Source organism: Lissotriton helveticus, chromosome 3_1 (genome assembly GCF_964261635.1).
Source record: "Lissotriton helveticus chromosome 3_1, aLisHel1.1, whole genome shotgun sequence".
Classification (NCBI taxonomy): Eukaryota; Metazoa; Chordata; class Amphibia; order Caudata; family Salamandridae; genus Lissotriton; species Lissotriton helveticus.
This window is the reverse complement of record NC_136061.1, coordinates 1,509,905,401-1,510,049,579: the sequence shown is the minus strand read 5'-3', so window position 1 is coordinate 1,510,049,579 and position 144,179 is coordinate 1,509,905,401. Positions and strand designations below refer to the sequence as shown.

The following is a 144,179-nucleotide window of genomic DNA, read 5'->3' as shown; positions in this document are numbered from 1 at the left end:
TCAAAGACTTATAAATGTGACGAGCATGCATATAATAACCGTTATCGATACAAAAGCAGATTTGTGTATTAGAAATAAAGGTACAATCCCTGTGGGCCGCAGTGAATGTAATATTACACTTACCTTTGATACACCAACTGGAATTGCATTTGTAGCTTCACGTAACACATATTTCATTTGTGGAAATAAGGGATACCATCGTTTACCGTTGGGATGGTTAGGAACGTGTTATATAGCTTTTGTATTACCACCTGTATTTATTGCTCCTCCCATGTACCACAATGATTATGTTCTGTACCATGATTTCATACTGAACAGAGTAAAACGAACAATAGATCTTGATGAAATAGACCAGACTGATACCACATTACAACAATATGTAGATTTCAATTTGGGGTTATTTTCATTCGTAGGAGCTGCACTGAATAGTAGGAAGATAAGGCGGCTTACACGTGTGGTGGAAGCCGTCGCTAATGAAACTGCCTCTGCTTTAGGGAATATTACTGAGGAATTACAAATTACCAGAATTGTGGCGCTCCAGAATCGAATGGTTCTAGATGTGATACTAGCTGATAGGGGTGGAGCATGCCGCGTCATCGGAAGTAGTTGTTGTGTTTACGTACCAGATAACTCACCTTCTGTATATGATTCGATTACAAAATTACATAAGATAGCTGCTGAGATCCACCCAGAAAATGGAACATGGACCTTTTCTGGTTGGTTCTGGACCCTGCTTAGTACTTGGGGTTGGAAATTATTAACGATTCTCTGTGTTTTTATTGGAGTACTATTTTTCCTTTGTTTATGTATTCATTGTGGCCCTACATTATGTTCTGTATGTATCACAGCCTGTATTCCGTCCAAACGAGCTATTGTCAAGCAAGAGAAAATGATCAATGATGAAGTATTGAAAATAATGGCTATTGACATTGAGGATGAACATTCCGACTACGTTCACTATGAGGTAGCTTTTGCTAAACGCTAAAAGGGCCGTCTGTCGTGTTTTGGCAGCTCCTGAGTTAGCGTTTAGCACAGCTACACGGTCTTTTCTGTTAACTTGACCAAAACGAACGGGGGCCATTTTGAATCCCTCTGACTTCCGTTTCCTATGAACGCTGCCTCGTGGTCAGTGTGCCCTTTCGTCCTTTCTCGATACCCATGGTCACTAGTCTGCTCGGCAACAGGCTATTTTTAGTACTGGTCAAGCGCACATGCGCACTACGCACCAATTGGTCACTCTTTAGGAATGTTCACACTAACTGACCAGTGCTGTAGAAACTCCTCCCACATGTTGGCTGTGTTCCAAAAATGACCTTATATGTACCTAAAATGTGTAACTTGTACCCGCCTATCTTTTTATTGCTATTAAACTGTATAAAAGAGGTCGCGCATCGATGTTCGGTGTGCTACTTCTTACATTGCCGAAGGGTGCTGTGGGAATGTATCACCACCCCTTGGGGTCTTAATAAACTTGTCTTTGACCTTTTCCAGTGTCCGTGCCAACTTCTATACTAAGGTGTTAGAGAGTTTAGCAGAGTATGTAGGCCTGATTTGAACCCTATACCACATTGCAACCACGTGGGTAAGTTCACGCAATATTTTCCTTGCGAGCAAGCAAAAACGGACGCGAACACGCAATTGCGACCCGGAACAGGAAATGCGCAATGCGAGCATGCAACTCGTGGCCGGAAACGGAAATACGCAACTCGAACAGTGAAAAACAGATGGCCGCGCCCATATAAGACCGCATGGGTAACTTCGCGGTAGCCGCGGTGAAAAAAATCCTGTGAACTTGCAAAAATAAAAACATCCGCAATCTCACGAAAGTTCGCGTATTTTGCAAACCGCAAGTACGATTTTGCGCAAATTTGCATACCGCGAATTCCCAAAATTCGCCCATACTTTGCGTCCTCTAGTTCCATTCTGTCCAAAGCCTTTCTTGACTCCAAGCAGGCACCCAAATACAAGGGGTACTGGGACATAATTTCATCAACCCGAGACAGGAAATTATTCCATCAGTTTATGGGGGGAACATTACCCACCAAAGCTTTCACTGCAAAATGGTGTAACTCAAAAACTTGCAATTGCCCCTTCTGTCTGGACATGACTGAAAGAACCAGGTCATATTTTCTTTGTTTGTCCAGCATATTGTAAACCCAGATCTAGATGGATGAAACATGTACTAACCTGGGTACCAGGTCCAGCAGTGAGGCTTTTAGAATCCTCAAAGCAACAGTGGATGGACCGATTGTGGTTGATATAGCAAAGTTCCTAGGGGTGATTCGATGAAATGAAAGGAAGCATAGGTAATTGTCTATGTTATGTCCTGTACCCCTGCTTTCTGAAATTAGCACTATGCAGTTTCCTGTATTGACATGATGTTCCCATTGCATACTCAAAGTTTAAAGCTGTTTCCCAATGTAGTCTGACTAGCATGGCTGTGTTTTAAAGTTTTTTAACCTATTTATTGTTTTATCATGAACATCCAGGATGCTCATTCTTAAATCAAACTACTCTACAACTCTCTTCTTATAAAAACATGTTGGATTGTCCAATTCGACCTTTATGTATATGTTGTTTTAACTTTTGTGATTTAAAAAAAATCAAAATAAAGTTTATGAACTGAACTGAACTATTCCTCAAGTATACCACATACTGGTTGGCTTTGGCACAAGGGTGAGTGAAAGGTGTTATTTTATTAACAAGAGATTGCACTAAAAATAAACGAACTGTTAATAATTGAACGGTTAAACCAACAAACCATTGACTCACAGCTCTTGAGCTGTAAAGCCATGACTAGGCACCAACCACCTTACAGGCTATTCACCATCTTTCATACGGGACACACACAAGACCATTCAATTCATCAGTCGCGGGACCAGCACATTACAACGTTCATTGCAAGAGACAATGTATACCCTGGCATAGAAAGAAAGGAAAGGACGATTATTATTGCACAAACATATATTCATCAAGTAATCACACATACTGGTTGGATTTGGCATGAGGATGAGTAATGATTCCATAGATAACATTTTATTAACAAGAGATTTCACAATAATGAAATACACTGTTAATAATTGAAAGGTCAAAAAACTGAGCCGGCTACTCACAGCTTGTGAGATGTAAAGCCACGCCAAGGCACCAACCGATTCAAAGTCCAGTCACACACCTTTCAAAAGTGACACACACAAGCCCATTCGCCCTGCCAGCCACGGGCCCAGAAAATTGTAACACAACAACAGACAGTGCCATTCAGGGCCCCATTCCTTTCATATGCCCAAATGCCTGACACAGCAACCACACTGGCTGATGGAGTGTGCAGACTGGTGTTTGGCTAGCATTGTGTGTAGTGACCAGCAGCAAGTCACTACTCACACACTGCTGGCCAAGTGCCAGCTTACACACTCTTACAGCCAAGCACCAGTCCACGCACACCGCCAGCCAATTATCGGTCCATGCACCCTGCCTGCCAATCTCCAACCTACACACTGCCAGTAAATACCGAACTATAAACACAAAAACTCCAACTAAATACATCCCATTAATGCCAACTGTGAAACTGAATTAAAAAAAAGTAAAACAATACACATTTTACTTAAATGCTCATGGTTACACCCAAAAACTCTTTGCATGTGGTACATTCTAAAACAAGCAGGGACACACAGCAGAGGTTAAGAAGGACAGTCGGGGCAGTACATATGACTCTCCTTCTGTGCATCTCTTTGCATACAGATTCTACATCTCTTACTGGGAAAGTCATTTTTGGGTGTGGGAGTAATGTGATCAGTAACATGGCAATCTTTCAATCCAGCTACATCCTCCACCACTCCAGTCCTAGGAAGACGTGCCTGTTCCACTACAACAAGGCTGCCTATCACAGACTCCTGAAACTTAACAAATGTCATCTATGACTCTGGAGAACATTCTTAAATACAACAAAAGTATTAAATGTTGCTAAGTGTAAAAGATTTACAGCCAAAGTGTTATACCAAATGTAAGGCTTGCGAAGAGCAGTGTAAGGTTCCAACATCTGATCTGATCTGCTCTGTCAGCACCACCAATGTGCTTATGGTCTAAAAGGCACACAAGTTTGCTCACTTCAGCTACTTGACCCCAAACAGTCACAGGTGAAGTTCTTTCATCATAGATTGTAGTCAGCATGTAGACACATCTCCTGTCTGCAAATTTCGCAGATAGAAGTTCATCACTATGCAACACACTGCACTGTCCCCTTTCAAGTGTTTTACAAACAAGTTATTTTGGGTAACTTTTACGGTTAGAGCGGATTGTGCCTCAAGCAACAGTGCCCACTTTGACTGATTGCCTGAACAATTGCACACCATTGCAGAAGTTATCTACATATAAACGGTGACATTCATTAAAAAGGCTTTACCAAGTTCCCACACAATTTTCTCACTAATGCCGAAAGTGGATGGACAACCAGGTGGGTCAATCCTGGGTACACCCTGAAATTATAGACATATCCAGTACTACTCTCAGACAGCATATACATCTTAATTCCATAACGTGCCCTCTTGCTAGGATTGTACTGCCTAAAAACCAAACGGCCCTTGAAAAGGACCAAATAATCATTCACAGCTATTTCTTTCCCTGGAACATAGATCAGTGCAAACCAATCTACAAAGTGATCAAGGACAGGCCGACTATCACAATCAGAGTGATCATGTGGCAACGTTAAACCATTACCAACAAAATGCAGCATCTGAAGCAGAAGCAAATACCAATAATGACTCATGATTAGTGGAAATATAGCTGTTGCCTTCAAGGGACTAGTAGACCAATACGAACACAGCCACAGTTTCCTTATCAAGTCCATCAAAAAAGTTAAACCCAAGAACTTCTTCAAATCATCCAGATTTGTGGGACTCCACCAGGTAGCTCTAGAGTTGGGCTTCTGTCTGTCACTTTGTCCCTCAAATACTGTTTTGGCCACAAATTAGTATGCTCAACAATCTCATCCATAAATACACCATCCATCAACAATTGAAAACATGTATAGGAAAATGTTTTCAGTATTCACCAGTAATGGCAGGCAGCACTGCCTGCACCAAGTTTGGGGCAACCAGGGGTTCAGCTCTTCCAATGGGAAGTCTTAAACCACAGGCTGCAATCCAGATGCCTCTTGCTGCACTATTGGCACATCAGTGTCTCCTCTAAAAGAGACACCTCCTATGCACAGATAGTGGCTTTATCATCAGAGGATTCCTCTCATAGAGAAAATTCCCTGCCAGAATCTTCCACTTCCTCCTCTGCCTTACATGCAGAGTCAATTTCATAATTATGGTCAGAGGACGACTCGAAAAGCATACCAACAACCTGCAGAGTAGTCATCCAGTGACTAGGCATAATCCCTACTAAGAAAAGTAACTTGAAAAACAAGTCAACAACAGCCAACACTGTGTAAAATAAGTAATACACACGGTGAGGCTTAATCACAAAGACCTATATACTCAAAAACAATACCACCCAGTTGCCAGAGACTGCTAGACTCAGCAGCACCTACTCTGCACCAACACAGCAAGCACAAGCGATATCTCACAAGAAAGAAAAAAAAGTGTATTCAAAATACAAAACATGCACACATGCAAGGAGAATTTTACACACAATAAAAGAGAAGCTAAAGATGCTGCTATTATTACACCATTTACATATTACACCATTTACAAAAAGCACATTCATGCAGTTTAATGATACTCATTTAGAGTACATAGTAAAAAAAAAATTCTTACCAAACATGCAACTACACAAATTGCAGTGAAGAAACTGCAAGCAAAAATCACAAAGCTTTGAACTAAAATAAGAAGGTGTAATAAAATATTACAATCACAAACGCAAATGACCAAAAATAAAACAGTTAACATTATAAAACGCTATGTCACTACTTAAATGCTAGTACACTCACACCATCAGCCAAACGCTAGTTCACACACACCGACAACCGAACTCCAGGCACAAAAAAAACTTTCCCGGGTGTCTAGTGGATTTCTGCCCCCCTTTGGGGAAGACAGGCTTAAATATAGCCAATCTGCCACCTAGGTAGACAGAAAAATACCAAAAAGTAAATAACACATGCCTCTCCAATTGGGGCAACCTTTACCCAAGTGGCCATCCCCAAACATACATACGTACATATCCCTGGTGCTAGTGGATTTTCAGCCCCCCCGCTCCCCCTTGGGTCAGCAGGACATCCAATGAAGGCCGATCTGCCCCAGGGCAAAATAGAGCAAGAAGTAGATAAACAATGTCATCCCCAATTGGGGCAACCCCCAATGATTAATATATAAACATCCATGGTGCTAGTGGCATTTCTGCTTCCCTAGGGGCAGATAGACCTCCCAATAGGCTGATCTGCCTCCGTGGGTGTTTAAAACAGCCAAAAGTACTAAAAGAAATTAAAACATTATTATCCCCAATGGGACAATCTTTACCCAAGGGTCTTCACTCATATATCATATAAAGATATCCTAATTGCTACTCTGTTTTCATCCCTCCACTCCCCTGAGGGCAGATGGTCCTCCAAATAGGGCCGATCTGCCCTTATCGAGGGCAGAAAAAGGACAAAAGAAATTTTTAAAATCATCACCAATAGGAGCAATCCTTGCCCAAAGGACGCCTCCAAACATAATATGAAGACATCCCTGGTATTAGTGGGTTTTCTGCCACCCTCCTGGGGGAAGATGGGCCTCCATATATGGCTGATGTGCCCCCGGGGGAGCATAAAATGGCTGAAACAATTCACCAACTATTTTGGAAGCAACACTTGCCTAAGGGGTTGCTTCAATCACCAAAAACATATCTCTGGTGCTAGTGGTGGCATTCCTGCTGCACGATTGCGACCCCATGCATGCTCATGCAGCAAGAATGTCCTGCAAAGAGACATCAGGGGAGAGGAAAAACTTTTTCCTCTCCCCCAGTGCCTCTGTGCATGCCACAACCCCCCCCCATTGCAGAAAATGGCTTCCCCCCATCCAGTGGCTTTTCATGATGGCACATGCTGACGTCATCTGATCGCTGAGCGGGACCTCGGGGTGGCAGCAGAACAACTTCTGCTGCCATCCCTGTTTTGGGGGAGAGGTTACATGGGCGGCCCATGGGGGAACGCCAGTGCTTCTCCCATGGGTGGGCATGAGGACGGAATGGTTCCATCCTCAGTACCCCGTGATGGGGCCTTCTTGGCGGAGATCTTTGTTCCTTGAAGCCGGTGGGTGAGGTGCGTTAATGATGAAACGATTCCATCATGAGCATCAAAAGAGTTAGGTACGTTTTTTTAATATATAAATATGATTATGCGGAAAGTAGGTATAGGTATCGCAAAGGTCCTAATAATGCGAGATCTTAAAGGGAAGAGACTGCTAATATACCGGCCTCCATGTTCCCTGCCTGCTCCAGGACAACCAACAGAGGAACTCTGCTCCCGGAGGCATGCTGGGAACATGATTTCATTATCCTCAATGTGAGATTGCAGAGTGGCATTCCAGCCCACCCCACCCATGTCACAGCTATTTCAACTGCGATAATCGACTATGTTTTTCCCCTGTTTATCAGAACTAAAGGTGATAAATGATATTTGGAGTAACTACAATATTCAACTTCTTACTATCAATGAGAAGCCAGTTGACGTACACTCATGGCTATTCTCGAAGAGTGATTACTTAGTGCTATGAATGGAAAGATTCTATGGACTAAGAAAGATAAGCTGTCACTATCAGTAGAATTAAAGGAAATTACTGAAACCCTTTCTCCATCAGGTTGGTTACCTGTTGACATATTTGAGGAGCATATGGAACATTTGTGAGGGTAACTCCAAATATGGTATGTAGCCAATGAAAATAATCCATAAGGAAGTCTAGTAATTTCAATACATTTTTTACTTTCAATAAGATCATTATTCGTTGACAAAGAAGACAATACAAGTTTTATTCCAAAAAACGTAAGAGGTGGATCTCTCAACTGAAAATAGGAGGGTAAGAATTCAAACAAGATTTAACTCTGATACATCTGGTTAAAAATAATAGAAGTGGTGAAATGTAAAAATCAAAAAGCCTTCTGGAAAATTATAGGGGAAAATACTGGCTTCTTCTCTAACCCCAAGATAAATAATATTACTAGCACAAAATGTCAGAAATATATCTTTCCTTTATGCTTTGAATAAACAGATGGATAGTTACACTTCCTTGGTGAGATATCAGAAGGACTCCCATAAAGAGTAGAAATTGCACAGTTATTTTTATTTGTTACATATACAAAAATACCGTTTTCGTAAAAGTGCATAGACCTAACACATTTCTAAAAAGTCCAGGGTTAAAAAACAGTAATACTACAACAAATAAATCAACAAAATTAAAAACACATGTTCTACAGAGTTCTAAAGTCAGACTGATTTAATTAGTCTTTAAAAATTAACACAGCGGACGCACGTTGCCTCAGTTTACATCATACTATCGTGTAGGAGAAAAGGTCTGACTCGGAAACAGAATTTCATCGAGCAGCCAATAGTATCAAGGAAACAAAGGAAATAAAACCCGAATCCTTGCAAAGATTATAATACCCACAGGGAACAGGGGGCGAATTACTCAACAATGAAAGAAATAAGTACTTTTGAGTGAGGACACGATCATTAGTACTAGCATATTGAGCCAGTTGCCAATATGTGAATATGTTTTACGGTGTAGTCTGCTGCAAACTTTAAAGAAATTATAGAAGAAGCTATTAAAAACAAGAATCCTACTATCATTTTCAAGGTATTTGCCTGAAAATATTTTTACTTCAACTGTAGAGAGCTATGAACTGGCCCTGATAAAGATGGAATAAATTCAATGAACCATCGAAACGCGACGACGCCATAACGAATGTGCAAAATCCACTAACTTAGCATTGCTGGAATATTGAGAATAATTGAGTCTATCTTTCAGTGTGAGTTATACTGTACATGAGTGGAGGTGTTAATTGTTAAAGACTAATTAAATCAGTATGACTTGTATGACTTTAGAACTCACTAGAACATGTGTTTTTAATTTTGCTGATTTATTTGTTGTAGTATTACTGTTTTTTAACCCTGGACTTTTTAGAAATGTGTTAGGTCTATGCACTTTTACAAAAACTGTATTTTTGTAAATGTAACAAATAAAAATAACTGTGCTATTTTTACTCTTTATGGGAGTCCTTCGGATATATACGGCACAATCTACTGGTGTGTAGGGAGAGAAAGCTGGTAGAGTGGAGTGAGAGTGGGAGACTATCAAGTGCTGCTACAGAAATTTACCCCATGGGATTTCTCTTATTTCACTGTTCAAGTGCCCTAGTCCCACAGGTTGAGTTAGGGGCTCCTCTTAACTTCTAACGGTATGTCATATACACCCTTACAAGGGATGTACAATGAAGGGCCTGTAAGTTAAATGCTACTAGTGGGCTGCAGCACAGATTGTGCTACCCACAGAAGTATGCCCTGTGTGAACAGTATACTGCCACTGCAACTTGGCATTTAAAACTAATTGCCAAGCCAAACACTCCCCATATATTACACATATATCACTCCTAAGGTAGGCCCTATGTAGCTCTAAGAGCATAGTGCTATGTAAGTAAAAGGTAGGACATATACTGTGATGCTTTGCATGCCCTGGTAGTGACAAACAGCTAAATTAGTTTTTCACTACTGTGAGGCCTATCCCTCTCATAGGTTAACATTTGTAATTCCCTTATACCCTTTTAAGTGGTAATTCCTCATCAGAGAGGAGTAGCCTTTTCATGTTTCACATGTTTGGAGTGGTATTGATAAATTCTGCTCACTGGTGAAGTTGGATTTAACAATGCTATTTTAAAAATGGCACTTTTAAAAACAGCCGGGAAGTAGGAGGAAGTAGCAGAGTCATGGAGAACAGTACAAGGGGCTGACCGCTTTTTGAAAGTAACCCCAGACGAAGAGCCAAGAAGGCTAAAAATGCATTGAGTATTTCCACAACGGGTCAACTTCAAATTGTGATTGATTTGCGCGTACCAATGTATAAAGCCTGGAATGGTATGCAACTGATATTGGAAGAGCTAAATAAAGATTGTAGATTTCATTACAGTGTCTCCGCTGTGATGAAGAGAAATAGTGTACAGATTTAACATTGGATTTTTAAAACAAAAGGTTATCTTTACAAGAGTTTACATTGAAGTACTTGGATTAATAGAATACATTAGCAGGACTGATTCCCACTTTTTGCTGTGCGACAGTGAGGGCTCGAGAGGAGTGCTCTTTTTCGAATACTTGAGTATTGACTGTGGTTTGGGGCAATCCACGGATACTGGACGCACGCATTTACAAACAAGATGTTGAGCTTGCTCCATTACATATCTTCTTGACTTTTATAAAGTGGACATTTCTATGCACATACTGTTCTGTGTGCTTGACTGCCTGTCTCCAATACACATCTGGGGTGGGTGACCGCTACATTTTGTGCATTCCCTTCAGACTGCCACAACACAAGAAGGATAGGTGTGTCTGAGTACCCATCTAGATACATCTGCATTCTGATTGCCTTGCCTGGTTTGCATAGAAGGGAGGGGCTAACGCTTAACTTGAATAGGCTGTATCCTGTCCTCATATAAAGGAACTGACTATCCCCCACAGATAGCCTGGCAGACAAGACTGGGTTGAAAGGAAGGGATCTTTGTGCATTTCAGAGAGTTGCCTTGAAGTCACCCTGCACATTGAAGGAACATTTGTGTATAAGTACTGGTTCGCTGATCCCTACAATCAGACATTACTGGACTTGTAACTGAAGCTCTGCCAGAGAAAATGCTGTGCTGCCTAAACTGGGAATCTTTTCTGGAAGGACTGCTATTTTGCTTGTTGTCCTGCTGCCTGCTTCTCTCTGACTCTGTTGAAGGAGAGCTAGACTCTGCCTTCTGCCAGGAGATCTCCAGGAGCTTATTGGCTTGCCTCCTGTTCAAGAATTCTCAGGGACAACAAATACTTAAGTTTTCTTAGACTGTGGCTGGGCACTGCTCACATGCCAGAGTGACTGTAGAGCTTGTCTACGATTAGCACTTCATCCCTGAGGGACAGCGGAGTTGGTCTACGACCAGCACTTCATGCCCAAGTCACAGCAGAGTTTGTCTAGGATGAACGCTTCATGTCCTAGTGGCAGTAGAGTTTGTCTACAATCAGAACTATGTGTCTGAGTGACAGCAGAATTTGCCTATGATCAGCGCCTTATGTCCAATTGGCAGCGGCTGTGTCCAGGAGCAGCACTTCGTGGCTGCGCTCTAACTGAAGTCACCACACTGCCGTAGCCTGCCTGTATAAGCAGAATCCACGCTCTGTGTGTGCTAGATCGGCGGCTCCCATTCAACCCTAGAGGCTCGACGACATGGGCCCTGCATCTAAGGTACTGTGTGCTGCAGGACCTGTGGGTGCCTGCAGCCAGCCTTCATTTCCTTGCGGGCGGCAGTACTTGTAAACGTACCTTGGTCTCAGTGACCGAAATTGATCATTGAATCACTAATGACTTTTGGGCGCATGGTTCCATTGCAATTGGGATCAAGTCTCTCTGATGAGTCTCTGAAGGATTTGTGTCATATTACCACAGTTTGCATGACTGCAACTAACCTTTTTGAAACATTAGAGACCTTGAAGCAGTGTTTCACAATTATACTTTAAAGAAGCTTATTGTGAGATCCACTGGTTAGATTTTTGACATGTTGGTATTATGTTGATCAGAATATAATAATCTATATTTCCAAACCATGTGGAGTCTTTTGTAACGTATTCATTATGTTACTGTGTGTTTGTGTGTGTGTTTGTGTGTGTGTGTGTGTTGCACAAATGCTTTACACATTGTCTTTGTAGATAAGTCTGACTGCTCTGTGCCAAGCTATCAAAGGGTGAGCACAGGTTATCTTAATGTGTATTTAGCTTACCCTGACTAGAGAGGTGGTTCCTGCCTGGCATGGGAGCATACCTCAGTCAACCAGGAATCCCAGTTCTAACACATATCTTAGAATAATTATTTCAGCAAACTTGGGTGATATCGATCATATTGCACATATATCATACTAGCAGCCCATTCCGACGTTGTCCGGGAGCAACCAGGCTTCTGGGCCCCCGCCCGCCCCGACGTTGTCTCAGGCTTCAGGGCCCCCGCCCGCCCCGACGTTGTCCGTGGGTCCCCCCGAGCGCACCCGCCACTTTCAGGGCCACCAATGAGTCGCACACGGACCGCTTCACCTACCTCAGCCACCGCTCCTCCCCGCCTGTCTGCCGCTCCTCGCTGCTCCTCACTGCTCCTCCCCGCCTGTCCACCGCTCCACCCCGCCTGTCCGCCGCTCCTCACCGCCTGTCGGACGCTCCTCACCGCTCCTCCCCGCCTGTCCGCCGTTCCACCCGTGCTCATGCCCGCCGCTCCTCCTCGCGCTCCTGTACGCCACGCCTCCCTGCGCTCCTGATGTCAGCACGCACATCGCGGCCGGCGCAACTTCCAAGGGACTACTTTTTTTGTAATCATAAATATTTTAAAGAACGTATATTTTATTTTTTTATATAGCCTATGTCCATCTGCAGACCCTGACAATTACAACGATGTATCGGGTGTTTGGATTGGCGCTGTGGTTCACGAGTTTACCCGCCTCAAAGGTTCAAAGTTCTTTCTTTATAATAGTAGTATAGATTAGGCGTTTGCCCATGGAAATGCACTAAAGCCACTTTATGTAGCAAAAGATCACAGGAACTTTAGTCATCTCTTAACAGTATATACAATGAATATTCCATCAACACTTTATATGCTATTGAGACAATAAAAATTAATCATGGGTGCTTTATGCATAAGGTGGAGGGGAAGGTTCTTAACAATATTTGCACTTTAAATTCCATTGTGTTACTAGAAGCTCTAAAGTTAGAATTAGGTCAGGTGAGCACTTTCATAAGACGTTTGGCTGCTATATTACAATTGCATGATTGTCTATTACATGCTAAAGAAAAGTCCTTAAGTAGTCTAATGGCTTCAGTATGTGTTGCTCCAACTATAGAGACTGGATCATTTTTTAACTAATTTCATAACTGCACTTCAACACTATTCTTTGACTAGATTAAATACTTAGAATATGGATTATGTTCATCATACAAACAGTCTAAAATATACTATGAAAATTTGCTCCATGGAAATTGAGATAGAGATATGTAGAGCAAAGCATTGTTTCGGTAATTTTATTCAATCTTGACGGGCAGCCGTGCCTCAGATGTATTTGAACTGGAACTTGGAACATAGAGTGCAAAGGTACATAATGCTGTGTAGAATGAAATGTTTACCATTAAAAACTGTGATGGATGGGGGCGTGGCTAGCAGCCTACAATGGCGGCAGCGTAATAGAGAGGCTCCGGGAGTAAGGCGGCATCCCCCTGAAATCCGCACATAAATCCGTGACACAAATACCTCTGAGGGGGCGACCCGGGTTCGGAGACCGGGCGGCGACCAGCGGAGCAAATTTGACGGCGGAAACACACCGGGAGGCGGCAGGACGAGCTCCCGACTGGCAGGGCCTGGCACCAACAGCAAGCAGCGGACTGGAGTCTGACCAGTGGCCGGGCGGAAGTGAAACCACAGTGGGGCCCGATCACCGGAAGTTAACGCGGATCGGCAGGATAGGAAAGCAGCCTGCGGAACGTCCAGAGGTTCCAACTACCCCGTCCGACAATACAGCGGAGGGGTTGGACTGCGGTGAGGGACTGCGGTGCGCGGACTATGGAAGGGGGGACGGCCCATTGGACACCGGTGGACACGGCGCCACCTCGCGAAGTGGGGGTTGCTGCGGGAGGTAACCCATCGGGCGGACGGCACCAGGCGAGTGAGACAGGCGAGCCCTCCCAGGCCGGCGGCTGTCCCAGAGAGCAGAAGGACAGAACGCATGCAGATCTGCATCCGTCCCCGGACCCAGCAGACGCCGCACTGAGTCAAGAACGGCTGGCGTACAGCTATCAGAAAACCCCTCGTTCCCCGCCCGAGGCAGCACTAGATTGCACCAGTGTGTGTGGCGCGGGGCGGAGGAAACGAAAGTCTTAAGAGGCACAGGAAGGGCGCACTGACAGTTGTATTGTAGCAGCTGGGGGCACTGAACGCATTACAACAAAAGGAAGGCACGGATAGGACAGGTGGACTGGGGAACGAGGATATATCAGGCACGGCAGAGGAATACACGAAGAAGGCAGGAGAGTCAGCCAACAGATGGCCTCCACCCGATCAACAACGCAGTGAGCCTGAATGAGCCTGGAACCATCAAGAGGTTGGCAAAGGCACTGGAGAGCAAGGCTCAACAGCTACAACAAGCACATAGAAAGTCGGCATCCCTGAGAACTTGACGACTTCCAAGTACTGTACAAAGCCGCATAACAGCGGGGCATTGTCCTTTGGGAGCCACCTCACACACAATACACTCTGGGGGTGACTGACAGGAGCGTGGCGCCACCGCGCGGGCACTATTCAGGGCTGGGAGGGCACTCTGACCGCGCTGCCCTGCTGCCATAGTGATAATCAATACCTGCACCCGGAATTCCAAACACAAGGGACAGTGCACGGCATCAGGGCTGGACTCGGTGCCCCGGGTGGGTGGAGTGTGGGAGAGCCCCAGGGCGTGCCAACAGCCCTGTGAAGGAGCGAAATTATTTTAGAACGGACCATGACCGGCAGGGGCCCCAGACATAACTCCACGCAATCCAAAATGGACATATTTGCGTACAAAAAGCACAACCCCCCCCCCAGACGGAGCAACGCACATCCACGGGGAAGACGGTGGAAGGCGATGGTGCCAAGAAAGCCACGCTGGAAGACGTAATGCGTGCCCTGGCACAGGTGCAGGCCACAGTGGGTGCCACGGCCACGGAGGTCACCCTGATACGTGCGAGCTTCCAAAAGACGATTGAGAGAGTGAAACAAGTGGAGGTGGTGACGAAGTCCTTGGTGGAGGACGTATCGGACCTGCAAGTGGCGATGGAGAAAATACAAGCCGAAAACAAATCTCTCAGGGAGAAGCTGGACGACCAGGAAGGGCGCTCAAGGAGGAACAACGTCCGAATACTGGGGGTTCCGGAATTGGAAGGCAAGGGAGCAATGGACCTCTTTGTGGAGGAACTGATCAAGACGCAGCTTAACCCCAAGGGACTCTCGCATTTTTTCTCGGTGGAGAGGGCCCACAGAATACCTGGTGGGATGGCAAAGCTGGGGGCCCCCCTGAGACCAATCCTGGCACGACTCTTCAACTTTCGCAATCGAGACGCCATTTTGCAGGCGGCAAGGGTGTCACCGGCCATCCAAATCCAAAACTCCAAGGTGGCCTTCTTCCCGGACTATACTGCTGAGGTTTCGCGACGGAGGAGAACCTTTCTGGAGGTCAAGAAGACACTGCGGGAGAAGGAATTGTCATACTCAATGTTATTTCCGGCCCGACTTCGTGTGGTCGCGGATAACAAGGTCTGGTTCTTTGATACGCCAGAAGCGGCCCAAGACTGGTTGAAGGGCTGGAGAACTACTGGGCTAACCCGCCGCTCCCACAGGAGTAACCGCGCACACCGGGAAAACAGCCAAGCGGGATCACAGACGTCGGGTCGCTGGCGCAGGAACACACTGAAGCTGAAGGAGAAGTAGAGTCCTGACCTCCCGGTGTAGTAATGAGCGCTGTTCACTGAAGTACTTTGCAAAACGGATGCGCTCGGACACTGGCCTGGGGAGCCCAGAAGAGAGCAGGGATGCCGTCTGCTCCGGGGGACACTCTACCCCAGCACGCAAGTACACTGTTTGAGGGATGGGCAAAGCGCTCTGCTAAGTTGGGGGGGGCGGGCAGTTGTAGGTCCTTTCAGCAGGGAGGCAGGGAGTGGGGGGGGGTTATTTTGAAGTTTTTGAAGTTCCACAAGTAAGGTCGCGTCATGTCATTATGCACATATACTGCTTATGTTTCGGGGATGGTCGTTACACCCAGGCCGTGAGGTTCAGTAGGTACAAAGTCCAATACACGACCAAACATGCACGATTACCAATTAAGTACACCCGAGGGTGAGACATCAAGGTCGCAAGTCACACCCCTCCGACTAATGACATGGAATGTGAGAGGGCTGGGAGACAAGATAAAGCGTGGGGTGGTATTGAATGCGATGAAGAGGCAAGGACCGGTCCTGGTACTCCTCCAGGAGACACATCTAGTGGGGGGGGCATCCACAGCTCTCGACAGGAGGGGGTACAAGATGGTGGTACATTCGGAATTCACCTCAGGCTCTAGAGGGACAGGCATTTTAGTTAAGAAATCTTCACCATTCATACCGCTGAGCACTAAAGTAGATGTATGCTAATCAAATGGGTGGGGGAGAAGGAAAACACTGATCCCTCAGTTTCCTTGGGTAATTACAAATAATCAGAAGGGAGGGATCACTTGTCCTGCGTGAACCAGGGTATGCAGGAGATCGAACAACGGTGTCTCCAAATAAAACCCTCATGCACGTGTTGGGTAGCGTGGTAAGCGGTATATCTTGATTCTCCGCTCTTCAAACACGTGTGTGCATAATCATCGGGTTTGTTTTCGGTATGCAGCCTCCACCAGGAGGATCTTACCCTCGGTAAAAACAGTAGTGACCCAGTGATGTGGAGGGAGTGTGGGACAATAAAAATCCCCCGGAGACCCAGTTATAGGAATTTTATTAGGTCTGGGTTCGGGTGGATCCCATTAGGGGAATGCTCAAGTGGCGTGCGCTCTATTCAAAATATTAAGTTCTCAGGACGCACTAGCATTCAAAATGATTTAAAATGGCCAACATGTTTCAGCCCTCTATGCCGTGAATCGGACTTTAGGGCTTTCTTCAGGACCCGTGGTGAAAGGTGACAGTGATACTGGTTTACTATATTTATAGCAAGCAAGTGTGTAGAAAAGGGAAATTTTCAACCTGTTTCTTTTTCTCGAGGTCACGATGTACCTGAAATGTACATTAGTTACACCTCCTTCGGGTGTGACAAGGGCTTCGAGGGGGCTAACGCTCCTCTCCTCGCGCTTCGCGTTGCGCTGACTGCTGCCTCTTGGGACCCGGAAGTATTTGGAGACACCGTTGTTCGATCTCCTGCATACCCTGGTTCACGCAGGACAAGTGATCCCTCCCTTCTGATTATTTGTCACTAAAGTAGATGGGCAGGGATGTTTTGTGGCATTGCAGGGGCAATGGGAGGGGAGACTCCTCAACGTGGTATCCATATACATTCCCCCGGCACTCCACTCGGTCATGCTTCCAGCACTAGGCGACTTCCTCCTGACCCTACCGGAAGGGGATATAATACTCGGTGGAGACTTTAATGCCACAATAGACACCCTAGTTGACAAATTCCCGGCGATACCCCAGGTCAGTGGTCCTTCGCGTTTCCAACGATTCCTGACTGCAATGGGTCTAGTTGACATATGGAGGCATACACACCCCATAGCGAGACAATACACTTACCACTCCACTGTACACAACAGTCTGTCGCGGATCGACTACTTCCTGGCACTGGGGGGTGGCCTACAATATGTAGATACCATAGACATTCAGCCTAGGAGGATATCAGATCACTCTCCGGTCACATTAACGCTGTCCACTCGAGAGAAGTTGCGTAGACGAATATTTCCCATCCATGCTGCGTAACTTAAGGTCCCCAAGGTCAGAAAGGCGCTCAAAACGACGACGACTCACTATTTTGCTGAGAATACAGTCTCGGTGCAGTCCTCCGCCATTCTTTGGGAGGCATACAAGGCGGTACTGAGGGGACAGGCTATAACATCGATCGCAGGCTACAAGCGGGAAAAAACACTTGAACAGTCCGAGCTTGAATTAGCTCTGCACGACGCGACAGTGACGCATGAGGTAAACCCTATGCAGGACACGTCCCATGCCTTACGCCTCGGACAACTGCAGTATACAGAGCATTTGCGGCACCAGACGACGGGGCAGGTATCTGAAACAAAGCACAGGATCTATGACATAGGGGATAAGGCGGGCAAAATGTTGGCCTGGCTAGACAAGAAAGGGGGCAGCACCAGAGGTATCCAACGAGTGAAGGACGGGATGGGGGAAATCCACACAGGCCCCGAGAAGATAGTGGAGGCACTTGCTGTTTACTTTGAGGGAGTATACACGCCGGATAGGGAGGTGTCAACAGACGTGGCCCGGGCCGTGCTGGGTCATATTCATACTCCGACACTGCCGCCGGAAGCCGTAGCGGAACTAGAGGCTGATATCACTGCAGAAGAAATAAAAATGGCAAGACGTGCAGTAAAGCCCGGTAAGGCACAGGGACCAAACGGCATCCCAATAGAGTGGTACCTGGCCACATCAGAGAGGCTCAGTGGGCACTTTCTTGAAATGTATACTGACAGCCTGGCAGTGAATGCACTCCCGCTAGATCAAAGAACGGCAACCATCGTTGCAATCCCCAAGCCTGGGAAGCCACCAGAAGAATGTGAATCATACCGTCCCATCTCCCTGCTTAATGCCGAGGTTAAGATTCTGGCTAAACTCCTAGCTACCCGGCTGATGGCACACCTCCCTAACCTCATACATCCCGATCAGTCCGGGTTTATGCCATGCAGGAACACTACACTGAATCTCCGTAGGGTACACGGTGTGCTGGCCAGGGCGGGATCGCTCTCCGAACCGCCGGTCATATTGGCACTTGACGCAAAGATGGCTTTCGATATGGTGGAGTGGAAGTACCTATTCGAGGTCTTGGCGCACCTGGGTTTCGGACCCAACTTTATAGCCTGGGTCCGGCTGCTCTACACTAAACCAGTAGCACAGGTTGTGGCGAACAGGCACATCTCGCGAACGTTCCCTTTGGGGCGCGGCACCCGACAGGGATGCCCCCTGTCACCGTTGCTCTTCGCAATTGCCCTGGAGCCGCTGGCAACACTGATACGCTCAACTCCACTACTGAAGGGGATCACCTGGGCAGAGGGTTGGGAAGACCGCCTTTCGCTATACGGGGATGACATGCTGGTGTACCTAACGCACCCGGAACACAGTATACCAGCGCTCTTGGCCCTTTGTGACAAGCACGGGAAGGTATCGGGCTACACATTAAACTGGACTAAGTCGAAACTGTATGTCCTGCGGGGTCCGACCCCGGCCTTGAACGATGACTGCCCCTTACGAGCAGCAGGTTTCTCCTTTAAATACCTGGGCATCCATGTCACCATGGACCCAACGGAATTCGTTCGGAAAAATTTGACACCACCCATGGAGCGGCTTAAGCAGGATGTTAAGTTCTGGGCGGGGCTGCCCTTGACACTGTTGGGCAAGGCAGCACTTTACAAAATGATGTCGCTGCCACGTTTCTTATACATCCTGGAAAATACACCATACCCAGTGGCACCAGGTTACTTCAGGCAGCTGTCGGCGTTGGTGGCTGGCCTCCTGTGGAGTAACCGCCCGGCACGCATTGCGCAGGCTAAAATGCACAGGGGGTGGTACGATGGGGGGATCGCGTTGCCCAACTTGCAACTATACTATTGGGCGGCGCAGTTGAAACCCATCAATCAATGGCTTCATGCACCCCAGGAAGACCCAGCATTTAGGTCAGATAGAGCGCAACTGGGCACTAACAGCTTACTGACACCTCTCTACGACCAACGCGTAGTGTGCAACCTCGTAGGACCCACGAGACTGACCGCAGCACTGTGGCACAAGACGCAGGCAGCACTAGGTTGGAAAGGGCGGATTACTAAACTCACCCCGTTTTGGGATTCCCGGGCCCTAGGAAACCTAAGACACAGCAGGGGCTTCACCCGATGGGATAGCATAGGTATATCCACGGTGGGAGACCTCTAGGATAAAGGCACGGTAGTCCCCTTCGCCCAACTACGACAGCAATACGAGCTGGGACCCACGGAATCGTTCCGGTATGTACAGATTCGGCATGCCCTGCTTAAGGCCATGCCTCCTGAGGCTGAAGTCCCAGAGGCTTCTCCGCTTGAGGATCGCCTCCTTACTGACTTCATGTCGGAACGCGCAACCTCCCTCACCTACCGCAATTTGATTAACAACTTACCAGACCCAACGGTAAAACTGAAAGACAAATGGGAGAAAGACATAGGAGAATTGGATGAAAACGAGTGGAATGAGGCGCTGGCGTCGCCCAAGGAAATAGGCATCTCAGCAAAATTCCAGCTCGTGCAACTCAAGATCTTGCACAGAGTGAACTACACGAGAACGACACTACACTTAATAAAGCGCGCACAACATCCATACTGTCTGCGTGGCTGTGGGAATGAGGGAATATTCTTTCACACTATATGGGACTGCCCACGCATTCAGGAATACTGGAGACAAACAATGCGCACTATGTCCCAAACGGTGGGGGTATCCCTGGTCCCTGAACCACGAAGGTGCTTGTTAAATGTCTGGGAACCCAACGATTTATCCAGACACTGCCAACAGTGGTCCACATTAGGAATGATGATAGCTAAATGTGATATAGCGCAGAAATGGGGAGCAGTGGATGTCCCCACACTGACACAATGGTGTTTGAACATGGACATGGTGATGATAACGGAGAGGGCAGTGTACGTGAGTAGGGCCTGTCCGTGTAAATGGAATAGGATATGGACCCCGTGGAATGTGTTCAGGGGGAGATTTGCGAACCCCTACAGGAAGACGACCCAATGACATCAGATGAAGAAGGGGAAGATGAGTAGCAAGAGAACGGGAGGGAGGAGGGGCGGGTTATGGAGCATTTGACCTGATGCAGACCCGTGAACGGGAGGGAGGGATACGGGGGACTGGCAAAGCGGGTTTCGTGGAATAACACACAAACGCATCTAATTGCTGGACCCACGGCTGCAGCCGACCCTAGGGTGTAAGATCTGCTCACCCTTAAACGAAATTTAAAGACAAGGACAATGCACTTCCATCATCAATTGCCTGACGACCTGAATGTGGTTTCTTCCTTTTGTTAAATTGGTTCTTGTTATATAATTAAAAAACAGACCTAAACAGATCAGTAGTCCCACTGCAAATTAAGTACCTACATTGTAATGAAACGCCGCCGTACCCCCGGGTTGTCGGCACGTGTGCTGTGTTATCCCAATAGTACAGTACGTTTGTGAATGTGTAGCGGCCGGCCCAAGAGGTTGTAGACCAAAAGCTGTGTATGATTTCAAAGGTGCAATAAAGGTCTTTTTAAAAAAAAACTGTGATGGATGCATGGTGGAATGTAATATGGGAGGAGGGAATGTGCACCTTATGTAATAATGATGTGCAGACCGTTGAACTTGCTATATTTGCTTTTCCTGCCTAAAAAATGCATCAACAGAGATTTTTAAGACCACTTTTTAATAAATATGTTATTACAATGGCAAATGATGCTTTGGAGATAAATTACACATTAAGGGCCAGATGTAGGAAGCCCTTTACCGGTCGGTAACGGACGATTTCGGCCGTTACCGACCGGTAAATGGGTATTTGGTATTTAGGGGGCCATTTTTACATATTCGGTAAATTTACCGAATCGGTAAATTTACCGATTCTGTAAAATACCGAATCGGTATTTTTACCGATTCGGTAATGGCCAGATGTAGGTGGGACTCTTCAGAGTCCCTAAGGCCTTACAGATTCGGTATTTTACCACCCAATCCAATTGTGCATGCACACCTAGCCATGTGACAGACAGACATGCCCTTAGGGCATGTCTGTGTGCCACATGGCACACATGCCCGTCTTTGGGGTGCTAGAGGGTGTCAAAGTGACACCCCCTGCACCCTTGCAAAAATCGGTATTTACCGAATCGGTAAATACCGATTCTGTATTGCCCATTGATTCCTATGGGCTTCAGGGCCCATAGGAATCAATGGGCATTACCGAATCGGCATTTACAGAATCGGTAAATACCGAATCTTAACGATTCGGTATTTACCGATTCTGAAATACCTCCACCCCCCCCTCTATTTTACCACTTCTTAAATACCGAATCGGTAAAATTTTGTATTGAAGAAGTGGTAAATAAGCATTACCTACATCTAGCCCTTAATGAATGAATGTGTGATAAAATGCTATAATTTTTTTGTTCCTTTTTAAAGCTGTAGTACGGGATGTAATTCTATATATTGTGGTTCTCATTGTAAGAACAAATCTCAAATAAAACCCTTGAACATTGACTCTGGCACATCATCAGAGCTCTAAAGTAACTAAGGGGCTCATTAAAATGGTGGGTGGAGACACAACCACGGTGTTGGCAGAGGCGGAAAATGACCTTTTCCGCATTCCAGTTGCTGTCCTCTCTCCTGCCATATTACAATGGACAAACATAGCCCATTTTCCCTCTGCCGCAGAGCGACGTGAACTGTCAGAAATTTCTGCGCGCCACCGCGGTGGAGGGAGCCAATAGAGACCCACTGCCGTGCGGAATGATGTCCCATCCACTGTACAAATCACGATGCCCTAAACAGCCCATCACACCCCAGCAGAGAAACCACCCACCCTGAGATGGTGGAAGCACAGCACCAGAGCCCGAAACCAGACACCCCGTACCCTCCACCTGGTCCAGACCGCAATGGATCCAGCTCTTCAAGCCTTTCCGCTGCTGTACCTCATCCAAAACCAGCAAATAATGCACCTTCACGGACAACACCGTAGGTACGCATTCACACAACTCCGCACACAACCACAAAACACAACTACTGGGTTGAAATATGGTTCCTGTTCACATCAGACACTCTGGTCGGGACAGCAACATATCCTCCAGTGCACCCACACATGTCCCACCTGTCAGAAAATCCCCCCTCCGCACCCGGGTCACACATCAACTGCAAAATCACTGCAATGTCCTGGTCACGTCACAGCAGAGGTGAAGACATGGGAAAACCTGCGCACAATGTAGTAGGCAGGGCCGGCACCAGGCATGGACAGTCCACAAAGATTCACAGGGCTCCACTTCCACCATGCACACACCACGCTTCCCATACCTATTTAATAACAGCAACTTTTTGTGTGCCGAGAGTCAAGCTCTCCAGGACGGGAGGTAGATCCTTTTCCCATCAGGGTCCATCCATCTGGAATGCACTTCCTCTCCATGTACGCAAAGAAGAGAATTACTCCAGGTTTAGGAAACAGATAAAAACCTGGCTGTTCGATCAATAATTCTGAACAACCTAAAGGGATCGTTCTCCATCTCATGTGCTGTGTTCTTAGGCACCAGGAAACCCTTTTTGGGTAGCTGTTGCGCCCTATAAGTTTATAAAATAAATAAAATGAATAAATAAGAACATGCTATGTGCTCCTCCTGTGCCCCCCTGCACAAGTCATCTTCCAGGTGTACCCAGACCCTGCACCTCACACACCAAATGAAAAGGGAGCCTGTTTTGGAAGGTGGGGTGAAGAGGAACACCCTGCACAGAAGCTCATGGGCTGGATAACCCTCCACCTCACACCTACCTCACACTCATGTGAAGCAAACCGAGTATAATCACAAAATGGAGACTCACACTACACATGAACATCCAATGAACTGTTCACACTGCCTGTCAAGTCACCCACAGACACCCCACACTGACACTCATACCATAGGTCAGCAGCAAAGGAGGATAATGAATGGGCCAGCCAAAAGTGACGTGGACAGTGCTAGAAAACCATGGAGCAAGCCACATAGCATCTGTACATCACATGCAAGAGAGGGAACATATCAGCACACCCTTGACAAGTGTATGTCATCTGCACAACACACATGGCTCAATGTCACACTCCATAACTGTCAAACACAAGTAGGACCTTCACACATACCCCTCCTCCACCCACCTCACATGTGCAACACCCAACACCAGTGTTAAACACACAGAATGGCGCAAATGATGATCTGTGAGTTCACTGATAACCAATCACACTCCCTGGGGTGCATACACAAACATCACACCCACACTCAGGGATGCCTGAACCAATGCAGACACAAAAGCAATGGCTAAACACAAAGCTCACAAACAACATACACAGAAGTCCAACAAGCCCACATATGGCCAGCCAAACAATGGAAAGGCAATGGGACCCAGACAGAACAGCAGTACACAACATTGTCGCTCAGGACCAGTGCACAGGCACCATACCCCAACATACATAATTTGCAAAATCAAAAATCAATCATGAACACTAACTAGTATAAACACGACAATCAGCTAACACAGACAGAGACACCACACCACCAATCAAGTCAACATGGTATCATAGTGTACCAAAAGCATGCACATGCACAATCCTTACAAGTGACAGGTCAAAAATAGGAGGACAAACCACCAATGTGCACTCAAAACAAAATCAGGCACAAGAATCCACCTTGCTGCATGTGACAGACACAAGTAATACACACTACACTTGCAACACACATCAGAATGTATCACAATGCACAAACTACTCACAGACAATGTCATGCAAATAGAACATCACACACACAGAGCATCTGTCAGTAGAAAGGGCCAACACAGGCCAAACACTGCATACATCCACAACAAAAACACAACAGATGCACAGACCAATCCATCACATTGCAAACTCAGCTGGACATCAGGGGGATGAACAATAAGCAAGAACAAGGCAACATGCACTGACAACACTGCATTCTCAACAAGCAGTGTGTGCACACCAACAAAACCAGTAGCACACACATCTGAGTGCCACACCATGTACTCCCACAACACAAATCATCACAGCACACAGAGGACATCACACTCAGAAAGGGTAGCAGTACCTCAGCAAACACACATACAGCTTAACCGTCACCCACAGATGCGCAACTCAGGGACACCCAGGTGCAAACAACATGACCAGAGGACTGTGCTGCACAAACATTTGCACTGCACATGAGCAACCATGACTGAAAACCAGTTAAAAAAATAGCACATAACTAATTGGGAAACTGCCCTGAGTAGCACAGTGGTCCTGTGCACTGATCAGCACCACAAAGCATAGTGTAACAAATTAAGTGGTGGGGAGGCTCACACCCAGGCAAGACATGGGGTAGGTGACATGAGATTGAAGTGGTGTGTACATCAGTACTAGACAGGTGAGGAGTGTACTGTACACAAACACATAGAGGAGTCACTCACAATGGGTAGGCATCAGAAGTATAGATAGGAGATGGTGACTCCACATCCCCCATACCATATCTTTTGGCCCAAAAAGCCTGGCACCACAAGCTGTCCAGTAGATGGGAAAAGGTCTTAGTGGAACCACTTTAAGGATGCTCGCCAGTAGCAGAGGGATAAATCTTGCAACAGGCCAAGACAACTTGAATGATGTGAGAAATGGGCAAGCATCGCTGGAATGAAGAAAACCTGAGACAGCACATCACAGCATCCAGTGAGCAAAGGACTTTCCTTAACAAGCATAACCTAACTGTGATTTTAAGCTGCAATGAATTTTTTACCTTTGGCTTAACTGGTTTTTAACAAAGATGTTCTGTAGCAACTGTAAGAACTAAAAAGGCAGTTAAGGCGGAGGAAAGTTTACTGAATGTCTACTTAAAATTTTGTATTTGATTTATTCTTTTAAGTGTAATATTGCAAGGGTTTTAGTTAACTATGCAAAAATAAAATAAACTTAAACTTAAACACATACTACACTGGGTCCAAAAATGGATCAAGTGACAGCAATGCATGAGAAAACTCACACATAATGTCAGTGAGGCTGAGCAGGTCTGCACAGTAAGCACAAACAGTAACAAGACACATGGCTGATCAACAAAACACACAGACATTGCAGTCACACACTATGCATACTCACAACTGGCAGCAACAACAAGTAGGTGCCCCCCAGGATTGCAAGGACACACCAAATCTACAACTCCTACATGTGCCCACAATCAGAAGCACATGGCAGACAATTCAAACAAACAGGCACTCGGCTTCTGGTTTATATATGTGTGCAGTTGGCATTGAAGGGGCACACACACATCAACACTACTGACAAAGTCACCCCCTTCACACTTCATGACCACTCAAGTGCACACATACAAATGTACCCATGTGACTACAAAGACAGGCCATCATAAGATGACCACGCATCAACACTGCTGTTCATCTATCAAGAAAGATCACACAGATATGATGGACCCTGGCCAGCCTGCAAGTAATCCTGTGTATAGAATTCCCCTCTGTTCTGGTATTGCATCCTAACATGACATGTGTACAAATTGGCAAACATGACCATAGAATGATTAGAATAACAGTAGATCATCACAAACAAACATCATTGCACCCTCAAGCCTTGGAGTCCAGAAGAACTAAAGTGCCTGCCACCTCTGGCAAACTCTGAAAAAGTAAAACAAGCAATGTTAAAGTGGCATACAGAGCATGTGTCACATGAAAGCATACACATAAAAAAACGTTCTATTTAGCAGGGACATTGACAAAGCAGACAACAAGAGTAACTGTCTTTATTGCATATCACCAAGATAGGCATTAAAAGTAGACAAGAGCAAGGGCAGTGGCCAGTCTATAGATCAAAGGAGGTACATGTGTGCCTGAGAACCTGCACAGGGTATGGGCATTAACAGTTACAAACAGTAAGGCCAGTGGCCAGTCCATAGTTCAAAGGAGGTACATGTGTGCCTGAGAACCTACACAGGGATTGGGCAACCAAAGATACTAACAGCAAGGCCAGTGGCCAGTCCATAGTTCAAAGGAGGCACATGTGTGCATGGAAACCTGCACAGGGAATGGGCACCCAAAGTTACAAACAGCAAGACCAGTGGCCAGTCCATAGTTCAAAGGAGGCACATGTGTGCATGGAAACCTGCACAGGGAATGGGCACCCAAAGTTACAAACAGCAAGGCCAGTGGCCAGTTCATAGTTCAAAAGAGGCACATGTGTGCATGAGAACCTGCACAGGGAATGGGCACCCAAAGTTACTAACAGCAAGGCAAGTGGTCAGTCCATAGTTCAAAGGAGGCACATGTGTGCATGAGAACCTGCACAGGGAATGGGCACCAAAAGTTACAAACAGCAAGGCCAGTGGTCAGTCCATAGTTCAAAGGAGGCTCATGTATGCATAAAAACCTGCACAGGGAATGGGCAACAAAACTTACAAACAGCAAGGCCAGTGGCCAGTAAATAGTTCAAAGGAGGCACATGTGTGCATAAGAACCTGCACAGGGACTGTGTGATACCGTACACTGCCATGGTAAGCAACACAGCTAGGGTGATAACAATGGGCAGTCCAGGCACCGCTGTGGGAAGAGACAGGTTTGGGAGGGGGACTTTGCCTCAGACTTGGCTGTCAGTCTAACTGGGAGGTGGCTGATTGTTGGGGCAAGTTGGAGGACTGGACCCGGGAGAGACAGGACAAGCTGAGCTCCACTCATCGCTGAGCCAGAACCCGCCAGCTGACACCGCCGACACCAACGACGCAGCCCACAACCTCGCACAGTGGATCACCAACTGCGCCAACGACCTCGCACCACTGAAGAACCCCCCAAGCAGAACCGGCAACAGGAAAACTTCATGGTTCACAGATGTCCTCAAAAAATCTAAGAAATCCTGCAAATCCCCCGAAAAAACCTGGCGCCACGAACGAACCACAGAAAACATGACAGCCCTCAAGATCGCCACCCGTGAACACCACCAGCTGATCCGCACCACCAAAAGGACATCATTCAAAGAATGACTAGACAACAACACCCACAACAGCAAGGAACTCTTCAAAATTGTCAAAGAGCTCTCCAACCCCAGCGACAGCAACAACGACATCACACTGTCTCAAGAACTCTGCAACTCCCTCGCCACGTTCTTCCACCGAAAGATCGCAAATATACACGACAGCTTAAGACCCCAGACTCCCCCTCCACTCAACGAACCAGCAACCCCCACCACCACCCTCAGCGCCTGGACCCCCATCAGTGCTGGAGACACCACTAAAGTCATGAACTCCATCCACTCCAGCTCCCCCTCGGACCCTTGCCCCCATCATATCTTCAACAAAGCCGACACCATCATCATACCCCATCTACAGAACGTCATAAACTGCTCATTCGCGTCAGCCGCCTTCCCCGAGAGCTGGAAGCAAGCAGAAATCAACGCCCTGCTGAAAAAACCCACAGCGGACCCCAAAGATCTCAAGAACTTCCGCCCCATCTCTCTCCTCCCCTTCCCGGCCAAAGTCATCGAGAAGACCGTCAATAATAGCCTGACTGCCTTCCTCGAGACAAACAATGCGCTCGACCCATACCAGTCTGGATTTCGAGCCAACCACAGCACCGAGACTGCCCTCATCGCGGCCACCGATGACATCAGGACCCTGATGGACAACGGAGAAAAAAACGCCCTCATCCTCCTGGACCTCTCAGCAGCCTTCGATACCGTATGCCATCGCACCCTAATAACCCGCCTCTTCAACACTTGGATCCAAGGATGGCCCTGGACTGGATCACCTCGTTGCTATCTCCGACAGAACCCAGAGAGTCCATCTCCCTCCCTTCCACTCAGAAGCCACCGAGATCATCTGCGGCGTACCCCAAGGCTCCCCGCTCAGCCCAACCCTCTTCAATATCTACATAAGCCCCCTCGCCGCCATCGTACGCAAACACAACATCAACATCATATCCTATGCCGACACCCAACTACCCAACTGATACTCACCCTCACCAAAGACCCAGCCACCGCCAAAACCAACCCACAAGAAGGAATGAAAGACGTCGCAGAATGGATGAAGCTCAGCCGCCTGAAGCTGAACTGAGAGAAGACGGAGGTCCTCATCCTCGGACAATCCCCATCTGTCTGGGATGACTCCTGGTGGCCCTCAGCACTGGGCTCCGCACCGACACCATCGGACCACGCATGCAACCTGGGATTCATCCTGGACTCCTCCCTCACGATGACCAAACAAGTCAACGCCGTCTCATCATCATGCTTCAACACCCTGCGCATGCTCCGAAAGATCTTCCGGTGGATCCCCACCGAAACCAGAAAGATGGTCACCCAGGCCCTCGTCACCAGCCGACTGGACTACGGAAGCGCCCTATACGCAGGGACCACTGCCAAACTTCAGAAACGACTACAACGCATACAAAACGCCTCCGCACGACTAATCCTCGAGAACCCTCCCCACAGCCACATATCCGCCCACCTGAAAAACCTGCACTGGCTCCCCGTCAACAAGAGGATCACATTCAGGCTCCTCACCCACGCACACAAAGCACTCCACGACATGGGCCCCGAATACCTCAACAACCGCCTCTCGTTCTACACTCCCACCTGCCAGCTCTGATCCGCCAGCCTCGCCCTCGCCACTGTCCCACGGATTCACAGAACCACCACCGGAGGAAGATCGTTCTCCTACCTGGCAGCCAAAACATGGAACTCCCTCCCCGCACATCTACAAATGAACCAGGACCACCTCACCCTCAGGAAACACCTCAAGACCTGGCTTTTCGAGCAGTAGCAGCACCCCCCCTCCAGCGCCTTGAGACCCTCACGGGTGAGTAGCGCGCTCTATAAATGTTTTGATTGCTTGATTGATTGAGGTAGAGGCATCAGTGGCTCTGGTAGCCGGAGGGCTTCTTGGACTGGGTGGCGTGGTGGCACGGGGAGGTGGAGACATGCTGCTGTGAGACACTATGTGTGAGGGTGAATGTGGAGGGCTGCCTCTCCCCTTTTTGGGGATTCAATAGCCCAGAACCGTCTTGGTAGGAGTGGGAAGTGGGGCAGGCACAACAGGCACACTCTCCACCAAGGGTGCATCAGGTGCAGGTGGTGGCCCTCCCTCTGGGGAGCTGCTAGATCTGGCGGTATGCTTGGCCTGGCCTGGCCTTTTCCCCTCCATCCCCTGTTGACCAAGTGAAGCCCACACAGTGCCCTCCTATCCCACAGGGGTGTAGGTGGGAGTTGAGGTTGTGGGTTCACAGCAGGCAAGGCAACTGTTTGCCTGTCTTTGGTAGCCGCTTTTGGGATGGGAGTGTTCTTGGATGGGGCTGGTTTAGAGGCATGTAAGCCAGAGGTCTGCTTCTTGGCTTGATGCCCCTGAGTTTTACCTGCAGGGCGTTTGCCTTTGCGCTCCTGTGTGGCTTTTGTTTGTTTGGGGGATAGCGTGTGCACTCTGTGCCGCTTGGGGTGCTGCTGTTGTGTGATGCATGCGGAGTACCCTGGAGCCTGAGGGCTGTGGGGTGTGGTCACTCTTGTCAGATGTTGACACTGGCAGGGGGGTTGCCAAAGGGCCTGGAGCTGGAGTCTGAGCCTGTGACAGCTGAATGGCTGCTGTCACTGTGGAGCACAAAGACTGGACAGCTCTGTGTATCCCATCCATGTCAGAATGAATGCCCTCCATGAAGGCAACTACCTGTGCCAACTTTGCACCAGAACGACTGGATGCCTGGGCAGTTCCAAGCCAAGTGCAGGAAGTCAGCGTCAGCAGCGTGGCAACGTTCGCATTGTGCCGTTTGCCGCAAACCATATCTATGGAGCCTCTCCGGGGTGTAATACACCCTCTGCAGGAACTTAAAGTGGAACAGCCTGTGCTTTCCATTTAGCGATATCCCTTTCGTGCTGTCACAGCAGTACCGCCATGTCGCGTCATCTAACGTGGTCTCCAGGTCTCTTTGCCATGCCAGTCTCGCTTTCATAAGCTGGTGCTCTCCTTGCGACCTAGCCAACCTATATAGATTCGTGAGGAGCTTCTGAGGCTCCTAGTTCTTGATGATATAGAACAGTTCGAGGACGTCTGGGGGTTCTGCTATGTCCGGACCGAGCAGCTCCGAAAGAGCGCTCCGCGTCCTGTGGAATTGGAAGCGTTGCAGCATAGGGATCTCACTGCAATCAACTCGCACCTGATCGCAGGTTTTGGCCACGCCATACTGAAAAAGATCGCCCGCTCTGCGAAGACCTAGTTTCGCCAGCTCTCTGGTGACACCCTTCTCAGCCATAGGTGGGAGCCAGAGCATCCACTCAAGCGGCATCTCTGGCGAGTATAGTAGCGCTCCTCCCTGCCGTTGCAGGAGTGAGTGCCAAGCATGGTTGGTAGCAGTAATGGAGTCCAACACTCCTGTTCTACGATCCAACCGCATGCAAATCATAGCCGGAAGTGGTTGCGGGTGGGTGAATAGTCGCTCCATGCGGACATGCGGGATCATCCTGTCTCCATGGATCCAGGTGTGAAGGTGCGACGCTTGAGCTGCTCTGTAATAAAGTTCAAGGTCTGGGGCCACCAGGCCTCCCATGTTGTAGGGCAAAGTAAGTGTCGACCACTTGACTCTCGGTTGCTTTCCCGCCCATGCTAAGCTAATCATGAGGCTCGTTAGCCGCTGAAAAAAGGACCTAGATAGCACTATTGGGAGAGCATTAAAGAGGAACAAGAACCGCGGTAGCACCAACATCTTCATAATGGCTATGCGGCCCATTAGTGTGAGAGGCAATTTCCTCCAGAGCGCTATATCATCTTCCAACTTGCTGACCGCTCTACCATAGTTTTGACTTATGAGCAGGTCCGGGTCCTTGTGGATTTGTATCCCCAGGTCTCTAATCGGATCTTCGGACCACTGTAGAGGGTACTCCGTCTCCACCTGTCTAGTCACAGGCGTTAGCGGTAGCACAACGGATTTCGCCCTGTTGAGTTTAAGGCCAGAAAGCGCACCAAAGCGTACCACCTCTCTTAGAAGCGGGGGAAGAGTCGTCGCAGGGTCGTGCGCATACAACAGCGTATCATCTGCGTACCTTGACACCACTATTTTGTAGGTCGGGAAAACGTATGCCCTCGTGACCGTGGTATTCTCTCAGCGCGCAAGCCAAAGGTTCTGCCGCTAGTGCATATAACAAGGGGGATAGGGGGCATCCCTGTCGAGTTCCCCAGCCTATGTAGAGGGGTTTCGAGATCGCGTTGCCAACTCGCACTCTAGCCGAAGGACCTTCATAAAGGGCGCCCACCATTTGCAGGAAGGGCTCCCCAATTCCCATCCGTCGTAAGACCTGGAGCAGAAACGACCATTCCACCGAGTCGAACACCTTTTCCATGTCAAGGAAAAGGGCCACAGCCGATACGTCCTTCTTAACATGTTGAATCGTTCCTAGTACCGTCCTAATATTGTACGTCAAGTTCCTGCTGGGTATAAACCCTGCTTGTTCTGGGGCCACTAATTCGGGGGCCAGTAGTGCTAATCTGGTCGCTAGTACTTTGGCATATAGCTTAGTGTCTACGTTTAGCAGCGACAGCGGTCGGTATGATCCACACTCGTCGTGTGTCTTGCCCGGCTTCAGAATGGTGATTATCATTGCTTCTCTCATGGAGCGAGGCATGCTTCCCTGAATACAAATGTCACTCATGAGAGTGGTGATATGAGGCAGTAACTGTTCCTGAAATGTTTTATAAAATTCGACTGTCAGGCCATCCATACCAGGCGCGCTGCCCGTTCGCATCAAGGCCAGGGCGTCTCTAATTTCATGCTGTTGTATAGGATACATGAGGAATTCCCTTTGAGAGTTAGGGAGGAACGGGAGGTTTATATGCTCCAAGTAATCTAGGATTTCAGCCGACAGGTCTCCGCACTTCGAGGAGTATAACTCTGAGTAATAATCTCTAAAGATGGAAGCTATATCTGCCTCATCCGTGGCTCTGTGACCATCCGCATCTTTCAGTTCCGAGACCAGCGGCTTCCCCCTTCTGCCTTTAAGGATATTACCCAGTACTGTACCAGGCCTTTCCCCTTCTCCGTATGTGCGGGCCGTGGCATATTTGCCCAGATGTTTAACCTCCCTGTCCACTTCGTCATGAAACTCCACTAGGAGGCGTTTGATCCCCTCCTCCGTGGTCTCGTCCGGTCGAATCCGCTGCTGTTCCTCAAGGGCTTGCAGCTGATTTTCTAGCTCGGACAGCCTGCGCCTTATCGCTTCCAGGACACTGGAGTGTTTAGACATCGCAATGCCTCGTATGTAGCCTTTAAATGCCTCCCATACAGTCTGAAAGTCTTCCACAGATCCAACATTCTTTTCGAAAAAAAATTCAATCGACTCCACGACTTCTCCGTGAAAAACTGGGTCTAGGAGAGAGTACGCCATGTAAAAGGGGGAATCTTCCTGACAGGGGCCTCTATTATCAGTAGTAAGGGGGAATGGTTTGACAGCGTGCGCGGTAGGACTTTACAGTGTTTGATATTGCGGGTAATCCCCGAGGTGGAAAACCAGTAGTCAATTCTAGTGTGCACTTCATGGTAAGCCGAATAATGTGTGTATCCGCCTCGCCCCGCATTTCTAATTCTCAACACATCCTCCATGTCCAACACAAGAAGTCTAGCTATCAGCATCTGAACCGCCGCCGCCGGCCTGCGAGGTGGGCCTGTAGACCTGTCCATGTCTGGGTTGAGTGTCAAATTAAAATCCCCTCCCCATATTATGTGGGGCTTGCCATATGGGCCAATCTTAGCAGCTAGTGTTTCGTAGAATTCAGGGGAGTCATAATTGGGACCGTATGCATTGACAACTAGTAAGTCCAGCCCCACTCCCCTACAGGTCGCTATTACATATCTGCCTTCTGTGTCAGCGCTGAGCGTCTGTATCTGGATTTTTGAGCCCGGGTTAACCCATGTGATAACCCCCCTAGCATGAGTGGTGAACCCGGCTGCAGCAATGTTCCCCTCCAGGCCTCTTCTGTATAGCATCCTACTTGTGAGTGGCAAATGTGTTTCCTGCAGGAGCGCTATGTCTATAGTATGTCGTTTCAGGTATCCCAGTACTTTCCTCAGCTTTCTGAAATCGTTCAACCCTCTGACATTCCATGTAAGGGCGCAAATGGAGACAGACTTCGTAGGTTCCTGTACTCCTGTTGCGTCAGTCATGGTAATATGGCGTGCAAAGTGTGAGTGGAGCCAGGTTTACAGAGGGGAATCAAATCAGTGTGACTAGCTATGGACCTGAGTGCGTCACGGATGTGGACCATTCTATAATGAACTATTCATGACCATGGAGGTAAGGGACACTGAAGAAATTTCAACACAATAACACTTCTCATTTCCCATAAGTTCTCCGCCCCACCCACAGCAGACCAACCCCAACACGGCCTAGCATGAGTAAACTTTCCCCCCCAATTCCCCCCAAACAACCCGAGTAGTCCCTCGCGGGACTCGTTAGTGCATACAGCGCTAGGGCAGAGGTCACCAGTAATAGTACAGGTAGCAGTTGCATGCTGAGTCTTGACCCATTAAAGCTCCTGGCGCCATCACCCCTTTAGTATCATTTCACGCGAGCCAAAGGCAGTGAGCCACTGCTCAACATCTAGCAATCCCCCCCAACCGTGCAACTATCCCCCCCTCAGCCCACTCCCAGGCGCAGCGCTTGGCAGCTTCGCACAACTGGGAAATGTGAGCCATCTCAGTGTCCGCTAATTTCAGTCACTTGCATGCATAAAGGAGAATAAAGCTTGGAAAGATCTCACCAGGCCTCAGGGGCTTCTCGGCGCTCGTATCCTCCTAGGAACTTTTCCGCTCCCTTTAACCTAGCGTGCAGGGAACTCTGCAATGCAGGGCTCAGCTCTCCATCAAAGCCCAGGGTCTGTCTCAGCAAGTCAAATGGCAAGGTCACATTGATGGTGCAGTGTTCCTATTCTTGCTCATCCAGGCCGCTGGCAGGTTCCTGCTCTCCAGCCTGGCTTCTGGGGCTGTCCCTTTGCTCGTGGGACCACGTTTTCAGAGCCTTTTGTAGGTCTTTTGGATCGGTGAAAAAGTGAGAATGTCCCTGGCGGTTGATTCGTAGCTTCGCCGGGTATAGCATAGCATAGTCCAGCCCTAAGTCACGGAGTTGCTTTTTATATGGAGCAAAATGTAGGCGTTCCTCCTGCACCCTCGCCGTGAAGTCCGGGTATATGGAGATTGCTGCCTCCTCGAACTGTAGCTTACCCTTCTCTCTGGCCAATCGCAACGCTCTGTCTCTATAGTTTAGTAGTTTTGCAATGATTGGTCTCGGGGGAGCTCCCGGGCACGCGCGTGGGCCCAGCGTGCGGTGTGCGCTCTCAACTATGAACATGGGTGAGAAAACATCATCCCCCAGTAGCGTGGTCAGCAACTTCTCGACGAACAACTCCATCTTCCCGGTGTGTGTCATCTCCGAGACACCTGTGATTCGTATATTAGATCGCCGAGAGCGGGCTTCCAAATCCTCTGACTTATCTTGTATTACCTGAAGGAGCTTGCCAATCTGTTTACGATCTTTATCCAGTTCCATTTGAGCCTCCTCCACTTCGGTCAGGCGTCTCTCCGACATGTCCAATCTCTCCGAGTGCTTATCCACTCTTTCGGACATCCGGTCCATGCGATAAGTGAGGGCATCATTCTTTGTACCTATCGATGCCATGCTGTCCTGTAGGCCCTTTTCCATGGTGACCAGCATTTCCTTGATGTCTGAGTAGAACGAGTTCTCCGGGCCCTTGTCCTGCTGCGTAGGCATAGTTTCTCGCGTCTCTGGGCCCTTCGCTCGGCGCTGCTCAAAGGGAGCTTAGTTTGTGTCTTGTCTCCTTTGCCCATGGTGCCCTGAACAGCAGGTATGCTGAAGTTCCCCTCCGTGAGCCTTCTGGAGCTAGTTCTAGTGCAGATCTCCCGCCGCCGGCCTCCCGCCTGGCTTCTCCGCTGTTATGAGCGAGGGCTCTCCACCTTTCCAACAGCAGGGTTGCTCTCACCCACTATGGGCACAATGCAGGCGGTCGCCGCCGGCTATTCGGCAAGATTTCCGCTCCAGCAGGCAAGCACAGTCACTCTAAGCCTCAGGGTAAAACAGGGGAGTGTGGGCCGGCTCCTTAAGGGGACCCCAGGTTGTACGCACCGCTAGTAGGGGGGGCCAAGACTGGTGTCCGGGGACAGCAAACCCACTCGCACCTCAGAGCTCCCTGCACAGCCTGGCAGCGTACTCACACAGTGTCAGTAGGTCCAGGCCACCTCCTTATGTTCCTCCCCTGTATAATCGAGCAGTGGGGGCCAGCAGTCAGCTCCAATAGTATAGCACCCGGAGAGGGGGGGGGCAGGCTTCCGGCACCTCCGGGCCCCACCAGGCACCCCCAGGTAGCTGCAGGCGGTAATGCGGCCGATTGCGGGTGCGTGCTCCCTGGTTGTCGTAGAGCGGCCCCACTGTTCCCCAATGGCAGGCCTCTCTCAGCCTCGTCGGTGCGTCGGGTGGGGGAGGGATAGGCTTCGGTCAATCCAGTAATGCCCCACCGGTTGCAAAGTTTGTGGCCCGCTCCCCCAAGCTTATGGCTGCCCCTGAGTTCTGTAGCACGCCTGCAGTTCAAGGTATAATGATGGGGGATGGCAGCAGGCAGGTGAGTGCACTTCTGGGCCGCCCAAGTCGTGGCCGCATGAACCGGAGCTTCTAAGTAAGTATGAGGGTGCACCGGGCTCACCTTCTCAACGATTCTCGCCGCTGTGCACACAATCCCACGCACCAAGCGGATGGATCCTGGGGGCTCCAGACTCCAGCAGCAGTAGGATCCGTCGCTGTGGCGCAGGTCCAAGTTCACTCGTCGGCAGCGTCAGGTGTGGAGAGGGTCGGGGAGCAGCAGCGCCAGGGCCCGCAACACTCCCCCACGTGGTGGTAGCAGGTGAGGGTTTTCCAGGCAGACTAGCGAGTCTAATTCAACAGTTCACGCCTAATAATCCAGAATAAAGTTGTACGAAAGGTGTGCCTGTCGATTTTAATCACTACTTGTCACGAATGGAGTGAATACTTATTGCTCCATTGCACTTTTACACTTTTTGTTTTGTTTTGGACAATTTTATTTTTGAACAAAATTACTACCTATGATGAGAAAAGGGGCCCAACCTGGTGAGTACCTGCCAGTTGCCCCGAGGGTGGTGCGCCTGTGAGGGGTCCTTTTGTTCTCCACACATTTTTTCACACTTGATTTTGATTTTGATGTACTGTGCAAACTATTACCCCATTTTTTAGATAAAGAAATTTGGACGAGGTGCGGTAATACACCCCAAGAATAAATCACCTAGGGCCCGATGTAGGTAAAAGTCATTTACCGATTTTAAAATACCGATTTTTACCGAATCGGTAATCTGAAATCAGAAAATGAGATGTAGAGAAAAAAAATCGGTAAAATACTGATTCGGTAAAAATCGGTAGCTTGTTTCGATACTTACTGAATCTGTAATTACTGAATCGGTAGATACCGAATCGGTAATGACAATACAAGCCTATGGGCCAAAAGTGCCATAGGATTGCATTGGAAAAACTGATTCGGTATTTACCGATTCGGCAAATACCGATTCGGCAAATACCGAATCGGTAAATACCAAATCAGTAAATACGGAATCGGCAAGCAAGTAAAAGTGAAATCAATTACAATAGCCAATGAGGTGGAAGCACCCTCTCCCACCCTACCAGGGAGTGGCTACCCAGGCAGGTGCAACTCATCAGAACTTTCTGGAGAGGCAGCCAGAGCTGAGCAGTGAGAGGGAGCAGCAGAGAGAGTGGTAGCTGATTTTGCAGACAGTGGAAATGGCAAGCAGCTCAGAGAGCCAGAAGGCTGAGAGGAAGCGCAAAGTGAAGTTCAGCAGCATGGAACTGCAAGTACTGGTGGAGGAGGTGGCGAGGGTCCACAGGCAGCTCTATGGGAGGCTGTCCCTCACAGTCCCAGAGTCTACCAAGAGGAAACTGTGGAGTGCCATAAGTGAGAGGGTCAATGCTGTTGGTGTGACCCCCAGGAGCCTGGAGGACCTCAAGAAGAGGTTTTATGACATCCGGAGCCTCACCAAGAGGAAATTGTCAGAGCTCCACAAGCAGGCAGGTCTGACTGGTGGAGGCAGGAACCCCGCGCCCCCCCTGACTGACCTGGAGGAACTGGTGGCCACAACCATCGAGACGGAGAGTGTGGTGGGAGTAGGGGACATGGACAGCTCAGCCAGAGCTACAGCAAAAGGTAAGAAGCATGCGCAGCATGACACACCCAACCAGACACCTCCCCTATAGCCTCAATGTACAGTCAAACGCCAGTCCAGTACTGCTAGCACCATACATGAGCAATGCATAATGGGAAATGTAGTCAGCTAATGTAGGAACATTTGTCAGTGCACATTAATTTGCAAGGCACTTGAAAAAAGAATCAGAGTAATGAAAGTGACATGTGCAATGCTTTTATTGTAGTGACTGTAAGACATTTGCACTCAGTTCACAAATGCTTCTTTATACCTAGGGGCAACATCAGGCAGTGCAGGCAGTGGAGCATCAGCTGCACAAGCGACAGCTCCAACGACGGCGCAGAGTGTGGTGGGAGGGCCAAGCACCATGGATGCCTCGCAGGAGGAGGAGGAAAGCAGTGGCATGCTCAATGAGGACGACCCTGTACATGCCCTCGTATTTCCCCACTCCCCCCAACTATCACAATCCCCCCCATTGGTGTTCTCAGCTGAGAACTCCCCCTCACGGTCCCAGCCAGCACCTGCCACATCACCAGCCAGGAGGAGTATTGTGGCCCCAATGACAATCAAGGCGGGAGCTGCGGGTCAGGCACCAGCACCCACACCAGCGACACCTGTAGCACAGCAGCCCTCCCAGCAGGCCAGCACCAATTGCCGCCCACGCACTCCCAGCAGTGCATGTCCATCAGGAGAGGGCACAGTGTTCCAAGGCCTTGAGGGGAGCATGGTGCGAATCCAGCGCCTGCAGGCAAAATCCATCCTGGCATGCCACCGCCAATTGCGTGCACACAACCTGCAAATGGTAGAAATGGCAAAGGGCTTTGGTGAGTTGGTGGCAAGCAACAAGGAGGTGGCACAAACAAACAGAGACATTGCCACAGGAATGGGACGCATGACAACCGCCATCACACAGCTTTGTGCCAAGATGGAACATACTGAGCACACAAGGCGCAGGGATGCCCGTGTCCAAAACAGGGCAATTAACCGGCTTGCCACCGCTACGTCCCAGCTATGTCGCCGAGGGGTAAATTTGGAAGAGAGCCTGACACAACACACTGCGGAGGTGACCAGGGGCATGGCCAGGATCACCAGTGCCATGGAGGCCCTCATCATTTCTAATACAGTGGTCAATCCTGCCCTGGACGTGGCCGAGGCTGGGGATAGCAGCAGCCACAGCAGCCCGGCTAGCGCTGTGTCAGAGCCTCGCAGGAGCAGCAGGCGCTCCGCAGAGGCAGCAGGCCATGCTTAAGGGGGTGATCAGCATGCCAGTGGCACTGTGAAGCGCTTCAGAAAATGACTCTGCCAGTGTGGGTGAGGCAACCTGGGGCATTTCCAGTCCCCACATACAATTTCATATTTTCACTTGTTGCACATCAGTGCTTGAACGTTCTTCCAACATAAAAAAAAGAATTTTCACATCCATAACCTGTGTGTTCATCTGTACTCACTCAGAAATAGTTGTCTGTTATTTCCTCCCGTCTGTATCTGCCATCACTTGGTGTTGACACTCCAGCAGGTTGGGTTTGTGGCACAGCAATGTCGTCGTCATGGTCCTCGTAGTCTGACAACTCTACCTCAGTGCCCTTCTTGACCGCAAGGTTGTGCAACATTGCACAGACAGCAATCATCTTGCAGCAGGTGATGGGGGTATACTGCCTTGCACCTCCACTCTTGTGCAAGCATCTGAACCTGCTTTTCCAGATGCCAAAGGTCCGTTCTACCACATTCCTTGTGCTTTTGTGGGCCCGTTATACCTCCTTTGGCTGGGTGCTGAGGGGTTGAGGTAGGGGGTGAGTATGAATGAGCGGAGGGCATATGCACTGTCGCCTATAAGAAAAAGGGGTAACATTACTCACATGCATACATGTACTTCACACAGCTATTTTTGTTATGGGGGTCTGACAATGTGTCTCACCTAGGAGGTATCCTTCACCAAATTCCCCTGCCGTCAGCCGTGCATGGATGCCGCTGCTTTGGAAGATGTAGGAGTCGTGGGTACTCCCTGGGAATTTTGCTACCAGGTCTGTGATGACGCACTTAGCATTACAAATCACCTGCACATTTATGGTGTGCGTTGACTTCCGATTACGGTATATGTATTCTGTGTCAGCAGGGGGGCAAATCGGAATGTGCATGCCATCAATGCAGCCAATGATGTGTGGGAATCTTGCCATCTGGTAAAAGTCTGCTTTAGTTTGTACCAGTTCCGCATTGGTTGCAGGGAAGGAAATGTATTGGTCCATCCTCTGTATCATTGCGTCAAGGAATTTGTGGAAAAACCTTGACAGGCTGCTCTGGGTCACCCCTCCTGCCACAGCAACTACACTTTGATAGCTGCCAGATGCAAGCAGGTGTAGGCTGCATAGCACCTGCACTTGTGTTGGGATTGCGTGTGCCCTTGGGGTGGGGTGGTCCAACAGTGGTTGGAGGTCCCTGATAAGGTTCAAAATGGTGTCTGGTTCCAGCCTGTATCTCTGTAGGATCTCTGCTTCTGTGAGCATGCACAGGGTCACCCTCTGCCTGTAGACCTGCTCCTGTCTCAGCCATTCCCTCTCTCCTTCCTCCTGTAGCCGTAGCCGTCTTGCAATGACATAAAATGCCGCCATAGTGCAAGACGAATTGCATTTTGGGTCCGTTTTTATAGGTTGCACCTGGTTACCACCTGATTCCAATCCATGGTAAATACAGACTCTTAAATACCGATTTTTAGGCAAATTCGGTATTTCTGAGCTTACCTACATCTCACTCTTCATTTTTCACACTTCTTATTTACAGAATCGGCATTTTACCGATTCGGTAACTTTACCGATTCGGTAGAATTACCGATTCCGTATATTTACCGATTCTGTATGTTAGTGAATCGGTAAAATTACCGAATCTGTGTTTTTTCCGAATCGGTATTTTTCCGATTCGGTATAATTACCGAATCGGTATATTTACCGATTCTGTATGTTAGCGAATCGGTAAAATTACCGATTCTGTGTTTTTTCCGATTCGGTATTTTACCGATTTGGTATGATTACCGATTTGGTAATTTACCGATTATGATGGATTTCGGACTCCTACATCCCGATGGTTCGATTCCGCTCGGTAACGGCCGAAAATCAGTATTTTCGGCCGTTACCCACCGACCTACATCGGGCCCTAAGTTTGGTGGTGCAGTATTAGAAATTGATGGTTGGCCTCCCTACTGCTAAAAACGAATACCGACATTTATCGTCTAAGGGACAGGGTTTTTGTGATATTGATGCTAATGTTTCTTAGACAGGGTAGTTATGCACAGCTACAGGATGTCTATGACGGTACGTTGCTCATCATAATGTGTGTGGATTTGACTACCTTGATGACAAGTGTTGTGTAGTGGCTATGATGCAATCACCTGACAAGTGAATATTGTTTTCATGTGTTTTCCAAGGTCCCTTAAGCCTCTCAGTGCCTCAAAACAATCAGTGCTTCTGGTACATTGTAATCAGAGTCAACATTGTACATCCTGTGGTTAACATGGAGCTGACACAAAAACATAGGTGTGTAAAGATTGTTCATTTACAATGGGTATATCTGACAGCAAAGTGAATATTTACAAAAAGGTGAAAAGGGAATCAATGAGTTGTCAGTGATGGTAGATGAGACAATTGAGTATTGAGTATTCACCACATTGATGTGGTGACACAGTCCAACAGAAGCCTGTCATCAACATGGCAGGGTGGGTAAGGACAGTCAATAAAGTCAATGGCAAGGTGAAGAGAGGTGCCATCATGGCTGGCTCCCTGACTGGCGTTTGGCTGGTGCTTTGCCATGTGATGCTACATTGGTTTTCCTTGGACGGCCCCTTGATCGTTTAACAGGGGGTCCTTTGTTGCGGGCTCAGCGGTGTTTGAGGACTCACCCCTCTCTGTGGCCGCAGAAGGGGTGGTGGGACTGTCATCCTGCGGGCCACTGGAGGGAGGGTGAGCTGTACTTTGGAAAACAGGCCTGTCTCTCAGGACACCCACATGCTGGCCCAAGAGGTCCATGATTTAGCCCATACGTGGACCTCAGCAGCAGGCAGAGCTCACATGATTCTTCCAGAGCCTGGCCTGTGTGCCACTGGGCTTATTCATATGCCCCAAGGATTTGGGCGATGTTGGCCAGGGCTTGGGTCCCAGTGTCCAGTTGATTTTGTCACCCAGTTGCCCTACCACCTGCCCTGCTGTCCTGGACCTGTGGCATAACCACTCAATGTACCCACATACTCTCCCTGCCCTCCTCAGATTGTGGGGTGGTGTGAACATCCTCTGAGACAGGGACAGTGTTGCAGGCAGAACTGGTGGTGGTGGCGGTGGTCGTGGAGGCCACACAGGTCTTTCCAGCTGGGGTTAGCGCAGCTATTGCTGAGGTGGTGGCGGTGGGGACAGTAGGGGCCTAGGACCTGTTGCGCCCTGGCAGGCCTGATGGGCCAGCTTCTGAATCCGCATCCAAGGAATCTAGGGAGTCTGCATCTGGGAGTCCATGTTACGGGGGGTGAGACTGGGTGTACAGGTTGGTGTTCTCATCTGCAGCTGTCAGTTCTTGGTCACCTGTGGAACAGAGGGGAAATGGTCATTGAAGTGCACCCCACACGCTTTGTGTTAGATCTTTGGCTGTTACATGTTATATACCACACTGTTTACATTGACATCGGTAAACAGCGTTTACAACGCAACTTTTACCACGCACTACCTTTACCACGCAACTTTTACAACGCAATTCGTTACAACGTATTGCGCTGGGGGCGCTGTAGGATAGGTAATAGTTTAATTTACTATCCAACACCTTCCCTACTATCCACGGGGACTGGAGTTGGAATAGTAAATTAAACTATTCACTATCCAGCACCCCTAACGCAAGTCGTTGTAACGACTTGCATTGTAAAACCTGCGTTGTAAAGGCATGCGTGGAAAAAGCATGCGTTGTAATGACATATATCCTTGACATCACTTTGTATGGCTGCACAGTACTGAGCATCATGCCATGATGTGGAGGTAGATACATTACTTGTCCATGGTGTGAAATGTCAATAGATACCATGTGCCACGTATAGATTGTGCATTTACAAGGACATGTCCTTATCTAACAACTAGAAGCACAATTACTTTATGAGAAACATCTTTGTTGTCTTCTTGTATGGAAGATATTACATCTGAGCTTGAACCAGCCATTGTAATCTCATGCCTACCTTTGTCATATCATGTGCTTTCCTTTCTTTTTACTGCTGACCATGCTTGTTTTGTCTTCATATATGCCTTGATGCACTGACCCTATTGCACTTACAGATATCATTCAGTGCTGTGCATAATTGTGCCCTGAATTTTTTCAACATGTGATTTGGTGAGTCACACTTTGGTTTCGGTGACAGGTACATACGCTTAGCTGTCTGCACACTGGAAGTGGCTATTGGATCTATGCCAAGATTGGTGGGATGTGAGGGCTGCTGTGGTCATATGACTCCATGCTTTTTGATAGAAATGTCGGGGTGCATGCACTGTCTACTTACCTGTTCTGTGGCATATTTGGGGGGAATTTCTGACACATCTTTTGGGTGTGTGGTGGAGTGCTCCATCATGCTGAGCTTTGTGACAAGGGGGCCTGGTGGGAGTTGTAGTGCAGGCTTCCTCACCACAAACCCCCCTCCCTGTGAAGATGGCTACCTACCTGTGAGTTTGGTTGGTGAAATACAATGACTGACATATGCTTTTAGGTGTAGGGGAGTGCTCCATCGTGCTCAGCTGTGGAACAAGGAGGCCTGGTGTGAATTGTGGTGCAGTCTTCCCACCCACCAACACCCCTCCCTATTAAGATGGCTATCTACCTGTAACTTTGAAGTGAAGAATGCAACGGCTGACACATGCTTCTGGCTGGGGGGTGGGAGTACTCCATCCTGCTCAGCTGTGGGACAAGGAGGCCTGGTGGGAGTTGAAGTGCTGCCCCCACCCACAAACACCCCTCCATGTTAAGATAGCTGCCCACCTGTTAGGTGAAGGTGAGCAATGGAATGTCTGCCACATGGTTGTGGGTGGGAAAGTGCTCCATCCTGCTCAGTTGTGGGACATGGTAGTCTGGTGGAATTTTGAGTGCTGGCCTCCCACCCACAAACACCCCTCCATATTAAGATGGCTACCTACCTGTTAGTTTGATGAGGGCAATGTAGAGTCAGAGTCAGAGTCAAAAACACTTTATTCGATTGTCTTAAAATCATAAAAGTATGCTACAAAATCACTTTCAGTCATACAGACAAATTATTAAAAACAAGTTAAAAAGTTAAAAGGGTTATAGTTAAAAAGTGAAATATTCATATAAAAACTTCTTTGTCATCATGTTTGCAGGGACAAATAGTTTATGGGCCCATAACAATGTAAAAAAGATTAAAAAAATTAGCAAGACTAACATATATTTACAATTCTAAATACTAAAGTACTATCAGCCTGGGGAAAGAGTGCAAGACGTGCAGAGCATTGGTTCACATTTCTGGATTACAAAAACATTAGTCAGGTAATAGTTTTAAGCAAACAATTTACGTTAACAATTTAACCTTAATCTTGCTTGCTTTGATCGAATTGACATTATCAAGAAATTTGCTACCCCATACATTACTACTGTAGTTTCCATGAGCTGCAAATACAGTAAGGCTGGTCTGACCTGTTTAAAGTCTAAACCTCTCAAAATTGGTTTAATGTATTTCTCCCTCCCATTCTTATACAAGGGGCAGAAAAACACAAAGTGTAGCAAATCTTGATCTGAGAAGTGATCACATTTACAGGGAGCATTTTCGTGAGGCTTACACCATTTGTCAAATTCTCCTAGCAAAAAATGTGCTTGGTTAAATCGGAATTTAGTGAGGACCCACCTATGGAAAGGCTTATTTACTATCGTCAAATAAGATTGAATAGATAACGAAGCAATCATCATATAGTGGGCCCTGACAGTTGGTTTTAAAATTTCGATAGCCTCTCTCTCTGCTTCCTTCTTCTCTAAAAAGTTTTTCTTAACCCAGTCAATGTCCTCTCTCCTTAGACTCTCGGGGTTTGTATATAGCTCCGGGCGGCCTAAGTATACTGCTGTGTTTTTAATATATTGTAGCCAACCTATCTTAACCACGTTTTCCCTCCCCATACAATCCCTAATAATCACATGGTTTAGAATTAAGGCTGGGTTAAGCCATGTCCTAATCCACGACAATAGCGGGGCCAGGGGCAAAGAGTCTTCAATGTACCCTATCCCCAATTCCATATGTACGGAGAAAGCTGGGGTGGATTTAGGAAGGCCCAGTAGGGATCGCAAAAAGAGGTTCTCTTCTCTTTGAATGTGGGCCAGATTTTTGTAGCCCCATATCGCAGCCCCATACCTCGCAATAGACAAAGTTTTGGCTCTGTAAATTGCTAATATAGCCTCCAGTGGTTTACCTCCCAACCTTTTCGCAAAACCTAGGATAGCGGCAGCCGATCTTTTTACTGCCACAGCTTTACTTGTAATTTGTGGTGCCCATGTCCCCTTCTAGTCAAACACCACACCCAGGTAAGTAAAAACTTTAACTTTAGATAACACTGAGCCATTACAGGTGAGGGTTTTAATGCTATTCTTACGACTTCCTACTGCCATAACATGGGATTTATCAATATTAACAGATAAATCCAAGCTTTGCATAAAATCCCCAAAAGAATTTAGGAGACGTTGTAATCCATTGGGGGTTCTTGACAACAGTACAGTGTCGTCGGCATATAATAAGACCGGCATTAAAGAGTCACCCATACGTGGTACATCAATGGAGGCCATTTCCAGGGTCTTTCCCAGTGAATTAATATAAAGTGAAAAAAGCATTGGTGCCAAAATGCACCCTTGGCGCACCCCCCTTTCTGATTTAAAAAAGGCAGTACAGTTTCCCTCTTGGGACATACGTATGGTAGCCCTCAGATCACTATGGAGTTGTGCCAGGAAATTCACTAATGCTTGGTCTAGGCCCAAATTCAGGAGTATTGACCACAGCTTTGACCTATTAACTAGGTCGAAAGCTGTGGACAAATCCATAAAAGCCAAATACATCATCCCCTTTGATGCCACAGTATATTTACCCAAAGTAAGGTGTAAATTTAGGCATTGATCCTCAGTGCTTCTCCCGGCTCGAAAGCCATACTGAGCATCACACAGGATATCATTGTTTGTTGCCCAATTTGAGATTCTTTCCAAGATGACTTTGCCCAATATTTTAAAGGAAGAATCTAGCAAAGAAATGGGCCTGTAGCATCTAGGGTCTCCCCTTTGTCCCTTCTTGAAAATGGGGATTATAACAGACTGTGACCATGATGTTGGTGCTTTTGTCCATTGAGGGCAATGTAACGCCTGCCACATGCTTCTGGGTGGGGTGGGGTGCTGCATCGTGCTGAGATGTAAGACAAGGAGGCCTGGTGGGAGTTGTAGTACAGGCTTCCTCACCACAAATCCTCTCCCTGCGAAGATGGCTATCTACCTGTTAGTTTGATGAGGGCAATGTAAATGCTGCCACATGCTTCTGGGTGGGGTGGAGTGCTCCATCTTGCTGAGCTGTGGGACACGGAGGCCTAGTGGGAGTTGTAGTGCTGGCTGCCTGTACATTTGCACCCATGGTAATGTTGCTAGCTACCTATGAGGTGAATCATAGGGAGTGACTTTTGGATCTGTGAGACATGTGTTGGGGAGAGTGCGGTGCACATGAATGGAATTGGGCCTAGGAGGTGTAGCTTTGTAGTTATGCAATACAGTACAGAGCAGTATGATGGTAGACATGTGTTTGTACTTACCAGCCTCCACTACCCCGGGTATATCTGTCAGACTCTCTGGATGCAGTATGGCAAGCACCTTCTCCTCCCATGCAGTGAATGTTCTTTGTGGAATGAGAGGGCCACCACCAGTCATCTGAGCCATCTGGGGGTTCTTGTTGTTCCTCTCTTTCACCTTGCTCTTGAGGTCATGCCACCGCTTCACTATCTGCTTCTTGGATCGTGGGGTGGTCCCTACTGCATTGACCTTGTTGACTATCCTTGCCCACATTTCTGTTCTGGTGGCTAATGGTGTATGTTGGACCAGGTTACCAAACAATTGTGGTTCTACTCTGATTACCTCCTCTACCATGACTGACAACTCACTGTCAGTGAATTTGGGCATTTTCTTCTGTACTATGGTGTGTGATGTGCAAATGTGTTAAAGGTGCAGGTGTGAGAGTGGTGGTGGTGATGTAAGTGGTGTGGTTGTGTTTTGTGCTGCTGAGATGTGTGGTGGTTTGCCTCTCCTTTGTGCTGTAGGGTTGGTTCCATCAGGGGTGGAGTATTGCAAAGGATTCTGGTCAGGGAAGGGTCTGGTTTTATACTCAGCTATGTGGGTGTGTTAAAATGGAGTATTGCTTTCAAGGTGTGTTGTCTGGGTTTTCTTTGGATTTGTATTTTTTTAGTTGCCATGGGGATGTGTTATTGAGGTGTGTTAGGTGTTTTTGGGGGCTAAGTTAGTTTGATGTGTACACTTGGTGGCCTTATTGTGTGTTTTTTTGTCGACTGCCATAATTGTTCCAGAGCGTCCGCGGCGGTGGGTATGCAACCGCCCTTCTACCGGCTCTCTCATTTATCATTATTTGTGATTGCGGCAGTCGGAAACAGCAGATCATTCCGTTGTCAACTCAATGGTATCTAATTGGACGTGTGGTCAATCCACTGTCTGGGCAGCGGTTTTGGATTTTTCCACTGCGAATCAGACCGCCGCAGCCAGATTTTCACCTACTCTCCCAGCTACCGGCGGTCTTTTGTGGCAGCATTCCACTGCTGTTGGATTTTTCTGGCGGTAGACCCTAATCTGGCCGCTGGTTTTGGCTGCGGTATGTGCGGACGGTTAATTTCCGCTACCACGGTGGTCGGACCCCTTATTCTAAGGTGTGGTGCTCTACAAAACACCTTTACTAATAAATGAACATCTAAAGCATAAATTATCCCCACAGCAAAAATTAGGCTCAAGCTGATTTTTTATTCAACAGCATTCATGAAAGTGACATTAAGGCCTCCCAGTGTGAGAAATTGGGTTTTTGGTTGACTGGGGTGTGAGTTTAGTCAAGAAACAATCACAATCCTTGACAGTGACCACAAAAATTCACTAAAATAACTTATGTTTAACCCTGAGTAGCTTTGCACAACAAAACAGTGAGGCTTAACATAGTGGCAATATGTAAATATGTATACAGCACAAAAACAGTCATAACGTCAAAACACAATACTCAAACAATTCCACACCAATATAGAAAAAGAAAGTAAATTTTAATAAATTATCTGACAACTAAACCACAAAAATAAAATCAGTAGTACCAGAGTTATGAATCTTAATTTTTTTTATTCAAATCTTGTGCCTAAAAGATTAAAGCGCCAACTGCGGACATCTAACCACGTGAGACTAGGTCAAAGTAAACTGACTGTGATGGAGTTTGGGTCAGATACAAGAAGTGAATTGGACCTGATCAGATTTAGAAGAATTTTCAAGGAAAATGTTTTGAGAAGGTAAAGTTCAGCAGGGCAAGGTTGCAGGTGGTGTTCGAGGAGGAAGTCCATGGCCAAAGTTGTGGTGGAGATTTCTACGTTCAGGCTAAATCACTTTTTTAGAAGTCAACAATCTCCAGAACGAATAGGAAGGAGGCTGTTGCAGAAGAATATCAGGAGGCATACCCCTTTAGTGAAGGACAACTGAACAGGAATCGCTGCTGCGGACAAGAATCTAGTGGGAGCAGCCATGAAGTCAGATTAACTGGCTCTGCTCCTTGGGATGATCTACCAGCAGGTTGGTCCTGGTCTTCCCCTAGTTGTTGGAGCAGTTTTTAGCCATAAAAAGTCAAAGTCCTAGGTTTTGGAATTTGGGTATCTCGGCACCTTTAGCACCACAACCAAGGGCCTAGAACTGGCTGGAAACATTTTGGGAGTTCAAGATTCATTCTGCCTAGGTCCAGGTGTGGGTTCAGGTTGGTAAGAGCCATGTATGTCCCTGTAGATCTGAAACGGAGGTGGGCAAACTAGCCCTTGGAGCCCTTCTGGTAGCCCTGGTTTCAGGTGAAGATGGAGGGCTCAAACAGCAAGGCTGACCTCAGAGGGTTCAAGGCTTGCTCCAGGCAGCAAAGTCCTTCCAGGTGCAGCAAAGCAGTCTTGTGGAGTACACAGTAGGCCACAGCAGCAGGCAGTCCTCTGAGAGTCCTACCGAAGGTCCAAAAAGCATTTTGAAAGTGGGTCCGAGAGCCTCTTTATCAGGTGACTCCTTTGAAGTTGGGAAACGTTTTTAGAGGTTTCTCTTTGAAGTGCTTAGAATTTCTTGACTCCTGTGTCCTGGCTCAAAGCTGGCTGCAGACAATGTGAAGGCGACAAGCCCTTTGTGTGAAGACAAAGCACAGACTATTCAGTTACAAGTTGGGCTGTGCCCAGCTCTGCAGACCTAATCAATATATATTGTGTGCCTGTCTGAGAGGAATACACAAATTAAAACTGCCATTTACACCCAGTCATGTGACCCAGGAGAGGCTGCAGGCACCAATTGGCTAAGGGCAGGAAAATGCCAAATTTCTAAAAAGAGGCATTTTCAAAATTCTAATTTAAAATATGACTTTATCATTAACGAGGATTTTATATTACAATTTCAAACATATCAACCATGTAATGCTTATATGTCTTCAATCAAATGTTACCACTTATTAAATGCAATAAGTAAAACCAATGCTATCTTATGGGACAGATATATCTCACAGTAGTGAAAAATGAATCTAGGAGTTTTTCCCTACCAGGACATGTAAAACTTAAATGTACAGGTTCAACCTTTTAATTGCAATGCACCATGTCATATGGCCTACCTTAGGGGTGGCCTTTATGCAATAAAAGGGGAGTTTAAGGTTTGGCAAAGGGTTTATATTGCCAAGTCAAATTGGCAGTTTAAATCTCAATTCAGGCTGCAATGGCACACCTGGGACATATTTTAAGGGGCTACTTAAGTGGTTGCCACAATATGTGCTAGGGACCCTTTAGCAGCATTTAATTTACAGGCCTTGGGCATATGGCATTCCAATCTTCAAGGGACTTATAAGCAAGTTAAATATGCCAATCAGGTGTAAATCATGTTTATGGTAGTAAGCCCAAGCACTTAAGCACTGGTCAGCAGGGATAAAGTGCATGGAGTCCTACGGCCAACAAACAAAAATTTCAACAGACATATGGAGGTAAGTAGGTACATGTTTGGGGGAAGACTACCCTAAGGAAGACCGGTCTAACAACTAGTATGTAGAAGCCACATTGTTGAGCACTTGCCTATTCTGTACACCCCATGGCGCCTAACATTTTCTTGAATAGACCTCTCTTGAGTATTACATTAAAAGCAAGCAACAGATCAGGAGACTGCACTGAAGCCAGTCAAAATACACAACAAATAAATAAACATTACCAGCATGCCAACAAGCCAACAGTTAAGAAAGCTGACTCACTTCTGAGAAATGAAAACGGATATACCGAAGAGCTGAAGATTAAAAGGCTGTGTGCACATGATATATAAACCCCTAGAACATTCCACCAGAGAAACTTCACTTTGGAGGAAGTATCTGTGAGATCATCAAAGAATCAGAACAGAGTATTTACAGCAGTGAAAATGGCATCAGGATTAACTTTGAAAAACCTTTATGAGAAATATTTTGATGCAGAAAGCAATATTTCAACATATTTCATGCCAAACTCTGAGTTTAGGCATGATGCATTCACAGAGCGAGGAAACTTCTTTGCCAGCATCTTCAGTTCAGGTACGTTCAGTGTTTTCCCCACATTTTTCCTGCTTATGATCAATGATTTGAAGTGTATAGTAAGTATCTACAGTTTTTTAAAGTAAATGATCAATACTGAAAAATATGTTCATTGATAACCTTAATAAATACCTGATATTAAGGCCACAAGCCCCTTTTTTGGGGGTGAATCACCTCAGAGAAAAAGGGGTTTACAAGACATAGGGCCAGATGTACAATGCTTTTATTTTGCAACTTGCAATTTTGCGTCGCTTTGCAATTTGCCATTTGCAACTCGCAAAATGCAATGTACAACAGTGTCTCAGACACTGTTTGCAATTCCCAATGGGGTCGCAAATTGTATGCATCATCAATATTCATGAGGCAAGCGCAATTTGTGACTCCATTGGAGATGGCTAGCACTCCCAGGGATGGTGGTCTGCTGGTGTCAGCAAACCTCAATGTCTGGAACAGCTGTTTAAATAAAAAAGTTTTTTTTTTTAAATGCAGCTTGTTTTCCTCAAAGGAAAATGGGATGCATTTAAAAAAGAAAAATGAATCTTTTCAGTTTCATTTTTTAAGAGCTGGCAGTGGTCCATGGGACCACTGCCAGCTCCTTAAAAATATTTTCTCACACACTCACAAAGGGGAAGAGGTCGCCTGGGGACCCCTTCCTGTTTGCTAGTGAATTATCACCTACTTGAATTAGGTGGTAAACTGCAAGAGTTTTGCGGCCACAAATGTGGTCGTAAAACAATAGTACATGTCAGTGAGTCTTGCTATTGGGAAGGGACCCCCCTTGTTTCCGAACAAATCATACACATTTCCCATTGACCAATTATAATGTCGGGAAAATGTTTCTGTAGTCCAAAAGGCATTCTGACCGAGTCTTTTGGAACCAAATCGTACAGCTCTATGGACACGGTTTCCGAACAAGCGAGTATCATGACCGATTTGCACAGCTGTTATGATTTGGTCACCCAGACACAAAATGGCTGTTGGGGGCCTGTTGCGGGCCCCCTTCACCCAGAGGGGTCTGATTGTGGCCTGTGTGGGTACCCAAGGGACCCTTATTCCCAGCCATGCACAATGTGGCAGGCACCAAGTCAATGCGAGTCCAACCAAACGATGTTGGGAAGCATCATGATCGGTCGTTCGGACTTGCACAACCCAATTCGTTTGAAAAGCTTTCCGGGCGACATCGTAATCAGGCCCCTGGTCTTAAACATGCAATATGGGGAGAAATGTTTCACATCTGTTCGTATTTTGCTCTATCCACTTGTGCTGCATTCTGCAGCACACATAGAAACAGCCAATTTTCTGTAAAGATTGTTTATGTGCAGTAAGGCATCTCTTCCTGAATGGTTCACTAATAGAATATTGACAGACAATATATCTCCTTACAGAAATATCGTGACCAAAATATCGATGTAAAAAATATCGACTTCCTATATTTATAATGGTTAATACAAAAATATCGGAAACAAATATTGATTTAATTAATATCGTGCAATTAAATATTGGTTTTTGAATATATATAGAATAATATAATAAATATTAAATAGAATAAATTGTAATATTAATACATATATATAGATATTTATTATATATTTTATCAAATATAACAAATGCATTTAATTTAAAAAACATAAACACAAATATATAATTAATATATACATTTACATATATCTACTTAAAACAATGATTAAACTAAGAAATTTTTATTCATATTATCATTTCACATTTTTTTTAATATTATACAAATATAACAAAAAAAATATCCCATTAACATTAAATATTTAAATAACAAACCATTCTAATTAAATTAAAAAATTAAATTAAAAAAGTAAACTACTTACAAATCTTACAAATTTGTAACAATTATTTTACACTTTAAAACATAATTAATTAAAAATATTTTAATTAACAAAAAACATAACTATACAAATTAATGCAATTCAAAATCATGAAATATAATATTTAACATATACTATTGAACTACCTTTTATACAAAACTACACACATTAATATAGTAAATATATATCAAATGTTCTAATCCCACTTTACACAATGCAAAAATAATAAAACTAACTAAAACTTGCAAATATCCCTCCAGTAAATACAGCAGTAATGAAAGTGTTGGATTGCGGATAGAAGGTATTTACTATACCAATTTCAGCCAATACAACAATAAATAATCTATTGGAGTGCAGATGGGAAAATGTACTATTCCCACTCCAAACAGTACAACAGTTGGGAAAATGTTGGCTAGTGGAGGGGTACAATTTACCATTCCCACTCCAGTCAGTATGACATTAGGGAAATGTTCGATTGCGGTGAGGTAAAATTTACTATTCCCACTCCAGTCAGTACAACAGTAGTGAAAGTGTTGGATGGTAGAGGGGAAAAGTTTACTATTCTCACTCCAATCAGTACAACAGTTGGGAAAGTGTTAGATAGCGGAGGGGAGAAATTTACTATTCCCACTCCAGCCAGTACAATAGTAGGGAAAGTGTAGGATAGCGAAGAAGTAAAATTTACTATTCCCACTCCAGTCTAAGCAACATGAAAAAGAAACAAAATATCTTGAACAAAAGAAAATTATTTAGAAAACAAAGTAAATAATCAAAAATATAAATATGTTGTGAAAAAAGTACAAATATATTTAATATCAAAAATGTTTAAAAAGTAAAACATATTACAATGTGAAAAATGGTACCCAGAGTAAAGAGAGCTAGGTCGGGGGGCAGGATGTTCTCACTGAACGCCGCCAAGTTGTGGAATGCAATCCCCGTTGATCTTCGATCCACACCCGACCTACTCCCTTTTCGCAGGAAACTGAAAACCATACTATTTAGGAAGCCCTTTTAGTTCTCCCTGTGTTCCGTCTCGTCTCTGTCTAAACTCAGCGCTTGGACGCCCCTGGGCAGCAACTGCGCTTAATAAATCGATAAATAATAAATACATGCCAGAAATTCTGACTCCTCACCCTTTACCCCTAGTAACCCCATTACAAGCACATACAATGTTTTAATTAAACAATAAACATAATTATCAATTATTTGATTAATATGAATTAACAATGATTGTCAATTGATTGAAAATAAATTACTTCCCAACCTTTACTCATATAAACACCGAAACGCACAGCTAAGTAAATTAAATTAGACAATTAAGATAATTATCAATTAATTAATTAATAGTAAATAAAAACTAATTATAACTTAAACAAAAATAAATGACTTCCCACCCTTTACCCGAAGAACCTCACAACCTGTACCTGAAAAGAAATTACACAATTATCATAATTAATTATTAATAAAATAATGTTAATTCATGAATTATTAATTAATTAAAACACATTACTCCCTACCCTTTACCCCTATAAGCCCACAACCTGCACCTAAAAAACCCCACAATTAACATAATTAATCAATTTTAATTAACTAATTATGAATTCATTAAAAATAAATTAATTCCCACCCTATACCCCAATAAATAATATAAAATAAAAAAATGTCATTAATTTATTATAATTAAATTACTTCCCAGCCTTGACCCCTGTAATAAAAATCACCTAATTTCATTAAATTAAATGTATTTCCTACTAAAAAGTTAACAAACTTTTAAAATACCCTAAACAATAATTATACAAAAAATTAACGCTGTGCTCTTCCACTTTTCTTGCAAATAAATATGACCCATAGTTTTGCAATTAACTTTTAACAATGTTGTCTCTAAATTGTAAACTTCACTCAACCCTATTTTAGATTCTTGAATTCTATTATAGTTTTCAATTGCCTAGAGTCCAACATATTTCCTACATGCAATTATAATCAACATCTTCATTTTTAGTTTGCACTTTTGTCACAGAATGATTGTTGGAAACCATAAATGTTATAAGAAGCATATATTCTTTCAATCATTGGATTATTTCCTTTCCCAAAATTCTGGGATTAGTGAAATTTACAAAAAATTTTTGCTACAAACTGTAACTTGAGCTCTTGTTGGTACAGTAAGTGTTATTAGGATAAAGGATCTCATCCAATAGGCGGTGTGCTATTTTGTATTATGTCTGTCTCAGGAGGAGGGGATTGAATAATATTTCTTTTTAAAACACTGTGGGGCATATTAGCAAGAACCTCTTGCTAATATGCGTTATAGAATTCCAATAGAAGCCCAGGTTAGATGTCCTACACATCTAACATGAGCTTCTATTGAAATTCTAGTACACAGATTAGCAAGCCCTTTATCGCTATTTTAGCGGCAGTTTCCTGACACTAAAACAGCGATAATTTTAACGAGGTTCTTGCTATTATGCCCCTTACTTTTTCAGCCACCTCTCCTTGTCTCCACTTCTCTTCTCTTCCTGACTCTAGTCCGGAAAAAGCTGCAGTGAGCACCCAGGCACACAGGCTGCCCTGAGCCAATCACTATGCTGCAAAGCAGCATTGTGATTATTCAGAACGCCGTGGATCGGCACTCAGATGGGAACAGAGAGCCTGTGCAAATTCCCCACTAGGCTGTGCATTACAGCATGGTGGAGAATATACAAAGTGTGCATTAATGCTTGGCTGGGCTAAGATGCTGGCCAAGCAGTCATGCGCACAAACCACTTCCAATCCCTGAGCGACAAGCTCGCCCTAACACAGCCATGCAGTAACGAAAAATAATGTTGTTATTATCATTTTATTTTTCTCTTTTTCACTGCTCTAAGAGTAGTGGGGTGACCCTCTTCCGTCGTAGCAGAGCAGCCGCCACTGACATGGCTAACATTTTTCAACACTCAAACTATCGATCTTAGTGCTTTGAAAGTGATTTTTTGTTTTGGGAGTTGGCGGGTTTACTATTATTTTCATTATGTTCACTGATTACTGTTTGGATGAAATTTTCGATATATCAATGAATTGTCTGGTTTGTATATACGCGAGAGGGCGGAGTCTGCCTGACTCCAAGATGGCTGTACCTTAAACGAGCTCCCGGTGCCGGCCGTAATAAAATCCTTAAATATCCTCCAAATGTCTCTGGCGCTCAAGCAGTAAGTCACTCACTGAGGGACAATACCCCTAGGCATCCTAAACCGTCTCTCTTGAGCATGTGACATCGGAGGCAGTCAGAAGCGACTGGCTCCAATTGCGGCATACCGGATCACCGGTTCTGGTGGAAGAAATGGCCGTTACCTGCTCTCTGCAGGTGACATAGAGCCCCTGCCTTTCCTGACTGCCTGGTGGACGCTCCCAGGAGAATTTGATTGAAGTGCTGGCAGGAGCCATGCGAGGGATCCCGACGGGCCCCTTTTATGTGCTCCAACTGGATAGCGGGTACTGCGCGGGTGAGGTGAGGTGGACTACGCTCAACTGAGGTGAGCCACCAGACAACCAAGGAGCCACCTTGCACCTCAAATCTCGTTGCAGGGGAGCCGGTGGCTTGAGCTCACACTCCTGCTCCCGCGATGTGCATGACGACCCCACTGGGCAAGGCCTAGACAAGCCGGGCCTACTATTACTAAGGAGATCCCCCAGCCTGCTGGTGCTTGTCTGGGAGAGTCTAACCCACCACAGAATAGAGTTGGGGCTTGAGGTATTTATAAACACACCAAGCTGCTTGTACAGTATATAATATTAACGCCAAATTAGCATAGGGGTCCCATTGGCTGCTGGGTACCAGACTGCGAATACCTGGCTGGACAGGCAGAGAAAAGGCACAGGACTGCCACCGCTCCTCTAACCCTCACGCCATGCGAAAGCCAGATAAGAACAAGCCTAAATTAAACTGTGATCAAAGCAGATTGCAGAGGGTGTGAGACAAAGATGATACTGTTCAGGACCGGACAGACGAGGCCACTGGAGGTGAGCAAGAAGCCGACATAAAACAATTGCTAATAAATATGAAGCAAAGCCTAGCTGCCACAGATGGGAAGAGTGACTTTCTCTCTTATCGCACGGACCGGATGTCCAAAACAATAGATAAACATACGGAACAACTTGATGTAGTTGAAAGCTGCATCACGGATGTAGAGGATACCTGTGAACAAACCACTGACAGTCATAAAAGGCAGAGAAAGCATTGGCAGCGCTACAGAGCAAGACCGAGGGCCAGGAGGTGTGCTTCCGGCGTAACAACCTACGCATAGTTGGCCTCGCAGAATCAACGACTACTGGTAATTTTGAGACTTTTAGTGAGAACCTTCTAACTGGGCTACTAGGCCGGGATACTTTCTTGGATATGTTTATTGTGGAGCGTGCCCACCAGTCGCTTGCCCCACGGCCAATACCAGGGGCATTTCTGCATCCAATCATAGCGAGAATACTTAACTATCATGACAGGGATGCTGCCCTGTGCCATGCAAGAGAGCTTAAGACACTTAACTATTAAGGCTCTGAAATATCACTGTATCAAGAATTAACTCCACAGGTGCAGGAAGCCAATTTGCCCCTGCAAAGAGGAAGCACCGTGAGATTAATATGGAATATGCTCTGCTATACCCAGCGCAAATGCAAGTAATTGTGGAGGGTAAGCCAAGAATTTACACAGACCTGAACTGATAAAAAAGGCGGACGCCGCAAAGAAATGAAATGCTGACACCAGCGGCCTGGATGAGCAGGATGAACAATAACAGCCAACAGGTTCAACTGTCGACGGATCCTGGGAATAACTCGCATATACAGGTGAATAACCCACTGCCTACAGGTTTTGCAGAATGTTTGCCTTGCATACTTTTGGAACATCCAAAAACTTAGAAACAGTATATAATCGTAAGAGCTGGAAAAATAACTTCGAATATTATGGAAGACGGCAACAATAGATCTGCCATCCCTGCAAGAGTATCAAGATATTCAAAGCTAATTGCTGTAGAAGAGACAGGACAAGAATATGAACACTTAACATTATCGTATTAATGCAACAGTGAAGACATGGCACTCACCCCCCTTGAGTACATAACACCCATTTACTTTCCTTTATCTTTCCTTACTCTTTCCTTTTTTCTAAAAATGTTCTAAAGTGGCCGAATCGAGGGGGTCTCTTGTTGAGAGACGAGGCGTGGGTGGGAATGGATGGCAAGTATTGGGATTTAATGTTGTTGTATTGCAGTTGTTGGCAGAAATGACACCCACAATGGGGAACGTACTTGACAAGGCAAGACAAAGGTAGACCTAATGGGTGACATGACTGACACCGCAGGCCCAGCACAGAGGCATGGGGTCACATTAAGGTTCCTTACATAGAACGTGCGTGGCCTTAACGACCACCGTAAGATATGCAAAGGGGTAGCATACCTCCACAGGCATAATATAGATGTGGCTATGATGTAAGAAACACACCTGGCCCCTAAAACTATTCTCATATCGCAGCGCAGAATGAAGGGAGACTGTCTGGCAGCCGGGTTTACTTTTCATGCCCACGGAGTGTTGCTGTGGGCAACACGGAACTCTGGCATTACACGCAACATGATACCTTCTGGTACAGATGGCAGAGCAGTGATTTCCAATTGCCAGCAGGGGCACTTTGAAGCCTTGCTGATAGGGGTATATGGCCCTAACTACGATGACCCTAATTTTTATCAATCGCTACAAAGCAAAACAATTGCATACGCTCATATATTGCACTTGTGGGGCGGTGATTCCAATTGTGTACTGTCTCCAGAGATTGGCAGGTCCGAAGGCCCTCATGCAAAATCACAGTGGCAGTTCGTGCCATTCATGCCATAGCAGAAGCAGGTGGATGCCTGGCGCCACAGTAACCCCGAAGGCAGAAAATATACACATTATTCCACAGTCTATGATATTCAGATGCAAATCGATTATTGGTTAATATCCTGCTCCCTGTTGCCATACATGGGTGCACCTTCCCAGGACTTACTCTGCCCATTTCCAAGAGCAGCTTACCATATGAGTTCTAGATATGCACCCGAAAACGACACTGTGGAGTTTCCCACAAAACTTACTTCTCAAGTGAATGTTCTCAATATTTCGCGAAGAAATAGCGTAAGCAGTTGACGAATACCTTAACATTAATACTGGAAGTGTTGCAAAAATGTCTACACTCTGGGAGGCCTTCAAGGTATATATACGCGGTATCACTATCTCCAAGCATGGGGTGTATTATGCTTCATTAGGGACCAATGTCATAAGCTGGAAGGGGAGCTGAAAAAAATGGAAATAGAACAGTTAAAACAGTGAAATCCTAGGCTGCGGGCACAGATTAAAACTACTTTAGAAGAATATAATGAGCTAGCCCAATCTGAGATTTTGCATCTGGGAAAGTATGCTACAGCCAGGGTGTACGGGGAGGGTGAGTGGCCTAGTGCCATGCTGGTAGCCCTAACTCAACCACATAGGACTGCAAATGAAGTGCACAGCGAGCAAGATAAAGGAGGCAAACTCATTATTGGATCGGCATCAATAGTTGATAGATTCCATGAATTTTACTCCGACCTCTATACATCTCGCCCTATCCCGTCAGAGGCAGACATGCTGGATTACCTAGCTCATATTAAAATGAGATGGCTCACGGATGAAGATAGGGAGCTCCTGATGGCCCCTCTTCGCCCTACAGAAATAACTGCGGCGCTCAAAGAGATGCCCAATGAGAAGGCTCCCGCAGCTGATGTCCTCACGGTAGCCTTCTACAAGGAATATCAAGATGAACGTATTCCCCCACTTATTCAATCTGTATGAGAATATGGCCCGAGAGGGAACTATCCCTTCCACAATGCGTCAGGTGCTGCTTATAGCAATAAGGATACTAGAGAAGCCAGAAGAGCACTGCTCTTCCTACCGACCCCTGTCGTTACTCAACACGGATACAAAAATATTTGCCAAAATCCTAGTGAATAGACTGACCCCCCTGCTCCCACATATTGTTGGCCCAGACCAATCTGGGTTTGTTCCTGGATGAACCCTGACCAGTAACCTTAGAACACTGTTCGGCGCAATCACCTTAATAGATACAGAGAATCTAGCAGCAGCAGCGTTCCTTGACTCTGAAAAGGCGTTTGATTTAGTAGACTGGCCCTTTATGTGTGGGTACGCTGCAGCAAGTGGGAGTTGGGGAGATCTATATTAAATTGATACGAGTTCTATATTCAAATCTCATGGTGCTCATCTACAGGAATGGGATTCTCTCTTCTCCCATAACTGTTAAGCGTGGTACCCGACAGGGTTGCCTGCTTTACCCGCTTTTACACATGCTGGTTGCAGAATCACTGGCGTGTGCCCTGCACGAATACCACTCTCACCATCATTAGGCATAAGGTTTCCTAATTACAAATTAATTATATCGGCCTACGCTGCTGGCACACTACTATACGTCAGAGTCCCTGAACGCATACGACCACCAATACTATGTGAAGTAGTATGATTTGGTGGTCACTCAGAATTAAAAGTTAACTGGGAGAAATTGCTGATATTCCCGCTTACACCAGTTACTACTCCCTCCCCGACTGAATTCCCACTGGTATGGGCCACCGAATCGGTGAGATATCTGGGAATACAAGTGCACACTGACCCTACTGTAGTGATTAGAGAAAACTATGGTAAAGCAGTACACTGCTTAACAGAAGCAATAGAACATTGGATACGGCTGCCCCGCTCGCTGCTGGGCCACATGGCACTAATGAAAATGATAATCCTCCCCAGGTTTCTTTTTTTGTTTGCCAACATACCAATTCTGCTACCAAAATCGGTGTTTTAGTACGCTGTGCTCGCTCATGATTTGCCTTGCTTCGGCTGGGAAACAACACGGGTGGGTTAGAGCATGCTGACATTCCCCCACACGCTGGGCGGATTAGATGTTCCCGACTTGGAAATATATCATAGAGCTGTGCAAATTATGCATACATACTACTGGATTCATGGGCTGCTGGATATCCTTCACTTACACCTAGAGGGGGTGGCTGCTGCCCAACAACGCTTCCACGCTCCCTCCTGGCTGCGGCAAAACATAAACTTAGAACGCTGGCCTCAGTAGGCACTATGTTACCTATTACAAAGAACAGCTCTTATTCACCAAGACTACCTACAGAATGGTGCACTTGGTTCCCGTGGAGCGCAGAAGGAACGGTACTGCGAGCTTCAAAACAGGCGAGCCTCATTTATGAGGCTGTGCGTCACTTTTACGCCGCCGGCGAGTCACTTTTTGTGACGCACCAGTGGCGCAAAAAATGCACCTTGTTACGCCATATTTACAAAGTGACGCATCTATGTAGATGTGTCACTTTGTAAACCCCTGCGCCACATTATACCTGCTCCAGGTATAATGTATGCAAGGGGGGCGTTTTGACGCAAGAAAGGGTCAGGAAAGTGACGCAGTAAAATCTATGAGATTTCACTGTGCCATTTCATGGCCGCTAATGTGTCAAAATCTTATGCCTGCTTCATGGCAGGCATAAGACTGACGCAGGCACTAACAACATGGGACTTGCCCATGTGAAAGTACACATTGCTAGAGCTGCGTCACTTTTGTGACACACTCCAGCAATGCGTCAATTTTGCGCCTACAGATACGTCGAAATACTGACGTATCTGTATCTCCTTGCGACATGATGCATCATATTATAAATATGACACATCAATCATGTTGCAAGGAGTGCGCACTGAGAAGTGACGCATTGCTGCTTTCACGCAGCGATGCGTAATTTCTCATAAATGAGGCCCGCGAAATTTAATATCATGGGCGGTTTGCTGAGGCCCAGGAAGGAGGTTCTAGAACTAAAGTTAGAGACAAAAATTATCTCTATTGGTTGGTAATATGCCCTTAAATTCCTGCAAATACGCTGAGCATCAGTACAATTGTCACAGAGCACACCAATCGCTTTGCATGCTGGTAGGGGCAGACAGAACTGAAAAATTAGAAATAGCTCCCTTGACTTACCTGTTACAAGCAACTTCCCCAGCACACGGAACTTCCACACTATACAAGTTAATGCGTCATACAGATGACGCAGTCGGCAAAAAAAGCACAGCGAGAATGACAGACTTGAACGTACCGATCACAGACAAACAATGGATGCATTGCTGCTCGCTTACTAAATCCCTACCACAAAACAGCAAGCATCGACTGGTGCACTTTAAATACCTCTAAAGAGTGTATTATACCCCTGCCAGATTCTATAGATACGGTTTGTGAGAAGACAATAGATGTATGCACTGCAGCATGGAGGGGGCTGGATTCGCATATTTAGCCTGGTTTTGCCAGAAGATGCAGGCATATTGGATGAGGGTGACAGCAGAGCTGCAAGGAATGTTAGGACAGCCAGTACCAGAATCCCCAATGCTAGTCTTACTGGTAGGTAAAGTAGGTAAGTTTATTATGTATGATTAATTAAAACTGTTGCATTCAGAACATTAAAGGTACATTTCAAAAATATTGCATGAATAAAACAATTTAAGATAAAATATAAGGTTAAAAATGGTTTGGTTTTGTGTTTAAAAGACATACAATTGTTACAACTGTGTTAGCACTGCTGGCGCAGACATGAAGGCCTCTGTAAAGTCAATTATGGAATCGTTCTTGGTTGTCCAGTGATGTGGTCCAGATCTACATCTTTGACTCTGTAATAGATCTTAACTGTTGGCAGCACGTTTTTTTTAGCCTTACTGGGACTGGACACCGGGATCCCCAAGCAGGATCGGAAACTCGTGGCAGTTGCTGGCCAAAAGACGAGTAGCAATGCACTGCATAAGCGGCCCAGTGCCGACAATTGCAGAATGGCAAGCAGACATGATCTACTGTGATACGAACACAGATAACTACAATGCACTGAGGCTGATTCGTAGTAGACCCCGGAATACATGGAGGCCGTTTCAAACCAACGTATGCAATATGACCAGCACTGACGCTGACGCAGATAGTCATTATGACTGTCTACTAAGGAAGAAATGTTGTAAAATGTACAGAATAAAAATTATTTAAATAAAGAAATTTTTTGATGTGAAAAAAGTAACTTATTTGTGGAAATGGGCGGAGCTGAGTGTGTAGGCAAACACTGTACCACAACAAAATCTATGGACATTAATGCTGTGTGTGAATATATCATTTGCCCCTATCATCTTCTTGCTGTTCTTGGTTTCAGTATCAATGAGCCAACAGCCCCATCTTCCCGGAACCAGCCCTTTTTAGACCAACACCACCAGTGGCGGGTGCTGTGCCTAGTGGGGGGCGAGGGCGAGAGGGGGAATCACAGCGTTTTTGGGGAGGTTAGTTGCAATTTCCTGTGCAAATCTTATTTAACAAAAATGGGATTAAAAACTGCATTGTTCAGCCAGATTTTTTACACAAGCTCTCTCTCGCCCTCTCTCTCTGTGTCAGATATCAGTGTTTCTTACTAGGTGCATTATTAGAGTAATCCTACTAGTCAACCATTGACAAGTGACAGTGGAAGACCACCTGCCATACTAGAGATCCCTTTTCTGTATTCTCAATATAAGTTCCAATGACGCACTCCATGTATGAACCAAATGTGAGTAGTGTTAACTAATGATTAGATGTGCAGCAGCAAAAAATGAACAGTCAATTCATACAATTCAATTCACACTGCATTAAAATCCCAAAACATAGCTGTTTCAGATGATTAGAAGTTCTTCTGCATATGTACAGGAAGCTCCTCTGAGCATCAGCTTACCTAAACACTAACAACAAGTGAATTGCTTAATGCTGTCTTTGTTATTTAATTGATTTTTTGTCTAAAAATAAAACAATGGTCAAGGACACAGTGACCTAGAAAAGGCAACCAACTATTACCATTGCACAACTGCACTTCCAAAATACTGTCTTCCTTGACAAGGACTGTAAACCCATTTTACCTCCGATAACTGCTGTACTTTAAATTTTTAAGTTATTGTAAGTTAATTTTTCACAGAGGCTCGCTATATAAACACATTGTGTAATAATATGAAGACAGTTGTGAGCGCAGTGGAGGACATTTGCTATCCAACAGTAACATAGATGACTGGCAGAACAAACTGGGTCCATCATTCTGATTAAAAGAAACGGATGCACTGCACTCAGCTCTCACCAGAAGTCCATAAATATTAATGCTGGGCACAGTTTGGACTCCTCTCTGTAGGCCATGGTCTGATGAGGTTTTAGGTACATTATCTCAACGGTATCAAAGAGCACCTATTTAACCATCCAGCTTGCATTTACCAGTCATTAAATGTCATGCAAGACAACACAGGAAATATGTGACATTAAAACCCAGCATGTCTTTTAATTTGAGCTAATGTCTTCATAATTTATGTTCTCAAACAAACAGTTGTCAGCTGTATATAAGTTCATTGGTCAAACTCACGACCCCCCATGGAGGCGAAAACAGACACGCATTGGCAAATCCAGCACATGACGAGAAATAGCAACACACCACCCAAGAAGGAACTGTATCCTCCTAGCAAGACATGGACAAGGCCTGTTTAGCCTCAAGATCAAGGGCACATGCACCAGTTGTCTGTATTTTGAAATGTTCATCCCAGGTGATTATAAAGTGCAGATTCAGCTGGGAGTGTACAGCAACACCTCCCAGCCTGGAGCAGATTGACAAGTGCCTCTCGAGAATTTTAACTCTTTGTACTACAATTCCCATGTTGTTTTTCCTGTACATGAACTTTAGCTTTTGATCTAAATAACAGTTTTCTCATGGCTGGGTACACATGAACAAGGAGGAGGCACCAGAGGTTTTAAAGAGCCACGAGTTAGACTTAATGCAAGACATTCCACAGGGAGGGGAGTCCGAGGTTAACCAAATACTTTTCTAAGTGTTTTGGTTAAGACTCCACATTTGAAAGGAAAGTACCAGTACAGCGAAGTCAGTGACAAAAAGGAAACACACTACATGCAAATGAGCTCTATTAACACCTTGTCTGCACTTGAAGACTTAAGGCACTGAGACCCTCTTTAACCGCATGCGCGCTAGCGGTTTTCCCGCTGTGCACTGCGTTTTTTTAAAAGCCGCGTTACATGATCAGCTCAGCTCGTCATGAGCGTACGAGCGTCATAACTCATGACTAGCAGAGCTCGCCATGAGCGTGGAAGGGGTTAAGAACGAAACTCACAGGTAAGGAAATGACAGGACAGTTTGTACTTCTTATACAGCGCAAAAAAACAATACCCATCACGAGGATGAATGCACATACCAGAAAGAACGTATACATCTATTGCAATCTCGTCTGGAGTCCAGAAGCTTGTTGCTGACCAGATAACTTCTACGCGCCTATCTGACTGCCGGGTGCTAAAATGGCGCCCAGCAGCTTTGACTTGTGCAGGAGGCAGACACCTCAAGTCCAGTCTGCGCAGTGTGTCTTAAGTCATGATGACTTACTGCACATACTCAATACCTTGCCTTCCAGCACTCAAACGTCACCACATCCTTTCCCAACTCGTCACAGGGTCTCACCCTGTGATGAGTTGGGAAAGGGTTGGGTCACAATGCTCTCCACTCCTTGATTGACGTGGAGGCTTAGCTCTACAGGGCTGGGGTCAAAAACGCCCAGGGCTAACTTTACCTCCACGTCATCAGGGGGTGGAAACGGTCCTTGATGTTTGGTATTTGCCGAGCTGATGACTTCACAGGTATCAGGGCTGTGAGATTGTCAGCCCCGCAATACTGCAGCCTAGGAGAGCGAGTAGGGAAAGTGCTAGCTTGTGACACATCACACTGCACGCACTAGTTTCAACATCACTGACAGACAGTAACAAAAGTGAGTCCAGTCGTAAATGGCAGACACTGCCTCTATTATTGTTTTATTTTTATGGGGACTGTAAAGGGGGCAGAGCCCCAACGCCCTAATGCTGAAACCGCCACTACACACCACATAAGCGTTCTCATACTCCTTCATGTCACATTTCAACCCTATAAAACGCCTGTAGAGCCTTCTTGAGAGGCAGGGAATTGTGTTCATAGGTTCATGTCTAAGTGTTATATGCGTTCTTTCTGCATTTGCCGTTTTCTGCATTGCCAACCTCTAACTATCCTACCTTTCCTGTGTGGATCTCAGAACACGGTCTGTAATTATGTTGAGGGTTTGTTGATGGAGTCTTTCTGTTAGATCTGAATGGAGAACTATAGCCTCATACAGTAGAGATGTGCCTCAGACCTTCTTAAACCTAAACATGGAAAACCTTGATGAAGATGTTGCCAAATAAAATATTACCATCCACAAACATAGTTTATCAACTCAGAATTCCATTTCAAATCTAAAATGAAATGTAGACTTTCCCACTTTACTTTTAGGAATGTCTGAATTGGATAAAACGTTATAATGAACAAGGGTCCTTAGCTTATTTTAGAATCCAAAAAACAATACTGTATAGAAACACAATGGAAAGCTATACGTGATAAAGTTTCCAAACCCAGCCGGGAAAGGAGTTTATTTTATCAAGAAACAATGTTCAATCCTATAATACAAACGTAATAACAAGACACAAGCCTGTGCCGTACAAAAAAGAGGGAAAAGAAAAATAGAATAAAGGTGAAAGCGGTGTCTATCAGGCAAAGAAAGAGAGCAAGGACAGGGCACTGTAAATAGGTAAAAGATCAATAACAGTATCGCCTGGAGTGGAGTATACACAATCTTATTTGTCAATATTGTAAATGTAAATCCACTCATGGGTGTCGACGTTTCGATCCCTATTGCTCAAATAGATACATGGGATCATCATCAGGACATTTGTAATGAACAAGACATGCCTGATTGTAAGAAAGCCTGTTTAGGAGAAACGAAGAGAAAAAGAGATATTTCAAACACTTAAGAGTAGTTTGCAGATGTATGCCAACTATGTAACGAATTCGCAGTGTGTGACCAAGTGCACGGTGTTTGTGACCTAATCAAGCACATAATAACAACATTTTCATACTCCTCGGAATCGCAGTGACGTGCGTGAAGGGCTGCGACGACCAGTTGTGCCGTGATAGTGATCAATTCAGTTTGTAGTATACTGGGGAACAGGGATTTCCATCGTGAGGTGACGGTGCAGGTTCAGTAGTTGCGTGGCTAGGGGTAAATAGGTGATTGGGGATAGCCCTGTGGATTATGAGTCACAATAAGTGTAATCATACCTCAGTGGATCTATGCATGAAGCCTCACATGGGAGGTGTGCTTCACTTCAAGGCTTTTGGCCGAAGAGATCGTGCTGAAATGGGAGTAAATTTAAAACACAAGGTTACGAATTCCCTGGTTCACAATTTCAGCGAACCGTGATGTAAAAATAACCACATTCCACGTAGTAAAATGTCGTGGAAGTCTTTTTGGGGGTCCAGACGAATTGTTCATTAGAGAATTCGTATTCCGTTTCCAACTGCATACGATGGCAGCGCTGAAAACAGAGCGGGAATTCTGTATCAAGGTGCAAGGGGGCTACAAAACAGGGTGGTAGTTTATGGAAGAACCTTCCTTACCTTACTTAGCTCATCAGGGGAGCAGGATAAAGAGTTTACGTGTAGGCAACGGTGGCCATACACGGGGGTTGCCAACAATGTGGCCTTCAGACGCTGTAATAGCAAGGGGTATATATCAGCACATAGACTAAGAGCGGGCCATAACCAGACAGTGTTAAAATTTCGCAGTTAATTACAAAGTCAAGGTAAAGACTCGTCTCTCCCGTGGCTTCTCGGGCAGTGCCGGTTGCAAGTCAACGGACTGAGAGTGCGCGCGGAGTTGTCTGCAGCCACGCTGGTCACGTGACCTTCATTGCGGGTGCCATTATAGAACGGCGAGTTGTCTTGGTGGGGGCCATCTTGGAGTGGATGGCTGTGCGGGCTAATGCTACCAGTGTGAGGGAGTGCACGGACAATTAGGTAGTGATGGTGACAATGTGACATTAAAAACGGTGGTACGTATTCAATAAAATAAACCACATAACGTTTTGCTCCCAGGAGGCCAGATTTCTTGTCTTTCAGCCAGTTATGCATTCCATCATGGAGTATTTATCTGGGAACACAACCCTTTCAGAGAAAGGCTCATTCCGTTACTGTTTCATGATATAGTCTCATTGGTCATAGGTTCAATCACAGTAGCGTGGTCCAGTCCTCACTTCGATTGAGCCCTGTGTGAATGGTATTAAATTGAATGATGGATTTCAATTCCTCACGGTTTAGTAACTGCTGTAGGTTGCCACCTCTTTGTGGTAGTTTGATGGATTTCAGGACGGTCCATTGGAGGTCATCCGCTGTATGGTTCATGCTGGCATAATGTTCAACCAAAGGGGCGTTAGGAGTGCCGCACCTTATGCGACTCCGATGTTGACTTATTCTGGTCCTTATTTTTTGTGTAGTTTGTCCCACATACATCAGAGGGCAAGGACATAGAATTGCATAAATCACATTGTGACTGTTACAGTTTGTGAAATCTCTCATATCAATTGTGATGTTATTGTGACTAAACGTGCGCCCCTCAAGTGTCAGATCACAAACAATACAATGTCCACATTTAACGTGACCTCTCAGCGGGGGCAAGCCCCAGTTTGACTCAATCGTATTTGTGGGAGGTGGTGGGGGTAGGGCAGCTAGAACCAAATGGTCTTTTATATTTCTACTTTTCTTGAAAGCAAACAAAGGTTTATCAAAAGTTAATTGGCCTGAGTTTAAGGTTGGCCAATGCCGTAGAATTGTTTTACGGATTTTATCAGAGATTGGGGAAAAAGTTGTGACACAGGCAATTCTCTCTGTGCTGGGCCTCGTCTTGGGTTGGAGCAGGACCTCTCTAGGACAATACCATGCCCGTTTCGAGGCATTCCTCACTATCCTGCTTGGATAACCTCTTGATTTCAGTTTTGAGCACAAAATACCTGCCTCTTTGAAATAATCAGTTTTCGAGGAGCAATTCCGTCTAATCCGCAGGAACTGCGAATAGGGAAGTGAATCTTTCAGAGCTTTGGGGTGGTTACTGTTGTATCTGAGTAACGTATTACGCTCAGTCGGTTTTCTATAGAGGCGAGTAAGTAACTCCCCTGCCTCATGATAGATCATGAGATCCAAGAATGGTATCTCTGTTTTGTGATATGAGAGAGTGAACTGCAGATTGTCGCAGTTATTGTTCAGCCAGTGTAGGAACGAATTCAGACCTTCTCTCTCCGAATTCCAAATTAGAAAAATATCATCTATGTACCGGCGCCAAACCCCAATGCTGGTTCTGAATGGATTTGTGTCAGCTAGGATTGTGCCGGTCTCAAGCGCATCCATGTACAGAATGGCCAGATGGGGAGCAAAAATCGCTCAGATCGAGCATCCTTTTATCTGTTGGTAGAAGGTCCCGTCAAAGACAAAAAAGTTTTTTGTGAGACATAGTTCTAGCAATTGCAATATGAACAATGTCGGTACTCTATGTGGTCTAGGTCTGGAATCAAGTATTCTTTCAATGACCCGTAGAGCCGCTCCCTGAGGTATATTAGTGTAGAGCGACTCTACGTCCAATGTACATAGTGTTTGAATGTTGGGATCAAAGGGCTGGTGTTCAACAAGATTGATCATTTCCATGCTGTCACGGACATAACAGCACGTGGGAGGCACAAAGTCCTTAATGAAAAAGTCCACATAGGACCCTAATGGTTCCAAAATAGAACCACAAGCCGATACTATTGGTCGGCCTGGCGGGTTCTCACTGTCTTTATGAACCTTAGGGAGGGTGTAGATGACTGGAAGGCGAGGACACTTAACATTAAGGAAATTATATTCCTTCTTGCTAAGAAAGCCCTCATCCCTGGCAGCCGTGGTAATCTTTTTTATCAGGGCTTGGATTTCAATTGTTGGATTGCGGCCAAGTCTCAAGTAATGTTCCCTGTTATTCAGCTGTCGGTTAATTTCGTTTTTATAGGTATCAATATTTTGCAGGACAATGCCACCACCCTTATCAGCGCTCTTGATGATTAAGTTAGTGTTAGATTTATTTATTTATTTATAGTCTTGTATCGCGCATGAATCAGCCCCGAAGGGGTATCTCCGCGCGTGGCTTCTGAGAGAGATAAAGCAAAAACTATAGGTCGGAAACGGGCAGAGGGGGAGCTAAGTTAGTCCTGGGTAAATAGGTAGGTTTTCAGTTTATGCCTAAAGTTAAGAAGATGAGGAATTTGTCTTAGCTGGGGAGGGAGGGAGTTCCACAACATTGAGCCTTTATGGGAAGGGGCACGACCACCTTGTCTTGCTCTGTTTACTTTAGGAACGTATAGCAGCATAGTGTTGCTGGAGCGCAGAGTACGTCCAGGAGAGTAAGGGCGAAAGATATCTTTCAGATATTTGGGACCAGAGCCGTAGATGCATTTATGCATAATGCAGCAAAGTTTAAAATTGATCCGCTGTTGCACCGGGAGCCAGTGAAGATGGGAGAGGAGGGGGCGGGAGGGGGTGCGGGGGGGAGCATTCAGGATGAGTCTTGCCGCGGTGTTCTGTACTACCTGCAGTCTGCAAAGTTGTTCTTGGTTGGCAGATATGAGTAGACTATTACAATAGTCCATTCGTCCAAGGACTAGTGCCTGAACCAGCGTCTTCCTATGGATATTTGGTAGGAAAGGGAAGATACGCCGTAAAATACCAATTGTGCGAAAACACGTTCCCGCAACCTGACTAACATGATCTTTCATAATCAGGGATTGGTCCAGGCGTACCCCCAGATTCTTAATGGTTTGCTTGGGCGCTGGGACAGGTCCGAGCTCAGGTGGCCACCATTCCGGGGACCAGAGCATGGAGGCCCCTCCAAACAACATGACCTCAGTTTTGGTCACGTTGCATTGGAGAAAGTTCTGGGCCATCCACCCTGCCACCGCTCTCATACCGTCTTGGAAAGATTGCATGACTGCAGGTGTAACGGTTTGAAAGGGGAAAAGCAGCTGAGTATCGTCAGCATAAGAGATGGGTGAAAACCCGTGAGATCTAATGATCTCTGCTAGGGGGGCCACATATACGTTAAATAACGTGGGGCTTAGACATGAGCCCTGTGGCACCCCCTTGGTAAGCTTCCTGCAGACAGATTTATAGGAGCCTAATTTGACACCTTGTTGTCTGTCTCCAAGGAAGCTTTCCAGCCACGCAAGGGCGGTCCCTTCTACTCCAACTCCCTTCAGACGGCCGAGAAGAACTTCATGCGACACCGTGTCGAAGGCAGCGGACAAATCCAATAGCACCAGAATCACTGAGCTCCCTCTGTCAAGTAACATTCTGATGTTATCTGTCACTGACAGAAGGGCTGATTCGGTGCTATGGTTGGGCCTAAAACCAGATTGAGAGTGGTCTAGGCCGCCCGCTGCCTCGATGTAGTTGGACAGGTGTGCATTAACATGCTTCTCGGCCATCTTGCTGTAATAGGGTAGGAGCGAAATCGGACGGAGGTTGGAGAGCTCCGTCCAAGGAAGGGCCGCATTCTTGCGGATTGGGTTCACCACTGCTCTCTTCCATTCAGTTGGTACTTTTCCCTCTTTGAGAGACTGGTTGATGATATCCTGAATGTAGGGAACTAACAGGGTACGAAGTGGGGTTAAAATTTTGGCGGGAATAAGGTCATCCGGAGATCCAGACTTGACTTGAGTCATTATTGTGTCAAGCTCTTCAATGTTTATAGGGGGGAATGTAGTTAAGGTAAGGTTAGTGTTCTCATTGAGGGAGGAGGCCTTTTGGGAGTCGCTATTAGGTTGGGATCCTAGGATTTTATCATAAATGGATTCTATTTTATTTTCAAAGTAAGATGACACTTCTTCGCATAGACTCAGTGAGAAGTCATCTGGGCAAATACATGCTGTAGGTTTAACAAAAGTGTCAAGAATCCTATACAATTCTCTAGGAGAATTATCAGCTTCCATGAGCTGTTGAGCGATGTTGTTTTTGCGGGCAGCCTTGATGTGTTTATAATAGTTGGCTTGGGCTGTGCGATGTGCTTTTTTATTTTCCTCAGAGTGTAATTTCCTCCATCTCTTCTCTATCCTTCTACATTCTTGTTTCTCTTTTCTTAGGGCCTCGGTGTACCATTTTTCCTGTTTGGCCACCGGAAACTGTCTGAATGTTTTCAAAGGGGCAATTTTATCGATAGCTACCGTCAGAGTATGTTGCAGCACGGTTAGCTTTTGCTCTATTTCGTCAGTGTCTCTGATCTCGGGTTTTTTCCACGCCTTTTCTAACGCATCCAGTGTTAGTTTGTGCCACTGTCTGCGTATGGTGGATGGAAGGGGTTTCTGTAGAGAACCCTTATTTACTTTAAAAATGCTGAACTGCATTAAAAAGTGATCTGACCAGTGGACTTGGATAGGTTTATGGCACCGAATGTTGTCGAAGTTGGTATATATCAGATCGATACAGTGACCGCCTTCATGGGTGGGATCCTGATTCTTTTGTGTTAGACCGATAGTTATCATATCAGTCAGCAAAGTTTTTGTCCCTGTAGAGTCACATTGGTCAGTATGAATATTAAAATCTCCGAGGAGAAGAAAATCTTCATTGGCCCGCATATAAGGGCCAAGTATCTCTAAAAGAGATGTGGAGAAACTGGGGCATGGAGGAGGGGGGCGGTAAACAAGTGCACCTTTAATATTCTTTCTATTAGGGAGGATAATTCTAAAAACCATTATTTCCATATCTCTGCAACATAGCCTATCTAAAATGTCCAATTTCATAGACTCCCTATAAATTATGGCAATGCCACCGCCTATTTTGTCAGGGCGGTCAGAATGGTGAAGTTTATAACCCATAGGTACTCCTAAGGTTATAGCAGCCACCATATGGGGTTTTAACCAGGTCTCAGTTATGAAACATAGGTCTGGGGATAAAGAATGTAATAAATCCCAGATCTCAGTCTGGTGTTTAGGCATTGAACGGACATTCATAAGAATGCATTGTAGGTCACTATGAGATTTACTAAAATCATGGGAGTTGTTTAGGAACAGAGAAGTGTAGTGACAATTGTAGCACGAGAACGGGCCATTAAAACAGGGTCTGTTATCCTCAATATAACATGGGGCAGAGAGTTGCCTCAATGAGGTCAGGAATGTGGAATCATACCTGATGTGTTTGTCAGCGCGAAGTGGCGGCATGATGTAGAAATCCCGCCCCGTCGCCACGTCCTGTCGCGGACGGGCGCAGACGGGCAGCTCTTTGGCTGGTCTTCGGCTGCAATGAGGCTGCGCGCAATCGCTGCGCGCTTCCTGTGAGGCGATGGCTAAATAGCCCTCAGTTGTGCACTAGAGCGCTGACCGCTCGCCGGAAGTGTGGCCCTCACCTGTCCGCCCTCCGCACAACGGTAATAATTACCGAGTCGGACCGAGGCGGGCAGGCACAGATATCGAGACCAACACTCCGGGTAAATGTTTAAAAAGCTATTAAACAATGTGGGTGTAGTACACACTCTAAAATCGTGCGCAAGATATTTAAAAATGAAGAGGTTTAAAAAGCGCTATAAATCAGTAACGCTCTACCGTTTCCCAAATGTATTTGTCAGCTCATCCAGTAGCCAGCAAGCGGAGTGGGACACTGCCACTGTCTTCCCCCGCAGCTGCGCTGACCTGAGGCTCCGCCTAAATAGCCCTCAGTTGTGCACTAGAGCGCTGACCGCTCGCCGGAAGTGTGGCCCTCACCTGTCCGCCCTCCGCACAACGGTAATAATTACCGAGTCGGACCGAGGCGGGCAGGCACAGATATCGAGACCAACACTCCGGGTAAATGTTTAAAAAGCTATTAAACAATGTGGGTGTAGTACACACTCTAAAATCGTGCGCAAGATATTTAAAAATGAAGAGGTTTAAAAAGCGCTATAAATCAGTAACGCTCTACCGTTTCCCAAATGTATTTGTCAGCTCATCCAGTAGCCAGCAAGCGGAGTGGGACACTGCCACTGTCTTCCCCCGCAGCTGCGCTGACCTGAGGCTCCGCCTAAATAGCCCTCAGTTGTGCACTAGAGCGCTGACCGCTCGCCGGAAGTGTGGCCCTCACCTGTCCGCCCTCCGCACAACGGTAATAATTACCGAGTCGGACCGAGGCGGGCAGGCACAGATATCGAGACCAACACTCCGGGTAAATGTTTAAAAAGCTATTAAACAATGTGGGTGTAGTACACACTCTAAAATCGTGCGCAAGATATTTAAAAAGGAAGAGGTTTAAAAAGCGCTATAAATCAGTAACGCTCTACCGTTTCCCAAATGTATTTGTCAGCTCATCCAGTAGCCAGCAAGCGGAGTGGGACACTGCCACTGTCTTCCCCCGTCATTTGAGTGAGTCTATTGCCTCCTTTTCGATTTTTGAAATATTGTAAGGAATGTATAATCTCTTCCTTTCCAGAATCTCAAGTTCTTTGAGAATAAGTTTCTCAAACGTGATGATCTCAGGCGGAATCATGCTCGCCGTTGGTAGGAAAGTAGAAGGGGGGGCAAAGGGGGTGTTACGATTTGGTTCAGGCGTTGGGTGCAATTGAAAGAATGCTTTCAGCCGAACCCGTCTGAAAAAACGAAGTAACTCTGTTTGTAACTCCATATAATTTGGGCGAACCGTGGGGACAAAGGAAAGTCCTTTCTTCAAAAGTTCTAATTCAGAATGCTGCAAAATATGGTTAGATAAATTAAAAATAGGTAATGTTTCAGTCAAATTCTCTGTTGTGGGTATTACCACTGATAAAAGTTGTTGCGGGTCCTCCGCTCCCCTGGAGCGTTGAACCATGTTCTGGGTTTCTTGGCCCTCCCTCTCTGCGGGGTTCCAGGCTGGCCTCTGGCTAAAAAATTGCCTTGTGCACCACCACGCCCTCTACCCCGGTTGCTACCTCCCTCACCTGGATCTGAGTTGTCAGATGAGTCTTCTGAGGTGTCTGAAAACCCCACTATGTTCTGTCGTTTGTTAAAACGACCCCAGGGTCTATTCTGCGGGTTGAAGTATGGTCTGTTAGTGTAAAAATCTTTATTCAGATATGGATAAGTTGTCTCGGCGCTATAATTTCTGATATCCTTTTTAACTTTATTGGCCTTCTTGTTCTGTTCAATACGGCAATAATCGGCTATTGTTTTCTCTACTTGTTCCAGTAATTTTTTACACTCAGCTGTGGGGTCTGAATCATTAATTTGTTTAAGCAAGTCAGCAATTTCTATCTCAAGTGTTTTTAATGTCTCTGTAGCAATATCTATGCCAAGCGCCAACCACTGCCTTGAGCATGTGGTCCCAATATGACTGAAGTTAGTAATATATTTAGGATTATCCGTAAAGATCCCAGGGATATTACGCACTTGTAGACCAAGTGGGATTACTCCGGATTTGAGATAATCAGTTAGCATTAATATCATCAATTTTAATCTAACCTGTTTTTTCTGTAGCTTTTCTAACTGTTCTGGAAGACTGGACGCTGCAGTTGTTGGAGCATCTGGGGTTTCTGATAAGAGTGACGGTAATGTGCATAAATGCTTAATATGGTCTATCGTATACAGAGGGGCATGGTCTGACATCTCCTAAGGCTAAAAGAGAAAAAAGAAAAGTAATTTCGGGAATATACAAGTGTGTGTACAGGGGCACTAGGAAGGTCGACCTCGGTGCCGAGGTAAATTGAGTTTAGAACAACCCTGCAATCCTGGTGATTGCGCTAAAGCTTTTTTAAGACACAAGGGGGACCCAACAGATAGCTAAGTACCATGGGTATAACAACGTTATAATGAACAAGGGTCCTTAGCTTATTTTAGAATCCAAAAAACAATACTGTATAGAAACACAATGGAAAGCTATACGTGATAAAGTTTCCAAACCCAGCCGGGAAAGGAGTTTATTTTATCAAGAAACAATGTTCAATCCTATAATACAAACGTAATAACAAGACACAAGCCTGTGCCGTACAAAAAAGAGGGAAAAGAAAAATAGAATAAAGGTGAAAGCGGTGTCTATCAGGCAAAGAAAGAGAGCAAGGACAGGGCACTGTAAATAGGTAAAAGATCAATAACAGTATCGCCTGGAGTGGAGTATACACAATCTTATTTGTCAATATTGTAAATGTAAATCCACTCATGGGTGTCGACGTTTCGATCCCTATTGCTCAAATAGATACATGGGATCATCATCAGGACATTTGTAATGAACAAGACATGCCTGATTGTAAGAAAGCCTGTTTAGGAGAAACGAAGAGAAAAAGAGATATTTCAAACACTTAAGAGTAGTTTGCAGATGTATGCCAACTATGTAACGAATTCGCAGTGTGTGACCAAGTGCACGGTGTTTGTGACCTAATCAAGCACATAATAACAACATTTTCATACTCCTCGGAATCGCAGTGACGTGCGTGAAGGGCTGCGACGACCAGTTGTGCCGTGATAGTGATCAATTCAGTTTGTAGTATACTGGGGAACAGGGATTTCCATCGTGAGGTGACGGTGCAGGTTCAGTAGTTGCGTGGCTAGGGGTAAATAGGTGATTGGGGATAGCCCTGTGGATTATGAGTCACAATAAGTGTAATCATACCTCAGTGGATCTATGCATGAAGCCTCACATGGGAGGTGTGCTTCACTTCAAGGCTTTTGGCCGAAGAGATCGTGCTGAAATGGGAGTAAATTTAAAACACAAGGTTACGAATTCCCTGGTTCACAATTTCAGCGAACCGTGATGTAAAAATAACCACATACCACGTAGTAAAATGTCGTGGAAGTCTTTTTGGGGGTCCAGACGAATTGTTCATTAGAGAATTCGTATTCCGTTTCCAACTGCATACGATGGCAGCGCTGAAAACAGAGCGGGAATTCTGTATCAAGGTGCAAGGGGGCTACAAAACAGGGTGGTAGTTTATGGAAGAACCTTCCTTACCTTACTTAGCTCATCAGGGGAGCAGGATAAAGAGTTTACGTGTAGGCAACGGTGGCCATACACAGGGGTTGCCAACAATGTGGCCTTCAGACGCTGTAATAGCAAGGGGTATATATCAGCACATAGACTAAGAGCGGGCCATAACCAGACAGTGTTAAAATTTCGCAGTTACTTACAAAGTCAAGGTAAAGACTCGTCTCTCCCGTGGCTTCTCGGGCAGTGCCGGTTGCAAGTCAACGGACTGAGAGTGCGCGCGGAGTTGTCTGCAGCCACGCTGGTCACGTGACCTTCATTGCGGGTGCCATTATAGAACGGCGAGTTGTCTTGGTGGGGGCCATCTTGGAGTGGATGGCTGTGCGGGCTAATGCTACCAGTGTGAGGGAGTGCACGGACAATTAGGTAGTGATGGTGACAATGTGACATTAAAAACGGTGGTACGTATTCAATAAAATAAACCACATAACGTTTTGCTCCCAGGAGGCCAGATTTCTTGTCTTTCAGCCAGTTATGCATTCCATCATGGAGTATTTATCTGGGAACACAACCCTTTCAGAGAAAGGCTCATTCCGTTACTGTTTCATGATATAGTCTCATTGGTCATAGGTTCAATCACAGTAGCGTGGTCCAGTCCTCACTTCGATTGAGCCCTGTGTGAATGGTATTAAATTGAATGATGGATTTCAATTCCTCACGGTTTAGTAACTGCTGTAGGTTGCCACCTCTTTGTGGTAGTTTGATGGATTTCAGGACGGTCCATTGGAGGTCATCCGCTGTATGGTTCATGCTGGCATAATGTTCAACCAAAGGGGCGTTAGGAGTGCCGCACCTTATGCGACTCCGATGTTGACTTATTCTGGTCCTTATTTTTTGTGTAGTTTGTCCCACATACATCAGAGGGCAAGGACATAGAATTGCATAAATCACATTGTGACTGTTACAGTTTGTGAAATCTCTCATATCAATTGTGATGTTATTGTGACTAAACGTGCGCCCCTCAAGTGTCAGATCACAAACAATACAATGTCCACATTTAACGTGACCTCTCAGCGGGGGCAAGCCCCAGTTTGACTCAATCGTATTTGTGGGAGGTGGTGGGGGTAGGGCAGCTCGAACCAAATGGTCTTTTATATTTCTACTTTTCTTGAAAGCAAACAAAGGTTTATCAAAAGTTAATTGGCCTGAGTTTAAGGTTGGCCAATGCCGTAGAATTGTTTTACGGATTTTATCAGAGATTGGGGAAAAAGTTGTGACACAGGCAATTCTCTCTGTGCTGGGCCTCGTCTTGGGTTGGAGCAGGACCTCTCTAGGACAATACCATGCCCGTTTCGAGGCATTCCTCACTATCCTGCTTGGATAACCTCTTGATTTCAGTTTTGAGCACAAAATACCTGCCTCTTTGAAATAATCAGTTTTCGAGGAGCAATTCCGTCTAATCCGCAGGAACTGCGAATAGGGAAGTGAATCTTTCAGAGCTTTGGGGTGGTTACTGTTGTATCTGAGTAACGTATTACGCTCAGTCGGTTTTCTATAGAGGCGAGTAAGTAACTCCCCTGCCTCATGATAGATCATGAGATCCAAGAATGGTATCTCTGTTTTGTGATATGAGAGAGTGAACTGCAGATTGTCGCAGTTATTTTTCAGCCAGTGTAGGAACGAATTCAGACCTTCTCTCTCCGAATTCCAAATTAGAAAAATATTATCTATGTACCGGCGCCAAACCCCAATGCTGGTTCTGAATGGATTTGTGTCAGCTAGGATTGTGCCGGTCTCAAGCGCATCCATGTACAGAATGGCCAGATGGGGAGCAAAAATCGCTCCCATCGAGCATCCTTTTATCTGTTGGTAGAAGGTCCCGTCAAAGACAAAAAAGTTTTTTGTGAGACATAGTTCTAGCAATTGCAATATGAACAATGTCGGTACTCTATGTGGTCTAGGTCTGGAATCAAGTATTCTTTCAATGACCCGTAGAGCCGCTCCCTGAGGTATATTAGTGTAGAGCGACTCTACGTCCAATGTACATAGTGTTTGAATGTTGGGATCAAAGGGCTGGTGTTCAACAAGATTGATCATTTCCATGCTGTCACGGACGTAACAGCACGTGGGAGGCACAAAGTCCTTAATGAAAAAGTCCACATAGGACCCTAATGGTTCCAAAATAGAACCACAAGCCGATACTATTGGTCGGCCTGGCGGGTTCTCACTGTCTTTATGAACCTTAGGGAGGGTGTGGATGACTGGAAGGCGAGGACACTTAACATTAAGGAAATTATATTCCTTCTTGCTAAGAAAGCCCTCATCCCTGGCAGCCGTGGTAATCTTTTTTATCAGGGCTTGGATTTCAATTGTTGGATTGCGGCCAAGTCTCAAGTAATGTTCCCTGTTATTCAGCTGTCGGTTAATTTCGTTTTTATAGGTATCAATATTTTGCAGGACAATGCCACCACCCTTATCAGCGCTCTTGATGATTAAGTTAGTGTTAGATTTGAGTGAGTCTATTGCCTCCTTTTCGATTTTTGAAATATTGTAAGGAATGTATAATCTCTTCCTTTCCAGAATCTCAAGTTCTTTGAGAATAAGTTTCTCAAACGTGATGATCTCAGGCGGAATCATGCTCGCCGTTGGTAGGAAAGTAGAAGGGGGGGCAAAGGGGGTGTTACGATTTGGTTCAGGCGTTGGGTGCAATTGAAAGAATGCTTTCAGCCGAACCCGTCTGAAAAAACGAAGTAACTCTGTTTGTAACTCCATATAATTTGGGCGAACCGTGGGGACAAAGGAAAGTCCTTTCTTCAAAAGTTCTAATTCAGAATGCTGCAAAATATGGTTAGATAAATTAAAAATAGGTAATGTTTCAGTCAAATTCTCTGTTGTGGGTATTACCACTGATAAAAGTTGTTGCGGGTCCTCCGCTCCCCTGGAGCGTTGAACCATGTTCTGGGTTTCTTGGCCCTCCCTCTCTGCGGGGTTCCAGGCTGGCCTCTGGCTAAAAAATTGCCTTGTGCACCACCACGCCCTCTACCCCGGTTGCTACCTCCCTCACCTGGATCTGAGTTGTCAGATGAGTCTTCTGAGGTGTCTGAAAACCCCACTATGTTCTGTCGTTTGTTAAAACGACCCCAGGGTCTATTCTGCGGGTTGAAGTATGGTCTGTTAGTGTAAAAATCTGTATTCAGATATGGATAAGTTGTCTCGGCGCTATAATTTCTGATATCCTTTTTAACTTTATTGGCCTTCTTGTTCTGTTCAATACGGCAATAATCGGCTATTGTTTTCTCTACTTGTTCCAGTAATTTTTTACACTCAGCTGTGGGGTCTGAATCATTAATTTGTTTAAGCAAGTCAGCAATTTCTATCTCAAGTGTTTTTAATGTCTCTGTAGCAATATCTATGCCAAGCGCCAACCACTGCCTTGAGCATGTGGTCCCAATATGACTGAAGTTAGTAATATATTTAGGATTATCCGTAAAGATCCCAGGGATATTACGCACTTGTAGACCAAGTGGGATTACTCCGGATTTGAGATAATCAGTTAGCATTAATATCATCAATTTTAATCTAACCTGTTTTTTCTGTAGCTTTTCTAACTGTTCTGGAAGACTGGACGCTGCAGTTGTTGGAGCATCTGGGGTTTCTGATAAGAGTGACGGTAATGTGCATAAATGCTTAATATGGTCTATCGTATACAGAGGGGCATGGTCTGACATCTCCTAAGGCTAAAAGAGAAAAAAGAAAAGTAATTTCGGGAATATACAAGTGTGTGTACAGGGGCACTAGGAAGGTCGACCTCGGTGCCGAGGTAAATTGAGTTTAGAACAACCCTGCAATCCTGGTGATTGCGCTAAAGCTTTTTTAAGACACAAGGGGGACCCAACAGATAGCTAAGTACCATGGGTATAACAACGTTATAATGAACAAGGGTCCTTAGCTTATTTTAGAATCCAAAAAACAATACTGTATAGAAACACAATGGAAAGCTATACGTGATAAAGTTTCCAAACCCAGCCGGGAAAGGAGTTTATTTTATCAAGAAACAATGTTCAATCCTATAATACAAACGTAATAACAAGACACAAGCCTGTGCCGTACAAAAAAGAGGGAAAAGAAAAATAGAATAAAGGTGAAAGCGGTGTCTATCAGGCAAAGAAAGAGAGCAAGGACAGGGCACTGTAAATAGGTAAAAGATCAATAACAGTATCGCCTGGAGTGGAGTATACACAATCTTATTTGTCAATATTGTAAATGTAAATCCACTCATGGGTGTCGACGTTTCGATCCCTATTGCTCAAATAGATACATGGGATCATCATCAGGACATTTGTAATGAACAAGACATGCCTGATTGTAAGAAAGCCTGTTTAGGAGAAACGAAGAGAAAAAGAGATATTTCAAACACTTAAGAGTAGTTTGCAGATGTATGCCAACTATGTAACGAATTCGCAGTGTGTGACCAAGTGCACGGTGTTTGTGACCTAATCAAGCACATAATAACAACATTTTCATACTCCTCGGAATCGCAGTGACGTGCGTGAAGGGCTGCGACGACCAGTTGTGCCGTGATAGTGATCAATTCAGTTTGTAGTATACTGGGGAACAGGGATTTCCATCGTGAGGTGACGGTGCAGGTTCAGTAGTTGCGTGGCTAGGGGTAAATAGGTGATTGGGGATAGCCCTGTGGATTATGAGTCACAATAAGTGTAATCATACCTCAGTGGATCTATGCATGAAGCCTCACATGGGAGGTGTGCTTCACTTCAAGGCTTTTGGCCGAAGAGATCGTGCTGAAATGGGAGTAAATTTAAAACACAAGGTTACGAATTCCCTGGTTCACAATTTCAGCGAACCGTGATGTAAAAATAACCACATACCACGTAGTAAAATGTCGTGGAAGTCTTTTTGGGGGTCCAGACGAATTGTTCATTAGAGAATTCGTATTCCGTTTCCAACTGCATACGATGGCAGCGCTGAAAACAGAGCGGGAATTCTGTATCAAGGTGCAAGGGGGCTACAAAACAGGGTGGTAGTTTATGGAAGAACCTTCCTTACCTTACTTAGCTCATCAGGGGAGCAGGATAAAGAGTTTACGTGTAGGCAACGGTGGCCATACACGGGGGTTGCCAACAATGTGGCCTTCAGACGCTGTAATAGCAAGGGGTATATATCAGCACATAGACTAAGAGCGGGCCATAACCAGACAGTGTTAAAATTTCGCAGTTACTTACAAAGTCAAGGTAAAGACTCGTCTCTCCCGTGGCTTCTCGGGCAGTGCCGGTTGCAAGTCAACGGACTGAGAGTGCGCGCGGAGTTGTCTGCAGCCACGCTGGTCACGTGACCTTCATTGCGGGTGCCATTATAGAACGGCGAGTTGTCTTGGTGGGGGCCATCTTGGAGTGGATGGCTGTGCGGGCTAATGCTACCAGTGTGAGGGAGTGCACGGACAATTAGGTAGTGATGGTGACAATGTGACATTAAAAACGGTGGTACGTATTCAATAAAATAAACCACATAACGTTTTGCTCCCAGGAGGCCAGATTTCTTGTCTTTCAGCCAGTTATGCATTCCATCATGGAGTATTTATCTGGGAACACAACCCTTTCAGAGAAAGGCTCATTCCGTTACTGTTTCATGATATAGTCTCATTGGTCATAGGTTCAATCACAGTAGCGTGGTCCAGTCCTCACTTCGATTGAGCCCTGTGTGAATGGTATTAAATTGAATGATGGATTTCAATTCCTCACGGTTTAGTAACTGCTGTAGGTTGCCACCTCTTTGTGGTAGTTTGATGGATTTCAGGACGGTCCATTGGAGGTCATCCGCTGTATGGTTCATGCTGGCATAATGTTCAACCAAAGGGGCGTTAGGAGTGCCGCACCTTATGCGACTCCGATGTTGACTTATTCTGGTCCTTATTTTTTGTGTAGTTTGTCCCACATACATCAGAGGGCAAGGACATAGAATTGCATAAATCACATTGTGACTGTTACAGTTTGTGAAATCTCTCATATCAATTGTGATGTTATTGTGACTAAACGTGCGCCCCTCAAGTGTCAGATCACAAACAATACAATGTCCACATTTAACGTGACCTCTCAGCGGGGGCAAGCCCCAGTTTGACTCAATCGTATTTGTGGGAGGTGGTGGGGGTAGGGCAGCTCGAACCAAATGGTCTTTTAGTTTTCTACTTTTCTTGAAAGCAAACAAAGGTTTATCAAAAGTTAATTGGCCTGAGTTTAAGGTTGGCCAATGCCGTAGAATTGTTTTACGGATTTTATCAGAGATTGGGGAAAAAGTTGTGACACAGGCAATTCTCTCTGTGCTGGGCCTCGTCTTGGGTTGGAGCAGGACCTCTCTAGGACAATACCATGCCCGTTTCGAGGCATTCCTCACTATCCTGCTTGGATAACCTCTTGATTTCAGTTTTGAGCACAAAATACCTGCCTCTTTGAAATAATCAGTTTTCGAGGAGCAATTCCGTCTAATCCGCAGGAACTGCGAATAGGGAAGTGAATCTTTCAGAGCTTTGGGGTGGTTACTGTTGTATCTGAGTAACGTATTACGCTCAGTCGGTTTTCTATAGAGGCGAGTAAGTAACTCCCCAGCCTCATGATAGATCATGAGATCCAAGAATGGTATCTCTGTTTTGTGATATGAGAGAGTGAACTGCAGATTGTCGCAGTTATTGTTCAGCCAGTGTAGGAACGAATTCAGACCTTCTCTCTCCGAATTCCAAATTAGAAAAATATCATCTATGTACCGGCGCCAAACCCCAATGCTGGTTCTGAATGGATTTGTGTCAGCTAGGATTGTGCCGGTCTCAAGCGCATCCATGTACAGAATGGCCAGATGGGGAGCAAAAATCGCTCCCATCGAGCATCCTTTTATCTGTTGGTAGAAGGTCCCGTCAAAGACAAAAAAGTTTTTTGTGAGACATAGTTCTAGCAATTGCAATATGAACAATGTCGGTACTCTATGTGGTCTAGGTCTGGAATCAAGTATTCTTTCAATGACCCGTAGAGCCGCTCCCTGAGGTATATTAGTGTAGAGCGACTCTACGTCCAATGTACATAGTGTTTGAATGTTGGGATCAAAGGGCTGGTGTTCAACAAGATTGATCATTTCCATGCTGTCACGGACATAACAGCACGTGGGAGGCACAAAGTCCTTAATGAAAAAGTCCACATAGGACCCTAATGGTTCCAAAATAGAACCACAAGCCGATACTATTGGTCGGCCTGGCGGGTTCTCACTGTCTTTATGAACCTTAGGGAGGGTGTAGATGACTGGAAGGCGAGGACACTTAACATTAAGGAAATTATATTCCTTCTTGCTAAGAAAGCCCTCATCCCTGGCAGCCGTGGTAATCTTTTTTATCAGGGCTTGGATTTCAATTGTTGGATTGCGGCCAAGTCTCAAGTAATGTTCCCTGTTATTCAGCTGTCGGTTAATTTCGTTTTTATAGGTATCAATATTTTGCAGGACAATGCTACAGAAAAGCTACAGAAAAAACAGGTTAGATTAAAATTGATGATATTAATGCTAACTGATTATCTCAAATCCGGAGTAATCCCACTTGGTCTACAAGTGCGTAATATCCCTGGGATCTTTACGGATAATCCTAAATATATTACTAACTTCAGTCATATTGGGACCACATGCTCAAGGCAGTGGTTGGCGCTTGGCATAGATATTGCTACAGAGACATTAAAAACACTTGAGATAGAAATTGCTGACTTGCTTAAACAAATTAATGATTCAGACCCCACAGCTGAGTGTAAAAAATTACTGGAACAAGTAGAGAAAACAATAGCCGATTATTGCCGTATTGAACAGAACAAGAAGGCCAATAAAGTTAAAAAGGATATCAGAAATTATAGCGCCGAGACAACTTATCCATATCTGAATAAAGATTTTTACACTAACAGACCATACTTCAACCCGCAGAATAGATCCTGGGGTCGTTTTAACAAACGACAGAACATAGTGGGGTTTTCAGACACCTCAGAAGACTCATCTGACAACTCAGATCCAGGTGAGGGAGGTAGCAACCGGGGTAGAGGGCGTGGTGGTGCACAAGGCAATTTTTTAGCCAGAGGCCAGCCTGGAACCCCGCAGAGAGGGAGGGCCAAGAAACCCAGAACATGGTTCAACGCTCCAGGGGAGCGGAGGACCCGCAACAACTTTTATCAGTGGTAATACCCACAACAGAGAATTTGACTGAAACATTACCTATTTTTAATTTATCTAACCATATTTTGCAGCATTCTGAATTAGAACTTTTGAAGAAAGGACTTTCCTTTGTCCCCACGGTTCGCCCAAATTATATGGAGTTACAAACAGAGTTACTTCGTTTTTTCAGACGGGTTCGGCTGAAAGCATTCTTTCAATTGCACCCAACGCCTGAACCAAATCGTAACACCCCCTTTGCCCCCCCTTCTACTTTCCTACCAACGGCGAGCATGATTCCGCCTGAGATCATCACGTTTGAGAAACTTATTCTCAAAGAACTTGAGATTCTGGAAAGGAAGAGATTATACATTCCTTACAATATTTCAAAAATCGAAAAGGAGGCAATAGACTCACTCAAATCTAACACTAACTTAATCATCAAGAGCGCTGATAAGGGTGGTGGCATTGTCCTGCAAAATATTGATACCTATAAAAACGAAATTAACCGACAGCTGAATAACAGGGAACATTACTTGAGACTTGGCCGCAATCCAACAATTGAAATCCAAGCCCTGATAAAAAAGATTACCACGGCTGCCAGGGATGAGGGCTTTCTTAGCAAGAAGGAATATAATTTCCTTAATGTTAAGTGTCCTCGCCTTCCAGTCATCTACACCCTCCCTAAGGTTCATAAAGACAGTGAGAACCCGCCAGGCCGACCAATAGTATCGGCTTGTGGTTCTATTTTGGAACCATTAGGGTCCTATGTGGACTTTTTCATTAAGGACTTTGTGCCTCCCACGTGCTGTTATGTCCGTGACAGCATGGAAATGATCAATCTTGTTGAACACCAGCCCTTTGATCCCAACATTCAAACACTATGTACATTGGACGTAGAGTCGCTCTACACTAATATACCTCAGGGAGCGGCTCTACGGGTCATTGAAAGAATACTTGATTCCAGACCTAGACCACATAGAGTACCGACATTGTTCATATTGCAATTGCTAGAACTATGTCTCACAAAAAACTTTTTTGTCTTTGACGGGACCTTCTACCAACAGATAAAAGGATGCTCGATGGGAGCGATTTTTGCTCCCCATCTGGCCATTCTGTACATGGATGCGCTTGAGACCGGCACAATCCTAGCTGACACAAATCCATTCAGAACCAGCATTGGGGTTTGGCGCCGGTACATAGATGATATTTTTCTAATTTGGAATTCGGAGAGAGAAGGTCTGAATTCGTTCCTACACTGGCTGAACAATAACTGCGACAATCTGCAGTTCACTCTCTCATATCACAAAACAGAGATACCATTCTTGGATCTAGTGATCTATCATGAGGCAGGGGAGTTACTTACTCGCCTCTATAGAAAACCGACTGAGCGTAATACGTTACTCAGATACAACAGTAACCACCCCAAAGCTCTGAAAGATTCACTTCCCTATTCGCAGTTCCTGCGGATTAGACGGAATTGCTCCTCGAAAACTGATTATTTCAAAGAGGCAGGTATTTTGTGCTCAAAACTGAAATCAAGAGGTTATCCAAGCAGGATAGTGAGGAATGCCTCGAAACGGGCATGGTATTGTCCTAGAGAGGTCCTGCTCCAACCCAAGACGAGGCCCAGCACAGAGAGAATTGCCTGTGTCACAACTTTTTCCCCAATCTCTGATAAAATCCGTAAAACAATTCTACGGCATTGGCCAACCTTAAACTCAGGCCAATTAACTTTTGATAAACCTTTGTTTGCTTTCAAGAAAAGTAGAAATATAAAAGACCATTTGGTTCGAGCTGCCCTACCCCCACCACCTCCCACAAATACGATTGAGTCAAACTGGGGCTTGCCCCCGCTGAGAGGTCACGTTAAATGTGGACATTGTATTGTTTGTGATCTGACACTTGAGGGGCGCACGTTTAGTCACAATAACATCACAATTGATATGAGAGATTTCACAAACTGTAACAGTCACAATGTGATTTATGCAATTCTATGTCCTTGCCCTCTGATGTATGTGGGACAAACTACACAAAAAATAAGGACCAGAATAAGTCAACATCGGAGTCGCATAAGGTGCGGCACTCCTAACGCCCCTTTGGTTGAACATTATGCCAGCATGAACCATACAGCGGATGACCTCCAATGGACCGTCCTGAAATCCATCAAACTACCACAAAGAGGTGGCAACCTACAGCAGTTACTAAACCGTGAGGAATTGAAATCCATCATTCAATTTAATACCATTCACACAGGGCTCAATCGAAGTGAGGACTGGACCACGCTACTGTGATTGAACCTATGACCAATGAGACTATATCATGAAACAGTAACGGAATGAGCCTTTCTCTGAAAGGGTTGTGTTCCCAGATAAATACTCCATGATGGAATGCATAACTGGCTGAAAGACAAGAAATCTGGCCTCCTGGGAGCAAAACGTTATGTGGTTTATTTTATTGAATACGTACCACCGTTTTTAATGTCACATTGTCACCATCACTACCTAATTGTCCGTGCACTCCCTCACACTGGTAGCATTAGCCCGCACAGCCATCCACTCCAAGATGGCCCCCACCAAGACAACTCGCCGTTCTATAATGGCACCCGCAATGAAGGTCACGTGACCAGCGTGGCTGCAGACAACTCCGCGCGCACTCTCAGTCCGTTGACTTGCAACCGGCACTGCCCGAGAAGCCACGGGAGAGACGAGTCTTTACCTTGACTTTGTAAGTAACTGCGAAATTTTAACACTGTCTGGTTATGGCCCGCTCTTAGTCTATGTGCTGATATATACCCCTTGCTATTACAGCGTCTGAAGGCCACATTGTTGGCAACCCCCGTGTATGGCCACCGTTGCCTACACGTAAACTCTTTATCCTGCTCCCCTGATGAGCTAAGTAAGGTAAGGAAGGTTCTTCCATAAACTACCACCCTGTTTTGTAGCCCCCTTGCACCTTGATACAGAATTCCCGCTCTGTTTTCAGCGCTGCCATCGTATGCAGTTGGAAACGGAATACGAATTCTCTAATGAACAATTCGTCTGGACCCCCAAAAAGACTTCCACGACATTTTACTACGTGGTATGTGGTTATTTTTACATCACGGTTCGCTGAAATTGTGAACCAGGGAATTCGTAACCTTGTGTTTTAAATTTACTCCCATTTCAGCACGATCTCTTCGGCCAAAAGCCTTGAAGTGAAGCACACCTCCCATGTGAGGCTTCATGCATAGATCCACTGAGGTATGATTACACTTATTGTGACTCATAATCCACAGGGCTATCCCCAATCACCTATTTACCCCTAGCCACGCAACTACTGAACCTGCACCGTCACCTCACGATGGAAATCCCTGTTCCCCAGTATACTACAAACTGAATTGATCACTATCACGGCACAACTGGTCGTCGCAGCCCTTCACGCACGTCACTGCGATTCCGAGGAGTATGAAAATGTTGTTATTATGTGCTTGATTAGGTCACAAACACCGTGCACTTGGTCACACACTGCGAATTCGTTACATAGTTGGCATACATCTGCAAACTACTCTTAAGTGTTTGAAATATCTCTTTTTCTCTTCGTTTCTCCTAAACAGGCTTTCTTACAATCAGACATGTCTTGTTCATTACAAATGTCCTGATGATGATCCCATGTATCTATTTGAGCAATAGGGATCGAAACGTCGACACCCATGAGTGGATTTACATTTACAATATTGACAAATAAGATTGTGTATACTCCACTCCAGGCGATACTGTTATTGATCTTTTACCTATTTACAGTGCCCTGTCCTTGCTCTCTTTCTTTGCCTGATAGACACCGCTTTCACCTTTATTCTATTTTTCTTTTCCCTCTTTTTTGTACGGCACAGGCTTGTGTCTTGTTATTACGTTTGTATTATAGGATTGAACATTGTTTCTTGATAAAATAAACTCCTTTCCCGGCTGGGTTTGGAAACTTTATCACGTATAGCTTTCCATTGTGTTTCTATACAGTATTGTTTTTTGGATTCTAAAATAAGCTAAGGACCCTTGTTCATTATAACGTTGTTATACCCATGGTACTTAGCTATCTGTTGGGTCCCCCTTGTGTCTTAAAAAAGCTTTAGTGCAATCACCAGGATTGCAGGGTTGTTCTAAACTCAATTTACCTCGGCACCGAGGTCGACCTTCCTAGTGCCCCTGTACACACACTTGTATATTCCCGAAATTACTTTTCTTTTTTCTCTTTTAGCCTTAGGAGATGTCAGACCATGCCCCTCTGTATACGATAGACCATATTAAGCATTTATGCACATTACCGTCACTCTTATCAGAAACCCCAGATGCTCCAACAACTGCAGCGTCCAGTCTTCCAGAACAGTTAGAAAAGCTACAGAAAAAACAGGTTAGATTAAAATTGATGATATTAATGCTAACTGATTATCTCAAATCCGGAGTAATCCCACTTGGTCTACAAGTGCGTAATATCCCTGGGATCTTTACGGATAATCCTAAATATATTACTAACTTCAGTCATATTGGGACCACATGCTCAAGGCAGTGGTTGGCGCTTGGCATAGATATTGCTACAGAGACATTAAAAACACTTGAGATAGAAATTGCTGACTTGCTTAAACAAATTAATGATTCAGACCCCACAGCTGAGTGTAAAAAATTACTGGAACAAGTAGAGAAAACAATAGCCGATTATTGCCGTATTGAACAGAACAAGAAGGCCAATAAAGTTAAAAAGGATATCAGAAATTATAGCGCCGAGACAACTTATCCATATCTGAATAAAGATTTTTACACTAACAGACCATACTTCAACCCGAAGAATAGACCCTGGGGTCGTTTTAACAAACGACAGAACATAGTGGGGTTTTCAGACACCTCAGAAGACTCATCTGACAACTCAGATCCAGGTGAGGGAGGTAGCAACCGGGGTAGAGGGCGTGGTGGTGCACAAGGCAATTTTTTAGCCAGAGGCCAGCCTGGAACCCCGCAGAGAGGGAGGGCCAAGAAACCCAGAACATGGTTCAACGCTCCAGGGGAGCGGAGGACCCGCAACAACTTTTATCAGTGGTAATACCCACAACAGAGAATTTGACTGAAACATTACCTATTTTTAATTTATCTAACCATATTTTGCAGCATTCTGAATTAGAACTTTTGAAGAAAGGACTTTCCTTTGTCCCCACGGTTCGCCCAAATTATATGGAGTTACAAACAGAGTTACTTCGTTTTTTCAGACGGGTTCGGCTGAAAGCATTCTTTCAATTGCACCCAACGCCTGAACCAAATCGTAACACCCCCTTTGCCCCCCCTTCTACTTTCCTACCAACGGCAAGCATGATTCCGCCTGAGATCATCACGTTTGAGAAACTTATTCTCAAAGAACTTGAGATTCTGGAAAGGAAGAGATTATACATTCCTTACAATATTTCAAAAATCGAAAAGGAGGCAATAGACTCACTCAAATCTAACACTAACTTAATCATCAAGAGCGCTGATAAGGGTGGTGGCATTGTCCTGCAAAATATTGATACCTATAAAAACGAAATTAACCGACAGCTGAATAACAGGGAACATTACTTGAGACTTGGCCGCAATCCAACAATTGAAATCCAAGCCCTGATAAAAAAGATTACCACGGCTGCCAGGGATGAGGGCTTTCTTAGCAAGAAGGAATATAATTTCCTTAATGTTAAGTGTCCTCGCCTTCCAGTCATCTACACCCTCCCTAAGGTTCATAAAGACAGTGAGAACCCGCCAGGCCGACCAATAGTATCGGCTTGTGGTTCTATTTTGGAACCATTAGGGTCCTATGTGGACTTTTTCATTAAGGACTTTGTGCCTCCCACGTGCTGTTATGTCCGTGACAGCATGGAAATGATCAATCTTGTTGAACACCAGCCCTTTGATCCCAACATTCAAACACTATGTACATTGGACGTAGAGTCGCTCTACACTAATATACCTCAGGGAGCGGCTCTACGGGTCATTGAAAGAATACTTGATTCCAGACCTAGACCACATAGAGTACCGACATTGTTCATATTGCAATTGCTAGAACTATGTCTCACAAAAAACTTTTTTGTCTTTGACGGGACCTTCTACCAACAGATAAAAGGATGCTCGATGGGAGCGATTTTTGCTCCCCATCTGGCCATTCTGTACATGGATGCGCTTGAGACCGGCACAATCCTAGCTGACACAAATCCATTCAGAACCAGCATTGGGGTTTGGCGCCGGTACATAGATGATATTTTTCTAATTTGGAATTCGGAGAGAGAAGGTCTGAATTCGTTCCTACACTGGCTGAACAATAACTGCGACAATCTGCAGTTCACTCTCTCATATCACAAAACAGAGATACCATTCTTGGATCTCATGATCTATCATGAGGCAGGGGAGTTACTTACTCGCCTCTATAGAAAACCGACTGAGCGTAATACGTTACTCAGATACAACAGTAACCACCCCAAAGCTCTGAAAGATTCACTTCCCTATTCGCAGTTCCTGCGGATTAGACGGAATTGCTCCTCGAAAACTGATTATTTCAAAGAGGCAGGTATTTTGTGCTCAAAACTGAAATCAAGAGGTTATCCAAGCAGGATAGTGAGGAATGCCTCGAAACGGGCATGGTATTGTCCTAGAGAGGTCCTGCTCCAACCCAAGACGAGGCCCAGCACAGAGAGAATTGCCTGTGTCACAACTTTTTCCCCAATCTCTGATAAAATCCGTAAAACAATTCTACGGCATTGGCCAACCTTAAACTCAGGCCAATTAACTTTTGATAAACCTTTGTTTGCTTTCAAGAAAAGTAGAAATATAAAAGACCATTTGGTTCGAGCTGCCCTACCCCCACCACCTCCCACAAATACGATTGAGTCAAACTGGGGCTTGCCCCCGCTGAGAGGTCACGTTAAATGTGGACATTGTATTGTTTGTGATCTGACACTTGAGGGGCGCACGTTTAGTCACAATAACATCACAATTGATATGAGAGATTTCACAAACTGTAACAGTCACAATGTGATTTATGCAATTCTATGTCCTTGCCCTCTGATGTATGTGGGACAAACTACACAAAAAATAAGGACCAGAATAAGTCAACATCGGAGTCGCATAAGGTGCGGCACTCCTAACGCCCCTTTGGTTGAACATTATGCCAGCATGAACCATACAGCGGATGACCTCCAATGGACCGTCCTGAAATCCATCAAACTACCACAAAGAGGTGGCAACCTACAGCAGTTACTAAACCGTGAGGAATTGAAATCCATCATTCAATTTAATACCATTCACACAGGGCTCAATCGAAGTGAGGACTGGACCACGCTACTGTGATTGAACCTATGACCAATGAGACTATATCATGAAACAGTAACGGAATGAGCCTTTCTCTGAAAGGGTTGTGTTCCCAGATAAATACTCCATGATGGAATGCATAACTGGCTGAAAGACAAGAAATCTGGCCTCCTGGGAGCAAAACGTTATGTGGTTTATTTTATTGAATACGTACCACCGTTTTTAATGTCACATTGTCACCATCACTACCTAATTGTCCGTGCACTCCCTCACACTGGTAGCATTAGCCCGCACAGCCATCCACTCCAAGATGGCCCCCACCAAGACAACTCGCCGTTCTATAATGGCACCCGCAATGAAGGTCACGTGACCAGCGTGGCTGCAGACAACTCCGCGCGCACTCTCAGTCCGTTGACTTGCAACCGGCACTGCCCGAGAAGCCACGGGAGAGACGAGTCTTTACCTTGACTTTGTAAGTAACTACGAAATTTTAACACTGTCTGGTTATGGCCCGCTCTTAGTCTATGTGCTGATATATACCCCTTGCTATTACAGCGTCTGAAGGCCACATTGTTGGCAACCCCCGTGTATGGCCACCGTTGCCTACACGTAAACTCTTTATCCTGCTCCCCTGATGAGCTAAGTAAGGTAAGGAAGGTTCTTCCATAAACTACCACCCTGTTTTGTAGCCCCCTTGCACCTTGATACAGAATTCCCGCTCTGTTTTCAGCGCTGCCATCGTATGCAGTTGGAAACGGAATACGAATTCTCTAATGAACAATTCGTCTGGACCCCCAAAAAGACTTCCACGACATTTTACTACGTGGTATGTGGTTATTTTTACATCACGGTTCGCTGAAATTGTGAACCAGGGAATTCGTAACCTTGTGTTTTAAATTTACTCCCATTTCAGCACGATCTCTTCGGCCAAAAGCCTTGAAGTGAAGCACACCTCCCATGTGAGGCTTCATGCATAGATCCACTGAGGTATGATTACACTTATTGTGACTCATAATCCACAGGGCTATCCCCAATCACCTATTTACCCCTAGCCACGCAACTACTGAACCTGCACCGTCACCTCACGATGGAAATCCCTGTTCCCCAGTATACTACAAACTGAATTGATCACTATCACGGCACAACTGGTCGTCGCAGCCCTTCACGCACGTCACTGCGATTCCGAGGAGTATGAAAATGTTGTTATTATGTGCTTGATTAGGTCACAAACACCGTGCACTTGGTCACACACTGCGAATTCGTTACATAGTTGGCATACATCTGCAAACTACTCTTAAGTGTTTGAAATATCTCTTTTTCTCTTCGTTTCTCCTAAACAGGCTTTCTTACAATCAGGCATGTCTTGTTCATTACAAATGTCCTGATGATGATCCCATGTATCTATTTGAGCAATAGGGATCGAAACGTCGACACCCATGAGTGGATTTACATTTACAATATTGACAAATAAGATTGTGTATACTCCACTCCAGGCGATACTGTTATTGATCTTTTACCTATTTACAGTGCCCTGTCCTTGCTCTCTTTCTTTGCCTGATAGACACCGCTTTCACCTTTATTCTATTTTTCTTTTCCCTCTTTTTTGTACGGCACAGGCTTGTGTCTTGTTATTACGTTTGTATTATAGGATTGAACATTGTTTCTTGATAAAATAAACTCCTTTCCCGGCTGGGTTTGGAAACTTTATCACGTATAGCTTTCCATTGTGTTTCTATACAGTATTGTTTTTTGGATTCTAAAATAAGCTAAGGACCCTTGTTCATTATAACGTTGTTATACCCATGGTACTTAGCTATCTGTTGGGTCCCCCTTGTGTCTTAAAAATGAATTGGATAAAAGGCACAGAGCCTAGCCTTATGCATGCACACATTTAATGATTACCCATTAGCTGCCTTTATAAGCATACATCAGCATCAAAATTCCAGAAAAAGAATACCAAAATAGCCTGTATAAACCCTTATATGTAACATAGGTCATAGCTCTCTATGATAGTCTTGTGGAAGTCACATGTTACTCTGTAGTAATTGTGTCAAATGATAACACTGAGCTTGAATCATTATAGAGGAGGTTATTAGCATGGGGATGTCTCCTTTGTGGCTTTCTGGAGTTTCACAGGATTCAGCAATAAATAAATACATTGAAAGAATAAAGTATTTTAGATCATTGAAAGACTACCAAGTAAAGATTCAAATGAATCTTGTTTTGCTTTGTTTTGTGTGGTTATATCATTGTCAATTGTGCCTACCATGTTTACATTAAGGGATAGTTTTCTGACATTGTTCACATTAAGAGCACCAATTTAAACTGAATATTAAAGATAATAATGCAATATATCCAATATGTTGTGTTTACTTTAACCAGGAGATGTGAAAGGGGATATCCTGATCAAGTATGGTGGAACATTATTAACTTCTTCACTTTTGCCAGCCTGTGAATCTTTTAAAGACATCTTCATAGTAGATTTTCTGGACAGTAATCTAAAACATGTTGATCAATGGATGAAGAAGGAGCTTGGGACAATCGTTCCAAGTGAGCTTGAAAAAAAAGACAGGTAAGATTATTGTGGGAACTGTATTTGTGTCTTACATTTCTTGTCTTTTGGGAGTACTTAACTTAGTTGCTGAATACTGGAGACTGTTATGAGTCCAGTGCATCAATCCTGAGGAGCATTATTATCATTTACTATTTGTACTTGTTCTCAAAAAAGCAAAGACTGCAATGCTCTTCCCAAGTTGGGCTTTCACATGAAAATCTGGAATTTCACAAGCATCTCACAAGCAAAGTGTAAATTATGTTGGGTTCATCACAACTAAAGTAAAATCAAGGTATGTTCTCATAAACTAAATGCTCAAGAGCCAACATCACCATCTATTGCTTACACCAGAGATTATAATAGCACTTAAGCATAGTAAATTGGGAAGCTCCATGAACTACGGGTAGGCAAATTGTTTGGAAATACATGAGTCAAGTCAAGTTTATTTTATCCATGAGTTGGAACTCCAAGGAGATCCACATACAAAGAATTCATAGAAGTGGATACAATATATACAATTTCTATAAAACATTAAAAGATTTGTAAAAAAACATTTAAGGCATACAATATTAATATCACTAGCCCAAGATTTACAGCAAGATCAATATAAGTTTAAGAAACATTTTTAACCCCTTCCATGCTCATGACGAGCTCAGCTCGTCATGCAGCACAGTGCTCCTGTGCTCATGATGAGCTGAGCTCGTCATTACCACACCCGTTTTTATTGCTGTCCAGCACAGCAGGGGAAAATCTCTAGCAGGGATGTGGTTAAAAGTTAACATTTCAAAAACAATTCCCTAGAGGGATCAGATAATAGCTGTAAAACAAATGAGGATGATCGTATGACTGTTTCAAGAAAATAGGTCTCAGCCATTTACAGTGGTGCAATTTAAGAGCGGGACAAACAGATAATACATGATTCAGGACTTAATCTCCATTTTGGCAAAAATTACATATTTCAGATGTTCCATACGATTTTGCTGTGGCAAAATTTAAAGATAGCATATCCAATCGCAACAAAATCCAAAAATGTCTGACCCCATGGAACATATTCCATGTTATATATGGTAGTAATTTTTTCATTGAGAGAGTATTTTTTACCTTTTGGTATTTCTTTTTTTAACAAAACCTCATTGTCCAAGGTAAAGCTGATATTTTAAGCAGGCCTTTAATTGAGGGGCAGGGATTGAGAGTAAGTATGGGCGAAATTTGCGAATTCGCGTACCGCGAATTCACGCGAAATCGAATTCGCAATCCGCAAAATCTGCAAATTCGTGCCCATTTTCGGATTTTTGGTTTTTTGTGTGTTCGTGGTTTTTTTTGTGTGTTCGCGGGGCTTTTTGCGTGTTCGCGGGCCGCTTGCATGGCGAAGTTACCCATGCGGTCGTGTATGGGCACAGCACCCTCTGGTTCACCACTGCCACCCTCTGGTTCATCACTGCCACGCTCTGGTTCACCACTGCCACCCTCTGGTTCACCCTTGCCACCCTCTGGTTCACCCCTGCCACCCTCGGGTTCGCCACTGCCACCCTCTGGTTCACCACTGCTACTCTCTGGTTCACCCCTGCCACCCTCTGGTTCAGCACTGTCACCCTCTGGTTCACCACTGCCACCCTCTGGTTCATGACTGCCACCCACTGGTTCATCACAGCACCTCTGGTTCACCACTGCCACCCTCTGGTTAACCACTGTCACCCTCTGGTTCAGCACTGCCACCCTCTGGTTCACCACTGCCACCCTCTGGTTCACCCCTGCCATGCTCTGGTTCACCACTGCCACCCTCTGGTTGATCACAGCACCCTCTGGTTCACCCCTGCCACCCTCTGGTTCAGCACTGTCAACCTCTGGTTCACCACTGCCACCCTCTGGTTCACGACTGCCACCCTCTGGTTCATCACAGCACCTCTGGTTCACCACTGCCACCCTCTGGTTAACCACTGTCACCCTCTGGTTCAGAACTGCCACCCTCTGGTTCACCACTGCCACTCTCTGGTTCACCACTGCCACCCTCTGGTTCACCCATGCCACCCTCTGGTTCACCACTGCCACCCTCTGTGCCACCCCTGCCACCATCTGGTTCATCACTGACACCCTCTGGTTCACCCCTGCCACCCTCAGGTTCACCCCTGCCACCCTCTGGTTCAGCACTGCCACCCTCTGGTTCAGCACTGTCACCCTCTGGTTCACCACTGCCACCCTATGGTTCATCACTGTCACCCTCTGGTTCATCACTGCCACCCTCTACCGAGGCGTTCCAGCGCAGGGAAGGGCGTTCCTGTGCGTGAACGCCTCCTAAAAGTGGCTGAGTGAAATCTACAAGATTTCTCTCAGTCACTTTTAGGTCAATGCTGCGTCGAAACCCTGTGCCTGCTTGAAGCAGGCGCAAGGCTTGATGCAGCATTGGGGAGATAGGGCCCCCCAGAGCATTTCTGGAGCTGCGTCGCAAGCGCGACGCAGCTCCAGCAATGCGCTGCTTTTACGGCACAGATGCGTGACGCATCTGTGCCGTTTTTGCCACAAGGTGTGCTGCATTGTAAATGCGGCGCACCATGGGTGGTGGAGCTGCGGCGCACAATAACTGGCGCATCCCTGGGGATGCGCCAGTTATTGTAAATCTGCCCCTATACATTTAGCCAACGAGGGAGCACTTACTGATTAGACAGTAGAAAGTACTCCAGTTGAGTAGAGGTATTGCACAAAAAGGTGGCATCTTCGTAGACAAACACGCAGGGCGGGATTCATTCTGCCTCCTGTTAGACTCGTTTTTTGTGCCCTTCTGCCCTCTGTCAGACTTGTTTTTCCCTTGTTTTTCTGCCCTTCTGTCCTCTTTAGACTGTTTTTTTGTGCCCTTCTGCCGTCTGTTAGACTCGTTTTCCCTTGTTTTTCTGCCCTTCTGCCCTTTGTTAGACTGCTTTTTGTGCCTTTCTGCCCTCTGCATCAGCACATCTTCACTCAGCGCTACCCCAGCATCACTCAGCACCACCACATCACCACTCAGCACCACCACAGCACCACTCAGTGCCACCACAGCATCACTCAGCACCACCACAGCATCACTCAGCACCACCACATTATCACTCAGCACCACCACAGCATCACTCAGCGCCACCACATTATCACTCAGCACCACCACAGCACCACTCAGCACCACCACAGCATCACTCAGCACCACCACAGCATCACTCAGCACCACCACAGCACCAACCAGCACCACCACAGCACCACTCAGTGCCACAACAGCATCACTCAGCACCACCACAGCATCACTCAGCACCACCACGTTATCACTCAGCACCACCACAGCACCACTCAGCACCACTCAGCACCACCCCAGCATCACTCAGCACCATTCCAGTATCACTCAGGACCACCACAGCACCACTCAGCATCACCACAGCACCACTCAGCACCACCATAGCACCACTCAGCGCCACCCCTGCATCAATCTGCGCAACCATTCAACAACAACTGGTTCAAATATGTTCTCTCAATGTTTCAAACTTTATTACAAATGTCACAAAAAGATGTTAATATTTCACTACTGTTCTTGGATTTTCGTCACAATAAAATACACTGAACATAATCTTCACAAAAGTTATTTACAAAAGTTTAAGCTATTGCTATTATAAATTAAAATCACTTTTATTTAAGTATTAATTATTTAAAACAATTAAAAGCCATTGTAATTTGTAATATCAATACAGCTAAGTCACGTAAATACAAAACATGTTGCATTACAAATGCTATAGGTGTCACATTTGCGAAAGTTATAACTATTGGCATTGTAAATGACAAAGCTATTAATTTAGCTATTTTCAAAACCAACACATAAATAAAAAAAATTGTCATTTACAAGACCAATAGATCAAACTTTCCTAATGCGAGACCTATTGCATTGCAAATGCTTGTTTTTATATCTGTCAGTGCTTCCTGTTCAGGTTTAATTTTCGTGACAGTCGCCTCATTGCCTACTTGTAACTATTCTCTGACCCTGCTTCAAGGGTCAGAGCAGGGTCAGAGAATAGTTGCAAGTAGGCAACGAGGCACCAGGAAGCACTTACAGGCTTACAGCAGCAGGTGCCCAAGTTGAAGTTAATTTCTTTGTAACCCTTTTGTAAAAGGTTACAAAAAATTAGCTTCAACTTTTGCACCTGCTGCTGTAACCCTGTAAGTGCTTGGCTGAAAATTCGTCTCCGCTGATTCGCGGATTTTACCGCGATTTCGTGAGACTCGCGGATCGCGAAATCGCAGAAAATCCGCAAATTCTACGAGCGGAACAAATTTTCAGCCCATGCTTAATTGAGAGTACTAAATCTGGCTCCAGCCCAAGTTGGGATCCAACGAACTTGAAATTTCTGTAGACTAGAGTCTGGTCCTTCTTGTCTACAATCATTTTCTTTCTCATGTAGTGCCTTAGGGCAGCGTTTCCCAAACTGGTCCGCGGACCCCCAGGGGTCCGTGACACATTCCCAGGGGGTCCACAGGACTTGATTGCCTACTGTTGTTGTAAAAAACAAAGCGCCCATGCGCCCTCACAGCACTAAGAGGTGTGAAAGTAGCTGGCGCCAGGGCAGCAAGACTACAATAGAATTGCAGCAACACCACACTGGCCAATCACCATTCCGCTTTAGTGCAAGCTGAAGGGTGATTGAAGTCACACTCGCACAGCAGTACGTGCGTTTCCTCTTCTTTTATGATAATATACTGATGTCTTCAGGTTTAGTATTGGCAGCTGCAGTGTGGCCTAGCAGGTCACGTTATCATTCAATCACCCAGCTCTCTGTACTGAGGTATTCCAGCCTCCTAATCAGCCTGATGGCAATCTGGTTACTTTAAAGACGAGCGACAGCATGAAGATGAGCAGAGCTGTAGTCACTACAAATAGCATCATGGGACGGCATGGGTTTACATTTATGCAAGGGAGTTAGTCTATGTGACGGTAATAACTAGAGGGAATAATAGCTGTTTAAGTCTACGAGGAGCACTTGCAAAAGGTAGCGAGATGTGTTATGCTGCAACTGGCCAAATCACTTAATTTCCCCCTGCCTGAATGTGTAATGTAAATACGGTGCTCATGTAAAGCGCTCCAAAACCTTCGGGTTGAGTTCGCGCTATACAAAATATGCAAAAAATCAAAAGTGTATGAAGGTTCACCGGTCTGAACCTGGAGGAACCAGTCGCTAGGGTCTTCAGGGAGCTACAAGCTGCCCTCGTGTAAAACACCTATTTGTGTATGCCTGAACGGTTGTGGAATATGCTCCCTTATCAGGACCACTTAATAGACACTGACATCGAAGAAAAGGCACCGTAAAACATTTAGGGGCCGATTATGATAGAGGATTTTCCGCCTCCTCCGGGCCGGCGGAAGCCACCGCCGGCCCGGAGGAGGCGGAAAATCCTCTGCGGAGTCACCAAAGACCCACCGCCGCATTACGATGGCTGGTGGGTCTTGGATTCTGTCCACTGCTTTTCCGCCGCGGTCGGATTACAACCGCGGCGGAAAAAGCTCTCCTTTGGCTGGCAGTGTCTATCAGACACCGCCAGCCAAATTAGGAAGCATTAGTAAACATGCTTTTCCGCGGCGGTTTTTCCGCCGTGGAAAAGCATGTGTACTTTTGCTTTTGGGGGCCCGTTGCGGGCCCCCAGGGCGTAGGCGGGTGGGGGGTGCACATGGGGGGTACCTATGGTACCCCCCAGCATTTACATGCACAAAGCGGCAGGCACCGCGCGGTGCCTGCCGCTTTGTGCATGTAAATGTTACACATGCACTTTTAACATTGCGGCGGGTGCTGCTTGAAGCAGCACCCGCCGCAATGTTAAATATCCAGGATGTGACCGCCAGGGTGGCGGTCACATCCTGATTTGCACGGAGGGACCTCCGCAGTCCATGCGGACGGTCCCTCCACCTCTGGGATGGCGGACGGACGCAAGTCCGTCCGCCATCCTATTCGGCCCCTTAAAGTGGGCTCCCAGACGTCATCAAGAGGAAGCTAGAAGAACCAAGCATTGTCATAGTCAGTAGGCCCGGCACTGCCTGCGAGTCTTGACTCTGTCATTGCTTATTTTGTTCTCTGTAAAAGTTTGTTAGGGGGCTACCGGGGGACAAGGCAATATTAAAAAACATCTTTGGTTGGAAGCTTTTGTGTCAAGAAATACACATTTATTACAGTCTGGAAATAAGTGCTATGTGCAAATTACTGAGTGAGATTAGCTAAAGTGGGCTGGCACACTGACTTGTGAATGGGGCAACCGTCCAACAAAGCATTACTACAACCAAAATCTTTGCAAACGTGAGACCTAGAAGGCATGAAAGACTGTAAGAAAGGGGGGGGGAGAAAAGTGTGAGGTAAGTAGGTATTATGAAAGAAGGTCGATTTTGTCAAGAGACAGGAAGGTGGGTAAGTAGTGTCTGGGGAGAAGGGAATCGAGGGAAGAAAGGAACAAAGGGTGAACAGAAGACGAACAAGCGCGGCCGAATTTCAGTGTAATTTTGAGTGACATTCAAATACTATGAGTTACACTTCAAGCATTCATAGGTTATCACAAGCACTTACCTACTTTAAACTGCAACAGTGTGAGTTCCTGGCACTGGGCTCCAGCCTCAGGCCATAACTTCTGCAGTGCACACCAGGCACGCAACGCCCATTGGGCTCAAAGGGCTTCAGCCCCCCTCCTCCCCTGTCGTGTGTGGCAGCCCGGGCTGAGACAGCTTCCCGGGCTGACATACAGTCGCACCTGAGTACATCACAGGTCTTTAAAAGACCACTTGCTTGTTAATGAGGTCGAGATGCAGAACCATCCTTCCCATTAAAATTCTTGAGTTTTGCAAATTTTTCAATATAAAATAATAAAACCTTTAGTAATGCAAGTATTTATTTGGTGTGTACTTGTTTGTGTATTTTTTGCGAATGACTGTTTTCATTTTTTGAAATTTAATTTGTACAAATTGCTTGGGGGTCCCCGGCTTCCAGTATTGATTCAGTGGGGGTCCTCAGAAGTCAAAAGTTTGGGAACCAGTGCCTTAGGGAATCACCTTCACTCTTCTCAAGACAGGCAACCCATCAAAGAACACCCACCAGACCTTGGACATAATCACTTTTAATACCCATTTTCAACCTTAATGCTGCCACAGAAACTGAGGTGTTACTGGAGTTATGTCTTCTCAACACCTGCCCTTCAATGTTATACAAAAATCCCTATCTAGCAATATTTATAAACTCCACTGCGGGAAACATCCTTTACAACGCAACTTTTACCACGCAGTGCCTTTACGACGCAACTTTTACACCGCAAACCATTACAACGCTTTGCACTGGGGGGTGCTCTAGGATAGGGAATAGGTTTAATTTACTATCCAACACCTTCCCTACTATCCACGGGGACTGGAGTTGGAATAGTAAATTAAACCATTCACTATCCAGCGCCCCAAAGCACTATGTGTTGTAAAGGCATGCGTGGTAAAAGCATGCGTTGTAATGTCATACATCTCTCCACTGCATATATTAGTGTAGTGGGGATTTTAGCCCGATATACCACGAAATGGTGGAAAAAATGTCTTCTACCTGTAGTCCCACAGAATGCACCCAACCCCTTAGCCTGGGACTAGGCTTTAAACGTGTTATTTGAGATGTAATCACTGTCATTAAATTTGCTGCACATTATTTTCCCTAGAAAGTTATGTCTTCACAAATTCCAATTTTTGAATACCTAAATGCCAGGGGAATATTGTTACAATCCCTCCAGTTGATTATTGAGACTCTTAGGGTTAAGATCCAGGATCACTATGTCGTCCACATAAAGGAGACATGATACTAGCTGTCCCCCAATATTCGGTGGTAAACCTATACTTTGGAATACGGAGGCGGGCAGATCCAAAATATATGAAGAAAAAAGCAATGGGGTAAGCAGGCAGCCTTGTCTGAAGCCGTTCTTTGTTGGAATTTCTCTTGAAAGACCACGATCGCCCCCTAATAGTACTCTGCCACAGATTTAGGAATGGAGGGCAATAATTAGGTGCAATATGGTGCCTGGCATGCCAAGGTCCAACAGCTTTTTTTACAGCACCTGGCAATCCACTTTGTCAGAAGCCGTGGAAAAATCTAAAAATGCAGCATATATCACACCACCTCTAATAACCACATAGGTTTACTTAATGAGTTGTAGAACAGCAATATTGTCTCGGGTTCCATTCTTTTTCCTAAAGCTAATTTTCCCCCCTGGTATGATTTTGCTGCTCCTCTGCACAGGTGTTAACCCTGTGTCAACATACATTTGGACAAGACTTTGCCAACTGCATCTAATAAAGCATTCTGGGGATAGTTTACATGGATTTTACAGTCCCCCTTTTTAAAAAGAGAAACTATAATACTTCTAGTCCCAGACGTATTCACATGACCTATTCTCTTAGCAAAATTTAAAGACCGTAAATAGTAATGTGGACCAAAGGGTAGCTTCCTGTTTTACTATGGATATTGGAACTGCATCTGGACCCATGGCAGCAGAAGAGTGCATCCCTAAAATAGCAGACTCAATTTCCTTCATAGTTGGAGAGTTATTGCAGGCTATACTGGGTTCCAAAACTAAGAGACTCTCTATCTTACCATTTGCCGAATATAGTGCAGAAATGAAAGTGACCAAACTTCTCCAATTGGGGAAGTGGTAGATCTAGCCCTTGTCCCACACCCTTCTATTACTTCATCCCAGAAGTTTCTCATATGACACTTGGAGGCAGCCTCTCTTAGATCTATCCAAATCTGATCATAAGCTAGGATTTTTAAGCTTGCCTTTAAGCGGCTTCTATGCCTTTTCAAGAAACACAGGAAATGATTTCTCTAGTAGAGTACAAAATAAATTTGTTTCCTGACCAGACAACGCATTTCTTTATTCACCTGGTGGATTGGAAGAGGAATTTATTTTATCAGAACCTTGGGGAGTTTTCTGGTAGAATTTGTTACAATCTGCTTCATAAACTGGTTAGAAAAGTTCAAAATGTTGACCTCTCAGGAATCCACAATGTTAACTGCATTTTCTAACATACCCTTAAGATAGATATCAATCTGGGGTCCCTCTGGTATGACCCTGAATTATTATTACATTTTGATGTGGCCTTATCACATTTTCAAGAGCTAGCAGGAGTTGTATTTGCCTCTATGATAAAAAGCAGCAAACAATGATCGCTATTAATGGAGTCGATTAATTTTAATTCACCTAACTAGTGAAAGGGGTTATATCCAACAATAGGATAGTCCAAAATAGCCTCACCCATCATGAGAGATTTATGGGTATACTCTGCAGGAGAGTCAGAGGGCATCTCCCATTACCAATTAAGCAATCATTGCTTCTCAATTGGTCAAGGAGAATCTTTCCTCTCATATCACTTTTAGTTTTAGATGGAAAGGATATGGGTTAATAAACAAAGCTTCCTCTTTTTCTACTTCATGAAATAAATTGAAAGCATGGTTGAAGATTTTACAGTGTAAGCCTCCTGCCAAGAAGGCATGAGGGGCATTCGCCTTATCAACATTAGTTTTAATAAAAGTAAAAACCTTCTGCACAAGATCATTATACAAGGCATTGGGAGGAATATAGGTGTTTATCACTGAGATTGGTGCCAACACTTCTCCCCTGCATTAGGGAACAATGTTATTGCTATAAAAAGGTTAGAGGAATCCCTGTAGCTGTCACATTTCTTATTTGTCAAAAGAGTCAATGCCCCCCCTTTTACATGGCCTTTCCAGCACAGCACCAGCACACAAGCTCTCCTGGAGACAAATTATGTCAGCATTTAGATCACTCAAAAATAGCAGCTTCTATTTACTTTTCTTTATTCCTGCCACGTTCCATGAGACCACTTTCAATTCATTGCTAATTGTAATGCTGTATTGAGGGGGGTGGCTCATTTTTTAATTTCATCATTTTCATAATCAGCGTGAACATTAACAGATCGGCCAGTAGTTGCAAGTCTTCCATTTGTTCCTATGTGAACTTTCGACCCTTTTGGATCCAACAAAAAAACCCAAGTTAGAGAAGGAACTTATCAATCCCCCCTGTTATTATACAGCGAATCAGACCCCTTATCCTGGCCATTGACTCCCTCATAAGCGGGAAACAGAACGATACCTTTTCGTTCAAGACATTCGCTGTTTTCCAGTACCATGTTCATAACAGTTTTAGAGTGAAAAATGACCCTTGTTTTTATCCCCGGCCCACTATGGGACAGGGAGACCAATGAACTGTCACTGCTTTTGATTAAATTCAAGTTCTTTATTTCTGCAAAACAAGCTAGTAAAGATGCACGATTCAGAATTATATCAGAGTTAAAGAGGGGGACAAAATCTCATAAGGAGGTATTAACATCGCTGGGGAGAGAAGGGTAATCTTCTTGGTCAGATGATATCAAAGTTACTTTTGCCCTACCTGAATCCAAAAAGAAACAGCTGCCGGATTGAGTGAAGAGGGACCAGCAATGGGTGAAGGGGAGGGAGACACAGCAACTGCCCCTGGAACGCTCCTTTCTACGGGGGAGATGATAATTGGAGCGGTGGGTCAATATTTAGCCATTTCTGTATTTAACCTTAAATGGATGCCTAAGTCCATTCTAAAATGTTCTCTCCATCTCAAGCAAACATTTTTGGGGCCTTTTTTTTTACAAAATTTGCTGATTGGATCTGTTTGCCCCTCTCAATTTTTTTGTTTTGTCCTTACACTTAAATTAAGTGTTTCCCATTGAGGCAGCCACACTTAACTTCCAACTTCATGTTCCAGATTTGGTGATTTCACAGAAAATCCATGTGCTACAGGCTCCACAGAACAGGGTGTCAAAAGGTGTTAAATCAGGGTTTTCTGCCTCAGATCCTTTTTTGTGGAAATCCTTGGGTGCTTTAACCAGGGAATTTCCTGCTTGTGAGCAGACGTTAAGGCTTGGAACCCGAGGAGTTAAACCATTATTCTCATCTTCTGCAGTCACCCGAGTAAATACCCTTTGGCGGGTAGCTCTCAATTTACCTAGAGTTATCTTTTCCCTATCTTCTTTAACACTAGTTAGTACCTTCAGAATCCTGGTGACACTATCTTGAACAGAATCGGACCCTGCTACAAAGTTATCTAGGAGGGCCTAGATGGAGGATAGAATTGTCTCTAAGCAGAACAGTGAATCGGAGACTTGTGCCTCCTGGCTTGGAAGATTACATGACAAATTACCAAACAGTTCCAAGTCTGGTCTTGCCTATATTTGAGATATGATTGAAGGATGTTCCAAGGGTGTACTACTAAAGAGCTGCAGGCCAGTTATCAGTGAGGGTGTAACCGGAGTTTTGTAAGATTTTATCCATCTTTTGCACCCTGCACCTGTGAATAAACTCCAGATCTATGTCCGGAAGTGTAATATCTTCTCTTAGTAGACAGGGTGCTTCCTCTTGGGTTAGTACTTCAATATCCCCCTCAGGGGTAATAGGGTATTGAGAATGCACAGAAGGATTATCAACACTTTGTCCAGGAGGATATTTATTACTGCACTTCATATCATCTTGGGTTGTTTCTTACCTGTTAGTGGGTTAATGTGCGATGATCTGTTCCCCAAAGAGTTACATTTAGTTTTGACCCATACCCTTGACATGATCAGGCAACCGGAGCAAAGTTTCCTTGCTGTAATTTTGGTCCTTCTCCCCATATGTCTACGGTGTTTGCCAGATAGGGTTAATCGCACAAGAAATTCAGTCTAGGCAAAACCCAATTATTTAAAAGGCAGTCCTTGAATAGGGAAAGAGAATAGTTGCAAAGTTCTTTCCTGGCAGCTTATTATTCAAACACTATTGTCTGAGACAGCAAAAGGAAGTATGCTGCATCTAGGGGTGCACAGGGTGGCAAACCACACCAAGTTTTAGCTCGGTTGCTTCCACTGCGACACACTCAAGCCCCTGGTGAGGCCCCCATTAATGGGGGGCTTATGCTGTGTTTAACAGTAACTTCACCTCCTTGTTTTTTTTCTCCACCTTCCACCACCAGGCAAATCATACCACCACGGCCTGAGCAAACTTGTACTGGTGGCCAGACCGAGAACCAAGAGAGCCGCTGCAATGAATTCAGGCAGCCAAATAAAAGTGGCATTCCAGGAGTAGCCCTCCTACGGTTATTACCCCCTCAGGTCATACTTGTGGCCTCTCTGGCGGTCTCGTGGGATTTTGTCACAGGGCAACAGGGTTGGAGGGAAGAGGGAACCAGCTAGTTGTAGGACTCTCTAAAGGCCTCCCAAGGGGTGTTGCAGGGCAGGAAAATGTGAAGCAAGAGACTTCCAACTCGTTGCCGGCTGGAGGGGGCAGGTGAGAAGTCAGATGAACCCCGCTCAATCCACCTCACACTGTTGTGAGCTTACCAAGCTCGAGAACGGTCTTGAAGGCAGACTTCATTACCTCAGAGTGAGCGGTCCATTCTTCTGTTGGACCAAAGCTGGCTTGGAACCAGGGCTCGATGGCAAGAAGCTCAGACAGCACCGCCTCAGCGCGAGCAGCACAGGCGACCCTGCATTGCTCCTCTCATTTCATTTCTTGCCAAGCCCACAGCACAGAACAGAACTGTACATCATTCGCCTTAAGTTTCTGCAAACTTCAGCACTAACTTTTCCTCCTCAGCTCATTGTCCTTGAGATTATTTTATGTAATAAAAACTTCACACAAACAAAAGCGCAAATTCATGAACCACAGTGGAAAATACTGAGGCAAAGATTGTTTAAATCATATGAAAAGAATCTTAGCCCCCCCCCCTCACAAGTGAAAACATAGCAAATATGCCAACATTTCCATGTTATAACATATTTATCCCTCTAGGTTGCTCAGTTGACTAAAATAGAGTACCCTTGAGCAAGAGGACCTTAAGGCTTTTTCAGAAATTAGAAATGATTAGGCATGGTTGTATCATTGCTGACCTGATTGTAGGAGACCCATGACTCTATTTCTAAATGCAGCTGATTAACTGCCCTAATATAATTAATAAAACCTTCACAATCTCACTGTGAAACACTTATAAGATATAAAAATCAGCATCCCTAAGCCCAAATTCTTAAAAACTATTTCATCATGAGCCAAGCAAAACATTTGACTATTATCAATTGAACGAAGAAAGAAACAAATTGAATGAATTCAGGAGAGGGAAATGCAGCAGAAATGTTAAGTGGTTATATTTTCAGTCAGTCAGTCAGTCGGCTCGGAAGACGGCGAAGAGGTACCGACGGATAGAGCGGTGCTTCCCTCGTTTCCTGAGCGGTTGCCAGGCGGGGTGGAGCCCTCTACTTCAACTATAATGTGACATACAAAACATCTGGGAGTAAAGACTACACCTAGGAATTCAGGTGATCTTTTTCCATGTTGCAGCTTGTTTGTCATGTAATCACTTTTTAATCTTTCACAACACTTTTTTGCAGTAGCATTATTTAATATCGAGGTCCTGATGAAAGCAAAGGGCTCCTTAGTCCCCTCAATTTGCTGAAACATGTTAACCATTTTTTCTAGGTAGACATTTGTTAAATCTACCTTTGCTGCTTTTTAATATTGGTGGAGTGAGCACAAAACAGAATAAAATTATCTCCATTCCTGCTCCCTCACCCAATTTTACTTTTCACCAAGCACATTTTTTCACTAGCACTGCAATTCAGTCACCCTTTCTTCTTATCTTTACTGATGGGTAGTTTTTGGCACCCTCAACCATTTTGGTCACTACTAGGTTACAAGAGGTTACAAGATCTGACCTTCCATCTTAACCAGTAGTGGACCTATGATATGGTTAACAGGAATCCCAAATGATGAAGGGTGGTTCCGAGTGGTGACTGATGGGTATCGTGCCAGAATCTGTCCCTTTGCGAGCCGATTTTAGTATGATGAATCTGGCCGATAGTGCTTTATAAATAGGTTGTTGTGTTGTTGAATTACTTTATTCGATATATTTATATCATAAAAGTACATACATTCCGAGCCTAAAATCGCTATTTAAAATAAATATATCCATTTCACAAATATAAAAGACAATAAAAGTACTATATACAATTATAAAAAAACTGATAACAGGAATTAAAGTGTAACAGCAGTGGTATACATATGGACTTTCTATGCAGGCAAGATCTAGGTTTTATTTGTATTTATCAGCATAGTACGTGTGAGCCAGGCACTCGTTAAATACTTTGCAACCCCACATACGATAAACAAAGATGTTGTGTCTGATGAGAGGATGCGTAGGGCAACCCTATAGTCACTGACTCCCAGCTCCCTGCATACTGGTTTTAACCATCTTGCTCTAGCCCTCTTGGATGCTTTGCAGGCAAACAAGAAGTGCGGTAAGGATTCAGTCACACATGAGCAGCTTGGACAGATAGGATGTGGAACCCGCGTTCCTTTCCAGCCCTCAGTGAATTTGTTAAGAGGGAGTGTCCCATACCTCATTTTCAGGAAAAGTGATCAGTCTTTTGGCATTTGGATGAAATCTAAGAATGGTTCAAGCTTCCTAGTGGGCTTATGTTCCAAAAATAGAGTACTTAGGGCTCCCTACTTTGTGCTCTTTAATTCCTCGGCATGTACCCACTCCCAATAGACTTGCTTGGGAGATGGGGACTGGGAGATCCAAAATTCAGCCAATCCCAGCTTCATGGCCAGCTGCCTCAGTTTATTAAGCCACTGTATCTTATTCACACTATTCAGAATGATCAATTCGTCCATCACCAAGGTGTAATTTGCCAGTTCTGGTTTCCTTCTCAGGCGCACCCAGAACAGCAAAGGGCGGAGGCGAACTATATCTGAAATCGAGCGTTTGCCCATGTCATGAAAAAGGGGCTTCAATGGAGTCGAGGTAGGGAGGGAAACTAAGTCCCTCAGAAACGTATTCTCGGCTCTAACCAAATCAACCGTATTCTCACAGCCCCATAGTTCAGACCCGTAAATTGCAGAGGCTAACGCCTTCCCTTCATAAACAGCAAGAGCCGGAGCTATAGGCCTGCTGACGGACATTCGCTGGTTCCTCAGAATTACTCCAGATACTCTTTTAAGGCTTAGGAGCATTTTGGCAACATGGGAGTCCCATTTCATTCTGTTGTTGATCCTGACTCCCAGGTAGTCAAATGCCTCCACCACCTCTAGCGGCGACCCATTGAGAGTGATATGAATTCTCTTTGCTTTTTTAATGGGGGCAGCACCATCAACTTTGTTTTAGTGGTATTGATGGTCAGTCCACGTTCGTCGCAAAACAGACTGAATCTGTCCAACAATTTCTGGGGTCCCGAGGGAGTTTTGGACATCAGGAGGGTATCGTCTGCAAAGAGGAGGGTGGGTGTTTTCTCCCCTGCCAGGACCGGGGCATCGGCAGTGTCCTCCCTCAAATGGTCTACCACCCCATTAATAAAGAGGGAGAACAATGTCGGGGCCATCACACAGCCCTGGCGCACCCCCCTGTTCACAGGTACCCTCCTTGTTAGCTGCCCCTGACTCCCCCATCTAATTCTGGCATAATTGTCCTGATGAAGTTTAACAATAAACTCCAGGAGGTATCGCGGGAACCCCAAGTCCAACAGCACCTTCCACAGTTTATCACGGGGCACCAGATCGAAAGCGCTCTTCAGGTCTATAAAGGCCAGATATAAATTCCCCTTCATGATGGACACAGATTTCCAGTATATTGCACAGAACCTGAAAACCTGGTCCATCGTACCCACATTTTGTCGGAAGCCCGCCTGAAAATGAGTCAGTATGTTCCCTACTTCAAGCCAAGATCCTATTCTGTTAATGATGACCCTGCCAACTACTTTCTGGATAGCATCGATTAAACTAATCGGCCTATAGTTGGCAGGGTCCTCCTTATCACCTTTCTTGTAGATAGTTACTACTTCGGCACCCTTCCAAGAATCAGGGACAGGATGTCCATGAAGAATTAAGTTTCTTAGAAGGGCAATGAAGTCAGTCCACAACTTGGGGTCATATATAAATAAATCACCCGGTAACCCGTCCGGGCCTGCTGCGTTGGAAGGGGTTATACTCATAATGGCATCATGTACTTCCCAGGTTGCAAAGGGTTCTACAGGTATATGCTTTTCTATAATAAAATCATTTTGTGCCCCCAAAGTTTGGCCTGTCTCAGCCTCATCACAATACAATTTTGAGAAATGGGAATGCCATTGCTGCTCGGTTATATGGTTAGGGAGGGGCTCTACTGCTCTCCTATCAAGTTTATTTATCAGATTCCAAAACAGGGTAGAGTCCTTCAATCAGGCAGCGATCTTAAGTTGTTGCCAATGCTCTTCCTTCCAATCCTTCTTTGCCCTTTTAATGCAATTATTGTATTCCTTCCTGGCCACCCTAACTGCTATCGCATCCTTCCTCCTAATGTAATTCGATATAGCCTTTCTCCTTTTCCTGCATTCAGCCGTATACCATGGGGTACCAGTTATAGTTTGATTATTCTTCATAGGCCCTCTAGTATCCTCGATAGTAAAAAATAAGCCAATTTTCTCTATTAGACTCTTGTAGGAGTCCGTAAGTTTAGAACTTTGTTCAATGGCCTGGACAGAATTAAGGGGTAAAAGTTCTCTAGTCTCTACTTCGACTAGTTCTTTGATGCTGATCAATTTGTCTTCTTGGCACATTACCCTATTCCATTTTGATCTACGTTTACAATTAGATGGAACTACCTCTTTTGCAAGCATTAATGGACCATTTGGTGCTTCCCTCCCGCTCCCCCATCATATTTTCATACAGAGCGGATTGTGGTCACTGTCCTGCGACTGTCTAACTTCCATATCCAATAATCTGCCCCAAGATTGGGTGTCAAGTAGAATATAATCGATACGGGACGGGCAACTAAGTCTATTATAAGTCATCGCACCATTTGGATCTGAAATGGTCCTTCCATTTAAAGCGCGTAGATTATATTCTAATGTTAGCGCATTTAGTTGGATCGCTCTATGTGTCCATTTCCTAATTGGGGTCAAAGTCAGGGGCGGGATAGACTGTCTCGAATCCTCTTCGCTAAATCCCAGGTGATCTTCTTCGCTTAGGGGTTCATATGTACAATTAAAATCTCCCCCTACAATAACATTAGACAAGGGGGGGATACCCGCTAGTGCCACCTCGAGTAATGCTATAATAGGTGAAATTTGACCTCCCAGGGTACCTCTAGCATACACATTAAACAGCTCCATAGAACTTCCAATATGGGGACCCTTAACGGAAATATGTAATATGTCATCAGTAGATAAATTATGCACAGTGAGTGCCCAATTCAGGGCCACACTAATCCATACATTAAGTCCTCCCGATTAAGTCCTTCCCTGCACTGATTTCTGGGATAAAATGGGTGGAATACCCACTTTTATACAGGGGAATCGTGCTCCAGGTTTCCTGGAACATACAGATGTCATACATATCAATAAATTCATTCCATTCTGGATTTACCATTTTTTTTTTGGAGACCCGCTATGTTCCATGAAAGCAAATTGATCACATTGGTGTTTGCAACCATCCGCCTAGTAGATACTTTGAGAACCGTTCTCTCTGCTACTATTCTTAGAGGGCATCGAATTTTACTAGTGTCATTATTCCTTTCTTCCCAGTCAAGGGGCACCTCGACATTAAACGCCATCACCTCCATATCTATATAACTTATGGTGGAATTAACCTGATGCTCGGACATGCACATATTATGTGTTTGTACTGCATTATTCAAGTGGTTATCCTTTGATAGTCAGTCTATTTTATTGAGATCCGAAACATCCTTAGGCCTGGCTTTGGACCATAACGGTGCGTGTCTAATTTGTATATTGGAGTTCCTGGGTGGGCAAGTTCTATACTCTAGCGCCACTAAATTCTCCTCAATTGCCATATTACCGAACTTTATTTCAATGCAGTCTGTTAGAAAGCTAAACAGGGACAGTCTTTTTACATTAATCAGGTCTTCCCTGATAACTGATCTGCACCCTCTCATATGGCGCAGCCAATTAATGGCTTTATTGCGGATGGATTCGCTGCACTCATAGGCATTGGCAACACCAAGCTTAGTGACCCCAGTCATGTAGACAGTGGCATTTGGGGATCTATATGGTGTATTAATCTGTGTATTACTCCAATTATCCTCAACATTTACCTCTTTAATTGCCTCTACCGAGTCACTAGAATTTTATTTACCCCCATGTGAATCCTTACACTTTAATGTTGGTCCCCACAGTTTTGCTGCCTCAGCATAGGAACTAGGGATGTTCTGGCCGGCGGGCATACTAACTAGAGAAGTTTGAGCTGAAGTCTTGGATAGTGGCCCTCCTACTGTTTTAGGAGCATTCGATGGTACTGCTCGTGCATTAGGGGCTTTTGTCAGTTTGGACACTAATAATGATTGAGGGCTCTTTGTCACATGTAATTCCCCCTGCTTTATTAATTCCATCATCATTTTTTTTTTATAAAGGCTATGTCACCTTCCAAGCTTTCCATTTTCTTCATAATTGTCCTATTAAAATTCAAACATCTGGAGAATTTGCCTGTACTATCCAAGACCTCCACAACCCCCCCAGGTCCTTGTAATAATACCTCGCTTAATTCCCTAGATTCCCCTTCCAACACAGAAAATCGATGAGAGCAAGTAATACCCTTTTCACATGGTCTCTCCTGCAGGGACCGGTCTATATTTTCTATTGATCCAGCCAGAAGTTCAACCTTACTATTCAAATTACCCCCCCTTGGAGTCTCTATAACATTTACCTCAATAGGATTAACAGGGATAGAATGCATTTCATCAGCAGGACGAGTGTGCTTTGGCTTCTTTGAAAAAATTGCAGGGATCACTTTACTCCTTTTCAGTATAGGGCCATCGAACAGGGGATCGTGATTTCCCGCCTCTTTCATGGATGTGGCCCCCATAAAATACCCTCACAATCGTCAACAATAGATTCAATACTTGTTAAAATAAAATTAGTAACAGCATGTTGCGACTTTTTTGCCTTCTTCCCTTTTTTTGTAGTAACAGGAGCTCCACCCCCTCCATTGCCTTTCTCTTACCCATTGCTTTTCACAGACCCTCCTAACTCGCTTTTTGAAATGTTATCCGACAAATCTGACGTGTCCCACAGACTATATCAGGTAGCAGTTACCCCTCCCGAGTTCGCACAGTACCTTGTTAGTGAAGATGGTCCTGTACTTCACACATTAGAGGGGAAGCCCTGCCCTGCCTTGTCCACCCTGGGACGGCCGCAGAAGGCCCCACCCTTGTCCCGGGCATCTCCCGGGCCTTCCCGCGCGCGTCCTCGTGGGACGAGGGGCCACGCAGAGCTTCATGCGCCTCCTGGTGCGGCTTGATGAACGTGGCGGCAGCGTGGCCTAGAGCAGGACTACAGAGCTGCTGGGAAGTGTAGTTCCGGGCCGGCGGAGCTGAGCCCGGCCGGTGGAGAGGTTAGAGGGAAAGGTGGTAGCGTGTTCTCAGCGGAGCTAAGCCCGGCCAAACACAATCTCCCCCAAAACAGCTGCTTTATAAATAGATAACATAGACTAAAACTTTTTATAAAAAGGAGCAACAAACCCTACAGTTATATGATATGTAATATTATAAAACGGGAGATTTTACCAATTGCTAGAACTAAACTTAACAACTACTAAATCTTATCTGGTTGCCAGTTTGGTGTTTTAAGAAAAACCCTTTTTGAACACCACATAGAAAACAGAAATCCTTCAACTGAGTAAACAATTGGAATATTGAGATCATACTTCAGTATCCTAAACACTTCAACTCAGCGACTGCCACCCAGGTTTCTGCAGATCTGCACCAACCATCTTTTTCTCATTTTGCTGTATCCAGGGCAACCGAAAAAAACATGTAGCTCTGTTTCCTCAGGATAGTCACAAGCAGGACACCTATCCTCATTTTGCGTTCTCCACTTTGATGTAAAACAACGGAGAGGCAGAACCCCAAATCTAAATTTCAGATAGAGTTTTCTGGCAGTCACAGGTTTAATGAGGTCGAGGACCTTCTCATAGACAGAGTTATCCTTTATTTCCAAAAAGGTTGTAGTTAATCTACCTATATTGGAGTTGGAATGTAGTAAGGCCATTCTATAGTTCTCATATTTGGCCTTCATTTGTTTGTTAGAAATTTGGGTGCATGCTAGCTCTGGATCAGACCAGCATTCCCCCAGACCCATGTCAGTTGACAGATGTTTAATATGGGAAAACCAGGGCAGTCTGGCAGCACCCCTGATTTCTAGAACTTCGGACAATTCTTCTCTGTATGGGAGGGGTTCAGGTGTCGACCATAGGCGGCGTCAATATAGAAGGGGTCTGAGACATAGGACTTCTTCCAATTCCATCAATCCCAGATCTAGACGTAGTGGAATTACAGGAGCACTACGTGGCAATCTGAAGAGGTTCCTAATGTATTGGTTCTCAACCTGTAATAAAGATTTGGACTTACAGTGGCCCCAGAGTTCTGCCCCATATAGTGCACCCCTGCGTGCCTGAACCTTATAAATTTCTAGCGCCGGGCTGACAGCGCTCTTGTCTGATTCATTAAAGACCTTCAAGATGCCCCCTGTTCACTATGTGTGCCCCCCACTCCATGGTCTCAGTGATTGTAATGCCAAGATACGTAAAGGATGTTACTCTTTCCAGAGGTTTACCATTAAGTAAAGGATTTGGACGAGTACTCTTTGGTTTGTTAAAAACCATAAATTTCATTTTCTGGAGGTTAATCTCAAGGCCTCTTTCCTCACAGAACAAATGAAATCTGTCCAATACCCTTTGGATCCCCATAGGTGATTTTGACACCAGGAGGGTGTCACCAGCAAACATCATAGCCGAGATCCTACGTGCAGCTGGTTTTGGGGCATCTAGATCTCTTTCTTGTGACAGGGTGTTAATTAGACCGTTGATATGAAGGCTAAACAATGTTGGGGCGAGCACGCAGCCCTGGCGTACACCACGTTTGATAGGTATGGTTGCTGTCAGTTTTCCATCCCTGCCATATCTTATTTGTGCAAAGTTGTTTTCATGCAGGCGTCTAATGAGATGCGGATCGCGAAATCGTCAAAAATCCGCAAATTCGCCTGTAAAACGGATTTTACGCCCATGCTTAGTTGATAGTACTAATGTGGAAATCACTGACTTCCTAATGGACATTAACAGAAAGATTAGTATTTTGTTAGGTATTCACAAGGTGCTGTAGGAAGAGGAGACTCCTGTGTTGATTTGATTGCTTAAAAGTAGGCGATCATCGATGATGACCCCGAGACTTTTGGCTTTCCTGGTAGGGACAGGAAGGAATCCCATATCTGCAGGCCAGCAAGGGGCAGACCAGAAATGTGGGTTTTTGCCGAGTATAATCATCTTGGTCTACCTGGCATTAAGCTTAAGGCAATGCTTATTTATCAAGCCATTGATATGTTTCATGCAATTATGAATGTGGAGGCTGGTGTTGTATACATTAATTGAGGCTGATAGCACGATTTGCCTGTCATCTGCATGCGAAGTGAGAGAAAACCCGAGGGATTGAACCTGTGGAGCCAGATCTGCAACATAGACATTAAAAGAAGGTGGGACTAAGTGAAGAGCCCTGCGGAACACCACAAGGCAGGTGGGAAGAGTTTGAAGAGAAGGCATCAAGGTTGATAACATTTTCCATGTCTCACAGGAAGGAAGAGATTAATTTCAAGGCAGGTTTTTAATACCCTTTGCTTCCAGACAGTGACTCAGAATGGAATGATCCACCGTATCAAATGCCACAGACAGGTTCAGCAAGATGAGAGCAGCTGATCCAACCCATCCAAGATGAACTTTAGTTCATCAGTAGCCTTGATCAGGACCGTCTCCGTGCGGTCTCCGATCTAAACCCGAATTGGGTGGGGTCTAGGCAATTGAAATCCTTGATGAATTGATTTAGTTGAATGTTCCTCACTTTTTAGACTATTTTAGCGGGAAAGGGGAGTCTGGAAACTTGCCGGTAGTTGGCAGGATCTTCAGGGTCCATATTTGTTTTTTTCAATAGAGGCAAAATGGAGGCTCGTTTCCATAGGGAAGGAAAGATGCCTGTTCTAAACATGTTGTTGAACATGTTTGAGACGTGGGCTGCAATAATGTCGGGGACCAGCTTGATAGCTGAGGGCGGGCACGGATTATCCGAAGAGCCTGATTTGGTGGTCAAAATGAGATCTTTTATTGGTGTGGTAGAAACAGGGAAAAATGAATCGAAGACATTCGTGGACAGATCATTATCAGGGATGCCAACCCTGTTGTCTTGAATGCTGGATGGAGAATGATGGTGAGTGTGATCAAAGGAGTTGAAAATGTATGAGGACTTACTAGAATTCTTTAGCTGAGTTTTTGACAGATTCAATTTGCGATGAGAAGTAAGCTGCTTTTTCTGTAATCAAGAGGGATTTATATTTGGTAAGTGATAGTTTGTAAGTTTCTCTCTCAGTCATATAGGGCTCTCCATTTAGTCTCTTGGCGTCTGCAACATTATTTTTCAACCCAAAGGGCATCTGAAAACCAGGAGCCAGATTGACGAATCCTGCCATTGCCTCTTTTTAGGTCGAGCCTAAACAGCGCTTGTGCTGTAGGCGATCTGTCATCTTTACTTTCTGGGGTTTGACTCCTCCCAGACTTTGGAATGGCTTCCCTTTGTGTCCTTAAAAAATTGTAGCCTGCAAATGGCTATTGGTGGGTGCATGTCCTACCTTTTCTGGCAAGTTCACTCACATGGAGTATTGCCATGGGAGCGAGCAGGCACACGCACGCTGTGTGCATGCCTTTATCTTCTTATTTTTTACTGCTGATGACTGATCCGGAAGCCTGTGTATATGCTGCCCTTCTCCTGTTACCAGGCGACACCCTCCAGGCCCCACCCTCTGAGGACAAACTGTCCAATATGGGTACCTTGAATCACGCTCATCCTCCTTTTGCCACCCACCCTCTTTGAAGTTCTGCAAAGTTCCTCCTCCTCCTGACCTCGCCACTCTCACTGCAGTGGGATGAGGCGATGAATTTCAGACACTAGTGTCAGCTGCGGCTGACTTTCCTTATCAGTAGTTGGTGAAAAAGATTCACTTTATTTGTACCGATATTTGGGTGGGTGGACAGGTTTGCCCATATTATTGGTGGAGGATATGGATCCGATGCCATTTCATTATGGACACGAAGAGAGGTATAATTACAGCGTGATCTTGCGGTGAATACTGGATATAAACCTTGGGGTGGTCCGGGTAGAGAAATGGCCGCGATGTGGAGAAATGGATGATGTATTGTTTTGGGAGGTGCACATGGGTACGGTCCACCATTGCTTTCTGGTATTTAAATATTGTTCAAAGATGGTGCTCTGGCAGAACACTAGGATCGGAGTGTACTAGCTTGGGGAGTTTTTCAAGAGGTAGCATTATCCTAAATTGGCACGTAGTTAGATTGGGTGGATAGGCTCCATTTGTGAATGAGTATGGAACACATGGGGCATGAAAAACTCATGGGATACATGTTTTTACAGGGAGGATGTTCCCATCGACCTTACGGAGAATTCACATTGGTAGCATAGAGAGTTGATCGTATGCCACACTAAATGAAAGTGGATAATTGATTGATGAGTGATATATGGAGCTAAAGATGATATTGTGAGGGTATTATGTGAAGGGGTATATGTAATAGGACCTAATTTGTGGTGGTTTAGATTTAGTTGGATTAATGTTAACACTTTATAAGGTTACTCCAGGTCAGATACTGCATCCAGGAGTCAAGGTAGGCAAGGTGGTATATGGCAATGATGTTCCTTGTGTGGATACTATAGGTGTACATTTAGATTGATTGTATTCTCCCTTGCAGGAGAAGTTGACGATACACACATGAATATAGACCAGCACCAATACGCAGCTGCTGATATTGGGAATAACACGTGAGCTGAGAATTGCATAGTTTATGGGACTGCACTGATAAGATTGGGTACTGACAGGCTTGACAATGAGTTGATGGTTTGGTAATTAAGTATGATTTCACTAGCCCCTTGCTTAGATGGGTAGCTGAATTGTGCATGGCAGGTTTACTGTATCCATGTACTTTTTTGTTACTTTTCCTTATAATATCAAGCCTTGGAAGGCATCTCAGATTACAGATCGTTTACACCCTACGTGAGCTCAGGACAGTGGTGTTCATCGTTGTATTGTTCCTCACTTCCTTCGAAGCAGCTTCCGCCCATGGCTGCAGGATAAACCCATGCACCAGGAAAGAAACATGGGTAATCCGATATCCTTGCTCTCCCAACCTCCATGCTTTAATCATCCACCCACTTGCCGACAGACCAGGTAGTTCAGACTTGTAAACCAACATCTGAACTCTTTTACATTACTTCTAAATGTATTATCAACTTCTGCAGACCCCACATTAAAAATCCCACAGAGACATTTGTTTACAGTTGGATGCGTGCAACTGTTCATTGTACCACTGCATCAACATCAACAACAATTGATCCTAAAATAAATAAATAAAATAGGCCCGTTGTTAACCTGTACTACTGTATATAATGCAGCATGTTGCCCAATAGCATCAAACCAGCCTGGAGTCTCATGTGTTCAAGTTCGGAGGGTATCTGGCTTGATGTTTCTGGCAGGATTGTTCCTATTGCTGCAGGATCAAGGCTGATTTACATATAGCTAGTCTCTGAAGTGGTATAGCAGGTGAAAAACTATGAACTAGAATGCGACCCCAGCAAATATCAGCAGCTAAGACTTTTGCAAGCATTCCACCCAACTGCGTTGTTTTTTCTTTGCATCAATCAAGAATCTCAATATTTAAGAAGGATGCAATGGGGACAAAATATTACTGTCCTTTTAGTAACTTTTATTTTTTTTTTACAATACCCGAACATAATGAGGGTAAAAATACCAAACGTGGATCCACAGGAAAAACCATCATCTGCATAAGGAGTCTACATGTCCTACAGATACCACGGCCCAAGCACTCATACAATGAAATAGCCAGCTTGGACTAATGTATGACTCTAAAACCACACCCAAAGGTAGAGCAGGCAGAAGAGAATGCATTTATTTCAGTACATCATAGTGGTGCAACATTACCTTGCATCCGCTTTAGGCAACTAGTATGAAAGGTATAGCACAACCCGAAATGGAGCATGTGCCCCTATGTCGTTTAACTCAAATCTGTGCACAGAACCGCCCCAAGTCTATAGAATTCAGTGGTAGAAAGTTCTTGGATCTGCAGGTAGTTTGGCCCTGTTTTCTCACTATGGTTCAGGTCATTCAAAGGTCTGGGACCCAGACTGCCAGTGATTTGCCTCAGTATTTCTTGCTTTGTAGATGCCAAATTATGTGCACTACCATAAGTTCCTGGTCAAGACAAATCCTTTGCTCTAGGGATCCTGGTGGACAGTGGTTACATTTTGACTGATATCCTTCACTCCACTATTTCCAGTGGAGGGCCAACAAAACTAGTTTTACATGTCAAAATGAAATAAGATAAAAAAAACAATCAAGCAACAATTTGGCTGCCACATTACACAAGCATTTGCAATGCAATAGGTCCTGCATTTGCGAGAGTTTGAGCTATTGGCATTGTAAATGAAAATGTCCTTTATTTATGTGTTTTGAAAACCCGTAAGTGGTGTGTAAACACGCACTTCGTACTTCTAGTCCTTGCTTACGAGAAGCACGGCTAGCAGTAAAAGAGGCACAGTTACTGCCAGCCCTTTTTTTTGTAAGCAATTACTATAAGTGCATAGTGGGTGTTTACTCACCACTTGCAGGTTTTCAAAACACATAAATAAAAGGCATTGTCATTTACAATGCCAATAGCTCAAACTCTGGCAAATGCGAGACCTATTGCATTGCAAATGCTTGTTTTTATAGGATATATTTGAGAAGAGTTGAGCCAATTAGAATAAGACTCTGCTGTGACCTACAGATTTTCAACAGCCTGGGAGGTTGATGAAATCAGTAACTTCTGTAATTGATTTTAATCAATTTTAGCCCAGGGTCTATGCTGAGCTGACATATGCCTCTTAATCGGGGCTATATTAGCTGTAGGGCAGTTAATCGTAAAAAAGATGGCTGAGTGATCCCACCAGGCCAGAAGAAGCACTTTGAGACTAGTGATATATTTGTTATTAGAAAACAATGCATCAAGTGTGTGCCCAGTGCTATGTGTGGAAACCATGCTAAGAAGCTTAAGGTCAATGTCATCCATAAGTTCTAGTAAGGAGACAGCCTTGGACCCAGCCTGAGTAAGTCCTGACCCTCCAAGTGGTGCTTCTCCCATCCTGGACCCTTGTAAGTGGTACCAAAGGTACTGATATAGTCCAAATACAAAACCTTGGACTTAAGACATTTTTGGCCAACACAAGTGCCTGTATACCAAGAGGAGACTAGGACTTACCCACTTATTGATCTGCCCAAGTTGCTTCGCCAGTCCGACTTTGCGGCAGCTCCTGCTAAGTAATTCTCCGCTGCAGCAAATCCTGGTCAGTGGTTCCCCACAGAAGGAGTTTACGACTTTGTGGTGCCCTCATTGGCTAAGGCCTGCAGCTTTGTCCCGCAGGAGATTTCAACTTCAAAGAAGGGACTAAGTGGGATCGAGACTAAGTGGAGAAGGAGCCACTGATAAAGCCCAACTTTATCAGCGGCTCCTTCTCCTCAAGTATCACAATCTGCACCTTACCTTCTCAGACAGTTTTTCTTGAAATATCTTTTAAGTCAACAGGTAAGTGTAGACTAGCCCAATTACCTTTGTGTATCCAAACCATGCGCCATCTCGGTTGACCATAACTTTCAACTTTGCCTCTGTTTCGCATGACTAGGGGGCATATTACCAAGTGTGGCGATAGGCAATTATCGCCTCTTTAGAGGCCGTTTTCTCTATTAGCAAGCTGTCGCTAACTGATGTTAGCGACAGCTTTTAGGCGATAGTGAGTGGTTTGGGGCCCGCTTTGCATGTAGCGATATGATATTTATCGCTATTGACATGCAAAGTGGGCGTACCCACCCTGTTAGCGACTGAAAGCAGTCGCTAACGTCGCTATCGCCTATTAGCATGGAAGGCGTAGCAATGGAAATATTCCCGCTATCGCCAAAAAACAATGCCTGCTCAGACCAGTTCTTAGCCATGTTATCCAATGGGAGGTGGATAACATGGCTAAGAGCATTTTGTCACTAATGCATGAATATTGCTGTATTCTCAGCGATATTCACGCATTTGGCCTGATTTTTATCGCTTTTGAGATAAACCTTGCTAATAGCAAGTTATCTCAGCGAAAAAAAACGGTGATGCACGGCGATAAAAATATTGCCTCTAACCCTACTTAGCGATAAATATCGCTATTTGTTGGTAATATGCCCCACGATGTTTATAGTTGGCGGTTTGATCTTTTGGGTGCTAGTTTTCACTGTAAACTTTAATAATTCAAAACTCTGGTTCTAATGATTCGATTTTTGCTTTTTTAATGTCAAATACATTTTACAAATGTACTCTATTTTTCTAAATTTGTGTTTCATTTTTCTAGTGTTGGGTTTTCACTTTATAACTGATTGTGTGCTGCATAAATACTTTACACATTACCTCCACGTCAAGTCTGTCTGTTTTTGCACCAAGCTGCCAGAGGGTTAAGCACCAGGGGCCTTATTTATGAAGGCCTTGCGCCACCGATGCATCACTTTTTCCCATGTTAAAAGTGACGCACCGGCGGCGCAAGGCCTTCATAAATAAGGCCCCAGTTATTTAGTGACCATTTGAGGTTCACCCTGACAGGCTTTGTGGCTGTTGCTTGAGAAGAGCTCACACTATTCACAACCAACAACTCAATTTCTCACAGTGAACAAAGCATAAAAGTTCAAATTCGAATCAGTGCCTGTTTGTTTGCCAGCATTAAAAAAAACATTGTAATGTGTATTATAGTCCCATATTGCCATCCCAGGTTTGATGTATTTTACATTTTGTATTTATATATGTTGACCTATTTTTCAGTTAACATTTGTCTCGTTTTTCTCTCTATATTGTCATCTTATTTTTCTTATGGCGTTTACACAGCACTCGGTCTTCCACCTTGTGGTTTATGATATAACCAGAATCTAGAATAGAATAAGATAAGGTAAGGTAAAATAAGATAAGATAAGATAGTGTTTCCTGGTAGATAACTACCTTGCTCCCAGGAGGCTCCATGACCCAAGATAAATACAAGTTCAACTCTGATGACGATGCTTCTTTCGCAACGTTGCTTGGATGTTTTTTATGCATGCAGGCATGCAGCTACCTCACTTCAGTATTGTGTATGACTGGGGAGAGAATCTCGCCTAGTGAAGAGACATGAAAGGCTATGATTTGCATCTAAGCGTCAATGTATGAAGCAAGTGTATTTACTAACCATCAGCCAAGGTATTGGGGGCAGGTTGGGGAAAGAATAAGAGGGATGAATCTGAGACCCAGGCTCCATTAGCTCACTCTGGCCACATTATGGCGGAATGTAAACCTTAGTCAGTCCATGACAGTTTACTTCAGTGGCCTCAATGCACGCCTGGCCTGGAGCTATAGTAACACATGTGAAAGTTATGAAAAGAAAATGGCATGGTTACAATGATATCATGTCAATGTTTTTTTTTTTTTACAGAGAAATGTGGATTGAGAAAGAAGAGAAGGTTAGAAAAGCCATAAAAGATGTTTTCAAAGGAGAACTTGCTGAGTCTCACCCAGTAGCCCCAGCTCTTCCTGCTCAAGCTGACTGCATTTTGAGTGAATTTTGTCTGGAATTTATGAGCACTGATAAAAAGGGCTACTGCAAGGCCCTGAAAAGTATGACTTCTCTGCTAAAGCCAGGTGGCTGTCTCATAATGTCTGTTGTACTCGAATGCACCTTTTACATGCAAGGCAATGCCAAGTTCCCAGCCGTATCCTTGGATGATGAGTTTGTGAAAAAGGCTGTAATAGATGAAGGCTTTGACATAAAAGAAACACAGGTCGCTCCTAGACTTATAAACAGTTTGCATTCGATCAGTGATTTTTCAGCTAAATTGTTCCTTTTTGCACGTAAGGGAAAGGACAAGGAATAGTTCCACAGGGGACCATAAAAAAATGCAAGTTGAAACAAAGACGTAGACTATTTAGTGTTCTAATTGAGCTGTGGTCACTGAATTATGTTAGAGATCTAATTTTAATATCCGCAAGAAATATTTGGTGTTTATCTAAAATCACAACTCGGTGTTGAAGGGCAGCTCATATGGTTGGATATGATTGTAAATTGATGTTAAATTGAACACTGATTATTATTCTTTGTTAAGAATCAAGATCTGTAAATTCTTATTTTTCCTGGATATTGCAGTGTCAGAGGTTGAGACTTTGGGGCAGATTTTAAAGAAAATTGTGCAATGCAACTACGTTGTGTAGGGTTAAAAGCACAGCTCACAGCCATATCTACAAAAATATAGCGCTGCTACTGTGATTCCCCGCACTCACACTCAAACAGGCTGCCTAGCACCATGCAGCCACCTTTGCAACATAGCATAGGATCTGTCCTGGAAGGGGACCCTTGCATGCAAAATACTAATTGTGAAGCTTTTCCTACATTGTGTGTGTGCTGTACAATGAAGCACACATGCAATGTGGAAAAGGTTTGGAGACGTCAAATAATTTGTCCAATTTAAAGCCTGTGTATTTATGTTCAAAACCTCTCTGTCACTGTTAGTAGACAGTGATTGGCGCAAAAATCATGGGTGGTAGTGGGGGTATACCCAAGTTGCACCTATGGAACTCTTCCCTCAATGCACCTAGCACAAAATAGATTGAATTAAGCACAGGGCACTATTTGTGTTACTTTAAGCCTACTTTGCAGATCAAAAAATATTTTGCAATATAATATAAATACGACATCACAGTCGCATTTTACATCCATTTTTGTGATTTTTCACCAGAACAAATTAATTCTAAATCAGCCCCTACCCTTAAAGGGCCAGATTTGTCGAGGGATTGCATTGCTCTAGCATCACGCAGAGTGTCACAAGAGCAACACAATCCCTAAGTCAGATTTACCAAGCAACACATGGCCACCTTGCATGGCACTGCATTGTTTGGTAAATGTGGAGTAACGCAAGGTGGCGCAAGTCGCTGCCTTGCGTTACTCTGCCCTGGGAAGGCTTTCCATGAGTGGAGAGTGGGTGTTCCCAGGCATCCACCCATGGATTTTGGTGCATTCTCAGATTACTGGTAACCCTGAGAATGCTTCAAAATTGTATACCATCCAAGGAGAGGCACAATAATGAGAAATATCTTTATTTCTCCTTGTTGTGTCCTCTTTCTAAGTGTGTTGCTCCCTGCAGCACACATAGAAAGAGAAAAATGCCTCTGAGGATTGTTTTTGTGCAGGAAGGTGCCCAATTCTGCATACAATGCAGTCATCACAGTTAAAGGGTGCCTGCATTGGCACAAGGCAACACATTGTGTGCCAGCACAAGGAGAGGACAGGACTGCACCATATAATGTTAAATGTGGCGCGTTCCTCCCTTCTCACTTTCATGCAGCGCTGCACAGCAAGGTGTCTTGCTGTGTTTCACCGCGTGAAAGGTCGATAAATCTGCCCCATTTTTTTACGCCTTCCGCTGAGTGCTTGGATAAGTTACCACTGCAATCTAAAGTGAGGTGTTTGAGTACAGTAATACACCACAGTGACAGCAATAGAGTCTACTAATGGATGCAAACCTAAGAAAACAACAATGCAACAATAATATAACAAGAAATATACACCACAACAACTTGACAAAGGTCAGGGACACAATGCAGTACATTAGCAACACAAAAGCACAATTTAACAACACTGCAACACAGTAGTACAGTGAATATAAACAACATGAACCAACACAGAAACACAAAATAATAATACACCAAAACAAGGCAATACAACATCAAACATCTGCAATGTAAACAACAGCATAATACAATGCACAGACAAAATGCAACAAAATAACAATACATTGGCAACAGGAAAATGCAACTTAACTATACAACAATACACTGGGTCCAGAGATGTTACCAACTCAATATACCAACACAATAACACAACACATTAATACACAAAGACAAAACAACACAGCAGCAGAATTGTGCAATTGTGTTATGATGTGATTGTCTGTTCTGGCACATTTCATGATGATCTGTTGTGGTTGTACTGTTTTGTTATGTTGTGTTGCTATGTTACAAATTATTGTGGTGGTGTAAATATGTGTTATGTATTGTTAAATATGTTATTATTGTATACTTTCAGTGAATGGCATTGATGTATTTGTTGGGTCTCCATGTTATTATCCTCTTGTTTAAGTGTGTTATGTTTGTGCTGCATTGTTGTGTTGTGTTTATTGTGGTGATACATTATTTTTGTGCAATTGAGTTGCAGTTTGTGTTGGTCATGATTTATTGTGCTTTTTATGCTAGTGTGTTTTTGTGTTGCAATATTGCATTGTTTTGTTATTTCTTATTTTACTATTATAGTTGTGTTGCACTCTGATGTGATTCTTTTGTTATGCCCTGTTATGATTTCATGTTCTATTTTGCCTTGTGCTATGTTTGTTTTCTATTATGTTGTGGACTATAAATACTAAACAGACCTCAGCAAATCCTGCTAAATTTCAACGCAAAAGCAGCAGATTGCTCAAATATACAGTGACAAATAACCAGTAATCACTTTCTAGGGAGGAACATACCAATGCTCCAGCTCTTTAAATATTTAAGATATCTGTCAGTGCCATACTGCAGCAGAGACAAAGCCCTAAATTAGCTGTTTTCGATATTGTTTCTTCTCATTCTCCGCTTACAATGTGGCTAATTGTGGTTAATGTATACTAATTTCACCTGTAAATGTCAAAAATGCAAAATCATTTACACAGATCTCATGTTAGAAGTTATTTCATATTCACTGCTGTCTAGGATGTTTTCTAATTGTATGTCATGCTTGTGAAAATAAACAGCTACAATAACACACATCATTTGGAACAAGTGTAATAATAATAAAATATAACTCATTACCACAGTATGATGGTGAAATTATGGAATTACTATTTGCAACATAACTGATTTGAGAACTTACTATCGCCTGTTTTGTATGTCACCGTAACTTCACATAGGAAAGTGAATCTTCTTATAGTCATGTGGCCTATACATTGTGATTTTAGCGCAATGCACGGGTTTGACCCTTTGCATCCCGCTTCTCATTAAATATCTTTGTTTATATCTACAATATGGGTAAAACAGCATAGCATAGAAGTTATGCAGATCTTTATTGAGTTAAATGCTATATATTACATTCATCGAGGGAGAGAAAGGGCTGCCTTACCCCTGAGGCTTTCTCTCTCATGAGTCAGGTCCGCTCTCGACACTCAGGAATATTAGTGAATACCACTACATCATATGGACTACATTGTCTTCCATCTCCTCTTTTATTCAAGGTTTTGTGTTATATTATCGGTGGTTGAGTACTCATAACCCATGCACAGAGCTTTTATGGACGTGATTTTCAAACATAGGGGCCTATTAGGATGACGGACGGACCTGCGTCAGTCCGCCACCCCAGATGTGGAGGGACCGTCCGCAGGGGCAGCGGTGGTCCCTCCGTGCGAATTAGGATGTGACCGCCAGGGTGGCGGTCACATCCTAATTCGCCCGCCGCTGCAATGTTAAAACTGCATGCATTGCATTTGCATGCACAAAGCGGTAGGCACCGCTCGGTGCCTGCCGCTTTGTAAATGCAAATGCAGGGAGGTACCAAAGGTACCCCCCATGTGCACCCCCACCTCCCCCTTCACACTGGGGGCACGCAAGAGCACCCCAGAAGCAAAGATCCACATGCTTTTCCACGGTGGAAAAACCGCCGCGGAAAAGCATGTTTACACATGCTTCCTAATTTGGCGGGCGGTGTCTTGCAGACACCGCCACCAAATAGCAGGCTACACCCCGCGGATCAGCGGCGGACGGACCTGCCATCCGCCGCTGATCCTACCGCCATCCTAATCTGGTGGGGGGTCTTTGTAGCCACCGCAGCTGTGAATCCGCATCCTCCAGGCCGGCGGGGGCTTCCGCCGGCCCAGGGGATGCGGATTCACCGCAATCCTAATTGGGCCCATATTTTGGAAATTTATTCCTGCAAGAGTTTTGAATAACAATTTTTTCTTAAATCCATGTACTTCTTGGAAACTGCCACTGACTATTCTTTTCAGTCAAATTTTATTATATTTTCATACATATGTGTGTATTTGCTGCTGATTACGAGCTGCTTGTACATTTTAACTGTTTTATTGAATTGTAAAATTGTTGCACTTTGTCACTTTATTGCACTGTTAGCACCTGAGGCGGAAAGCCGGGCCACTTTTAGGCTCTCATTTTTACCTCTGTTCTTTTAAAATTCTATCACTCACCCCTCTGTCTCCGGTGAATTTGTCCGTGTACCGCTGTTCCCACTGTCCTGTACCCTTTCAGCCTATCAGGAGCTGAAGGCTACTCGGGGACCAGTAGGCCGGTTCTCAGCTTTGGCGGCCATCTTGTGGGGAAGTTGGCTCGCCGGTCGGCAGGTCGGCAGACTAGTGGTGCTGACTCGAACCAGTGACACTATATATTTAGTTGCCTCCGGCTCCGCGCAGCGGACGCGAGCAGCGGGCGCCTGCCTTCGCACCAAAGGAGCACCTAAGGAAAGCCCGTCTGCGCCCGTCAGCGTCTCAGAGGCGGACGGGCGCAGGTGGGGCTGGAACTTTGCTCCTTTTTTTCTATCAGTATGCTGCAAAACACAGCGACTGAGCTTTTCGTTCTGAGGGGTAAGGCTGGGAAGTGCTGCACTGTCTTTCCTAGTCGGCATAGAGGTAAGAGGCGGTGCCCCGGCTGTGGATGGTTACCTATAAATGCCCCTGTCACCTCCCCTAATAACCTGCCTACATCGAGCACATGCTTACTCCTGAATACTAGATCTCTCAACAAGCATGCCTTAGATCTTTACACTCTACTTTCTGAGACCAAACCTATTTGCCTGTTCTTAACAGAAACGTGGTTGAATGATTGCTCGAGTCCTGACATAGCCTCCGCTATCCCACCCAACTATGTCATCTTTAGAAAAGACAGGGTCAACGGTAGGGGGGGGGCGTTGCGCTGGTGGTGGACAGACGTTTCACCTGCTCAATTATTCAAACCGAGGAGATTCATGGGTGTGAGGCCCTGGGTTTTAGCCTCTCCGTGTCCCCGCGTCAATCTTGTTCTGGGCTACTGATTTATAGGCCGCCTGGACCCATGGGCGCCTTTCACGAGGAGCTCCACGCGGTGGTCTCTGCGCTTTGCCTAAAAACTGATCACTGCCTTCTCTTGGGAGATTTTAATATTCACATGGACACCAGGGATGATGTCGACACTGTTAAGCTCCTGGATACTGCATCTCCACTGGGTCTCATTCCTTTTCTCTCCATCCCCACCCACAATAAAGGTCACACACTTGACCAAATCTTCTCCACTATTCCAATTGGTATTTCCTCTCTGGTTCCTGTCCTGTGGTCAGATCATTACCTAGTGAACTTCCAGATCTTTCACTGAGATAAATCACCCCCTAATCTGAATGGCCGTCTCTTCCAAACTTCGCGAGCCTATCATCGTGTTTCCCCTGATATGCTTGCACAAGCTTTACATTCCCATCCTTGCGAGCTGTCAGGCAATTTAGAGACCGATCTGGACCTTCTGCAGACTAGGTTTGTGGAAAGACTGGACGAATTAGCCCCGGTGGTGACTGCCCGCAGGCCCATCTGCCGCACGTCTGCCCCATGGTTTTCAGCACCGCTGGCGGAGAATAATAATAATCCACATTTGTAAAGCGCACAATCACCCGTAAGGGTCTCTAGGCACTGGGGGCCATCGGGAAGATTAAGCAAGCTATTGCCCAGAGTCACATGGTGCTGGGCTAACCTGCCGCCGGAGCCGGGGATCGAACCCTGATTCCCAGAATCCAGCGTCAGTCGCCCTGGCCGCGGCGCCACACCTCTCGTGGTTCTGTAAGAAAGCCGAAAGGGAGTGGCGCCGCAAGTATCACAACAATGCCAAATTGGCTTATAAAGAATCTATCAAATCATACCACAGTGACATTATTGCAGAAGAGAAAGCCTACCTAGTCGGAAGAATTGAAGCAGCTCTGAACACAAGCAAAGAAATATTTTCCATCGTCAAGGAATTTATGTCCCCCACTACGAGCACGCATACCTGCTCTCTCTCCGAGGCTTGGGTCTTTCAACTTGCCGATTTCTTTGCAAATAAATTCAAGTCCATTCATAGCTCTTTCCTTCTTTCCGGTGCAACGGTGGCTTCCAGTGCGAGGGTTCTTCCCGCTCTGCCCCTTTCTGCTGACGTTCCTGTCCTCTATTCCATCCCCGCCCTCTCCCTGCCAGTTTCACTGGATATTCTGGCCAAACTTAAATCAGGTTCCCGTTTGGACCCATGCCCGGCCAAATTTCTCGCGAAATCGGCACAAGCTATCAATGCCTTAATTAATCCAGTCCTTAACCTTTCACTTAGTTCAGGAGTGGTTCCTTCGTCTTGGAAACATGCTCTTATTTTACCACTTCTAAAAAAGGCTACTCTTGGCCCCTGGGTATACGCCAATTACAGGCCCATCTCTCTGCTTCCAGCATTTGCCAAGGTCGTGGAGAAGCACCGGGTAGCGTTACGGAAAGCGTAACAAGGGGAAAACCAAGGGAAATATTAAAATAATATTTTAGAGTGCTTTGAGGTAGGGTAGCTCTGAATAGAGCTGTTGTGTTGTGTGGGTGATGTAAGTACCAACATGTAGGTACCAATGAAGAGTCTACAATTCAATGTACACCGTCTCCTCTGTAGATATTTTGTATGTTCTAATATGGGTTATTTAAATGTAAATGTGTGGAAAAGCACTTCATGCTTTAAAGCAATTGTATTTTTGAACTGATTGTTCTTTCCTCGTAGTCCTCCTCTTTGTTTTTTTTCCCCACACTCTTCTTCAGCATGATAGTTGATAAATTCGTTCCCTCAAAAAATTTATATACATAAAAAAATTATATTAAATACATATAAAATATATTTTTCCTTTAAAAGAAGAATACATTTTACAGCTTTGATATTTGCTATTAAAAAACCATTGAAATTCACTGAAAAAACCATAGGTTATAGACCATATATAGTTAGGAATTAGCATTTACAAAACCTTGAAAATTCACTGAAAAAACCATAGGTTATAGACCATATATAGTTAGGAATTAGCATTTACAAAACCTTATTTTACTCACACAAAACCATTGAAATTCGCATATATAGTTAGTTGCACTAACTATATATCGTGCACCCGCAATCCACTGCTGATCATGTCACATATTACATCATTCATGACATGGTCAGTGACATCACTGATGACATCACTGATGACATCTCAAATGACATCACTGATGACATCACTGATGGCAACATCCAGTGACTGTATGTTTCTGTAAAGTTAAAATATGTCTTACATATTGAAGAATGAGTGGATGTATAAGTGTTTGGATGAAGGATTTAGTAGGTGCATGACTGACTGTATGAGTGAGTGATTAAATGTGTCTAACTGAGTGCATGGGTTAGTGACTAAACTGTCTTAATTTGTGCATCATTATGTCTGTTGTTCTGTAAACTGCTGCATGTGTTGATCAGTAGCTATATGAGTAACTATATGGGTTATTGATTGGTTGCCCAAGTATTTGTATGGGAGACTGAGTGTGTGTGTGTGTGGCTGGGAGGTGTATGACTCTGTGCATAGATGTGTGAGCAGTTGATTCACTAGATGTATGGGTTCAAAAGTGCATGTGGAAACAGCTGTATGGGCGGTTGACTGTGTGCATGAGTGTATTGGTGAGTGAATGGATATCTCAGTGCTACATGTCAAAGTAAGTACATATGTAAAACACAGTACATGTGAGAGTTGACATATATAAATAACTGTGCATAAGAGCCAGTGAATGTGTGAGTGGCTGTATGGATCATTGTGAACTTGTATCAGGGATTGTATAAGAGAGTAAATATGTGTTAGTATATGTTTGAATAAGTAAGGTGTGTATAACTGTATAGTTGAGGAAATGGAGGTGTGATTGATTCTTTGCATGACTGACTAGGTGTGTGAGTAACTCCATGGATGAGTGACAGTCTGTGAGTGTCTGTTTACACTGAGTGTATCTAAGGTTATATTAGAGTCTGAAGAGGTTCATCGTATTATCACATGAATGATGTCATCAGTGATGTGATCAGTAATGTCAAATGAGATGTCATCAGTGATGTCATCAGTGATGTCATTTGAGATGTCATCAGTGATGTCATCAGTGATGTCATCAGTGATGTCATTTGAGATGTCATCAGTGATGTCATCAGTGATGTCATCAGTGATGTCATTTGAGATGTCATCAGTGATGTCATCAGTGATGTCATTTGAGATGTCATCAGTGATGTCATCAGTGATATCACTGACCATGTCATGAATGATGTAATATGTGACATGATCAGCAGTGGATTGCGGGTGCGCTATATATAGTTAGTGCAACTAACTATATATGCGAATTTCAATGGTTTTGTGTGAGTAAAATAAGGTTTTGTAAATGCTAATTCCTAACTATATATGGTCTATAACATATGGTTTTTTCAGTGAATATATATATATATATATTACCTACTGGCGATAGCCAGTAGGTATATATAGTTAGGATTTTTTCTCTATGGGATTTTTGAAAATTCTATGTCTAATAACTTTGGCGTTTGTGGACGGAATTGGCTGAAATTTTCAGGAAAATGGCACATTTTGTTTCTGAGCAGCCCTTGAAAATTTGGGGGGGGTTCGTCAAGGGGGGGCCGAGAAAAAAGGGGGGTCCCAAAACGTGTTTTTAACATTGAGTTTTCCATAGGGCGGTTGGCCTCACTTTTAGCCCGAACGGCTGAATGGATTTGCACGAAACTTGGCAAAATTGTAGGGACTGGTAGCCCGATGTGCCTTTTGTAGGTCTCAATATATGTGCTCCAGTGGATTTTGAGAAATTAACGTTTAAAAAAAGATATATATCTGTAACAGCGGACCAGGCAGCGCTCCGGTTCGCGTACTTTACGCGCAACGGAGCTTTGTGAAGCGAAGCTGATTGGTTCTCTGGCGTCTGTCAACATTCCAAACAGTCCGTAGCGGCCGCCATCTTGTCTCTCGGTAGGATCGAGAGACAAGAGGAGGTCAAAACAAAGGGGGAAATAACTATAAGGGGGCATAGTAGATCCTCGCTGACCCCCTAGGTTTGATGTGGAGGTTTTAAAAGGGCCCCGCGGGGCAAAAAAAAATAATAAAAATAATAATTGAACGGCTGAATGGATTTGCACGAAACTTGGCAAAATATTAGGGACTGGTAGCCCGATGTGCCTTTGCTAGGTCTCAATATATGTGCTCCAGTGGATTTTGAGAAATTAACGTTCAAAAAAAGATATATATCTGTAACAGCGCTCCGCTTCGCGTAACGGAGGTTTGCGAAGCTGATTGGTCATTCTGTCACTGGGCTATAGTTGGGCTACATCTGGCTGATATTTGGGCTACATTTGTTTTTTTGTGTGTCTGGCGGCCATCTTTGGGCTACATTGGGCTACATTGGGCTTCATTGGGCTACATTCGGCTAATTAGCAAATAGCTCATCGCAAACTAGGAATGGTAAAGAATCGCTATTTATTCCTTAAAGTTCGCTATTTAGGAAATGCAAATAACTTTGATGATACATATGGCGGTTCATCTCTAACAAGATAAGAAGCATAGGGATAGATTTATGATGACTGGCGCATCACCAGGGATGTGTTAGTCATTCTGTGCCGCTGTTCCGTCACCTATGGTGTGCTGCATTTACAATGCGGCGCATCACGGGGCAAAAACAGCACAGATGCGTGATGTATCTGTGCCGTAAAGGTGGCGCATTGCTGGAGTTGTATCGCAAGTGTGATGAAGGTCCAGCAAGGGTCGGGGGTGCCCCTGTCGCAGGGTTTCTGTTCTCACACAGAACTGTGGACAGAGGATTGGAACCTCGGCGAATTAGGGTGTCCCAAAACTCACCTTAGTAATCAAAAACTATTTAGCAAGCTAGGTACAGTGTCACATTGGATATAACAAACTCTCAATGTTTAGACAATCCAGAATATGAACTTATAGTACCTCAGGATACGTGGAACTCATGAACAGTCGGTCGTTATATATTTCTTAGAAACCAGAACATGGAGTTAAGAAGAACACATGTGTATTTGAAATGTTTATTTACTAATGCCGTCTTCTCAGGCGTAGTACCTTAGATAATAAAAGTACACATATTATCAGTAGCAAAATTACCAGCATAGTTACTAGTACATAAAAAGTGAATGGTGATAGTATGTTAACATGCTGTAAATGAATAAGAGTTAGCAACACTTATAAGCAGCCGCGGGCCGTGGAGGGAGTTACGGTGAGGCAGGGAGGCGGGGAGGGGGAGAAGCAGGGTGGAGAATACAAGTACACATATTATCAGTAGCAAAATTACCAGCATAGTTACTAGTACATAAAAAGCGAATGGTGACAGTATGTTAACATGCTGTAAATGAATAAGAGTTAGCAACACTTATAAGCAGCCGCGGGCCGTGGAGGGAGTTACGGTGGGGCAGGGAGGCGGGGAGGGGGAGGGGCAAGGTAGAGAGGGCTCCACCCTGCTTCTCCCCCTCCCCGCCTCCCTGCCTCACCGTAACTCCCTCCACGGCCCGCGGCTGCTTATATCTCACCCTCCCTAATACACATATTATATTATTTGCTAAGAAGGTCTCTTTGTGTTGGTTTAGGGCGTGTCCATACTTTAGTGTCTTAGATTTGAAGGAATCACATCAGCATACACCAGCTCTCTCTTCATGTGAACCGCATCAACTGTTGTGTATGTGTGTTCGGCAAAGCAATATAAAACCCGCCTCATGCCCAGAATTGGCAGAAGTTGCACTTATGTTATGAGTATGAAGTCGTGGAGATCAGACCTCATAACAATTCTGTACCGTGTTGTTCTTGAAACTTTAGCACTCGCTGTACAGATATAGTTTAACAAGTAAAGCAGATAGTAGACCAATAGCATATTATTCTCATGTAAACCACGATGAACTACTAGGTGGAAAGCTAAAGCAACAACTAAATGTCGTGTGCAGAAGTTGCAAAAAAGGAAAAATGGCGTTTAAACCGGTAATGAGCCCATGCTAACTTAACACGGTGTAAAGATATCCAGGACCTAGATGACACCTCCTCATGATCCGGAAACGAACTGAATAAGATAATAGAAGTGCCATCTCATGAGAGCAGATTGCAAGTTTATATGTGGACGGTCCGCAAGGTAAAGCATTAAAAACTAGGAAAATTCAATGCTAAAGAAAAATAAAACAGCCAAGTACTTTATCGAGTCTTAAGCCAATAGGCAAGGTAAATAATAAAAACTTGACAATTAAGTCAATGAATTGTCAATGAAATGCTAGTACTCAGCATATGAAACATGAAAAAGGTCTATGACATAACTGTGTATGCAAAATAAGCTGCAACAGCCTCCAACAGGAAGTCACCGTCTTCATCCGAAAACAGTTCAGCCATCCAATTTAAAAGCGGAAAAGAACATACGTGCTCTCCCAGCACCGGATCCTCTATCACCATCAGAGGACAGCTCGGTGGGTTTTCAAGAAAGCTGTGTTCCAAGAAAGACTGTGCTGCCGCCAGTAAATTCCAGGGACCAAGTAGTCCATGCATCAATGCCACAGCCATAATCCTTTCGCCAGGACAAATCAACTCGTGAGTAATGATAGGAGTCATCAGCTGATTAAAGTCGACGTCAGGAGAAACCGGTCCGCAGAGACACAAATCAATGGCCCAATCGAAATCACAGGTCAGGCAGTGAAATACAGGCTGGACACAGGTGAAGTAGGAGAACCGAAAAGATAATCCATATGCCGTGCTTAATATCGCCAACGGCATTGTGCCATAATATTCTAGCATGCGATTGCGGAACAGTGTCAGCAGCTGCAGGGTCGGAGGTTGCATAGGAGGGACATCCATATTTAAAAATGTAAAAAAGCACAAGAGCGTCCGCTGGTAATGCAAGTAAAAATGCAATCCACGAACCAGAGTGGAGAAAATGGAATGAAAGGGAGCAGGGATGACTCCAAAGATTTTCTCAAATGAAGTCACGAGACCACTGGTAACAACTTTAAAAAAGTGTGCCAGGGATTTTGTGGAGGATGCGTTAAAGATAGTCGGAAACATGTTGCTGAAATTGAAAGGCAAACCTGTGTACGGGTGTTCGCTATGTGAAGTACGAAAGTTTCACGGGCCGAACTCAAGGCCACCTCTCTCTGAGACAAAAGAGCTCTTATTCTTGTCATGCCGTTGAAACGTGTCCCAAGGTTGGTATTTGTGGCCAGATTGAAAACTCCCTATGTTCATGTGTGGGAGGAAATAGAACATTTCTGCAGCAAATAACCCGTTCACTTACTGTTACGATAAAAGGAATACTTTTAATTAACTCAGAACAATCTTCATTATTGAGCATCAAATAACTACCATTTTCCAACAACTTGAACGTGGGGATGATAGCAGGAACTGGCGTGCCTTGCATCACGCAAGCCATATTTGGTCGGTGTTTGTTGCATGAATCGTGTAACTGTATGTGCCTACACATTAGTGAATGATCTGGCGTCTCAGTGCATTCCTCTCCATTCAGATAAACTTCTTGATCATCTTTGAAACATCTGTATGTGTATGGAAGCGACCAGACCTCATGAACAAAAGCACTACCTAAAGGTTCATAAAGACCTATTGGTATATATTTCATACAATTTGAAAACTTATATAAAGCAAAAGGCAGCGTTATTAAACCGTCGATAAGGCATGTTGCCAAAAAACCCGCAATCCTCTGCTGATGATGTCACTGAGCATGTCATGAATGATGTAATATGTGACATCATCAGTAGTGGATTATGGGTAATAGTATCTCTAGTTTACTCCCCTATAGCTGTCTTTCTTTTAACATAAGTGTGTGTTTCCTTCCCTTATACTTACTGTTTTTGGTTCGCTTCCAGTTCGCGTACCAGCGAGCGAACTAGGAAGCGAACTAAGAGAAATAGAGGTTGGCACAGTTCCAAATATTGTACCAATTTTTTAATAACGGGGAGGTAGTTCTGAAAAGAACTTTTTTTTTTATTTTTCTGAACATTTTTTTACTGTAAGGTTCCCGATTCGCGAAGCGGGAACGAAGAAAAAAAAATATTTAAAAAAATAATTATTCATAAACATATAAAATATATTTTTGGATTTAAAGAAGAATAAATTTTACAGCTACAGATATTAGCTGTTAAAAAACCAATGAAATTCACTGAAAAAACCATAGGTTATAGACCATATATAGTTAGGAATTAGCATTTACAAAACCTTGAAAATTCACTGAAAAAACCATAGGTTATAGACCATATATAGTTAGGAATTAGCATTTACTAAACCTTATTTTACTCACACAAAACCATTGAAATTCCATATATAGTTAGTTGCACTAACTATATATCGCGCACCCGCAATCCACTGCTGATGATGTCACATATTACATCATTCATGACATGGTCAGTGACATCACTGATGACATCACTGATGACATCTCAAATGACATCACTGATGACATCACTGATGACATCTCATTTGACATCAATGACCACATCACTGATGATATCATTCATGTGACAATACAATGCATCTCCTCACATTTTAATATAACCTCTGTTTCACCCAGTGTTAAAAAGAGAGTATAATTTTTGAAACCATTGACACACCAATACTAGTTACTACATACGCACTCACTGATTGCTACGTCTACACACACCTTCACTCATTCACCCATACAATCATTCATACATACAATCACTCATCTTTACAACACTATCATATGCACTCATACACCTATACAGACACTCACAGTCTGCCACGCATCCATGGAGTTACTCACACACCTAGTCAGTCCTGTAAAGAATCAATGACACTTCCATTTTCTTGTCTATACAGTTAAACATAGAGCACCTTACATTTTCAAACATATACTAACACATACTTACCTTCTTATACAATCATTGATACAAGTACAGATTGATCTGCACAGAGTCACACACCTCCCAGCTAGCCACACACACACTCAGTCTCCCATACAAATACTTGGGCAATCAATCAATAACCCATATAGTTACTCATATAGCTACTGATCAACACATGCAGCAGTTTACAGAACAACAGACATAATGATGCACAAATTAAGACAGTTTAGTCACTAACCCATGCAGTCAGTGAGACACATTTAATCACTCACTCATACAGTCAGTCATGCACCTACTAAATCCTTCGTCCAGACACTTACACATCCACTCATTCTTCAATATGTAAGACATATTTAAACTTTATAGAAACAAAAAATCACTGGATGTTGTTATCAGTGATGTCATCAGTGATGTCATTTGAGATGTCATCAGTGATGTCACTGACCATGTCATGAATGATGTAATATGTGACATCATCAGCAGTGGATTGCGGGTGCGCGATATATAGTTAGTGCAACTAACTATATATGGAATTTCAATGGTTTTGTGTGAGTAAAATAAGGTTTAGTAAATGCTAATTCCTAACTATATATGGTCTATAACCTATGGTTTTTTCAGTGAATATATATATATATATATATATATATTACCTACTGGCGGTCGCCAGTAGGTATATATAGTTAGGATTTTTTCTCTATGGGATTTTTGAAAATTCTATGTCTAATAACTTTGGCGTTTGTGGACGGAATTGGCTGACATTTTCAGGAAAATTGAACATTCTGTTTCTGGGCAGGCCCTGAAAATTTGGGGGGGGTTCGTCAAGGGGGGGGGCGAGAAAAAAGGGGTGTCCCAAAACGGGTTTTTCCCATGCATTTTTCCATAGGGCGGTTGGCCTCACTTTTAGCCCGAACGGCTGAATGGATTTGCACGAAACTTGGCAAAATTGTAGGGACTGTTAGCCCGATGTGCCTTTGCTAGGTCTCAATATATGTGCTCCAGTGGATTTTGAGAAATTAACATTCAAAAAAAGATATATATCTGTAAGCGCGCTCCGGGCAGCGCCCCGGTTCGCGTACTTGACGCGTAACGGAACTTTGCGAAGCGAAGCTGATTGGCTCTTCGGTGTCTGTCAACATTCTAAACAGTCCGGAGCGGCCGCCATCTTGTCTCTCGGTAGGATCGAGAGACAAGAGGAGGTCAAAACAAAGGCGAAAATGACCATAAGGGGGCATAGTAGATCCTCCCTGACCCCCTAGGTTTGATGTGGAGGCTTTAAAAGGGCCCCGCGGGGCAACAAAAAAAAAAGTGTTTTTTTTTGCGTGGATAGCGCCCGGTTCGCGAACCGGGAAGCGGCCTGGGGAGCGTACTATGAGGAAAAAATAATGATAGACTTTTCAAATACTGTATGTTAATTGATTGTTGGTTTTGTTGATTATTATTATTTTTTTTTTTTAAGCAATTATTTATTGTGTTTCAAAATTTAATAAAATGTCTAACATTTCACTGTCTGAAATGTCGTTATTTTCATTGAACATAGCTTGTAATGTTTGAGTGTGTAAAATGTCCTCATTTTCAAGGAGGACATCTACTGCTTGCACACATTGCAGTAGTTCTTGGTCCCAAGTTTCATCCATAAATTCTATATAATTTGGATCAATTATTTCTTGGTTGGTCTCTTGCAGGACAATTTCAAATGAAACTTTGTGTTTGCCTTCCATTTTGTCTGAAATTTGGATAAAAAATATATTAGTAGAGATAGGGCACTGTTGGGATTAATTTTAGATAGGCAGTTTTTAACAGTGAAGTTTTCTTTGGGCAGTGTATAGTATCAGAGTGGAAGTAGGAATATAAAAAAGTGTATGTGATTTAACGTAAGTAAATTCATAATTATACAAGAGAAACCTAACTCCATCCATAACTATAACAGAGAAGTCTATCTAAATCTATAACTACTACAGAGGGATAGTATATAACTATCAGAAAAAGTTTACCATATTAACTTATAGTGCACAATATACTTCAGTTTTTAAAATAACAACTTACCTTTACAAAGAAGTTGAAGTGATTAGTGAAAATCCTATTGAAATGTACACCAGGAAGTAGTAGTCAAAATGGCTGTGTTTCCTTCTCTTCCTTTATATATATTCAGGTACATAACCAATCAAATGTCAGGTAAAAAAAAAATAGAAAATGAAAGTAACATTTTAATTGGTTGTGAATTCCAACACTTCAGATGTGTTTTGTGAAGTAATTTACCTCAGGGTATTTAGAGAGGTCTACAGGCTAAATGGCTAAATGGAATTTCAACCAAATTTGTGAAAATGGTAGGGATTGGTATGTAGTATGAGCAAATCTATATTTGGTGAAAGTGTCTCAAGGGTTTCTTCTGTAAATTACTTTCCCACCTTTTTTAATGGAGCGCTTCCCGGTGAGCGCCCCGGTACGCGAACTGGCGAGCGCCCCGGTACGCGAACCTTAAGCGTTACGGGAGTCCACCATTTTGTGTTTCGGTCGAATTAAGATACAAGATGGAGGGCACATAATGTTCAGAATGGGTAGAAGGGGACACGGTAGACGTATTTTGACCCCCTAGGTTTTCTGAGGATGGCTGAGGAGGCCCATATGTGCGGAAAAAAAACATTTTTTTTAAAAATTTCACGCGGTTAGCTTCCGGTTCGCGTACCGGGTAGCGCTCCGGGGAGCGTACTTTGTTGAAAATTAGTAAAAAAAGTTAGAGTAAAATAATAATTGTGAGTGATCAGATGTAGGGTAGCTCTGAGAAGAGCTTTTGGGTTTATGGTACATTTAGGTACTTATAAGTAGGTACCAATGCACATTTTTAAATTCAGAATGAAAACTCTGTTCCCTTCATCTGAGAAGTGAACTCCATCTCCTCTGTAGATATCTTGCATGTAGTAACGCAAGTTATTGTTGTACACGGAGCCCATTCCATGGTCTCTCATGTAAGCTGAAACAGATTTGTTTACATGCTTCCTCGACTTCTCAATTTGTGGACAAAATTGGTTCGACCACCTCCATTTCTGTCTTTGGCATATATTTGAATATACCAAGGCAGTTTGAGGAAAAAGTGCCATTAATTGCTGAAAGGTGTCCTTTAAAAGCATTTCCAGACCTACTCCAGTCAAAGTGCCCAAATCATTACCTCCACAGTGCACAATTAACAGGTCAGGTTTTGGCAAATGCATAAAGGTTTTCACCAATGGTATCAATTGGTGACATTTTAATCCTCTGTGGCTAAACCACTTAATTTCCACATCTTGTAAATTGAGGTTAGGTAAATTTCTGTTCTCAGCATACCTCTGAGCCCAATAGATGTAACTATGTCCAACAATCCAGACAGAAAACATGGTGAGAGAAGGTTCTGCTGCAGTCAGATGAAGTGTGGTAATGAAATGGCAGTTGAAAAAATAAGAGTTTAAAATGAAAAAAACTGTGGAGTTTCTGTGTTAATGAAGCAGTAACAGTGATTGGTGGATTTTGATTGCTGAAAACAGAAAGTTAGGGTGCCTGGATGACTTCTTTGAAAGATGTAATTTGAATGGTCAAAAAAAAATCATTTAATGAAAGATTGCACTGGATACGCAGGTGCACTGAGAGTTCAGAGTTCAATTGAAACATTGTTGTGTGAACTTGCAAACACCAGAGGTCTTCCAGGAGGTGGTTGCTATGCAAAAAAGGCAGAGAGGGCAGAGGGGGGAAGGGTTTTGATTTGAAAAAAGTGAGGGAAGAGTTTTGATTGGGTGACTTGAGAGATATGTGTGAAGAATTACAGCATTTCTGTGCTTTCTATAGCTGCAGCCTCTGGAGTGCATACCCTTTGTTCTGCTGAAGACAAATTGGTGTATTTCTGAGACTGTTTTGAAACTCATAAAGTATTTGCTAAGGTGAGAAAAGATTCATTTAATTTAGATAGAGAATAGTATGGTTTAGGGAGAAAATTATGAAGAAAGTTGTGTATTTAAAATGTTGCTTTGTGTCAAGTGTTTTACAAATAGATTTTGTTTCTTTGAGTTACATAGCCATGTTAAAAGTGACCCTTAAAAAAACGCTTTCATGTGTCTTAGGGCATTGTAAGTCATGTCCCGATGAATGTAGGTATAAAATTGATTTCTATGATGTGTTTAAAATCGTTTTTTGAAAAATATTAGGTTTCTTGAAATGTACTGTTAGAGCTTCATAGGTTGCTTGGGGCATATTTATAAGGCATTTGAGTCTCTCTGATGTTATTTTTCCCATTTTAACTTAAGACCTTTCCCCGTGGAGCAAGGTCCTTGTAAATATGCCCCCATCTGTGCTTGGCAAATTTAGATTTTAATTCTTTGACTAACATAGCCATGTTAAAAGTGACCCAGAAATGGTGCAAGGGCCTTAAAAAAACGCTTTCATGTGTCTTAGGGCATTGTAAGTCATTTCCCCTTGAATGTAGGTATATCATTGATTTTGTTGCTGTGTTTAAAATCGTTTTTTTAAAAATATTAGGTTTCTTGAAATGTACTGTTAGAGCTTCATAGGTTGCTTGGGGCATATTTATAAGGCATTTGAGTCTCTCTGATGTTATTTTTCCCATTTTAATTTAAGACCTTTCCCCGTGGAGCAAGGTCCTTGTAAATATGCCCCCATCTGTGCTTGGCAAATTTAGATTTTAATTCTTTGACTAACATAGCCATGTTAAAAGTGACCCAGAAATGGTGCAAGGGCCTTAAAAAAACGCTTTCATGTGTCTTAGGGCATTGTAAGTCATTTCCCCTTGAATGTAGGTATATCATTGATTTTGTTGCTGTGTTTAAAATCGTTTTTTAAAAAATATTAGGTTTCTTGAAATGTACTGTTAGAGCTTCATAGGTTGCTTGGGGCATATTTATAAGGCATTTGAGTCTCTCTGATGTTATTTTTCCCATTTTAATTTAAGACCTTTCCCCGTGGAGCAAGGCCCTTGTAAATATGCCCTCATCTGTGCTTGGCAAATTTAGATTTTAATTCTTTGACTAACATAGCCATGTTAAAAGTGACCCAGAAATGGTGCAAGGGCCTTAAAAAAACGCTTTCATGTGTCTTAGGCCATTTTAAGTCATTTCCCCTTGAATGTAGGTATATCATTGATTTTGTTGATGTGTTTAAAATCGTTTTTTGGAAAATATTAGGTTTCTTGAAATGTACTGTTAGAGCTTCATAGGTTGCTTGGGGCATATTTATAAGGCATTTGAGTCTCTCTGATTTTATTTTTCCCATTTTAACTTAAGACCTTTCCCCGTGGAGCAAGGTCCTTGTAAATATGCCCCCATCTGTGCTTGGCAAATTTAGATTTTAATTCTTTGACTAACATAGCCATGTTAAAAGTGACCCAGAAATGCGTCATTCAAATGCATATGCTGGCTGTGCACCTCTTTTGCGCCGCTGTGGGTCACTTTTGGGTAAAAGATGCACCATGTTCCAAGATAGGTTTCAGTTCATCTCCAGTAAGATACCATCAGTTTAAAATGTATATAATTAGCAATGTGTAGGGGGCATGCAGAAGCTGAAGCTTTTGTAAGTGTCAAAGTTGTTGCATGCAGTGCTGCACTTCTGGGTACTGTTTCATATGCTGGACTACATCTGCACTATGAGATACCTAAGCAAAGGAAACACAGGTGATGTGATTGTGAAATGAGGAAAAGAAACTCCACATTTTTCAATTACATCACCTGTGTTTCCTAAGTTTACGAATGACATTGTGCAGATGAAGTTTAGCTCTGTCCACGGACACAAAAGAGGTCTGGCCTTTGTTCAAGAGTGAAGTGGACATGACTTACTTCATTGGTAGGATTTCACATGTATTATCTCCTTTGTATTCTTCAACAAGCATAAATTTGATCTGCAACCCTGAGTAGGCCTCACCTTAAACAAACCTCTGGATAGGCCACACCTTATGGTCATCCTGAATTAATCATTTAAAATGTTAGGGACAGATTTATGATAGGTGTATGCCTCTTTTGCGCCACTGTGCGTCACTTTTGTGAAGCAGTGGCGGTGGAAAAGATTTGCTATGAGGCGACAAAATTACAAATTGATGCATCTAGGCAGATGTGTCATGCTGTAAAAAACCCGTGCCACATGAAACCGATGCAGCAGTGATGCAAAAGGTGCACCATGTTGCAAGACAGGCCTCACTTCATCTCCAACAAGATAAGAAGCTTAGGGGCAGATTTATGATGACTGGCGCATCCCCAGGGATGCGCCAGTCATCCTGCGCCGCTGCTCCGCCACCCATGGTGTGCCACATTTACAATGCAGCGCACCATGGGGCAAAAACGGCACAGATGTGTGACGCATCTGTGCCGTAAAGGTGGTGCATTGCTGGAGCTGCATCACAAGCGCAACGCAGCTCCAGCAAGGCTCACGGGTGCCCCATCTCCACAATGCTGCGTCAAGACCTATGCCTGCTTCAAGCAGGCGCAGGGTTTTGACGCAGCATTGTCCTAAAAGTGACTGAGTGAAATCTCATAGATTTCACTGAGCCACTTTTAGGAGGCGTTCCTGCGCAGGAACGCCCCCCCCCTGCGCAGGAACGCCTCCTTATGGCGCAGGGCTTTACAACGTGACGCATCTCCTAGATGCGTCACGTTGTAAATAGGGCGCATTGTTTGCGCCGCCGTTGCGTCAAATAAAGTGACGCACCGGCGGCACAAGGCCTTCATAAATCTGCCCCTGAGTCTTCTGTAAATGTCAAAATTGT

At 44.5% G+C, this 144,179-nt stretch overlaps 1 protein-coding gene across 1 annotated transcript; it reads left to right on the top strand.

The window, feature by feature from the left end:
• The first annotated feature begins 50,444 nt into the window (after positions 1–50,444).
• LOC144825018 (indolethylamine N-methyltransferase-like) lies at positions 50,445–126,354 on the top strand. The gene is made up of 3 exons (XM_078683932.1): positions 50,445–50,659; positions 94,202–94,391; positions 122,973–126,354. Exons 1-3 carry the CDS (start codon positions 50,512–50,514, stop codon positions 123,409–123,411), a joined length of 777 nt encoding a protein of 258 aa, XP_078540058.1. The 5' UTR covers positions 50,445–50,511; the 3' UTR covers positions 123,412–126,354.
• Positions 126,355–144,179: the final 17,825 nt, after the last annotated feature.

What these genes read in the sequence shown, in the direction of transcription:
- LOC144825018 (XM_078683932.1), top strand. Translation starts at nt 50,512, where the DNA reads ATGGCATCAGGATTAACTTTGAAAAACCTTTATGAGAAATATTTTGAT. An exon ending in TGCCAGCATCTTCAGTTCAG is followed by an intron (nt 50,660 to 94,201) that starts GTACGTTCAGTG and finishes TACTTTAACCAG; the next exon opens with GAGATGTGAAAGGGGATATC. An exon ending in GAGCTTGAAAAAAAAGACAG is followed by an intron (nt 94,392 to 122,972) that starts GTAAGATTATTG and finishes TTTTTTTTACAG; the next exon opens with AGAAATGTGGATTGAGAAAG.